This window comes from Lynx canadensis, chromosome A3 (genome assembly GCF_007474595.2).
Source record: "Lynx canadensis isolate LIC74 chromosome A3, mLynCan4.pri.v2, whole genome shotgun sequence".
In the NCBI taxonomy this organism is placed as follows: Eukaryota; Metazoa; Chordata; class Mammalia; order Carnivora; family Felidae; genus Lynx; species Lynx canadensis.
The window spans coordinates 108745940-108890118 of NC_044305.1; the positions used below are offsets into that span (position 1 = coordinate 108745940).

The following is a 144179-nucleotide window of genomic DNA, read 5'->3' on the forward strand; positions in this document are numbered from 1 at the left end:
CGGGACGCCGATGGAAGGGAATAAAGAGAATTGCGGGGTTATTGGGGCCTTGCAGCTTTTTATTACTAAGGGATTCTGTGCCTTAGAAACTCTATATCGTAGGCTTTTGTTGCTGTCAGGAGCGATGCTTTTTACACACCACTGTGCACGGAAACACGGTCTGACCTATGGTATAACAAATCCAAAGTACCAAGCAGCGATTTGTAACAAGATTTTAATGTATTTTCTCTCATTATCCAAGAGGAACCTTCCCCATGAGTACTCGCTCTCCTTGGAGTCTGTGATGGGGGTCAGAAAGATTGCAAAGAAAGAATACACCCCTGGATATGTCTTTTACTACATTCCAGAGACTAATTTAATGTCTTCCCTGCCAAAGTTCTTAATTTCTTTGCCTTGCACATGGTTATTGCCAGGGGGACTATGTGGCTTTCGAGAGCCTTTTGAAAGGAATAAAAATTGAGATGCAAATAGGTGTGATGCATCTTTTTTGCTTTGCAAAAATTCCTATATGCAATCTAACCCAGTCCTGCAAAGCAGCAAGATCTAAAGAATTTGGATTTAATGCCTCAAAAACAATAGGTGGCAGGTATGGGAAATGAGTAAGTATTAAACCCATGTCTCTCCAATCTTAGACTACATATATTTCTTGGGTACTGATACCCATAAGCAGTACAAGTCATATTCAGCTACTCAGTTGAAAAAAATATCCATGCATCCACGCACAAATATTTACTGACTATCTAAGAATGTAGAAAGACTGTGCTGACCACTGGCTCGTAATTGGTGTCCTCAAGGAGCTTGCCATTTTGGTGGGAGCAGCAGGCAGACAACCAACAGAATGAAGTAAGGGCAAAATAGAGGAGGAAGAAGTGTGGGAACCTTTTAATTGTTTTTTTCTTTTTTCTTTTTTAAAGTTTATTTATTTATTTTGAGAGAGACAGACAGCATGAGCAGGGAAGGAGCAAAGAGAGAGGGCAGAGGGAGAATCCCAAGCAGGCTCTGTGCTGCCAGCACAGAACCAGATGTGGGACTTGAACTCATGAAACTGAGATCATGATCTGAGCTAAAAACCAAGAGTCAGATGCTCAACCGACTGAGCCACCAAGGTAGCCCGGGGGAATTTTAATAAGCAAAACTGTTCCTTTCTTGATCTTCCTTGTCAGTAGATAATGGCTGTCAAAGGGATATTATGCCCGTCCCATCCCAGAGTCACAGCACGTTAGTGGGCCATGTGTTGGGTACCAGCTATGTGCCACGCACGTGCTACAGTCTTTATATACGCTCTCTCATTCGATTGTCACATCGATTGTAGGAAGCGAGTACTATTGTTAACTTCATTTTACAGATGAGGAAACCGAGACTCAGAGAAATTAAGTAATTTGCCCAGGATCACATGACTGTGTATCGCAGAAGCGATATTTACAACTGGGTCCAAGACCAAGTTCTGAGGATTAGCCGTTGGTGGTCTAATTCTTCATCATTGCAAACATAGTCACAGTAAAGAGCGGTGGATAACAATCTGTAGTTCAAACACTACTGATGAATGTTGTTGGTCTCTGGAACTGCCCAGAATAGGTGTCCTAAGCCAGGGGCTGAGGACCCGAGGACTAGAAACAACTGTAAGGGATGGGAGCAATGTGTCTATTCAGTACTCTCACTCGAAATATAATGACTCTTTAGACTTTGATATTTACTGCCGTGTTTTTGTGTTTCTTGGGGGAAAGCAAAGGTGAGCCGTTTTGTAGTAATTCCTCTAAGTCTTCAGACTCTGGCAGCCCAAGAAAAATAGCAAGGAGAAGAGACCACACCTTCTGCATGATGAACTCATAAAATATGAGCTCAGCTACCTGCATCGTTCTCTTAAAGGCACAGCTGCAGGATAGCTTGAGCTGCATTGGTTTGGAAACCCTCAAAAGTGGGCCAAGACCTTCAGTCTGGTTTTGGAATGGGTGTTATTCCTAACCCCCTTCTGCAGGGAGAGGGCAGGTCATGAAGACTGCAGTTGCAGGCTTTGGACAGATGAACCAACCAAGATGGCGGCACTGCCAGTCATGGGCAGAAGGCATGGAGTGACCCTGCCCTCCTGCCTCCTGGGCCCTCCTGTTGTGCACCCTCTTTCCCAGGCTCAAAGATGTGTCCTATGCTGAGAGGAAAATTGCAATATAGTTTGGCTTAGTTGTCACTGTGGCAACACATAAAAGACAAACTGCAGTAACGGCAGCAAGTGAGGCCTAGAAAAATCTGATGATATAAATTAATTTGAGAGCTCCCAGTAAATCCTGTCTCATAGGGCTAATGTCATACTTTCTGGTCAGTCCTCTGCTCTCAGCAGGGAAAAGGACCTTCTGGCTTGCCATTTCCTCTCTCTGGTCTTACTCTGTGTTTTCCCAGTTCCTGGTAAAGTGCCTGCCACATAATAGGAATTTAGTTAATGGCAAATCCATCCAGAAGGAGGCATTGGGGGAGGCTTTGTGTAGGATGGAGCATGTCCTAGAGAAGGGAGGAACTGCTGGACGGGACCTTAGATGCACCCCAAATCCTACCATGGTGTCAGGCCTCAGGGGAGGCCCAATGTGGACTCAGAATGTTTTGGAGCTGGAGTCTGCAAGGACTTCATGCTGAGGTAGAGAAATTCTACAGCTAGATCCGGAGGGACGGAGGTAAGAACCTCTTTCTAAAATCAGAGTGGAAGGAGTACGATCTGAAGAGATGGCTGATATTTTTCACTGAAAACTAAAATGGTGTATATTGAGGACCCAATCCAGCAATGCTGGAGATTGAACTTAAGGGCTAGGGCAGAAAGAAGCTGGCCTTAAAGAATAGTATCAGGCCAGGAAGCCGGATGGAGAACGAATTCTGGAGGCTTCCAAGCATCATCCTGAAGAACACATCCACCCATCTGAGCAATGGGTGCTATAGAAACACTCTGGATGCCGGCATCATGTTCTCGATTTTGGCTAACTTCTTTTTAACCTGCCCTTAGTATGATTTCTTGGCACCTTATATCTGCCGTGGCTTTCCGGGTTTCAAGCCGGGCTGCCACTCCACAATTCCTCTGGGTGACTTCAAGTTGACGGTCTCCGAGGAAGAAAGGCTTTCCTATCTGGGGCTTTCCACCAGACCTCATTTTCAAGCGGGTGACAGTCCTGAATGTAGGCCCTCCAAATCTGAACCTGCCTGAGAGTGATGACGGGCTGGGCCAGCCCCACCTGCTTGTCTTTGTCCAACCTGTATATCTTCTCCTACAGTAATTGCATCTTCTAGAGAACAGCCAGGAGCTTCCTGCAGAGCCAAAGCCTCGGGGGGAATTTTGCCATGAGGTTACACGCTCTCAGGTTCCCAGGGAGGAATGTAGCTTGTTTGGAAGGTGTTTGCTGTCCAGGCATCAGCAGAGACCTCGGTAAACCTCCCACTGACCCACTGACGTATGTGCATCCAAGAAGGGCTTTTCCCTTCCCCCTCTTTCCCATGATTCTCCTTACCCCCTCCTCTGTCCCCCTCAGCCCCTGGATACATAGCCTTAACTTGAACACCATACCTGCCACAGGGGAACAAGCGTGCAGACAGACTGTTCCGGATACAATTATTCCTTCTAGTTTCAGCAAGGCTGCCCTCAAGCAGAGAGCTGACTGCTGTGCTGAGTCAAGCTCTCTTCCTTCAGCTGCCCGCTCAGGCTCAAAATCCAGACTTCTTGCCTGGCCGTGTGGCTTAAGGGGAGCCGGGGTGACTCTCAGATATACCAGCTCTCTCACAGTAGGGGGGCAGGAGGACACCGCTGAGGCCTACGTGTTTTCCCTTCAAGTTGCCACAGCACCCGAAACTGCTATGAATCTTCCAGCACTTTCAAAGGTAACCCTGTGGGAGGATTAGGATAGCAACCCCCCACCCCCCACTGGTGCACGAGCGTATCCATTCATCAGAAGTTTCTTCCTAACACCCAGCTAAGAGAGATTCCTGGAGGGAGAGGTGCTTCTGAAAGATACTGGTTGCCTGAGGAGGTGGGGAGAGGGCCTCACCCCATGGGGAGTTGCCCAGATGACAAGGATAAGCCTCACTTTTCCTGGGCAGGGCAAGTCTTGTCTCTACCTTTCACTCCCCGCCATGGCTCCAGGCCCCTCTGATGGAACGCCCTAGAAGCCATTCTCAAAGTGCGGTTCCCAGCTTTGTTCGGGAAGTCTTCTGCGCGGTCTGCAGACCGGTTCAAAATGCACGCGTGTACTTCCTGAGTACAACAGTCCACCCTCAGGCGTCACCCGTCGCCATGGCGTCAAATCTGAGGTGCCCTAGGGTAAGCGGGGAGAGGGGTCCCGGCATCCTGTGAGCATCGTTATCATCATCATCATCACAGAACATTCCCAAGATTCATGAATTCGGCCTTGACACGCATTCATTCGGCCAACTTTCACCAGGTATCGTTTCTCCGTGTGCTGGGTTGGGGCAGGAGACAGAATAAGAAGACAGTGCCCTTGCCTTTCAAAAGAGCCTCTTTACAGTTCTCTGCATTCTGACAGAGGAACGCAAAAGTGCTGTGGGACCCAACCCATGTCTGCAGAGCTTACCAAAGATCTTCCCGGAGCAGGCGGCTTTCAGCAGACTTGTGAAGCAACGGTAGTTTACCACGCAGACGAGAAGGAAGACTTCCCAGGAGGCACCATGCCAAGACCTATTTCTGGGAACACGTCAGAGAAAGTTGCTGAACTTTTTACTCCTTCGTTCAGAAGCCAGATTTTTGAAGGGAGCAGCATCGGGTTGAGACCCAGTCTGAGATCTGTCCTTAGATAGATCTTTGGACATTTGGACGTGGGGGAGGGATGGGCGTCCTAGGCTGAGGTGCCAGCAGCATCACGGGCGGTGGGGAGTGGGCCATTCGGTTCTGAGTATAAGAAAAGGCATAGGGAGGAGTGGGGTTGGAATTGGAACTTCTCACCCCTCGGCCAATCAACTACCTCGTCCTATCCATTCCATCTCTAAATGCAGTGAGTCGGGGCAGAGATGAGCACTCAGGTCTTGTCTGTCCTCTGCTCTCAGTCCTTGTTGCCCCTCCCCAGACCCTCATCATTGCTCTGCCTTCCCTCTCAACTGCTGTCCCCGCCTCTGGCTTCTTTCCCTTCCCATCCATGACCCGCACCCCCATTAGGGTTGCTTTCCTCAAAATGCAAGTTGTTCTTTGCCATTCTTCTGCATAGACCTATCTCAGTGTTTCACCATCATTTTGGGGTAATCCCCAAGCCTTAGAATGCCTTGTATCATAAGGCCCTTTGGGATCCAGCCCCTGCCTGCTCCCTAGCTCTGTATCCACTGCTCCCACCTGGCACCCTGCTTTAGATACACCCAACTACATGGGCTGTGTCGCCTCATGCCTTCAGGCCTTTGCACATGCTGTTCCCTCTCCCTGGAAAACCCTTCCACATCTTGTCCTCTCAGCAAACTCCTATTCATCCTTTAACGTGGACTCAGATACCACCTCCCTCAGCCTTCCCATGAAGACTTAATCATTGCCATTACTCATCTCTATTTATATTGTTACTCTTATCAACTCTGGCTGGAATGAGCCCCTCACAGTAGGATCTTCTGCCAGACGCTGAACATCTTTAGGGCAAGAACTGAGTCTGATGCCTTTTCCCAGCTCGGGCCCCTAGCACAGGGCTGGGCTCATCCTGGAACAAAATGGAACAGATTGCTGAGTCAAGTTACACCGGGGTGCAGGGGCCCTCTGCTGTGGGTCCACTGCCTATCACCTGAGGAACTGTAAAATGCCCATGTCCTGGCCCCACCCCATCCCGCAACCAGGATCTCTGGGGGGGGGGGGGGGAGAACATGGTTTGGTTTTCTGTTTTTTTAAAGCTCCCGTGAAGCCAAGCTTGAGAGCTACCGGTGAGGCAAAGAGGAGGAATCTGGGGATCAGGAGACCGGAAGCCCAGACCACCACTGAGTCATCCTGCGATCTTGGGCAAGTCAGTTATTCCTCTGGCCTCGTTTTCTCATCTGTAAATTGGGAGTTCCAAAGCAAAAGCTTCCCAAGACCCATTCCACATCACTGACGTTTCCTGAAACATCATTAGGCCTTCCCAGATTAGGGCGCGTGCTGGGCACCTGGCTTGGTTCTGCTCTTCTCCTGACCAGTGAGGGGAAGACTGCTCATCCCTCAGCCTTTCCCGTTCTTCCCTCCACCATGTGTCCTTCTGCCCTTCCTTTCCGGCGGTCCCCAGCCTCAGGAAGCAGCTAGGAGCAGTTGGGGCCGCAGGTGGGCTCCCAGCCCATTTGACACCGCTGAGCTGAAGCAGGATCTCGGGAACCGTGGGCCGGGGCCACTTTCAAATCACCGGAGATGATTTCGTTCAGGAATAAGTGTGCTTCACACACCACTTTTTCTTTTCAAAATCTCAGGCTTCTCTTTGGAGAGCACATGTACAAGGATATAATTAACAGTGAACTAGAAATATAAATGGTGTTTCCCTGGTACTTAGCTGAGGGATCCGGAGGAGCGGGACTCTGGGTAGGGAAGGTCACTGCTTGTGAAACTTGGGCTTCTCTGCTGGGCGTACGGAGATTCTCCAACAGTTAGTCCCTGAGCATAAGAACGGCCTCTTGCAGCCCCTGCAAACAATTTCTATCATCGGCAATCCGGTGTGTCCCGATCACAGACGAGACTGTGTCGTATGGTAATAAGCAAAGACCGAGCCCACGACGCCTCCATTTTCATTAGAAATAAATCATGTCAGCCTGTCCCCACAGTCAGTATGAATTTGATGTCTTGCAAATAAAAGCAGCTCTAACTTGAGCAGACACCATCCATTATCCTGCCATCTGTTGTGTCCCGGTTTCCATTTCGGGATAACGGAAAGATAGGGCTTTCTTGAAAGCTTGGCACTGTGGATGCAGAGGAAAACACACTGCCTTCAAAGGATTGTATACTGGGTCTCCCGGATTACATACCATGAAATCAGCCTTGGGTCTGTATAGTCCCCAAATTGCCGGGTTTTCCCATTTTGACTATTTTGTGTCCTTCGTGATGATTAGGGAGGAGAAGTAAAATCACTTTTCCTTTCTCACTTATCTGCCCCTTTTAAGGGTCATCAGTTCCTAACCCTGGCTGTGCATTAATTTTCTGGGAAGCTTTGGGAATGTCCTGATGCCAGGGCGGCCCCCATCTTTCCAAGATTTGGATTTAATTGCCTAGGGTGGGCTCCGGGCTCCTATAACTTTGAAAAGTTCCCTAGGTGATCCTAATGCACAGTCACGGTGAGGACCACCGGGCTGAGCAGTGTGGAGCTTGGTCTGCCCTTGTTGTACAAAAATAATTCACAGATGTTGAATATGCTCTCGCAAATCTTTTTTTTTTTTTCAGATTCAACACTTATTACACCATGGAGGGCAGACACTATGTGTCATATGGTTCTACCTTTTGCTTTGGAGTTGACCTCTCTCCAGCCCATCAGTCTCCAAAACCTGTTTCTATTCTATTTATTCATCTATCTGTCTCATAAGTACGTATTGTGCGCCTACTTTGTGTGAAAGGGTCTTGGCTGCCATGTGTCTTTTTTCATGTGTTTGCCCTTTTCAGTGGCAGTCTCCTTTTCAGTGTTTTGCCCAAGTGAGTGCTTACAGACTCTATGTGCCCCCAAATTACCAGGGAGAGATAAAAAATGCAGATTCCTAGGTCTCTCCATTGAATTTGAATTTAGTAGATAGAGGACGCAGCTAAACTGATGCTATTCATTCTAAATAAGCCTCCGGGGTGTTCTGAGACAGGCAGGGTGTTTGTCTTCCATAGCGCTGGCAGAGCGATCTTTCTAAAATGTAATTCTGTGTCACTCCCCAGTTTAAGATACCGGAATGTCCTCCCATGGACTGTACGATGGAGCCATATTCCTCAGTTAACAGGAACCACCCGTTGTGATCAGCTCTGCCCCGCTTTTTGGGTTGTGCTTCTGCCTGTTCACGTCTCCAGGAACCTGTGTTTCTGTTCTGCTGAGTACTCGCCGTTCCCCAAACACCCACCTCTGTGCCTGGAAACTTGTCTGTTCTAGTCCCTTTTTTTTTTTTTTTTAACTTTTATTTTATTTATTTATTTATTTTTTTTTTTTAGTTTATTTATTTTGAAAGAGAGAGAGAAGGGGAGAGAGAGAGAGAGAGAGAGAGAGAGAGAGTGTGAAAAGGGCAGGGGCAGAGAGAGAGAGGGGCACGGAGAATCCGAAGCTGGCTCTGTGCTGACAGCCAAGAGCCCGACATGGGGCTCGAACTCATGAACCACGAGATCATGACCTGAGCTGAAGTCAGACGCTTAAAGGACTAAGCCAAACAGGCACGCCTAGTCCCTCACTTTTAAACCAGACCACCCCACCTCGCGGCTGCCTCCAATAAACAGGAAGCTCTGTCTCTTCTCAGTCTCCTCTCTCCCTCTGTTCTGCCAGCTTCTGACCCTTTGACTCTGTTGTCAACTGACATGGCCTTTGTCAGTGATGACCTCCCAGCTCTCTAACGGGCTTGGCTGGCCCTCCTCTCTGGCTCTCCCTTCTCCTTGTTTCGCTTGACTCTTAGGTTCACGGCCAGCTTGCCTGGCCCATGCCCTGGAGGGGCCCATTTTGGCTCGGGTGAGCAGGGATTCAAACACATTTGCTTTTCACCTGGAATGCCCTTTCCTCACTTCTTGGCCAGCGGAGCTTCTCAAGACTTCGCTCCAAAGCCACATCCGCATAGATACGCTTTCCAGTGTTCCCAGGAAGAATGAGTGGCTTCTTTCTCTGGACTCTCCGGGGACTCTGGGCACACTTGGAACTATCCTTATCACACTCTTGCTGACCTACCACTCCTTGAGGCCGGGAACTTATCTTAATGGACCCGCTGCTGTGCCGGATCTTCAGTGAGTGCTTCTTCTTAAATATTTGCACAATGAACAAAGGCTTTCTGACTTCTCCTCTGCCTCAGGTTTACATTCTGGGCTCCAGGTGCTGGCTACCTAGGGAATGCTAACCACAAATTGCACATCAGTAACAACAAAGTATAGAAATGCGCCGATCCTAATCGGGCTGTGCGTCTTCCTTCCTGGGCTGGGTCATTCAGATCTCTTAGGTGAATTTATGGCCTTATTGCTCCAGGATTAATTGCTCTATGTCCTGCACACTTTGACACTCCTGCTCCACATCACCCAACCTTAGGAATTAGTTCACCTTCTGAGAGTTGTGCACTGAGTGGTAGTCCCAGATGAAAATTAACCCGAGTCCCTCTGCAACTTGTTAATAATTATAAGCAGGGAGACGCTTAGCAATGCTTCATATATGTATTGTTAAAACCCAGTACGTAATCCTAACAGATAAATAACGCAACCCTTATTCTCACAGTGAATTTCAGCTTTTTCGTTTTATTACTCACCTCACTGGAGGCTGACCTGTGAAAGTACAGATCTGTGTTAGGACAGGTTATAGTTTATCCGAGGGTTGTTTTTGCTGGCTGGGCTGGGAAGAGCTCATTATAGGAGTTTTGCTGTGACCTGGTCCCACAGCATGGCCTCTAAGGACAGTGCTGGGCTATAGTCAGGCTCCCGTGGATTCTGTAAACTTTTAAAAGTCATGAGGGGTGGGGGTGGCTGGGTGGCTCAGTGGGTTAAGCAGCCAACTCCTGATTTCGTCTCAGGTCGATCCCAGGGTTGTGAGATCAAGCCCCGAGTTGGGCTCACCTCGGGGCATGGAGCCTACTTGGGATTCTCTCTCTCTACCTCTCTCTCTGCCCCTCCCTGCCCCTCTCTCTATTTCTCAAAATAAATAAACTTAAAAAAAAAAAGTCATGAGGGGTGTAAAACGTATGCCCACCTCTCCACTTGAGATGCAGTACAAACATGAGAAAAACACAAATGATGACCAGCATTATCTGGTACCAGACAATAACTGGATATTTAGTGACAAGGACTAACTGTTGCTTAGAAATTGGAATATTCTCCATTAAACAAATGTTTACTTATTTATTTTGGAAGAGAGACACACTAGCAGGGGAGTGCACACTAGCAGGGGAGGGGCAAAGAGAGAGGGAGAGGGAAAATCCTAAGCAGGCTCCACCCTCCACGATCCTGGGATCGTGACCTGAGCTGAAATCAAGAGTCAGACACTTAACCAACTGAGCTGACCAGGTGCCACTATTCGCCATTTCTTTAAAGTAAGCACAGTTCCATGCAGAAACAACGTTAATGATACCTTTTCGTTTTATAGGCGTTGTCTCATTGAATCTCTATAGCCAGGTATTATAAACTCTGTTGGTAGGCAACGAAAATAAAGTTAAGCATTTTGGCCAAGATCACAAGAAACGTGGACGTTGCAAGTAGGTTTCCAGCTGTAGACTTTAATATTTTCTACACAGTGTGGGATTCTGTTGGTGGAGCAGCCAGAAGTGCCAAGCGAACTGCTGTGGCCAAGGTCATGGGCTATATGCCCAACTGGTTCACTTAGCCACATGGAAAAAAGGACTATATGTTTCATCATCCCTTCCAGTACACGTGGTTTCAAAAATACATCATTGGTGTTTCAGGTGTTTCAGGCAATCAAACTTTACTGAATGTCTCTTTTATGCCAAGCTCTGTGCATGGTGCCAGAAATGTAGTCTTGCCCTCAAGAAACTCAGACTTTTTTTTCTTTTTTCTCTTCTTTCTTTCTTTCTTTCTTTCTTTCTTTCTTTCTTTCTTTCTTTCTTTCTTTCTTTCTTTGAGAGAGAGCATGTGTGGGCACCCAGTGCAGAGCCTGACACAGGGCTGGATCTCACAACCATGAGATCATGACCTGAGCCCAAATCAAGAGTTGGATGCTTAACCTACTGAGCCACCCAGGCACCCCCAAACTCTAATAGCAAAGACAAACAAGTAAATACAATGTGATAAGGACTTTGATAGGGCCAGGTGAAGCATCTCTAATTCAGAATGGGGGTTGGCGTTGGCAAGAGTTTCCAGGAATCTTCTGACCGCACAAATCTTGGACACTAGTTAGCTAGCCTAGTTGGAGGCAGCCGGGGAAAGGCATGACAAGAAGAGGGGACAGCTCGTGCAGATGTGCATTGTAGTGAAACAGCATGGCATATCTGGGCAACAGCAAATGTTCTAGCATGGTGAGAACTTGGCATAGACAAGGTGAGGTGGGAGAGGTGGGCGGGGTCCAAACTGAGAGTGGCCTTGGGGCCCTGATAAACAGTTCAACTTTGTCTTGACTGTTTTAATCAGTCATGAAGGATTTTAAATTCAGATGGGGTGGATATTTCATAAAGTCCCCTTGGGAAATCATATGGAGGAGGAAGAGTTGGGGAGCAAGCCTGGATAAAGAGCCCTGGATGACCCAGGGTGCAGGCAGGAGGGGGAAATGGGGAAGGCATCGCAAAGGGACATCACTGAAGACAAAGTCGAGCCAGCATCATGACAAGGCCTCTGTGTGCCATATTAGGTGCTCATCATGCATTGTCTCAAATCATTGTCATGTTAACACCAGGAAGTGCGTGTCAACTACCCTCGTTTACAGATGGTAAACCTGAGGCTGCATGTCACACAGCTATCAATATTGAAGCAGGTGTTTGATCTCAGCCCTTAATTAACTCCAGAAACTGTGAGCCTAACTCCTCCATGATAACTGCCTTTTGTTGAGGACTGGCCTCATCCAGAATGCCGAACGAGGTCTTTGTCTAAGACACAGGGCCTCTTCAGACAGGGCAGCTCAATTGTTTTTTTCTCTATTATACAGTGACAGAAAAGGGATCTTCTGTAACACAAGGCAATAATTGGTAAGGATTCCACAAGTGGCTGATCTAAAACAGACTGCCGCCTCTATCTTTTGACACGGCTGGGATGCACCAGGGAAATGCTTGTTTTGCTAAGTGGGACTGGGAGATTGGTAGAGCTCAGGAACAAGACAGGGTGATAACCCCTACTTCGTCTGACCAACTGTGAGAATTCCCTTCTTGGGGGGCTGGCATGTCTTCCTGTGACGCGCCATGCCCTCACCCGCATCAAAGGGCCGCAGTGGAAGCCGCCATGTCACAAAGTGGACCAATGAGTGCCTTCTGAAGACTTAGAGTGCAGTGAGGTGGACGTCTTCCTTCCAGTGGGTGAAGCTGCAAAATGAAATAGTCCGTGTGGGCAGCCACACATAAAGTCACAGACAGGTGCATATGGTCTCTCTTTGCCAGAGCACATGTTTATACCAGGTCTGCAGCTGTTTTCAAAAGGCAGACCTGCCTTAGCGTGGCTTCTTAGTCTCTGAGGCCTGACGGGTAAAACAGGTTGGCTACTTCTGGTTCTCTGTTATAGTTGGATATCTGAACAAGCTGGGATTCTAGGAAAGGTCCAGTAACTGTTCTTTCTGGTTGTCATAACTGACTCGTCTTCCATTTCTGTCCAACCCTTTATGTAAGAAACTAGACCCTGCCCAGTGGAGGGGCTCAGTGCTGCCCAAATGCTGGGTGTGGTACAGGGAAGCTTCAGGATTAGTGCATGCCCAGTGCCGACAGTCAAAAGCAAGGAAGAAATTAGATCGTGTTCTCCAGGGGCCCAAGAACAAGGCACGAAACCCAAGAGATCTCAGTTTGTTTGTTTGTTTATTTATTTATTATTATTTTTTAATGTTTATTTTATTTAGAGAAGGAGAGAGAGAGCACGAGCAGGGGAGGGGCAGAGAGAGGGAGACAGAGAACCCCAGCAGGCTCTTGGTACTGACATTACAGAGGCTGATGTGGGTCTCTACCCCACGAGCTGTGAGATCATGACCTGAGCTGAAATCAAGAGTCGGAGGCCCTACCAACTGAGCCATCCAGGTGCCCCTCAAACAGTTTAGAAACCAAAATTGAGCAAGGGGTCAGAGCCAGATGGAAAACAAAGGCAGACAATCTAAGAAAGTGGCTGCCAATGGGACCAGTGTGCCCAACTCCCATTTATTGGTCTCTGACTTGTGTGCGTAGGTCTATTTAGATGAAAACACTGGTTACAGATGGGCAATTCTAGCAACCATTCCAAGATTAGGTTATCTGATGTACAAGAACCATGGGTTTAGGGGAGGACCCTATTAGGTGTGTCCGCACAGGGGAGGCACAGAGGAGTGTCAGGTTAAGCAGGATCCTTAGCCCCAGGAAGCTCTCTGCTTCTTCTTTCCTTGGCTTTGGAAGATGCCCAGCCATGAAATGGAACACAATCGAATACTGTTCCATTCTATGTCAACTTGTGTTGAAGTGACAGGGAATTTCATACAACATCTTTATTTATCCAAACATTTGACTAGTGTGGGTGAAGATAAGTAGCATTATCTGGGCTCTCTGCAGAGGTTCACCAAACATGAATAGACACAGTTGCCTAAAAGCATGATTTTTGTTCTAATAGCTGTCTGGCACTCACTAATCAAGCCAGTTGAATAAATAATGCCTCTCTCTGACACTCACTTTATCAAGCGTGATGTCTGCGTGCCTGTGTCTTCTCACAAAGAACTGTTTGTTTTTTTTTTTCATGATCTGAGCACATAAAGTACAGAAATGGTTGTCGAACCAACAAGCCTAGGGGCCCCGTGCTGCTTTCTTGTGGGGAAGGAGCCAGCCGGTTGCCCCAAACAGTGATGGGAGTCACTCTGGGGGTCTAGAGAAATGGGTGTGGCCATCAAAGGAGAGTCAAAGTGAGCCAGTGGGAGGTGGGTGAGGAACTCACTTAGTGAGCCCTCACTTCCTATGTGGGAAGCAGACCCTTGAAGTTCAAAGCCTAGCTCCTTTTGTTTTACCATTGCTGTCAAGATAGTTATTTAATAACTTGAATCAGAGGGAAGGAAGGTAAGGTTTTTGCAGTGCCTAGAAGTTGAAAGACATCCTTTGTTTTATAGTCGTGAGTAGCAGAGAATGCAACAGAGACCGTGGCCGACTCCCCTTTCAGCTATGGAGAAGTAGCGGCCGGTCAATGATTTGACAGACACCCGCTTCTCGTTTCCTTTCCTCCAAAAGGAGGATATGGAACAGGTAGCAAGGAACACCTCTAGATCCTCCCTCGAAGCCTTTCCCCTACCTGGCAACAGTGCCACTCGGCCGCTGGGCGGACCTTTCCACACGTCGGATTACACCACGATCTTGAGTAGAATTCTTTGGGGGCCCTCATCCCCTGCGAGACAAGGTCCACACTCAAGCTGGTGTATGCTTAGCTCACATCCGAATATAGTCCTACCTGCCTCTTAGCCTCAGATCTCTGGTCCATCCGTAGATGGTTCTGAGATCACAGTAGGCTCTTGCCCCATGTGCCTATGTGCATGCTGTCCCTTACCTGGATTGTTTCTTAGTCCAGTTGACTGATGTCTACTCATCCTTTAAGACCCAATTCAGAGGGTGTTACTGAGAGGCTTTCCCTGACCCTCCTGACCCTGTACCCAGGAAGACCACTCTCTTCTGGGCTTCGCCTTGCCCACACACAGCCCTTTATTATCTCATGCAGTACTTAAGTGCCACTTGAATGTCTCCAACTCACCCTCACAGTCCCCTAAGCCTCACTAGGTTGTGTGCACAAGTGAGGTCGCATTAATACTTAAAGCCAAATCTGACTGGCTGTTTATCCCTACCAGGATGGTGGCAGGACCTCAAGTCCCCTTTCTGGGTCCCCTTCCATCTAATCTTTGGGTGAGGTCTCAGGTGAGGCCCCGCAGTTCTGGGGGAGGACGCAACTACCCTGGCTCCTGGAGATGCTGGCGTCTGGGTACCACACCAGCCCAGAGTTGGTCACACACTTGTCCTTAATTCTACCCCACTGACAGCTCTGGGAAAACAGGAAGGAAAATAGAGACTCCTCTGCTTGGCTTCTAGCCAGCCCACAGACACAGATCTGTTCCCGGGTTTCCTTTTCTGTTCCTGTTTCTAGGGGCTTGCCCTGTCAAATGACAGAGGCACCTCCTAGCCCACCCCTCGTGAGCCAGCTTCCCTCATCACCACTGGCAAGGCTACCTATGCACACAGCTCTAGCAGGCAGTGTTTTTGTAAAAAGTACAACATGAATGGCACCCCCTGGAGTTGTCCAATAGCTCTGAGTGGATCTGCTTCCCAGGCTTCTTGGGAAACTCGGTCTACAGTAAAGCCAGAAAGGCTACAAAGTTCCTGCCTCTCCCCTGTTCAAGGCCCTCCTTCCAAGCTCTCACTGAATATTTTAGCTTTTGCCTCTTCCCAGCATGCTTGACAGTGGGGGAGCCTACCCCGCACCCACAGATTGGGGTGCCCTCTGGGGCCTAGTTATCGAATGCGTATAGAGTCCACGTCCGACTTCTGTTACACAATTTACGTGCCTGTCTCCCAACTAGGCTGTGTACTAGGTTCTGCGTCGTTTTCATCTTTATATCCCTGGAATGCAGCCACCGTCAGTAACTGGTGAGTGAGCGGATGAATGAAAAGCTTTAGTTCTATAAGGCATCAGTAGGTGATTTCTGAAAACTTACCAGCTCCCCATGTGTTGGGCTTTTCCTTTCATCTCCCTGTGGCTTCCCTGAGACCCTGACCATGACCCCGTCCATTCCCTCCCACCACCCCCGCACCTGAGCCAGGCGCGGCTTAGCCTGGTGGTTCTCAACCATTGGATGCACATTAGAATCACCTGGGGAGATAGAAAAATATTCCGATGCTCAGCCCCCAACCCAGACCAGTCAAATCCAGCGTGCAGCTGGGGTTGAGAAACTCCACTACCAGCCTCCCAGAAAGTCCCCGATGATGTTCTCTGAGGTGGCAATGTGTTCAAAAGCAACGCTTGGTGTTCACAGCACTCGGCCTCCACAATGCACATGGAAAGTCCAGAAGAGAGCAAACAAAAAAGCAGGAAGGGAATAAAATAATGTTTATGCTCCGGATAAGAGCTCTGTCGTAATACACGGGGCAGCTATCCTGGGAATCTACTGTGAGGTCGACAGAAGTAGAAGTAACCAGACATTGCTTCTGCCCTGGGACTTTGGTCCTGCAATCAACCGTTGCCCAATCTTCCATGGATCTTTTAACCACCGTGTTCTAGCGTGTGACGAATGTATGCCTTCCCTACTGGTTACAGCACAGTAGCATCCACTGTTCACTTACCCCCCATCGAAGCCCAGGCTGGCCACCATCCTTGTCAGACCCAGGTGACCTCTAGCTTAATTGGCACTGGTGTCCTCCCAAGAGGTGGAGCTGAGGTCGCAGCCGATTCCTCACGGCCTTGCACCCACTTTGGGGGCAGCTGGGTAATTGCGTAACCATTAGGGCAAGGAGGCCATTCCCTGGGGCTGCGCCCACTGACTTCAGAGCCAGTGAAGCAACTTAATTGTGAATTTTCAGCCACCACTGTGGCTGTGAGCCCCTGGAGCAGTTTCTACTTGAAAAAGTACTCACCGGCTCTGTCATCATGACCCCCTTTTCCTCGACTTCCTTTTGTCAGGAGCCAGAGACTTAATTAAAAACGCTTCACCTTTTTTGGAAAAACTTGCGGTCGTTTTAATGGGAGCTCCTGAGTTGGGTTCTGTCCAGAGACGCAGGTCAAAAAACAGTTACCTATTATTTCTCGGGATCATAGAATGTCAGAGGTGGAGTTAGAGCTCACCTGCCATGGAAGTTCTCAAGCGTGGTAACACATTGGAAGCGCCCGAGGGGTTTTAAGAAGTACGGCTGAGTGGGTCGGACTAATTAAACAGCACCTCCAGGGACCGGGGCGCAGGCACCGGTGTTTTTAAAGCCCCCTTGGATACTAATATGTAGTCAGGGTTGAGAACCATTCGCTAATTAAAATTCCTTTTTTTTCATTTGAGAAAATGAGGGCTGAAGTGTTGGGAGGCAAGTCTGAGCTCTTAGCCCTGCTTGGATGTCCAGTGTGGCCAACGAGTCAGAGTAATAAACAGCCATCAGGCAAGTTCTGCTCTTTTCTGCCAAGTAGATCTCTCTGGACCACTTGCCTGCTCTCCCTTTACTTTCCCCTCACTGACTTTACATTTCTAAGTCAGAAATCTCAGAAGTTCTAGAATCTCTCTTCTTTCTACAGCAGAGGCTGCCTGGTCCAGGACCACCCAGCAAGTGGCTGTGTCCGGGGTCCCATTTGCTGTCCTCATTCGGGAAACTGCGGAACTTGAGCCCTCACCCAGGGGGCTGTCGGAAGGACTGTTCATATTTAGTCCTGTTTCAAAGCTGGAGGTTGTGACATTTAAAACTGTAGTGGTTGTAACTTGAGGAAAGCTCGAAATGTGGGGGTTTTGTTGACCCCTTTTTACTCTGTAGGTGCGAAATCATTGTGACGATACCGCAGGGGTGGGGTAGTAGATGGGAAGGTGGTAACTGGGCTGGGACTGGGGTGAGGCAAGCAAAGGGCCCAGGGGGCAAAAGTGAGGGAGGTGTTTATTCTCAAGGTTGTGTAAGGGCCTCCTTCAAAAGTGTGCCCTACGCCCCTCATTTACCTCATTTGCGTCACCCTAGACCTGGCTCTGAGGCAGGAACGGTGAGGGCAACGGAAGAGGGAAATTCTGTCTTAGCCAAAGAGCTCATTCTAGAATCTATTTCACGTTAAATATAATTGGAATGATGGGGCGCCTGGGTGGCGCAGTCGGTTAAGCGTCCGACTTCAGCCAGGTCACGATCTCGCGGTCCTTGAGTTCGAGCCCCGCGTCAGGCTCTGGGCTGATGGCTCGGAGCCTGGAGCCTGTTTCCGATTCTGTGTCTCCCTCTCTCTCTGCCCCTCCCCCGTTCATGCTCTGTCTCTCTCTGTCCCAAAAATAAATAAAAAACGTTGAAAAAAAATTTAAAAAAAATATATATATAATTGGAATGCTAGTCAGTCAGTCCTAACCTGCCTTGGGCACCGAGTCCAGCTTCCCTACTCTCCAGGTAGGGAAGCGGAGCTGAGAGGCACCCGAGGATCCTGGGGTTCTGCTGAGGAAAGCCCACCTTGGCTCCCTTCTGGCCGTGGCTCGCTCAGTCTCGCACCTGCTGCACCAGCCCTATGTAGCCTCTGGGCCAAGGTGGCCCCTGGAGAAATAAGCCTGGATTTGGAGGCTTTGCACCTCTGCCAGAGTGCAGCACAAAACAGTCACACTGATCAGGGCGTGGGAAAGTCTCTCCTCTCATGCATAGAAATGCTCAACCTCTTGTTCCTCTCTGGTCCCAGAGTCTGTGGTTGGAGGTTTATACTCTCTGTCCAATGTGAGCTGCAAATTCCTCAGGCATTTAGCACACTGAGGCCTATGGAACATTCCTGAGAGCTGGATGCCTGCCCTACCCCTGGAACACATCCCATCCAGGCACATCGGGGATCCCACCAGTTCTGAGATATGTGCCTAGACCTCTCTCATCCAGAGAGGATGCTCTTTTTATTGTCTGCATTTGATAACTACTCATCCCGTGATTTTTCCTGTGTTATTAAATGCATTAGTGCTCAGCATGGAATCACTGGTGAAATCTGGATAAAGTCTGGAGTTAATAATAAAAATGTAGCAATGTCGATGTGTTGGTTTGGACAGAAGCACCCTGGCTAGGTAAGACGTTAACATTAGGGGACGCTGGGTGAGGGGTTGCGCAGGAGCTCTTTGTGCTAGCTCTGCAAATTTTCTATCAGTTGGAAATTATTCTGAAATCCAAAAAATATTTTTAAAAATGCGTTAGACGTTTTATCCTGTAGCACAGTGGAAAGACTGAAGCTTTAGAGTGAGAATCTCGACCCGACCACTCAGTAGCTGAGAGCTCTTGGCCAAGCAAACTACCCTGGGTCTGTTTGGCCGTGAAAGGCAGGTATGTGCTATGTGGTCAGGATTGGACTTGCCCGCTGAAACTGGTCCTCTTCCTCTTGTACAGTAATAGAACCTGGCTGGCCACCTTGAAGTTCATTATGGTCAGGTAGCTGTTCTGCCCGGAGCCAAATACCTGACCAGATTCTGGAAGCCGGCAATGGGACTGACTAATGCTGAACACACCTGGCTAGGGGAACCCACATCAGTGGGGCTGCAGGGGAGTTTGGGTACTAGTGGTTGTGGCTACGGTGTTCCATGGTAAATCACCTGGGAGCCGTAAGGAAACCCACATGCCTAGGCCACACCCTGGACCAGGAAACTCAGAGGCTCTGAGGGTAGGACCTGGGCTTTAATATTTTTTCAAGCTCTCCAGGCAACTCCAACACACATCAAAATTGAGCACTAGTGAACAAAGTCCACTCTTGAGCTTCTGGATAGTACGCAAACCATGCTTTTGGACTTTAGAAGGTGTTTCCATATCAATCAATAATGGGTGTGTTTGGGAATGCAAAACACGCTGAATGAAGTCTGGAATCTCACACTGAAGGGCCTGATGTAAGAGGATTTAGGATGTTAAATTTCCTCATTCTGACCCCCTTCCAACCCTGCTTCACCCTCTTCTCGTTGTCTAGAACCAGCGTGACTTTTCCAACGGATGAAATCACCATTCTTTGAATCACTGTTTTCTGGATCAGAAAATTAAGTGGGCTTTGGTAAGGCCTTAGAGAGAGAGGAGAATTTGTGGAGTCAAGAAATAACTTTTACCCAAACAAATGTGACCATTTAGAAAAGTACTCATACGACTTGTATGTGTCCACACTAGTTGGAAAAATACAGCAAAGTGCAAAGAATAACATTTCAATCACTCGTATCAATTTCAGAGATATAGATCATTAACATTTTGGTAGATTTAGTTCCCCTTTTTTATTTACATAAAAGTGGGATAATGGTGAATACAAAGTATTGTACCCTACCTTACCACTTATTATTACTGTTTTGCACTAAATATTGTTGAAATCCTGATTTGAGTGGCTACATAATATTTTATCAAATGGTTGTTTCATATTTTACGTAACTGTTTTTTTTTTTTTATAAGTGCCATTCCATATTTTCCCTTTTAAAATTTCCTTTTAAATTTCCAACTGGGTGGCTCAGGTGGTTAAGCGTCCAACTTCGCCTCAGGTCATGATCTCATGGTTCATGAATTCGAGTCCTGCATGGGGCTCTGCACTGACAGTGTGGAGCCTGCTTGGGATTTTCTCTCTGCTCCTTCACCACGCTCTCTCTGTCTCTTTAAATATATAAATAAACTTAAAAAATCCCTTTAATAAATTTATTTGTTAAATGGCTACCTTTGGCCAAATGCCTTTAAGATTTCCTGTGTGTGTGTGTGTGTGTGTGTGTGTGTGTTTGAGGCTGCTGCAATCATCTGAGCACTTGCTTCCTTGCACAGCAAAAATCTGCTCAAGCGTATTGTTTGGGAAAGTCTTGCTTGTTTTCTTAAAGAGGTCTGGAGGCCCTAACAAATACCTACGGCTTCCTTCTATTCATTTCGCATATTTTGGTTCAAAGATTTCATAACTCCATTCTCACCCTAACTATTCCCTAGGGCATAAGAGAAAAAGGAAAATATTTTTTAAAGGGCAAGGATCGTAGTCTTTTGTTGGCATGTTCCCCAACAAAGCCCTGTGTACACTTAAGGCTCTGTATAAATAAATGACATAAATATAGAGCTTGTGGGGGAGGGTTCTTGCCTGCTGTTTTTCTGGGGCCCAATGAAACTGTTTCGTTCATATGTTCATGAACTGAGGCTGCTTGTGTTTTGAGTTGGGACCAAGCAGAGACGTATTTGAGTGTTTGAATTAGACCAAGTCGAGACATGCAGATATTGATTTTCACACATGACCTCATTTGAGAATTGGGGGAAGAAGATGATGAAAGATGAAGGGGAGAAGAAGAAGAACAAATACAAGGAGGGGATGAAGTTGCAAGGGCCATAGAAATACCATGGCTTAATTTCCTGTGCATCCAGTTCCCTGGAGATCCTGTTAAAATGCAGGTTCTGATTTAGTAGGTCTGTGTGGGGCCTGGGCCTCTGCATTTCTAACAAGTTCCAGGTGTGGCTGGTGCAGCCACGCGGCCCTCACTTGAGAAGCTCGGTCTTCATGCGGGTTGTACCATTTTAGGACCAGTGCAAAGGCGCTCTCTTTCATTGTCGCTATTCCTATGTGCTGGTTCTCTCTCACTTCTGCTACCTCCTTAATCACTGACGATGCTCTTTCGTGTTCATGTTTTACAAAGGTGCCTCAACGCCGAATGGGACTTGTCTTCACTCTCCCTCTTTCCAGCAGCTTCTCCTTCCCATCCACCATGATTTTCGATTTCTCCATCTCATATCCAGCCCTTTCTTGGCTTGAATCACTCATTCAATTCTTCTGTCCTCACTCTACCAAACCTGGGTTTATCTCTCTAGAGATTTTCATGCACAGTCTTTGCCCCAAGAACGCCTTCCACCTTTTCTTTCCCGTCCTATCTCAGAACAAAATTGCAAATGGAATTTCCTAGCGGTGGATGAGTTTAGAGTAGACCAAACTTGTAGCCTTAGTGGACAGCTTTTGTTCAGCTCCCAGTTCACTTTTTTATGAAGTAATGTTCACCACAATATATGGTTTCTAGAAAGTCTGCAGGAAGACCGGTGTTTTCCCTAGAATGCAGTTCCTAGTCACCGTGGTAAATAGGCATATCCAGACTTGCAGTCAATGAAGGTCTTTAAGATTCCCTTTGGATGAGACTAATCCCAAAGGCTGCCTAACCTCCCTATAAATAAGAATTTTACAAGGCTTATTGTCCAAATGTTTGATTCTCTTGGCTGAAAACAGTGGTTTGAGTGTGAGTCACTGACCACACATCGAAATGCCTGACACCATCCCTCCAAACCCACTCGGGGCCAGTAAACCATGATTAAGCTTACAGAGCTGAAACAATCCTTTCCAGACCTAACTATGCATTTCACTCACAAAAACTTATAGCTGTTTTGGCAGTAACCTCATTATATTGTTCCATGGTGTGTCCGTTCAGAAATAATACAATATTATTTAAAGGTTGGCTTATACACCATTCTAGCAAATGGAACTATTAACTGGTATTGCCACAAAGTTATGATATAATGGTAAATGATGTTTGTAACGAAGAGCCCAAAGCACTTGCTGCATGTCTTCTGAATCATAAAAAAAAAAAAAAAAAGATGTGATTTTTGCTCAATAATTTTGGGGGTTAAATATATTTGGAGTTTACTCTTGGGGAATTGGCCAGGTATACCTAATGATATCTTATATTGGCAGATCAATTTGCCGTTTACCCAGTATTTTAAACAAGAAAACTTTATAATCCACAGTCTAAAGTGGAAGGAATTGAGACGAAGTGACTTGCCCCGAGTCCACAGAAGGTAGTAAGTGGAAAAGCCAGGACCCGGGATCCAGGTCTCCTGTTTTCTTTTATGATGGTTCTTTACCTGATTAATCAGAACACCCACTTCTCTTTGCAACCACTGATGAATCAAGTTAACTGAATGTTATCCTGAGTCTAGAGCAAGACTGTAAACTAAGGAGACAAATTTGGTTCTACCTCCACGTACACTTTGATAGAATTTGTATATCCAAAGTTCACATAGGACTTGTTCTCTAAAGTAATTTATTTAAAGCTGATATGCACCTATTACTTTATCTTTTCTTCTCACATTGTTTGTGAGTTGAACAAGAAAAAGAAAATGGCTTGTTATGTCAGAGCCATACTCAATGTCAATTCAATTTGATTCAACAAACATTGGTGAAGTATCTGGTGTATGTCATGCAGAGTGCTGGGCACTGGAAGTAGGGAGGCAGACAAGACATGGTCACCCCCACCTGGAGGGATTTACAGACTTATAAAATCAGTGAGTCTAATAAAGTGGTGAGGAGACTACCGTAGTGGCCCAAGGAGGGAATGGTCAACTGGGGAAGGCAGGTTGCTGGGGGGCGGGGGGGATCTGATTCTTTTTTTCGTGGGGGGATCTGATTCTTAAGGATGAAGAAGCAATTCCTAGGCACCGGTGTGGGCAGAGATTATTCCAGCATGAGGAAAGCTGACACATGGTCAAATAGTTGCTAGATCAACCCAGTCGCTAGCAATCTAGATGCCTGAAGTTGAATGTCTAGAGGTCTTGTCAAGAGATAGGGCCCAGCCAGGTCCTGTGTGTCACCCTAATGGACAATGGTGATTGGCGTTTACCCTTCAACAAGGGAAAGCCGCAGAAGGGTTTTAAGTTGAGGAGTAACCAAGAGCACAATACTTGGCAATTCTGGCTTTTGACCCTCATGAGGGCCCTTCCTCCTCTTCTCTCATTGGTTACCTTTGCTCTCTGTAGAAATGTCCTTTCTGCTGTGTAGTTAGAGAGCAGGCATTTCCAGCAAAGCTCCTGAGAGCCATCTTAGTCAGGGGCTCACCTGCTCACACTGCCATTTGGGGTCCCAGATTGTATATACCTGTTTTATTTACCAGACTTGACCTAAACAGTCAACCACATTACTTGATAATCAAGATAAAAGAAGTAGAGACTTCCCACTAAACGAAACGAAGTGGGAATCCCTGTTGCAGATGCTTAGATATTCTAAGCTTGAGACTGTGCCCATCTTTGGTGTTGCAAGATCGGTGAATTTCAGAGGTGAGTAGATTAAGTTGTTGTGACTTCAGGAGAAAGTCATGATCTGCTTTCTGACCAGCTGCGGAACAGCAGGTGAAGTAGCATCAAAAACAGAAATGTCTTGGGGCACCTGGGTGGCTCAGTCACTTAAGCGTCCGACTTTGACTCAGGTCACGGTCTCACAGTTCATTTGTTTGAGCCCCTTGTGGGGCTCTGTGCTGACAGTGCAGAGCCTGCTTTGGATTCTCTCTCTCCCTCTCTCTCTCCCTCTCCCCTGTTCCCACTCTCTCTCTCAAAAATAAATAAGTAAACATTAAAAAAGAAAACCCCAAACAAACAGAAATGTCTTCAGTCTTTCTCTACAACCAGGGACCTAGCCTTCTCGCGCAGGCTCCTAGAGGAAGACAAGCATCCAGACCCACCCGATGCCTAAATGGCTCCCTCCCTGGCCATCCCAAAGCTACAGAGGCTTTATCAAAAGCAGCTCCAGCCTCTTTCCCAAGTAGGCAATTTCACATCTCTGCTTCCATCTCTGTCTTCCTACTTCGTCTTCTGAGTGTCCGATCCAGGCCCCCGAGGTCACTTCTTACCAACTGCCACTTGGTTCCAATCAGTGTGTGTGGTTCAGCAGTGTGTGTGTGTGGGGGGGGGAGAGGGGACAGTTAAAGATGAAGCCACTGGGAGCACCCTCCTCTGCTCGAGGGACAGCACTGAGGGCCACTCTACCCTCACTCAGCCACCCACAGTCCACTCCTGCCTGGTCCAGCAGAGGAACAGTCATCACATGTCATATTTGCAAACTGTTAGATAAGTAACGAAAGCAACCTCACTCTGTTTGGCCTGATAGTTTAATGTCTTTTTTCCACTTATTTGAGGATTATCAGGAACATCAACGCAGTGCATACAACATACGATCATCAATGGTGTGTGCAGTACCTACAAGGTATATTTATTTCACAGGCAATCAGGGTTCTACAAATTTCATAACTTCAATTACTTAAGTTGTTTAAGTGGAAAAAACTTTTTTAAAGCGATAGCACCTTAATTTATAATTTAAAGAATTTGCAAATATAACTCATCTACCTGTGCTTCCCTCACTAATATTTTAATTATCTTTGATTCTTCCTTTGAAGGATGAACATTTTGGAAGTACATGCTTATCTCTTTTGAGCCTTTTATCTTGTGCCTTTCTTGTCTTTGCCGAAATTTTTGGAGAAGGATATTAAAATTTGTCATTACCAGTACTGTGGGCTCCCAATGGGGCGGAGGGAGAAAATTGCAACTGATGCTGATTACGGGTGAGGGGGAAATAGCTGGGGTATAGGGGAATGGCAACAGACTCCCCCTCCCCCAGGAGTAGAACCCATGGTTCAAACCACTAAGCTTGGGGAGTGGTACTAAGTGTGATCTGGACAGGGCTGGTCCATGGGAGAATTGTATCCAAGTTAAGCAGGTAGAGCAGAGGGTAGGATATCTAAGGAGAGTTTGGGTGTACTATGTATATCCAACATGTTTATCCAACATGTCCATCTGTCCTGGGGAAGAGACAGGAATGAGCAGGGCCCCAGCCAATTGGACCAGAGCTCAGGAATGGGCCCTAGTCCCAACAGGGAGCTGGAGAGGAAATTGGAACCAGAAATCATGGCAGAGAACAGTCAGACAGATGGACCATATGTGGTTGCTTGGGATAGGGAGACTGCAGCTCCCATTTCTGTGGACACCCAAAGGCAGATTCATTCTTGCCAGGAGCACTGGACACTGGGCCTGGGGCTCTTTCCAGCTCCCCGTCAACAGCAGAGAAAGCTGCAAGCCTGCATTGCAAGCCTGCCTTTGCATGGGCTCAGAGACCAGGCTAAATGAGCCTACAGATCTTGGAGCTCCTTTCTTCCTATTCTGAAAAGTTTTCTTTTCTCTTTCCCTCCTTATCTAACCATAGATATCACCATCTTACATTTACAGTTGGCACTTTACCAGTTACAAAGCAATTTCATACATACTGCCTCAGACAGAATCTAATACCAGCCTGAAAGATGAATCAAGGAGGAATTACTACATATGAGGAAAGGGAAGTCAAGTAAGTGCCCAAGGTCACACAGTGAATCCTGTTATTATGCCCCCCCACTCAAGTACAGGACTGCCCACATTCTGAGATAAATTCCGAGGATGTCTATAGGAAGCCGCTGGCCCAGAAAATCTATGATTCTGATGAGTTGCGTGTTGGGCACTGGGAGCCTTACCTGAGTGAGTTCCCTGGGCCCTTGCTTCTTGGGTCTTTAGTCCTCTAACTGGGCTTTTCCATCCTGTAGTAGCTGTTTCTGAGATGTACCTGCCTAAGCTCCCGGGCTTACCTGCTCCCCTCTCCCTTGAATGATGCCCCTGGAGTTGGACCTAGGTCCTCATAATTTGCCTGCAAAGCCTATACCTGTCTCTTGTAAGGAAGTGGTAGGCTAGTTATCTCTAGATCCTTTAGGGCTAAGGGCCTGGGGGAGCAAACACTTGGGTACATCCTGCCCCACATTTTATTCCCTTTCATGAGGAATGTCTTGTGTGTCCTTTTTGATGGTTTAAAAAGTATGCCTCTTTTATAGACGGTGGTCTTGCTATTATGATGATCTCTCTCCAAGAATCTTTGCTCTTTGTGGGGTATGACAGTAAGTGTTGATGCCACACGTGCAAGTGCTGAAAGGTGACAATTAATTCATGTAAGGTCACAAACCAAGTCAGAGATGAGACAGAAACAGCCTCTAAATCTTCTCTTTCCTCCTAAATTCTGTCTTTCTCCAAAATGACAGGCAACACTGGAGAGTCCGGATTCCTCTTCTATTCAGCTGGGACAAAGAACGAGTTATAAATCTCCTGCAGTAAAAAATGCCATGAAAATGATCAAAAGAGACATGATGTTAGCAGTCATTCTTTTCTCATCGTTTGGTCTCCTTCTTAACATCTAAAGCAAGCGCTCAGAGAAGATACTAAGGGTGGGGTGGGCACAGTTCAGAGTTTTACCAAATGCTCAACATCACTACCTCCACCCTCCCACTGCCTAGTTCCAAAGGTCCTTATAACTCTGGATCTCTGGACTTTGTTAGGTGCCCAGGATGGGCCTCAGACAGGGATGCTAGTCACGGAATTAGTAAGCACTTCTGTGCAGTAGTCTGAGCATTGGCTGCAGTGGGTCTCAGGGGCTTTTTGACTATGTTTGAAAGTGGACCGGACGGGCTTTGGCATGGAAATAATGAGGAAGAAGCTAAGCCAGGATGTCATCCCAGCTGCAGTCTAGCTTTGATATGATCCCAAAGGAGCACGGATGGTATCACAGAGCTGGTTCCACCTTGAGATAGGGCTGCAACTGTTTGTATAAGGGGCTACTCCATGTCAATCAGACATTGGCCCACTGCCCCAAACGGAAGGGATGGTGCGATCGCCAGGACAAGGGTCTCCCATGCAGTGAAAGGCAATTCTCCAGAGCTGAGGCCAGCAGCGAGCCCTTCACAGCTATCCAGGAGGGGGACCAACAAAGTCCATCTGGTACAGGGGGATGAATGGTGATCATCAGAGGCCATTTGGCAGAGCTGAAGCCATAGAAATACCTATCATATTTTGGCTTCCTGGTACTAGACTGAGCAGGTCTTATTGGGGGACTGATGTAGGTTTTGTGAGTCCTGAAGCTTATCACAATTTGGGGAGCCTTCTCTAAGAAAAAGGACACAAACTATGTCAAAATTAGGTTCCCGGCCTGTGCAGATGGTAGGTCCTGAAGCTAAAGCCGTGTAGTCCCATCCATCTCTGAGTGTTTTTGCTTCTTTGTGCAGAAGAGAAGACTGAGGATCAGAGTTTAAGGAAAATTGCCCAAGGACATCAGTCAAGGAAGTGGCTGGAGCTGGAGCCCTATCCTTCTGGCTCGTAGTCCAGAGCCTGCTCTGTGATAACACCAGTCAAGCCCACAGCAGAAGGCTGCTAGGAAGGTCAGGAGATAACAAACGGGAACATGCTTTGTAAGCGCTCCCTGAAGGGTCACGTGGCTATAAGGCATTATGATTAAACGGGCAATTGATCTGGGAGACGGGATGTTGCCAAAATGAATAACTCGGTCAAAGAATATATATATATATTCTCTCCTCCTGCGTTTTCCGCACTGGTTTGCTAGGTTTATACAATAGCAAGTATCTCTGGCTTGATTCAAACCTGCGAGCTCCCAAAATTGGCATGAGTAATAAATTGATAAATCTCCCAGGCTTGTGGCTCCTTGCCTGAGCGTGAACACAGAACACAAAAACTTTATCATAGAAAACAAGAGCATACCTCCTTATCACTCCGCCAGAATGAGTAGTTGATGAGCCCTCAACGGTTCTTAAGAGGCTGAGGAGATAAGAGAAGTAAGGGGGAGGGGGGTGGTCTCCTGAATGATAGAGTAGCTTCCTAAAAACATTTTCTCTGTCCAAAAACTGTTGCCAATGGGCACAGATAACTCTAGGTCTTGGATACTCCAGTTTATGCCCCATGAGTTTTTCTTCACCCAAGTTTCATCAGCAATGAGTCAAAAGGGCCCACCAATCCCCTGAAGGTAACTGGGGGTCAATAAACTGGGATTCTGTTGAGCCCAACCTAGCTCATTTGCATATAGTCATTTGCACTATATAGAGAATTAAGGCATGAGGGCTTGAAAATTTGCCCTTTTCTATTTTTAAATCACTGATCTGGGCTCCTTGCATGAGTAGAACTTACTAGTGGCATGCTCTTTCTCCATCCTCTCCTAGCCTTTCTTGGTTTTCGTACAGCAAGGCCATTTCCTTTAAGTGTGTCTCAACTTCTGGGGCCCTGGTGCTGGGGATGGGCCTTGTGGGTATTCCCTGTCACCACTTTGTTTATAGAGCTACTCTCTGCTGGAGAGTGGAGGAAGGGGTGTGGGTAGGGGCTGATGGGTACAATGAGACTGTTTTCAAAATCTTGGGAGTTTAGAATCTTGCTGCTTTGAAATGCAACTTTAATTGCCCAGATTGTATGTTGCAGACCAATCCCTTGAAACAGAAGTGAGCCATTCAGTGAAGCTAACATGTGGGCCAAAGAGGGAACCACATCTTTGGAATTTCCCTAACATTTTTGCATCCCAGAATTCTAGGTCAAGGGCTGCAACCAGCAGGCACTAAGATGTTACATTTAAGGAGGTATTTGACTATTTACTTTAGAGAAGCAATAACCCCAAAGCCAATTGTAAGGAACTCCTAAATTAGAATGTACGCTGCTTAGACCTTTGTCTGTATCATGTGACCCTGCTTGCTATTGCGCCAAAGGAACAAGGAAGAAAACAAATTGATTTCCTCTTTCCCTCGGAACAGAAAATGCACAAACATGGGATATGGGGTAGAAGGTCTACACTTTCTATCTGTGCTAACTTTCTAAATTTGGCCAAGATCAATAAAACGGAAACCACTCTCGTCAGTAAAATGGAAGGGACAATGGGAGTCACTGTACCTGAAAAGAGGGAAGTTATGAGGATTGTGATTAGAAATTGTTGAAGTGTGGGGCGCCTGGGTGGCTCAGTCGGTTAAGCGGCCGACTTCGGCTCAGGTCATGATCTCGCGGTCTGTGAGTTCAAGCCCCGCGTCGGGCTCTGTGCTGACAGCTCAGAACCTGGAGCCTGTTTCAGATTCTGTGTCTCCCTCTCTCTGACCCTCCCCTGTTCATGCTCTCTCTCTGTCTCAAAAATAAATAAACGTTAAAAAAAAAAAATTAAAAAAAAAAAAAGAAATTGTTGAAGTGTAAGAGAAAAAAATAGCTTCTACTGGAACAAATAGGACTTCAGGTGACATCACGGACATGACCCCTTCATTGTCCCCACATTTCCATTTCTAACACTAATCCTGCTGGAACAGGTCACGTGGCCACAATGCCCATGCCAACAGCCCTTCTCCTCTCAGCACTACTTGGATAGTAGTAAAAGTAACTGCAGCCAGTGTTTATTAAGTATGTGCAATGAGCTTTATCATCTCACTTGTTTTTCACTATAAGCCTTTGTGGTATCATCATTTTTCAGATGGGAGCCCAGGGGTTAAGTCACTTGCCTAAGATTACACAGCTAACAGAAATATAGTTCTTTCACTTTTTCTAAGTGTCCTCATTCACTCTGGCTCAGATCATCTTTTTGTTGTTGTTATTTTGGTCTTCTGGTCTTTTTCTGAGGTTTCCACCTTAAGCTGCCTGTTAATTTCGTTGACATATCTCCAAATTCAAGGAGATCCAGTGAGGTGAATCCTACCAGATTGCATACTCTATGAGAATAAGGAACTGTGCCCGCCACGTTCATGCCTATATCCTCTGACACATAGTAGGTGCTCCATACATATTTGTCATATGAAATATTTGTTAGTGAAAGAATATGTCCATGGGGATTTGCTTTTGGGCTGAGGTCAGTCTTCTTAAAGCTCTGGGTCTGGGTTGACTGTTCCTGGGAAGTATTCTCTGGGATTTGAAAGGTCTGGGCAGGCAGATCCCTCCCCTCCACACCCCCCAGAGCAGCCCTGATAGAACTACAGAGACAGGATCCATCCAGAATATATGGCTGGGTTCTGAAGACTGTTTGGAAGAATGCATAAAATGCCATAAGGTGGAGTAATTGTTCAAGAGACGTATGTATGTCTGTGGTATTAAGGCCAGAATGAAATTTCTGCTGAGAATCCTCATAAAGAGATGGTGATTATACCACGTCTTCAATGACATCCATGCAGGAGACACCATGGAGATATTCTATGGCTCTTTCCTGTGGCTATACTCAGTAGAGGTGGATGGTAGTTTCCAGAAGTGCAGTCAGAAGTCAACAGGCCCACCTCTTGGATGCCACTGAAGAGGCAGCCTTCTCCCTGTTTCTACTCATCCCAGTCCCCCTGATTGATTCATTGTAGGGGCTTTGCCCCCTGGGACCAGTTGGGCACCCTGGGGAGACTTCACTCTTAGATTGTTCTAAAAGCAGCCCTAAAAATTCAAACACATGCCTTCATACACCCTGTGCCTTCTCTCTGACCCCTTACTAATCCCGAAATATGCTGGACCCAAAAGACCATTTTGCTTGGAGGGAGACAAAATAAGGAATAGTAATATTTGCTTTCTAAATAAGATGATGGAAAAAATGCAAAACAACCCAGCAATAGCCGCCCATTTTGCAGCTGGTGTCCTTTGTTTTGATGCAAATTTAAGACAGACCCTGGCTGGTAAAGAGAAAGTGGCAGCACGGATCTGGTTCCCCAGAAATGTGAGTTTTCATTCTCTTTGGTGTGCTTTGCTGATGCCAACGGCTTTTGGAAGAGCCACTTATTCAAAATCAACACTTACAAAATTTTCCAGCCCACGGGGAGTCTTACAATTTTCTTTGGAGCAGCAAAATAAATTCCAGACCTTATCATTTTGTCATTTAAAGTCCCCAAATCTAGAGCCAGTGTGATTAGGGACGCTGGCAGAGTCAAAGGGAAAAAGCTCTCTCCCAAGACCTCGAGTCCCAGTGAGTTTGCCAGTTCTGCCTGTCTGTCCAGCAAGAGATTGTGTAATCCCAACACTCCTGGGAGCCTACCAGTGCTCAAAGAGCCTGCCTGGTACTTTAATCTAGCCCAGCAGGTACCCCAAACAAAGAACTTCTTCATTGTCCCTCCGCAGAACCAGCTTGGACCACATCGTGCTGGATTTAAAGCTATAAACCAGCCACCAACCAGCACAGGAGGCTCAGAGACAAACCTCTTCTTATTTGCGGAAGTCAGGACTTGTGAGCTGACTACTGTTGCACATCCCCAATGAGGATGGCACCTGAGGGTGTGACCTCCGAGTACAGCATGGCAAATGTAGGATCCACTGAAGGAAGAGCCTCTGGCTGGAGCAGGTGACAGAACCCTGTTCCCTGAAGGAGGTGGTGTCCTGGAGGTTGGGGAGCTCTGATTCCCCTCGGAGCAGCAGTGTTACCTGTAAATTCTAATCTCAAGGAAGTCTGGAATGCCCTGTCTGAAAGCATTTATCTTTTAAATATGTCCGCTGTTACGACTCTGCTTCTTGTTGAACAAGCTGTCCAGCGTTACAAAGAGTGCCCTCTTAAAATGTAATTACTTTATGGTAGGTTCTGCCTTAAACATGACCAGCGCTTTTTTTTTTAAGTGTATTTATTTGGGGTGCCTGGGTGGCTCAGTTGGTTAAGTATCCGACTATTGATTTTGGCTCAGGTCATGATCTCACAGTTGGTGAGTTCGAGCCCTGAATCGGGCTCTGCGCTGATGGTGTGGAGCCTGCTTGGGATTCTTTAAAAACAAAACAAAACAAAACAAAACTAACAAAAAAAAAGTGAGTTTATTTATTTGAGAGTGAGAGAGAGAAGGGAGAGAGAGAGAGGGAGCACATGAGCAGGGGGAAGGGCAGAACAAGAGGGAGAGAGAGAATCCCAGGTGGGGTCTGCACTGTCAGCACGCAGTGATCATGACCTGAGCCAAAATCAACAGTCAGATGCTTAACTGACTGAGCCACCGAGGTGCCCCTAAACATGACCAGTTTTGTAGAAGTGACAATCAGGAGCAGGGAGGAAAAGGCTGGGGTGGGGGCGGGAGCCCAGAGCCTGGACAGGGCAAGGCTTAGATGGGAAGAGATTGAAAGAGAAATATTTTGTTTCTAGACCTCATTGCCTCCCAGTGCCACCGGTAAGACAAAATAATGCGACGGGATCCCTCTGTCGTAAATGGGTTGAGGACAGAGCCAGGCTGGGAAGGAAAGGGGAAGAAAGAAGGAAGGAGGAGAAAGAAAAGGGAGAGAGGTGAACCCTTGGTGGGGGGTGGGATTGGGGCTAGTCTCAGAGTGTGCAGGGGGCGGTGGGGACATGCCCAGTTTTGCCCTCTCTTCCCCCCCACAGCTCTTGGCTGCTGATCGAGGGTCCGTGGATGTGTCTGAAGGTGCAGGCCCTGTGGTGGAGCAAAAGTGGCCCTGTCCCGGATGGTGGACGTCCTGGTCCCTGTCCTGCATTACCTGACAGGGTGACCTCCACGGTTTCTTATCCTTAACAGGAGGGGCTGGCAGAATGGGATAGTTCTCCAATTGTGAGAGGGTGTTGATTTGAAAAGGCCTGGGATTCCACCACCAGCGGGGAGCAACCCCCTGCCCAGAAGACGTCCTAGTTAACCCAGGGGAAGGCTAGCTGTAGAGGCCCGGCGTTCCCATCCCCGAGCCTGGAGCCTTCAGCCTCGAGCCTCGCTTCTTGGCAGAAAGTTTACAGGAAAAGTGCTTGGAGACTGCTGCTAGTCTTAATTCCTTTCTTTAACCTTGAGATAAGAATGCCTTTGTTTGAGTCTCAAGCAAGTCTCAAGTTATGTAACTCACTCTTATTAAAACTCTCCCTGACTGTTTTATATTCAGCCTTTTAGCTGCCCTGGTTTGCGGCTTTAATTGAATAGGTGGCCTTGTATTGATGCTAAGTTTTTTTGTCTTTGTCTTTCAGATCTTGACAGGATAATCACATGGGTTTGTTTAGTAAACACGGAGGCGGCTCCACAACCCAGCTGCCTGGCAAAGGGCCTGTGACTGCTCTGGGAAAGCTTTGCTCCTAGCACAGGGCTTCAGGAAGAGTTTTCAGGGGACCCAGTCCCAACTGAGCCAGATTGGCCTCCTTTCCAAACCCATAGCCCCTCAGAGAGCCAGACAGTTTTGCAGGGGAGCTGTCTGTCGGTGCCCACAGGGGACCTTTGCATTGGGTAGTTGTATGACTATGCACCCAACAGCCACTACTGAGGCGCTGGGCTTGCTGGGACGGATGTGTATGTAAATTAAAAAAAAAAAAAAAAAGAGCCTGGAGGTATGTTGGTAAAACTAGAAGTTTCCTTGAACCCTCATGTTCTGTCCTGCTAAGCATTTGGGAGGTTCCCATCCATTGATTAGCTACTTGATGTGCTAGGTACAGGGATGGGGTAAGGAGATGAATAAAATAAGACCTGTTCCAAGGAGCTCAACCAGTCCAGTGTGCGGCTGGGGGGGACATGCGAGGACACACAGGTAAATGACTAACTCTGATACAGTGAGGTTGGTGCCTTAACTGGGTGATGCACTCAGTGTCATGGGAGCAGTAATTGGAGGAGGAGGAAGAGGAGGAGAAGCCTTCAGCTTTATAGAATACGGGTGCAACAGGGGTTTGACAGGAGAACGGGCGGAAGGGCATACAGGCATGAGGAACAGCAGGTGCAAAAATATGGGGCCAAGAGAAGATGTGGGTGTCACCAGAACAGGAACACGTTGCTGGAGGTTTTTACAGGTGCCAGGAAGGTAGTGGAGGTGCAGGAGGGTAGAAGGCTTGGAGGAGCCATGGGGACTGGGGCTGGGAAGGTTATCTGGGGCAGGATTGCAGAAAACCTGGCTCCAGGGCCTCCTAAGGCAAAGAGAAGGAGGGAGTAGGGCAGCCTGTAGAAATGTAGATCCCAGACTTCCTGGGCTGGTGAGAAGGACCCTGAAGTAGTCAAAAGGAAGCATATTTACAAGCCTCTGGGTCCTGATAGTTGCTGAAGCTGATTCTAGAAATTTGTAATTGTGTTTGGGTACATTCAGGAGTAGGGGCAGGTTTGGAAAGATCTTTTAAAGAAAAAGAATGCCAACTTTGATTATAAGAGTGCTGGAGTGCCTTCCCGGGCCTGGAAGAGCCTTGTACAAGCAGGGCACTCTGAAGCTTATCTTCCATTAGCCTCAAAGTGAACCCCCCCCGGAAACTGAGTGGTGTTTATATAAAATACTGCAAGTCAGAAGTAAAGCCTGATTTTATGATTTCATAGCTATTCCCCTGGGAGAAAAGTCTTTTGCTGCCAGTTATTTCTCTTCTATAAACAAGTCTTAGTCCTGTGCCCTCTTTCCTACCAACCCCCTTTCCCTAGCTGACCAGCTTCTGGCACAATCCATGATGTTTTCTGCACTTGAGCCCCTACCTGCCTTTCCAGCCACCTCTCCTATCGCTCCCTGCTCCAGCCCCAGGGCCTCTCTGTCTGGTCCTCGCACATGTCAAGCTCTTTCCTATTTTAGTACCTTGGCCTCAGCCTTCCCTCTCTGCCTGGAGCACTTTTTTTCCAGAACTTCCTCCTCACTTTCAGCACACAGCCTCAATGGCCCCCTCTCTGACGTCCCTGCTCACCCAACCTAACGAAAACTCCTAGGCACACTCTATTGCATTGCTTTGCCTTATTTTCTCCATGGCACCTTTTCACGAACCAAACTCACTTACTTATTTATTACCATGGAAGTACAGTTGACATACAGTGTTATATTGGGTTCAGGTGCACAACATTCAACAACTCTATACATTACTCACTGCTCATCACGATAAGTGTCATCACCACCTATTGCCACACAACATTATTACAATATTATTGGCTGTCAAAGTCGTCTTGTTTTCTTTATTTACTTTTTGACTTTTTACCATCTATAAAAATACCTCCTCATCACATGAGTTGCTCGAACACTGGGACCTCGTTTGTCTCGCTCACTGTGCTATGCTTTAAAACAACAGAGTTTACTGGTAGCATTCTTACGTAATTATAATACTTTGCATCTGCGTAGCCCTTTCTAGTTTCCAAAACATTTTTACATACATAAGCTCACTTTTCCCTCCAAACAACCCAATGGTGTAAGTAGGAGAGGGATTGTGTTGGCTACATCTTAAACATGAGTAAATTGAAATTTAGAGGGGTGGAATGACTTGTTACAGTTTTCCAGCTGATAAGTGACGGCCCCAGGTCCCCCTCCATCAAAACCAACTCTCTTTTCCTCCTGGCTCGTATTTTGCTAAGACTTGTTTCTTCTCCTGTTCCCCAGAGCAAGGGAATGCATCCACGTAGGGATTGAGAAAGCACCTGTCCCTGTCTCTCCGAGAGGAAAGGAAACGAGAGCACGTAAAGATTTATGGCAGACAGCCTAACCTTCACCTGTGGGCTGAGCAGAGAATGAGACCGATAATAATCTCCTTTGGACAATAACGACACATTCCCTATGCGCAGCAGAATTGTGTTACCTATCATGAAAATTGAAAGGGACTTGAATTTTCATTTTGATTTAATGTTGAAAGCATCAACTGCTGGGCAATTTCACATATTTTACCCTTAAAGGCAAACCTATTATTAAATGGTGACTGAAGAATGAAAGTCAAACTTGCTATTTTTAAAAATAGAGGTATGACAAGTAATGTTTTTCTAAAGTTGTCTAGGGAATCAGTAACAGAACAGGGAGTTCAGAAACCTGCAATTCCTGGTCCCAGTCAGAGACGACTGGCAGTCAATTTCTACAACTCTTCGGGCTTTGAATCTCGACTGGTAGAGATCTTTAGAAAATGTTGATGCATTTGAAACACTTGATGTGACCCTTATATGGATTACTTTATTGACAAATTACGTAGAAATGTGTGCAAATCACAGACCCAGATGGGGCACCTGGGTGGCTCAGTTGGTAAGCGGCCAACTCTTGATTTCAGCTCAGGTCATGATCTCATGGTTTGTGAGTTCGAGCTCTGCATCAGGCTCTGTGCTGACAGCTCAGAGCCTGGAGTCTGCTTCAGAGTCTGTCTCCCTCTCTCTCTGTCCCTCCCCTGTTCCAGCTCTGTTCTCTCTCTCTCTCAAAAATAGAATAAACATTAAAAAAAAAAAAGTGTGCAAATCACCTACAGCTCAGTGAATATGCACAAAGTGAACATTCATTTGACCACCTCCCAGATCAAGAAATAAATCATGATTATCACTCCTTTTGCCTGTCATTCCAATAACTACCCTCCCTGAACAAAGGTAACCACTATCTTGAGTTCTACCACAATAGATAAATTTTATCTGCTTTTGAACTTTATACAAATGGAATCATGTTGTATGTAGTTGTCTTTTTTTTTTTTTTTTTTTGGGTCTGGCTTTTTTTGCTCCACATTATGTTGGACTCATCCATATTGTTGGGTATAATTATGGTTTGTTTATTCCCAGGGCTCTTTAGTGGCTTCTTGCCTGAGTATGTGACATATCTACTCTGCTATTGATGGCCATTTGAGTTGCTTCCGGTTGGGGGCTGTTATGAACAGTGCAGCTATGATCATTTTTTATGTCTTTTGGTGAAAATATATATGGATTTCAACTGCGTATAAATCCAGGAGTAGAATTTCTGGATCATAGGATATATTTATATTTACATGTACTACCGAAGGATTTCCCAAAGTGGTTTTACTGATTTGTTCTTCCATCATTGATGTATGGGAGGTCCAGTTGCTCCACATTCTTTTCAACACTTGATATTATCTATCTACTCATTGTAGCTATGCCAGAATGCGATCATGTGTGTATATATATATATATATATATATATATATATATTTTTTTTTTTTTAACGTTTATTCATTTTTGAGAGACAGAGCATGAGCGGGGAGGAGCAGAAGAGACAGAGAGAGAGAGAGAGAGAGAGAGAGAGACAGAATCTGAAGCAGGCTCCAGGCTCTGAGCTGTCAGCACAGAGCCCAATGTGGGGCTCGAACCCACGAACCATTAGATCATGACCTGAGCTGAAGTTGGATGTTGACCAACTGAGCCACCCAGACGCCCTGCTGGTGGGTTTTAATATATTAAATTATAATTAATTTAATTTGTTATAATTTATTATATATATACATATATATATTAAAGTTTATTTATTTTGAGAGAGAGCGGGGGAGTGACAGAGAGAGGAGAGAGAGAATCCCAAGGAGGCTCCACACCGACAGTGCCGAGTCCAATGTGATGCTCAAACTCATGAAACGCCAGATCATTACCTGAGCCAAAACCAGGAGTCAGACACCCAACCAACTGAGCCACCCTAGCGCCCCAATTTGTTATAACTTAATAAATGTATTTGCAGAACGGTACCTAAGAAACCTGAGATTAGGTAAAGATTAGATCAATTTTGTTTCACAATTATATTCTTACGTTCTCTAATTCCTTCATATATATAGGTTCAGCCTACCCAACAAGATGGCAAGTCTCCTGAGGTCAAGGGCTTTGTCATAAAGTTCTTTCACATTTGTTATAGCCCTTAGCACAATGCTGGGCACAGAGTAGTTCTGGTTGAATTGGGCTAAACTAAATAATGGAGGCAAACCCACTACAGTCTATGGAATATCTCTCTGTTCACAGATCCTTGCCAAATTGCTGTTTTCAGGCACTTCGTAGGGTGATGCAAGGATCCGAGAGGAATTCTAGAAGATGTCCAATTCCTTGATGTTCTACCAGGACCTACATTCCAGGCACTAAAATTCTTTAGGTAGAATGAGCCCTTCTATTTTCAACAGGATTTTCCTGAGGCATGTTCCTTAGGCCACCAGAAAGTAGAACAGACAGAGACTGTCTTACCCTGAGTTATCAGGAGGAAGCTGTGTTTGTGCCCTTCCGTGCTTAAAGGGGTGCTTTGGACTCAAAATGTCTGATCTTATTACACTAGCCTAATTTCCCTATGGCTGCATCCAGTTTGATAGAAATTTCTCCAAAGGCCACAGTAATCTCTGTGAAACTCAGTTCCCTGTTTGGCTGATTTTTTTTTTTTTATCTGTCCTAATTTTTAAGTACTATTTCTGTCATCTCATCAGCTAAAGGATCTGTACTCAATTGCCCATTTCAACATGCAGCCTTGTATCATGCTATGCACATTTTTGTTCATATTGAATATCGGCTATTTCTGGACTGAGATCCTGAGACTTTAAGTTAGTACATTTGAACAGTTCTGATTTCGTTTGGAAGCAGGCACTCGCTGAAAATAATTGGTAAGAATATTCCTCCACTCCCATCCCTGGCCTTTCAGTTTTGGACTCTGACTGTCAGCAAGGAAGATAGGTTTAAATGGATGTGGTCATTAAGTGAGGGTTAAAGAAAGAAAGAAATGGCCCTCAAGAAACATGTATAGAATGCTGACAAAACAGAGCCAGTTTCCAGACTCCATTTGGGCCACCTACTGTCAGACCTATCCAAGTAAGAGCGCGCGCGCGTGTGTGTGTGTGTGTGTGTGTGTGTGTGTGGTTGGGGGGGCGGGGAATGGTATAAGAAATGAGAAATCCCTGAAAAGAATATTGTGGTAAATCCCAAAAGCATATCAGTTAGTAATTGTATACAGTCACTAATGGGAACAGCCTTGTTCTACGAGCTAAAATCATGATCGTTAGGTAATCAGATCTAGTGCTCTGGGGCCTCCCCCGACACGGTGATTGTTGTAGACTAGATCAGGACATAATAGCATGTTTGATTCTTTCCTCCTTCTCTCCTATCAGGGCTGGCCAGTCGCCCAAGATTTGCGGGGAGAGGGAGGAGGGCTGTGAGTTTCAGAATGTTTTTTCCTCGGGGATGGGCCTCATGTCTCAGCCTTCCTAGGAGATCATATGTCTCCTGTTATGTGTTATGCACACGTATGTCTCTCCCTCCATATGTGCACTTGTTCTTCAATCTCAGGCTGAACTGGCTATGACTTTTGGGTTTATCAAATTCAGGTGCATCAGGCAACCCCATGCATAGTTTTGATCAGGTGGTCAGGGGCCATAAGCTCAGTTGTTTGGGTTGGATCAAGCAGGCAGCGTGAATATGAAATGGAGTCTGCAACAAGCTGGAGAATCTACTTCCCTTCCCAAGGAGGGTCATAGTCAGCTTCAGACAATGGTTATCACGTGATCCCATGATCAGACCTTTTGATTTTTTGAGAAAATCCAGAAATCCAGATTTTTAAAAATGTAATTTCCTGATTTTAAAGGTTTGTAATTAATTAACATTTAAAAAAAATCACTTTATAGGCTAACTATGTAAGGATAAAATAAGACAAATCAGTAGGTCTCATTTGGCTCCCAACCCTAGGCCTCCAGGTTAAATTGATTTTCTACAGAGAAAAATCCAACTTATTCAAGTTACTCTAAGTTATGGGAGACTATATCATAAGGATATGTGACAGTAAGATAAACCGGATTTTCAACTATCCGTTAAAGCCTCATAGAAACCCAGGACCTCTATTAAACAGCCCAGGTCAAGGAATGAACAAGAACAACATTTGACTGATTGGTACTTACTGAGAATTGGAAGGTCCTTTATCACCATCAATGGTGTAACTTATGCTTCTTCTTCTTTTTTTTAAATGTCAATTTATTTTGGGGAGGGGGGCAGGGCAGAGAGAGAGGGAGACACAGAATCTGAAGCAGGTTCCTGGCTCTGAGCTGTCAGCACAGAACCTGATGTGGGGCTCGAACTCACGAACCATGAGATCATGACCTGAGCCAAAGTCTGACACTTGACCGACTGAGCCACCCAGGCGCCCCTTTGATGCTTCTCGGTTGGTGGCAGGTTTCAACATAAGATGCTTATGGTTCACATTAATTTTTCTGATACTTGTAGAATTCTTGACTGGGTCCCAAGGCTTCCAGTTTGTTCCTAACCTGTTTGCGAAGGCCTTCATTACTTCAGTTATGCCCAACTTTGGGAGTAGAAGGGGAAGGGTCCTTTTCCTTGTGGCAAGTGGATTGCTGGGGCAGGAGGAGCAGCTGGTAGGTCAGGGTAAATTTGCAAAGCATGTTCTTATCTATGACACCGAATATGGCTGTCTCTCCATCAGCCATTTGTCCCTTCTTCCTTACTAACACTATCTCAACTTTGTTCAGGTATCGGGCAACTTATGTGCTTCAGGGAAAGCTGATTTCAGCCCAAAGCAGGGTGGATCTTGACTACATGGAACCAATCATGGCAAGGCCATTTTCCTTGTCAAAGATTAGTGTAGGAATTGGCATGGGTAGTAATTTTGAGCAGTGAGATTGCAAGAAAGTTTAAAGGAAACTTAAATGAAAATTTGAAAAACTAAATTAAAACTTAAAATGCCTTCTGAAGTAAAGAGTTTCAAGGCAGGAAATGGACCCTCTTTTATTCACACGGCTGCATCTCTATGGAGCTCTGTGTTGCACTTACAACTCTGGCAGCCAGTTTGCAACTACGGAGGATAAATGTGTGGACAAAAGTCAACCTTTTGGTTGGAGGAAGGAAGAGCAGAGGAAGGTAGACGTAGAAAATTGGAAAACAAAATGCAACCGGATGTCTTTTTTTTTTTTAATTTTTTTTCAACGTTTTTATTTATTTTTGGGACAGAGAGAGAGACAGAGCATGAACGGGGGAGGGGCAGAGAGAGAGGGAGACACAGAATCGGAAACAGGCTCCAGGCTCCGAGCCATCAGCCCAGAGCCTGACACGGGGATCGAACTCACGGACCGCGAGATCGTGACCTGGCTGATGTCGGACGCTTAACCGACTGCGCCACCCAGGCGCCCCAGCAACCGGATGTCTTAATGATGTTGTTGAACAGTGACAGAGATTACCAACTCTGAAACGGCTCTACCTTCGAACTTAACTATTACATGAGATGCTACATTCTCGTTTTTGTTGTGGATGTTCCTGGTTGGGTTTCCTATTATTTTCACCTTAAAGCATCCTAATGGATTATCAATTATTATTCCTCTTGGAGTAATAAAATAGACTAGCTTTCCCTTCAAAATTAGACTGTATCCTCAAAAAAGCATTTCCTAGAAGCAACCTGTGAGTTTTAATGTTGCTCTATTAGCTCCTAGAAGAAGCCTCTGCAGTTAACAACAGTCTGTTGGAGGAATCTGCTAGACTTGCAGATGTGATCGGAGGTCTCAGTGGCAGGAGAGAAGAGCTATTTTGGAAACACATGGTGGACTAGTAGTTTGTGCCCAATACCTATCCTTCCTATACTACCTGGGGAGTAAGGCAGTCTTAGATTTAAAACACTCATACTCATTGAACTGCAAATGAGGTACATTTCAAAGGATCCACTGGACTCACAAAGTTGCCTTTGTGTTGTGATCACTATCAAGGAGCCCAGTGTAGACCCCCTGGGGCGCAGTCTACCAGATCCCTCCCCCCAGTCCCCCCTACAGATCCTGAGCTTATCTCTGGGTGTTTCCCTAGCAGCACGTCCCAAGTCTCTCCTCTATTGCAGTACTTGAAGCTTTGTCCTTTATGTTGCCTTCCCACTTTTGTTGTCTGTACGCTTCTCCCTTTCCCTGCCACCCAAGAGGGGATAGGTGGCCATATTGCTTTAGCGGGTGCTGGGGAAGATAGAATAGAAACCAAGGTCATCTTATTCTTCGTTTCCTTGCTGTGGGGTTTGGGAATACCCTCATTTATTGAGCAGATGCAGATTCCCTGGAATCATGTGATTCTAATACATTCCATTTATTCTCTTTATTTGGGGTTCCTGAATTTATTTTTTAATTTTTGAGAGAGAGAGAGAGAGAGAGCAGGATGGAGAATCCGAAGAGAGCTCTGTGCTGACAGCAGAGAGCCTGTTGCAGGGCTTAAACTCACAAACCGTGAGATCATGACCTGAGCCGGATGCTTAATGGCCTGAGCCACCCAGGCGCCCCAGGGTTCATGAATTTTTGTTGCTGAATTTCTCTTTCCTCCTTTCTGGCTCTCAAAGGGCACTTCTTTGCTTCTCAGCCTTTTCTTACCTTCCTAAATTGAATTTCCTCTTAACTTCCTCTTCTTATTCTTGACTGTTCACAACTAGCTCCTTTATCCCCAAATATCTCCTTTCCTGTTCCGTTTTGTTTTGTTTTTTCCACCAGAGACCTGTTATTTTCCTTCCAACCCTCCTGGAGCGTCTGTGTGTGCACCAGGAATTTCGGTGGTGTCCCAGAGCTCTCCTGTCTTAATTTTGGGAAGTTACCACATATCAGTCTTCTGCCCAAAATGTTTAACGTCCTTCCAGAGCGGTTACCGGCGCCTCCCTTCTCACATAGGCATTACGAAAGATGTTAAAGTTGCTCTGCAAACAGTTTTCTTCGTTAAAATATTAGGCTGAAAGATTTTGTGTGTGTTTTTTTATGCAACTGCAACCTTTTTTTTTTTTTTTTAATGTTCATTTATTTTTGAGGGAGAGAATGCATGCAAGCAGTGGAGGGGCAGAAAGAGAGAGAGAGAGAGAGAGAGAGAGAGAGAGAGAGAGAGAGAATCCCAAACAGGCTCTGCACTGTCGGAGCCTGACGCGGGGCTCTATCTCACAAACCATGAGATTGTGACTTGAGCTGAAATCGAGAGTGGGATGCTCTACAACTTTTATGGTGAGAAGTAACCGCTTATCTTGTCAAGAACAAGTGTCCTACCTATAGTCCTGATCACCTTCCCCTAGTGTTTCTTCAGTGCATTTGACAAATCCTATCACTCGCCATCATTCAGGAAGAAATAAAAGAAAACATGAATGTGTGTGAGGACAGAGTTCCAATTTGGGACAGAGGGTGTTGTTGGTCTTGACCTTCAGATTTAAATATACCCATGACTAAAATCTAAAAATGCTGTTTTCCAGATGGACATGCACATTTTTGGTTCTACATACTTAAAATAAAAACAGGAAGAAAATATTTAACCCATGCTGAAATTCTTAAGTATTTTTAACATCTGTTACAGGGCAATTTTGCCTTATCGCGCTAGGGCCAGAATACAGCTGGCGAGGACAATGTTTCTCCTTCAAGTCCCTTTCGGCTTTGCCCCCACTTTCATCACGAGCGCGCGCATTGTTTTGTGCTGGGTGGGTCAAATATCCAGTGCTCTTGCAGAGAGGACAAGTAGGATTAATGAGGAGTCACAACATCTGGAAGGTGCTGCAGACCCTTGGTTAGAGGGGAGAGGCCAGAATCCGAGGAACTGGCTTCCTGAGACTTCGAGGCACCCCCGGCAAGAGGTGAGAGGAAGAAACCGCAGTCTTTTGAGAATCTTTAGGCACAAGCAGAACTGTTTGGAACAAAGCGTGGCGGGGCTGGTTGGAGCTTGATCTCCCCGCCTCTGCATGGAATCTTCTCAGCTGTGGTGCCCAGTGGACCAGAGGCTCCAGGAGCATCAGCAGTGTGCATGTTTGGCAGAGATCCTAGCTCTCGCCATGGGTCCTGTCAGCACCAGCAAGGATGTGGCTTTGTCCTTAAGAGTTCTGAGGGAAGCAGAGGCTGAGGGCGGGGTGCTGGAGGAGATGGCATGGGTGGGCAAACAGGTGTGCCGAGCACGGATACTTGCTCAAGGGGGAACGGACCAACCAGTCTGTAAGTGATAGTAGCAGGTTGCCTCCCCTCCCCTTTCAGTTTTATGGCAACGAAGGTACATGAAGTTTAAATACATTTTCAGGTGATCCTGTCACAAAGTCAGAGTTGCAAGCCGGAGCCCTTACTGCTTCAGTTTCTGGGTTATCCACAGCAAGTGTGGTTATTTCTAAGGATGAATTTCCATGGATTAAAATACGCAACACACATTGTGCTGGGAGTGAGCCTACCTTTAAGATGCTCCAGAGGCTTCTGGAATGGAGCAGAGAATGGGTATGGGATTTGGATGTACTTGGCCTCTGCCAGGGTGGCCTAGTGTAGTATCCACAGATACCCTGCCCCTCCTCAGCTCGCGGGCTCTCCCTCTTTCTCTCAAGAACAAATAAACATTAAAAAATAAAACAAAAACAAATAAAAACGGGGATAGTAATAGTACCTCAGATTTGGAGATATCGTGGAGCTCAATTGAAAAAAAAGTGATATAAATATATTATCTTATTATGGTAATGAGAATTACCAGACGTATGTAAGAACCTGATAGACGTTGTTAATAAGTCTTACTAGAGGATTCCGGGGATGTTCCCGTGATGTGAAAATCTGACTCTGGTGTCTTAGACTCCATTGTTTCTACTCCCCCCTAGAATAATAGCTTAAGGAACAGGCTTGCAGACAGAGTGGAAAGCTTACTCAGGTGACCGTCCGGCAAGGGGTGGGGGACATGGACGTGCCTGTGTCCCAGTGCTCTGTGTGGGGATTTGCTGGGCTCTGCGGTGAGGCGGCTTGGCCAGTCGGGTCACTGGGCACCTTGCACTCATCTGTGACGTTGCAGTCGGTCTGCCTGTGCTTTGTTCTTTGTGTGTCCAGGACCCAATGCACATTTTTGCGGATTCGGGTCACCTTGGTGAGACATGCCTGTCTGAATCACAGCTACAACCTTCATCTGATTCCTGGTTTAGGTTGAACACTCTGTACTCACAGTCATGACCTTTGGTTCCCAACTCAGCTAACTTTATTACTGGTCCTTCATAGTATCTGTGGTGACATCCAGGTCCCATCGCCACCTAACCCCCATGCACCATTATTTTTAATCTGCTGTGAGTGTTTCTTCAAGGAGCAAGTCCACTCTGTGCCATAGGTCCCTCCTGAGTTCCAGATGAGGGAGGGTGGAAAACCCACCTCTGCTTCCTGTAATCCCTTCAATCTATTTAACTTCCACTTCCTGGATACAGGCTCTAGAGGAGCAAACTAGGACACATATACCCTTTGTCTCTCTAGTCCTGCGTTCTCCAACTCAAAGGTGATAGGAACATGTAAAAGAAAAGAAGTAGAAGAGTCCTACAGTGGCCGGCTCCAACCGTATGTGGAGAGTAGAGGGAAAACATTGTTTGAGAAGTACGGAAGAAACCTAGTCTAGGGGGAAAATCCTTCCAATCACGAGATGGGTAAAATCATAAAAAGAAGATTTTGATCCCATCAGTAACAATGAGAAGTGGAATTTCTCTCCTGTCAAGAATCTGCTGCAAAATGCAGCATATGCAATTATAATGCCACATGCGTTTCAATTCAGAGTATTTGAGACTAGTCACTGAGAAGAAAACTTGATATGCCCTGAAATCTGACACTCCTGCACAAGAGAGACCTGATAGAGATCTACCCGAATTTGACAATAATCCTAAAAATTCACATGACATCAACACTCAAATGTTCAAGGCTGACAGAGATTTTTTAAAACTATCAATAAATAAGAACTTTATGAACTATGCAAGAAGAAAAACTAAATTGTCTTTCCATTTTGTCTTCAGAAAATGATATCCCTAAATTGGTATATTATGAAGAGCCAATCAAAGACTGAATTTTAGAAAAAAAGTATTTTTTATTTTATTTTATTTTTTAATTTTTATTATTTTTTTAAATTTTTATGTTTATTTCTGAGACAGAGAGAGACAGAGCATGAGAGGGGGAGGGGTAGAGAGAGAGGGAGACCCAGAATCAGAAGCAGGTTCCAGGCTGCGAGCTGTCAGAACAGAGCCCGACGCGGGGCTCGAACTCACAAACCGTGAGATCATGACCTGAGCCGAAGTCGGTCACTCAACCGACTGAGCCATCCAGGCACCCCGAAAAGTATTTTTATTTTAGAAAATTTTAGAAAAAAAGTATTGGAAATGTATGCCATAAAGTTAATAAATTTTAGAAAAAAAAGTATTAGAAATGTATGCCATAAAGTTAATTAATAAAAATATTATTTTTCTGTATGTTTGTGGTATGTGTTAGCTTTATAAAATTTGTGATTTCTTGGGGCGCCTGGGTGGCGCAGTCGGTTGGGCGTCCGACTTCAGCCAGGTCACGATCTCGAGGTCCGGGAGTTCGAGCCCCGCGTCGGGCTCTGGGCTGATGGCTCGGGCCTGGAGCCTGTTTCCGATTCTGTGTCTCCCTCTCTCTCTGCCCCTCCCCCGTTCATGCTCTGTCTCTCTCTGTCCCAAAAATAAATAAACGTTGAAAAAAAAAAAAAAATTTGTGATTTCTTTTTTCAATTCTAGAATTCTTTTTTTTTTTTTAATGTTTATTTATTTTTGAGAGAGAGAAAGAGAGACAGAGTGCGAGTAGGGGAGGGACAGAGAAAGAGAGGGAGACACAGAATCCAAAACAGGCTCCAGGCTCTGAGCTGTCAGCACAGAGCCTGATGCAGGGCTCAAACTCACGAACCGTGAGATCACGAGCTGAGCTGAAGTGGGATGCTTAACCGATTGAGCCACCCAGGCACCCCTCTTTTCTCATTCTAAATCAACATTTATGGGGCTTCTGGGTGGCTCAGTCAGTTAAATGTCCGACTCTTGGGTTTTGGTTCAGGTCACCATCTCATGGTTCATGGGATTGAGCCCCACATGGGGCTCTGTGCTGACAGTGTGGAGCCTACGTAGGATTCTCTCTTGCACTCTGTCTCTGCCCCTCCCCCTCTAGTTCTCTCTCTCTCTCTCTCTCTCTCTCTAAATAAACTTAAAAAATTTTAAAACATAAATATTTACTTTCACATCTAATTTTGATTCAGAATTTGTTTTCTTAAAGAGGTTCCCCAAATTCGTAGATGCTTTAGGCGCCACAAATCCTGGATCGGCTCCCGATGGGTGCTGCATGGCCAGTAGTCTAACTGACAGTGGCCAACAATGGATATTTGAGCACGCCTATGGGAACATGTCCTGCAAATGAATGCCATTGCACACTTGTATTCCTGTCAAATAAAACAAGACAACGACAACAAAAAATTAAACCCACTCTTCTAGACAGCAGAAGCAAGCAAGTAATTTTACCAAAGAGTGATTACCATGACCCTGAATTCAGTGTTTACTGTTGTTACATATTTGCTTATTGTTTTGCCGCATATATATGTTTATGCATTGGTATCACACCATGTGCATGCATTCTCGTTATCTATTGTATAACAAATAGCTCCCAAACATAATGCCTTAAAACAACAGTCATTTCATTATGTCTTATGATATCTCACCTTCCTGGAGGATGATCAGGACAAGCTTGAAAGATCAATATTTGCCAGGCCGATCAAGTGCCAGTGGCATTCCTTGCTGACATCTCAGCTCCAGGAAAGAATGGTTATGGGAAATAGAAGGGAGGAGCTCACGTTCTGAGCACTTGTACTTGAAGATAGTTCCCAAGAATATGAGGGAGGGGAGAAGTGACATGGGGCTTGGGGAGCTGTATGAGGTGAGGTGCAGATCTGTCAAAATATAACAATGAAATTTCTCCGGTGGCAGTGAATCCAAGGATTACATAGGTTACAACAAGGACAATCAATTCTAAGGACATTGTCAAGGTGGAGTGTTCTGTCTGCCAGCTAGCCAGTCAGATTTTGGGAGCTTGGAATTAAGCTTGGGTGTGAGATAGGAAAGGTTTGGCTGCTTTCCAGTTACAAATGAAATATGTTGATTGTTATAAGGCCAATGTAGATAATGTCCTAATCTTAAAAGAAGCTAAAATATGCAATTCCTTCAGGGAGGCCTGATTTCCCACTGACTTCAAAGGCATTCCTGAAGGCTGGGGGTGATGGTGGTGATGTTAGCTGTGCCCAGATAGGCTGCTTCTGCTTGGGGAGGGTATCATTTCCTGCCCTGTTCTCAGATGAATTGAAAGCACATGGCAGGGTTCCCCCCAAGCCACAAGCAACGTTTTCTGTATCACGATGGTTCATTCACTTCCTTGTTATTATTTTTGAAAAGATGTTATAGAATATGATAATAGTTCCTAAGGAGTTCCGGACCGTGTTCTTTTCTCTTGCATGCTGATCTTCATTAAAAACCGGGCTCTATGTGCTCTCCCAAATACCCTCAAGCAAGTCTAGTTCACAGATTTGGATTTTTGTGGCTCCTATTATTCGACTATTTTAGGGACTACAAGATACCTATGAATTCTGTAGAAGTTGGTCGTTCAAGTAGATGGTCCTGTTGCATTTAGGAGCGTGCTTCTCAGAGTGCTCGGGGACGCCCTTGTCCTGGACTTTGAGTGGCGTCTGCCTCCACTCCAGCAACCTGAAACAGTTTCCTGGACATCCAGAAGCTGCTTCTAGCTACTTAGTGGTCTGTACAAATGGCTTCTGATTATAGAGTTTTCAGCTCCTAGCCTTTAGACCAGTGTGTAATCTGGAGATACATGGTTAAGAACACAGGCCCTGGAGGCAAACAGAACTGCATTTGAACTTCAGCTCTTCCATTTGCAAGTTATGTGGCCTTGAACAAATTATGTGACCTTTTGAAACCCCAGTTTCTTTTTCTGTAAAAGGCTGGTGATGCCAATAATACTTGCCTCATCAAGGTGTTTTGTAGATTAAGTGAAATTCTGAATAGGTACTATTATTATTAATTGTGTCCTTGCTTTTCAGTCTCTTCCTAGACTCAAAAGAGCTGCTTCATTGGAGCAATAATCATGATGGCTACCATTTATTACCGTGTGCCAGCCACTGGGCTAAATACTTGATCTACGTTATCTGTAATCATGGCAAAAATGCTAAGAAGAAACCATTACTTTACAGCAGAGGAAACTGAGGGTCAGAAAGGTTAACTAACCTTCTCAAGGTTATAAACCCAACCTGCAGAGCTGGGGTCTGAACTCCAAAGTTGGTGTTCTTTTCACTAAGCCACACTGATGCTAACGTATCCCAGTTCAAGTCGTTCTCTCTCAGGATCGATATGGGTTGCGGAGGTCATTGTTTCCCTCTCGCTCTGGAGAAAAAAATGGACAGCTACTATTAAACAGCAAGCCCAGGGGAAACCCAGTTGCCCACAGTGTTCCATATGGAGCCGTTGCCTTTCAAGATGCAGACAAATACGAGACAAACACGGTTGTGTTGGAGAAGCATGCACTCACGTCCAGGCTTCGGCAAGTATTAGCCTCAAGGAAGCTTTAATGTTTTTGGTTTGCTCTCCCTTTCCTTTTTCTTCTTTTAAGTTTACTTATTTATTTAAGGGAGAGAGAGAGAGAGCGGGGGGGGGGGGGTGCGGGGTGGCTAAGGAGAGAGGGTGAGAGAATCCCAGCAGGCTCCATGCTATCAGTGCAAAGCCCATTGCAGGGCTCGAACCCACAAACCATGAGATCATGACCTGGGCCAAAATTAAGATCATGATCATACCTTAACCGACTGAGCCACCCAGGCAACCCTTGGTTTGATCTCCCTTGTAGAATATAACCAAACGACCCTGGCTCATCAGCTTTGAATCTAAGTAAAATCTCCCTGCCAATCAGTAACCCTGAGTCCCTATTCTTATCTACATCCACTCTGGTTTCCCTCTTCTGCTGCAAAACATTTCCTCTCAGGCCTCTGCCTCAAAATTGTTTAATCCCAAAGAAATCCTCATGTGGCCAAGCAGTTTTTTAGCCACAGTCCCGTGCAACTTCCGGCATTAATCAGTGGCCACTACCGCTGAGCCTGTGGAGCCCACCAAAATATGGCAGTGATTGGCTCAAGCTCAGTGGTTCCTAGTGCTCCCGACGCTGCCAGACCCCAGGCCAGTCCCCCAACCTTGTTCTTCTGTTTGTCAGCTGGGCCCTGAAGCAACTCTGTCTGTGCGCAGAACTCCATGTGGTCGCGGGGGAAACGGCTCATTCATCTTCTGTCAGCGAGTCTTTCGCGAGAAAGAGAACATCTTCGCGTGAAGGATCAGCAGCTCGCAAGCATGGCGTAGCTTAAATTACACTTCTAGGAGACACAATGCTGATGACATAACAAGGTCTCTCTGTAGATGCAGGGTGCTCCTAACGCAGACAACTTTTTCACTCTCAGAGAGTTAGTCATCTCGTGTCAGCCTCAGCAATACCCAACACCTGTTCTATTGCAGCCGCTGTTTTATCTTGGTTTACCTGTTCCCCGACACGAACCCTGCCCCTTCCACCCGATGCCCCCTAAACCAAGGGGAGAGTTTCGGCCACTGGATATCCAAATCTCTACTTCTTACTGGGAGGAACCGTCCTTCCACCTTCCACTGTTTCCATGAAGGTGAAAAAGATCATAAGGTCAGTTTCCGTCAGTTCTCATACTCTCGGTACCTTGTGTTTTCCTTCCATAGAAAACTCAGCAAGAATCCCTGAGATAGGAGAGTGGGAGGTTTTCTTTAGGAATCACTGCCTTTTGTCTCTGAGAAGGCTTTTTTCTTTCTTTTTTTAAAATAAGGATTTGGCCCATCTTGATTCAGGCATAGTAACCACAGACTGGGGGTTGGGGGGGGGGTGGGGGGGCAAGATGCACAGAACACCAAAAGGAGAAAAGTGGATCAGAGGAAAGGAAAGGGAAACACATGGGGAACCAGACTGACAGAATTGGATTCCTTAAAACTGAAGTGAGGGAAAACCATAACGTCTCTACTACATGACGTTTTGAATCTTCCAAAAGAACACCTACGCACAACAGTAGAGAGTAAAATGACTTCTCAGGTAAACTTACAGGTCAATAAAGACTGCAGTAGCATTTCTGTTGACTATATCAGCTTTAATTTAGCAAACGATCTATGCTGTCCTGCTTATAAACTGTTTATTTCTACGTGTCTTGGCAAATTTTTTAGTGAGTAAATGACAATGTATAAATCTTTGTGGAATGCTTTGTAAAGCATTGTACAATGTAAAAGCATTTTACAATGCTTTTACAAATAAGAATATGCTTTTACAAATTTACTACTGATATGGTAGCTTTTTTCTTTCTTTGGTCTTTAAAAAAATATAAGGTCTTGGGCGCTTGGGTGGCTCAGGTCAGTTAAGCATCCGACTCTTGATTTTGGCTCGGGTCATGGTCTCACAGTTCGTGAGTTCGAGCCCCACATTGGGCTCCTCCTCTCTGACAGTGAGGAGGCTGCTTGGGATTCTCTCTCCCTCTCTCTTTGCTCCTCCTGTGCACGCGCACAGTGCTCTCTCTCGAAATAAACAAATGAACTTAAAAAAATAAAAAAAAATACTATATTTCTTCAGGCCAATAATAAAGCAGAAATGCCCTGACAAAACAAGCATCCCAAACTGTATGTCACTCAGATGTTAGGAGGATGCAACTTAGAAGTTGATAAAGATCCTGCCATTGATGTCCAGATGAGGGAAAGGGTTATTATTCTTTGATTGTGGTGGTGGTTCAGGTCCCAGAACGGGACCTAGAACCCTCGGACAACCTTAGTTACTCAAAGAATATTGCCAAGCATGGAAAATGCTATTTTCCTTCGTTTTATGTGACAACTGGAAGAGAACTCCTGATTCAGGTTAAATATATTTAGATTGAGTCCATGGCTTTTCTGTACATCAGCTTTATTCTTCCTGTTCAACTTTTCAGGGAAATCAAGCAATTTCCAGAGGTCCTGTAAGAAAGGAAAAGGGAGTGAGTAATTATTAAGAGGAGAAGAGGAAACGGGGAAGGAAGTTCTCCAATTCTCCTCAAAAGCATAGTGATGACATATTCACAACTGAATATCTGAATGCACGATTTCATACATATATGGGATTATGTACGAAATCAGAATCAGCTGGAAAATCAGACTGGGTGGTTCGAGAATATGCTGAGAGTTTTCCTTCTGTTCTAGGGACATAGACTAAGCTGTGAAGAATATCCCAAGGTATTTTAGCTGTGTTCTATATAAAAGGAACAAGCTACATATCAGAAATGGAATTTGAGAGATGTTGGGCCATTAGTTACCCTGTTTAAAATTTTCCTATTGCTAACTTGTGCAAATATTTTTTTAGATATTTATTTATTTTGAGAGAGAGAGAGAGAGTGGGAGAGGGGCAGAGGTGGGGGTGGGGGAAACAGAGGATCTGAAGCAAGCTCTGTGTTAACAGCAGAGAGCCTGATGTGGAGCTCAAACTCATGAACCACGAGATCATGACCTGAGCCTAAGTTGGACGCTTAAACGACTGAGCCACCCAGGTGCCCATGTGCAAATATTTTCTAAGATTTCTTCCGAGAAGGAAGTCATAGACATTAGAATGTCCAACTTAAACACTTCCTCTTGAAATCAAGATCTCTTCTATCCTCTGTCACAGAAATTTGTTAGAAGCCCAAATGAGCCACTTGCAAAGTAATTTTTTAAAATGTTTTGGGCAATACAGCAGGACTACAGAAGATTTGTAAAATAGAGAATAAATATAATCCCTGTATCATCTTACCAGTTTTTAACATACCTCCTCCCAGTTTTTCTATGTCCATACATGTCTTTACATAGTTGTAATCCACTTTTTTCCTCCTTGACATTATAAAAATTTTCTTCTGCCACTAAGTTGTTAATGGTGATTATTTTTAATAACTGAATAGTGAGACATGAAGTGTAAGTTTTGATCGATCTTGATCCAATTAAAGAGATATGTTTTGTCCTTTAAAAGAAACATTACAAATTTTTTTTTTTACATTTTTTAAATATAAAACCCAAACAAATAAATTTTGGAAATAATTTTAAAATTACAGAAAAGTTTCAAGAATAATAATAAATATTGACCACCTATAGGTTTGATATCCAGATTCCACTATTGCAAATATTTTGCCCCATGTGCTTTATTGTTTCCTTTTTTCCTTTATGGTTTCTGCTTTCTTCTTCTTCTTTCTTCTTCTTCTTCTTCTTCTTCTCTTCTTCTTCTCTTCTTCTTCTTCTTCTTCTTCTTCTTCTCTGTCTCTCTCTCTCTGTCTCTAATATTTTCTAAACCATTTGAGGAGAAATTTTATACATGCTGGCCTCTTTAAGATACTCCTGTATGTATTTATATAAATAAAGAAATGCTTTTACATTTTACAATGTAAAGCATTGTACAATGTAAAAGCATTTTACAAATGCTTTTTACAAATAGATATGCTTTTACAAATTTACTACTGATATGGTACTTTTACCTACCCTCTATATTCCAATTTTTTCAGTTGACTCTATAGAGTCCTTATAGCATTCTCCCCCTCCTGTACAGGATCCAGGCCAGGATCAGATCAATATCTGATGTAGTTGGTTGTTATGCCTTTTCAGCCTCCTTTAATCTAGAAACATTTCCAGTCCTTCTTTTTCTTTTATGACACTGATGCTTTTGAAGAAAATATCCCCCCCCCCCCGTTTGATAGATGTTTCTTGTTTAGGTTTGTCTTAGGTTCCCTCATGGTTAGGTTCATGCAGATTGGCATACTACATAAGCGATGCGGTGTTTTTTCTCGGGGCATCACATGTGGAGGCACATGATATCCACTTGCCTCCTCACTGGTGATGTTAAATATTTTTTTCAGTACCCAACATGGGGCTTGAACTCATGACCTCGAGATCAAGAGTCACATGCTCTATCAACTGAGCCAGTCAGGCACCGCTGGGGATGTTAATTTTAATCACCTAGTTAAAGTGTTGTCTAATTTCCATTTCTATTTTTCTTTTGCAATTAATAAGCAGATGTGAAAGGAGAAACTTTAAGACACACAAATATTCGACCCTAGATTTGCAAATTTTCACCCCAGATTTAGTAATCCATTGATGATTCTTGTCTGACCCAATCTTTGTTGTCATGGTTGCAAATTGATGAGTCTTTAACTCTAGCACGGTCTCCACATTTACCAGTTGACCCTCAGCATTCTACTGTAGACAAGAGTCTCCCTTCATCTGTCTGTCTACCTCCTATCTATCTATCTATCTATCTATCTAGCTATCTATCATCTATTTATCTATCTAATCTGTCATTGTATAAGACTCATAGAATTCTTATTTTCTCTATTTCTATATTCATTGTAGTCCTTAATTGTGTTGGTCCTTAATTGTTTCAAATTGGCCAGTGGGAGACCCATCGTGTGTCTTTTTGATATGCCCTATCTTTTTTTTTTTCTTGAGTACCTCCTTATTCTGTCACAAAATGATGCTCATATATCATCTTGTACCCACCCTGTTCTAGCTCAGAAACCAGTGATTTCTCTATGACTCCTGCTTCCTTTCAGTAGGGAATCATATTAGAGACCAAGTTTGGGCATTGGGTATGATCATTGCTACTTGGGTGTCTTTGCTTATAGGCATATTCTGTGGATAGAAAAGGAAATATATGCACGTACATATACAGACATAATCTGTATGTATGCATATACGTATATATGCACATTTACACTTACATACACACATGTATGTATCATTTTTATAAAGCTTCAGTCCATATCAATACCTTCAATGTAGTCTATCCCATAGGATTCACCTTGCTTTCCCCCTTTCATTATTTGTATGACCCTTCTTCCACATTGAGAACCCTGGCTCTCAACAATATCAACACATTTACTCATCTATCATTCAGCTAAAATATGTTTATATATTTACTCATATCTAAATACACTTATACTATAGAAATATATTTTATAGATTGATGATATATATCAATATTATATACATCTATACTATAATCTATAATGCATCTAAAATAGATTCAGAATTGCTTTGCCCATACCTCTACAAAACAAGCCTACTAAAAAGGCTTCAGGATTTGTTTGCTGTTCTCCCCCTACCCTGACCAAGATTGAGAAATGTTTATAGTCTGATTCTATGTTTGTAAAGTACTTGGATTAGTTGGCTCTTTTTTCCTCTTCAGTGCAGTTATGTTATTCATTTAAATACTTTTATAATCATTTATTTGGTTGCTTTTAGTTTTAGAGACCCCTTCCCAACTTAATTTTTGATCATGTGAAACCATGTTTTCAAGAGTCAACACTATATAAAATGGTATAGTGAGAAAAGCATGACTCCATTCTGTATTCCTTCTGCCTTATTCCCACCCACCACCCTTTCAGGGAACTCTTGTTTTCTGTTTAGCCTTTCGGAGCTCTTTTGGACAGATAAGTGGATACACGCACGTTTTCTTATTTCTCCTGTCACTCAAAAGGTAGCATACCACAGATGCTCTTCTGCAGTTTGATTTATTCAGGTAAGAATATCTCTTGGGAATTACCCCTATCAGTTCATAGAGGTCTTTCTTTTCTCCATTTACAGCAACGAATTACCCCATTATGAGTATTCATCATAGTTTATTTAACTCATCACCTATGCCCGGATAGCTCGTTTCTAATATTTTGCAACTGCAAATAATGCTGCAGTGAATAACCTTGTGCAATTTTTGTGTGTGTGTATTATTGGAGTTGTGCCTTCAGAATTATTGCCCAGAAGTGTGATTGGCAGGACAAAGTGTAAATGCGGATGAAGTTTGTTGGACAATGCCAAATTCCTCTCCATGGGGGCTGTACCATTTTGCATCTTCAGTGAGAAAGCAGTGTGTGAGTGCCTGTTTTCCCCCATGTCCTTGCCAACACGATGTAATCATAAGCTTTTGAATTTTTGCCAAACTGATGGGTGAGAAATGGTGTCTTAATGTTGTTTTGAGTTTCTCTTATTATGAGCGAAACTGAACATTTTCTCGCATGTTTAGGGTCCATTTTTATAATGCCTTTGTCGCAAATTGTCTGTGGACATCTTTTGCCCATTTATTCATCGGATTTAAAGATTTTGAAAGTTGTGTATTTGGAAGACATAGCTTTTAATACAATTTACACTAACGGAAGGCAGAATCCCAAAGTACCTGTTGTGGATAAGCTATGGTTTCTGCCTTCCACGAATTCACAGTGTGTAAAATGAACACTATCACAATGGATATGAGCAGAAACTCTGGACCCAGATTGCCTAGGCTTCTTCAAAGGCCAGTCCTGACACTTAGGCACATTTTAAGCCTCTTGGAACTTTAGTTTTTTCTAACTGTAAGATGAAAATATTCAGAGCATATACCTCTCAGGATTGTTTTAAAGGATGAAATGACTTAACACATGATAAGTACTTTGAAGGGTGGCTGGGACAGTAAACATTTCATAAATGTTAGCTATTTAGCAGTCAAAAAAATGCTCTGAAACCCACTCATCTGAGCCCATAAGAATTTTGTTTAAATAGTTATAAAAAATGAGGACCTGGAGGTTTTGAAACATTAGGTGAATCAGTGGTAGAAACAGAGTTTTTTAAAAGTAATCTCTACACCTAGCATAGGGCTTCAGCTCAAGATATTGAAATCAAGAGTCATATGTTCCACCACGGAGCCAGTCAGGCACCCCTGAATAAGACAGATCTTTGAGCCCCTGGAGCTCACTTTCTTATACTGGAGGGGTCTGTGTGGGCTGTAGGAAGGAAAAAAAAAAAACCAAAAAAACCTAAGTAAACTAATTTTGTCTGTCTTGTTCATTACTCGTCATTCAGCACACACAACAGTGTTAGAACTCATTTGTTAAATGAAAACAATGAGGAATAAATGGACTGAGTAGTGAAAAATGCAGCTCGATACGTAGTTAGGCCCAAATCATGAAGGCCTTGCAACTATTCCGAAGAGTTTGGACTTTATCCTGAGCAGAGAAATCACATCACCGAACTTGCATGGAAGAAAACTTAAGCCAGTGGCTGCGTGGAGGACCCACAGCAGAAGGGCCCCCAGCAACAAGCCACCTCGGTGTAGTGGGAAAGAAATGATGAGTGCGGAAATCGAGAGGGAGTCTGAGGGGATGGAGAGGAGAACTGGACAGAGATTTAGAAGTCAAGACTGACTTTACACACGCTTGTGTAGAAGGGAGGGTGGGGGATGGACAAGTCTGCCAGTAACACTGAGGTCTCACTGTGATGAGAAACTGAAGAGGGATAGCTGACTGGGGAAAACAAAGAATGGATTTTCCAACACACACAGATATGAGGCGACCGTGGGACAATGCTCAGTCTCTTGACTGTACTTGCATTTAGCTTCTCGACACTCCTTGAAGTCGGGAGCTGTGTGGGCCTGTTCGGGGCACTGTAGTAGCATTCTATGACATTAATATAGTGTCTGACCGTGGAAAGGATACCAGTTAGTCGATTGACTAGGAGGAGTGCAGCCTTAACTCCCTGGGGGTTCCTGATGGGGGTGCACCCAGTAGTAAGTTCACTGCTGACTCTAACGGAAAGTTTATTCTTTGACTGCAAAAAATACTCATTTGTGCATCTTTTTCATGCCCAAGATGATACCTTGCAGAAGCAGATTGTTGGCAATACTAGATAGATGCCGCATAGGGAGATTATGAAAGGAAATCCCTCATCAGGCCAGGCTTATGGCTTGAGCTTAGGCTGCCCCAGGGTACTGAACCAGGATGCAGGGAGTTAGGAAGTCCAGGAGGAGCTTCAAGTCCCTTTCCATAAAGACAGAGAACAGATGAATAAACAGACAGCCCATGAAAACTCCTCTAAAATGGCACCCTGAAGCTTTCATGACACCAGTGCTTTCCAAGAGATTGTGCAGGAGGTAAGGCCGAGGATATTTAGACTTTTGAGAAGACGTGGACAAGACAGCATTCAGATACCTGGACGCCTGTCTTTACCAGGAAAAGGAGTTTTTAATGCATTGGTGATGTAGTAGAAACCAAAAGAAAAAGAGACTGTGTTTCACAGAAGCTTCCACGGACTGGTGTTTATTTAAAAAGTGACCTGCACTTTCTGCAGGATATCACTGGATCCTCACAAGAAGGTTTCATCATAGTTAGGAAAGGACCTACTACAATTCATTTTCTGATGACAGTGCTTTCTGGCTTGTCCCTGCAAGGTACTAGGGGCAGGAAAAGGTATGCAGTCAAGAAGATAGGGGGGAGGGTCTCATAAGCAGATGGGAGCTATTGCAAATAAACCATAGGATGGTTTCTGGAGGGGGAGCAACATTAGGGACTTGGGCGAGGAAAGATCAAGAGGAAAAAGCAGGGCAGAGCAACAGCTTAGGAGGAAGGCAGGTAGGGTGGTATCCCCCACAGAAGGTGGCGGATAAAAAAGAGAAAGAAAGGCGTGCGAAAGCAACCGCACGTGCAGGGCACGAGTTAAGGATTATGAAGAAGAGCTGTAAAAAGAATTGGGTTACTGAACTGGGAAGGAGGGACTTGGTTCTCTGGAGATCCCTTCTGCGTTCACACAGACCAGCCCAGCGCTAAGGGGGTGTGGTACTGGAGCTCGCAGCCGTGCGGATGCCAGGTGACCGCGGTGGGGGGCGCCGCCCAATCCCATCCAGTAGCGGGAGGCCAGGAAAGCCTAGGGACAGGCTGACAGTCGGGCAGGGAGGCTGGCAGGGCGGGAGGCGGAGCGAAGGCGCCGATGGGCGGGACGGGGGAGGGCGTGGGGAGGACAAGGAGGCGCTGGCTACTGGCGGCGCTAGGACCCGCCAGCGTCCCGCCGCTCCCGGGAGGTTGATAAAGCGGCGGCGGCGTTTGACGTCAGTGGGGAGTTAATTTTAAATCGGTACAAGATGGCGGAGGGGGACGAGGCAGCGCGGAGGCAGCAGCCGCACCAGGGGCTGCGGCGCCGGCGGCGGACCAGCGACCCAAACACCGGGGTTAACCACGTCTCGTCCACGACCTTCCTAGGTACGCGCCGGCGGGGCGGAGGCCGCAGGGGTCCCGGTGGGGAGAGGGCGCGGGCCGCTCGGACCCGCGGGCACCGGCCGCAGGCGGCGTGGGTCGTCGTCCGCGGCTGGCTCAGCTCTCTTCCCGCCGTCGCGTCTGCGGCCGCGGGGCCTAACCCCCGCCGCGCCCCGAGCTCCCCGCTGCGCGCCGGCCTGAAAGGGCGGCCCCTCGGGCCGCGGTCTCCCGCATCTTTCGGTGAACGGGACGGCTCGCGCGTCTGCGCCCGGGCGCCCGTCCCCCTTCCCGCCTGCCGCGTTTCTTCCGTCCGCGGTCCGCCCCTACCGTAGGAGGGGCGGCCTTGAGCCGTTGCCGTCAGGCCGGGGGCGCGGGGAAGTCGGCGCGCAGCGGGCTGGGTGCTGGAGAGCTCCGGACGCGGCAGGGCGATCTGTCTGCCGGCGGGCACTCGCTGCCCTCTGTCTCAGAAAGGGAGGACGGAGTGGCTAGGGCTTTATGGGCTTCACGGAGGAGGAGGACGCGGAGCGCGTGGGGGGGAGCAGACACCTCGCTGCCAGGTCGGAAAGCTCTTCAGACACCCTTCCAGGAGGGAACCGCAGTCCGCAGGGCCACGGGCTGTGCCCCGGGGCTCGCGTTTCGGGGCTCCTCGGCCCCGAACCCACTCCCGCCGGTTGCGCGTGGCTACGATGCAAGTCCAGATTTAGTTGTTAAACTAGGCTTGTGAGCCGTTTACTAGTCACCCAGACGGTAGTGAGGCCCGATCAGACTGAAAGGTCTGTGGTGTGAAGTCACCTGATCCTTCGCTCCCCGGTTTTGCTGAATGTGAGCTCCTACTGTACGTGTACCAGGAGCGCCCCTGCCCCTCCAAGACGCATTTGCTTTGGCAGCGGAGTGTTTGTGTCCCTCTCCTAACACCCCTATTTTTAGGAGTTCAGCATTTGATCTTTTGCTGTGGTGTGAACCGAACGCCTGAAATCCTGATTGAGAATTTGATAGTACTTAAGGCATGAAGTTTTTCAATGCTTATAAACAGTAAAAGCTTACGGTTAGGGAAGTCTGGCCGGGGCATAGAGAAGATTTTATAAACTACACTAAACGTGAACTTGTGTTCTTCAGATTCCTCTTTCCACAATCTGATAAAGGTTTAGTGAGATGAGATGTAAAACATTTTGATAAGATGTTATCCATGAAGACACTTCAAGAGAAAAGTTTATGTGAACTATGTATTCATCATTCATAGTAACCCTTGGACGTGTGACCATATGTCAGAGGCGATGATAACTTTAGAGTTTGATACGGGATAAGAACAGGAAATAAAGTTTATTTTATTATTGCCTGCCAAAAAAAAGCACTTGACAGAACTGTTTACATAGAAAAACCAAAATACAACCAGAGGAGAAGGGTTTTTGCTTTAGATCTCTTCTAGTTGGAATTCTCAAATAATTAGTTTTGGAATGCTGATGGATTGATTAATTTAGATCTTTTTGGACTCTAGAGGTCTGTAGTGGGTGTGTGTGTGTGTGTGTGTGTGTGTGTGTGTGTGTGTAAGCTCTTGTGCTTTATATAATATATATTTTTTAATGGTGACCGTTTAGATGTAGTTTCAGAGTGTTTATGTACTTGCCTTATTAGGAGAAGCATAACTTATGACTTAGTCGTGGTGATGAACATTGTTTTTATTTTGTGGTACATTGGAAAGAGATGTGATTCTTAAGAGTTGATAATAGGGCTCACTATTTATTAAATGTTCTGTCTGCTACTCAGAGGTGTTTGTGTGCTTTTTTTTCCCCCTACTCTGGAGTAGCCCTTCACTTGGTAACGATACCTATCAAATGACTGCCTAAAACCTGCTAATTTGCTCTGAAGTCTCTCAATACTACATTAAAATCCAAAAAAAACTTCTTAAGATTTGTGTTTAAAGTCCTTGCAGACAGGCTGTGAATGAGTAGGGACTCATCTATTTTGACTTTGTAGAAGCAACTCTTTGTCTCCCTCTGCTTTCTGAATAAGTAAAGTTGAAGAACTGAGTTGGGGTGAGTCCAGGTGCCACTCCAGTAGCTCAATCTTACGAAGGTGCTTTGTGTCTCTTAAGAGAAATGCTTACTCTCTTTAGGAATGTACGATCTTTATAAAGTACTTATGTACTCTTGTATTTTAATGGCTTTGTAGGATGATAGGAATCTGTGGATGTGATTAAATCTCCTTAGTAAGGTGTTTCAAAATTCCTTATTTGGTGAAGAAAGATCTGCCTTACAGTTAAGAGGCATTTATTATAGGGAAAAATAAACTGTGAGTTAAAATGAGATTCGGCCTTAAGTCAAGTGTGTCCATTTGGGATTTGATTTCAGTTTGCCACTATGTTTTAACTTTAGGATAAAATTTTTGAATATTCACGAGTGAAAGTAACTTTCTTGAAATTGTTAGACCTTTTCCAAAATTGTGCTTTTTCCACCTGTCTAGTATTAAACAGTTGTTAAGAGTACCTGGAAAACTGTCACCATCGTTCCATGCTGGAGTTCAAGACATATTGTGAGAGGGACGCCTGGGTGGCTCAGTGGCTTAAGCGTCCCATTTCAGTTCAGGTCATGATCTCACGGTTCGTGGGTTCGAGCACCGCGTTGGGCTCTGTGCTGACAGCTCAGAGCCTGGAGCCTGATTCGGATTCTGTGTCTCCTCCTTCTCCCTCTGCCCCCTCTCCCGCTTGCACTCTGTCTCTCAAAAATGAATAAATATTAAAAAAAATTTTTTTTAAATCGCGATACTTTTAGCAAGATGCATAAAAAAATTGTTTATGCTCGTTCAAATACTTGTTTGACATGATTGTGAGCAAAGCCTTTTGGCAGGCTCTCAAAGTTAAGAGACAGAAATGTAAGGAATGGGAGTGGAAGTCAAACTTTTTGTAACGGTGATTTATTGCTTACAGAAGTTTTCTCTGGGGTGGCTACAGGGGAACCCCCCTTTTTTTTCTTTAAAAAATGTAATGGTATTCTCTGTAAACCATTTAGGGTTCTAAAATCCAGGTATGTAAACTTTCTTGGGCATTATTTAACTTAAGGAAGATAGATGTGAGTATTGAGTTGCTGAACTTGATCCCCCAATGAATTCATTACCCATGTTAAGTTTCTTCCTATCCTTTACTGTTCCCTATCACCTCTAGTACGGAAGAATGGTTGAGGGCTTTCTCTATAGCTTTAAAAGTGAGTAGTTGAAAAAACTCCACCAGTCTGAAAATATGGTGGCAATAGGATAATCCTTGATATTTTATAAAGTGCTTTAAACATCTTGCTTTGATTTTTTTTTTTTTCTTTCTTAAAATCTGCCTTTGAGAGATCCCATTGGAGGGAGTGATATTGACTTGTCTACAGTCACAGAAACTACTCAGAGGCACTCTTACCCCTGTAGACTTGGAGGAGAGTATGGGTCTTTCTTCCTTGAAAATTATCACAGGCATAATTAGAAATGCCAGGGTAAAACTGTTGAATGATGTCTGAAATCATACTAATGATTTTTTTTTTTTTAGTTTTATAGACATTTAATAGCTTACCAATTGATACAATAGGATTTTTTAATATGCAGAAAACATGAATAAAATTTTGTTTTAACGCAGTCGGAGAGCAACAACTCTTACTGTAAAAACACAAGAGCAATATTATATACATTCCTTTACTGATTTTTTTTTTAAAATTGTGTCAGTATCTTCAGTTAACGTTTACAATCTGGGAACTGTTTTCTCCAATCACCACCACCTCTGCAACATTCATATGAAATCAGTGCTTGCTTTCATGTCAGTGTCAGATCAACTTCTAACTCAAAGATTTGTGTTTGTTTCTGTCATCTTCATAGTGAGCCTTAGGGATGCCTGAAGGATAGGCAGGACAAAAAGCAGTTGTGACTTGTAAATCCAGCTTGCCCTCCCCCCACCCTACTGAAAACAAACAAACCCCCAAACCTTTTTCAACCAATTTTGTACATGTCGTTTCTCTACCAGGAGATTCTTTTTTGCATCATCTAGATTAATTAACACATTGGACTTATATACAGCTGGACAGAAGGAGTAACCATTTTAAGTGCCTTTTCCTTCAACAATTTTAACTTCAGTTGTTCAAGGATTGGGACAGTTAATGAGTAACGATACAGCAAGTCACTAAGTGGAGTAGGAGATTTTAAAGTAGAAAGGGAAAAGGTAGAAAGAAGAATTCATAGAAAGAAGTAGAATTCACGAAGTAGAACAACTTTGCTTATTAAGTACATTGAGAAGTACAAAATATTCAGAAGTGCAAAGCCAAGATAACTATTTTACAAATGATTTTCAAGTTATTGGGTAATCCTATCTCTCTGTGTTTATGTGTACGTATATTTGCTAAACTTAGGTAGATTTTTGTAAAATGTGTATTTAAGTAGCCACCCTCACTATCTACTGTGGGATAAATGGCTGTAGGTAGGCGGTTTTATGGGCAGATGATATCTATTAGAAGGAATTGTTAAGTCATGAAAGACTTATTTATACATTCTCTATTTTCCCAAGGAGATAGTGTACATTTTGACTAATTTGGGGTTTAGTTTTCTGACCAGTACAGGTAGGATCTAGGGGATGTCTGGGTAATGTACTGTCTTAATGGAAATTATTCATACAAATTATATTTCTGTGACTGGCATCAAATAACCAGTACTCTAGTAACTTGTTGGTGAACTATGTAACTTATGAAAGAGCTTATCAAGGATCTATAGTACATTTCATCTTTTTATTGCATAATACTCTGTGGGGGTAATGTTTCTTTAATTACAGAGAAGCAAGATAGTGCAGTGGGAAAGAATGAGGAATCAAAAGCTGAGTGACATCACTTAAACTCTCTGAGCCTTGAAGCCCCGCACATACAGCAGTGATGATAATCCCATGATAGGGCTGTTGTGGGAACAAATGAGATGACAGGTACAAGTGTTCTGTAACTTGTAAAGCTGTCTGTGTGTAAGAGACAGTAATGTACATGTAAGAATGGTGCCAATTCGACTATGCTGTTATATAGATGTGTATATTTGCAATCAGTCTCTTCTAATTTTTTTTTCACTGCAGTGTGGACAAAGGTTTATTTTGAGCAAGGGTAGTGGGTACATTTTAACTTTATCTGTAAATGCTGATAATGTGTTCATGATTAGGGGTATTGCAAGTATTAAATGTGATAAATGCACCTAACCCACCGGCAAACATTCTGTTGATGGTAGTTATTACTATAATGTATAGTATTTAAAATGAGACTCTGAACTAAAAGTTAAGTTTCACAATAGGTGACTTGAAAGACCTTTGTTAGTTTTTATAAGATAAAAATATACATGCATATTTCTCAGCCGTCTTCATCTTAATAAACTTGCACTTTAGAGAATCAGTTAATCATATGGCAAAACAGTCTTCTGAAATTGTCAATTTTTTTAAGATTATTTATTTTTTAGAGGTAGAGACAGTGTGAGCAGGGGAGAGGCAAAGAGAGAGGGAGACACAGACTCAAAGCAGGCTCCAGGAGCTAAGTTGTCATCACAGAGCCTGATGCGGGACTCGAACTCACAAACTGTTGAGATCATGACCTGAGCTGAAGTCGGGGGCTCAACCGACAGAGCCACCCAGGTGCCCCTGAAATTGTTTATTTCAATTATAGGATTCAGTATGAAGTAATTTCTTAGTTAAGGTCATGGCAGTTTCCAAGTGGAGTGCATTGAGTTTTCAGACAGTAAATGTGTAGAATCTAACGGGTCTGTTATGCCCAAGAGTGCCTCAAGAATGATTGACTTGAAATTATACAAATTGTGAATCCCATTAAAAGCTTTTTTCCCCCTACATGTAATAATCATTTATAGTAGAGCCATGGATAGTGCTTAGGACATATTATTTTAACCAAAGACTTACTTTTGAATTCTATACACTTCTTACGATCATCAGAATGGATTAGAATGGAGGCTTTAATTTAGAATGGAGGTTTTAATGCTAGCTCTATAATAACACTTTTTCCTTCCTGGTAGGTAATATCTGCCCTAGTAAACTTAAGCAAATTTCCAGGGTTTTTGTTTTTTGTTTTTTGATTGTTAAATAGTCTGTGAAGGCACTTAGAAACTTTAAAGCCTTCTATAAAGAAACTTTTTAAAGGGGGTGAAATTGAAATGCTAAATGAGCTACTTTTTCATATTTGAATGAATGGGTTCATGAGATATTAAAAGTTGGATTAAATTCACTTTTATCAGAATGGGAGGGAGTTGATTTTTTTGAAATAAGTTGTAGGGAAACTTTGACACGAAATCATCCTTCTTCTGAGATTTTTTTTGAAGACCTTTGTTAATCACATCTTCAGAAATCGCTTTCTTTTCATCAGCCCTTTAATTTTAAAATAGACGTGTCAATATGAACTGTGGAAATTTTGTTTAGAGTTGAGAGACTTTTTATTGCAGGAGAATGGCAGTGGCCTTGGGTATTGTTTATCAAATTCTGAAGTGTAGGCTAGAAGTTCTCAGAAAGGTTGAACAATGTTGTTGATGCCAAATGTCTTACAATTAGATATTAAGATAGAAATGTACTGCATTTAAATTATAGCTGAACTTGTGATTGGTCAGAGCTTTTAATCGAATACAAGTCGTGGATAATTTATACCTTGTAAAAGTTTTAATTTTTGTAAAATTTCAAAAGCAGTAAATCTTTATAGACTTTGGAAAATATAAATAAAATAAAAAAGAAGAAAGTAAAAATAATATCAACTAGTGGTAAGTGATATGGGAAACAAAGGCAAAAGAAAAAATTAAATTTCCTTGCTACTTATAGCCCATTGACAAGTCTTGAGACAGGCATAGTGACCTTCCTCTAGGAACTCAGCTGCCTCAATGATGACACTTTGCTAAGGGCAAAAGGCAATATTAGCTTAACATTATCCCAATCTCTAGGGTCCTAGAGGATTCTGTAAGTCTACTTTAACATATAAAAACTCCTTTGGAAACTTCTTTTATCTCTACCCCCCAAATACATGTCAGCAATCATCCTCCAAGTATATGGCCCACTGATACACATCTCAAGGATCTCGTGACTAAGGTTTTATTAGACAGTAATAATGAACTTTTCCTAACAGTAGCTAGCCCCCTTAAGGTCCTGGAAACCTTGTTTCCAAAATTCCTTAGAGACTTGCAGTGTCCCTAAGCCCCCTCCCAACCTGAAGGTATGTAATCAGTCATACCATCACAACCTAGTGCAGCTCTTTCTGCCCATGGAGCCGGTTCCATGCTTTAATAAAACCACCTTTTGCACTGAAGAGGTCTTAAGATTCTTGGTTGGCCGTCGGCCCTGAACCCCAACATTTCTACATCAGTAAGTACTGCTAACATTTTAGTGTACATCTTTTAGTATATATCCTTTTGAATGCATAATTTAATTTTTCCTAAATTGGGATCTTACTGTAATTTTGTAATTTGCTTTTTCTTTAAAAAAATATTTTTTAATGTTTATTTACTTTTGAGAGAGAGAGAGAGAGAGAGAGAGAGAGGCAGAGTACAAGCGGGGGAGGGGCAGAGAGAGAGGGAGACACAGAATTCCGAAGCAGGCTCCAGGTTCTGAGCTGTCAGCACAGAGCCTGAAGCAGGGCTCGAACCCACGAGCTGTGAGATCATGACCTGAGCCGAAGTCGGACGCTTAACTGACTGAACCACCCAGGTGTCCCTGTAATTCACTTTTTCATTCCATATTGTATTTCCTTGTGTGATTAAATAATCTTTACAACATGATTTTAAAGTGGCATTAAAATGGGGATTTTTTTGTGAACAATGCTGGCGAAACATCTTTGTAGATAAATTTTGACCTTTAGGATATGGTTTTAAAAGTAGGTGGGTCAACTACCTATACGTTTTCAAGATTGAAGACACATCAGCAAATCATTTGGAAAGGTTGTTACCATATAGTCTGTGTTCATTTGGGTTAGGTTTGTACTTGTTTACAAATACTTCTGTTCACACGTGGATATTGTTATTTAAAAATGAATGCCAACACATAGGTAAAATGAGGACCTTACTGTTGCATTTGCATTTCATTGATTACAGTTGATCTTGAAATTTAATATGGTAACAGAGTGTGAAACTCAGAACTTTTTGTTAATTGCATTTTTATAATCTTGGACCATCTCAGTGTTACTCTTACTATTTTGTAAAAAGTCCTGTTGTGTATAAGAAATTCTTTTTCATATTTGCTTTTTAATTTTGTGGGGAAGGGGGTTGGCGAATAGTGTTTTTTTTTTTTTTTAAAAACGTTTAAAATGGCTCCATATGAGTGCTTTTCTTAAATAAATCGGCAACTTTTCACTTTACTGATGCTCGTCTCTCTTCTGAATCTTTAGGTATGCTAGAGGGTTTTCTTTCTTTTCTTTCTCTCTCTCTCTCTCTCTCTCTCTTTTTTTTTTAACTGTTTTGAATTCTTCCTGAGATATGTTTGTTTCTGACTCATTAATGACAGAGGTATGTGCAATCTGCTTTGGTGCCCATAGTGTGATAGAAGTTCCTAGCTTAGGAGCTGCGTTCATATTGTCCCACCAACCAAGCTTCACTTCCTTAACTAAAGAAACCTACTTTGGAAGTTTTTAGATTAAAGGATAATGTCTTAAAAGCACTTGGCATGTATTGACTATACAAAGAAAGTTATCACCCCTTCAGCATGAAGAGAGCCTGAAAGGGCTGGGACTTGTTTTCTTTTGGGAGAAAGAGGGGGAGAGTAGGGCAGGCTGATAGAGACCATTTTTAGACAAAGAACTAGCTTTTTTTCCCTTGATGCTATCAGTTGACATATTGAACACCTACCTTTTGAAAGGGCTTTTCAGTTGTGTGTAATGAGTACCGGTGTGGAAAAGTGTAGAACAGATCCCTGTTCTAAGCTTTCATGTAGTTGGGAGAATCAGATAGACCTTATGCATATTTGTGAGTAAAGTTATCATTAAGTTTATAATTTCAGAAGTAGGAACCCCTGTGTGTGAGGGTGGGCTTTGTCAGGCCTTGAGGAATGAGTGGGTCCTAGGAGGCTGAGTGTAGGATATCTTACTTGTTGGAAGATAGCCAGTATTTGGTAAGTTTTTTTTTTTTACAAAATAGTTTAAGCACTTGTCTATTTCTAAGAATTTTTCTAAAAGGGATGCTTAAAAAGTATTTAAAAGCAATTAGATAGTGGTAGCTGAAAGATCAAATGGTGTCAGAGCATGTGTAATAAAAAAAGAATATGGGGCACCTGGGTGGCTCCGTTGGTGAAGTGTCTGACTTTGGCTCAGGTCGTGATCCCACAGTTCATGAGTTCAAGCCCTGCATTGGGCTCTGTGTTGGCAGCTCAGAGCCTGGAGCCTGCTTCAGATTCTGTGTGTCCCTCTCTCTCTGCCCCTCCCCTGCTTGCACTCTGTCTCTCTCAAAAATAAATAAACACTAAAAAGAGAGAATGTGGGCTGTTTTTATAGCCAAGTTGAGCAAAGAATTGATTTAACTAACTGGATAGTTCCTGGAAAAACTGTCTGAATAGCCCCAAATGTGACTTCTTAAAAACTATGGAGATATGTTTCCCTAACCCTATTTTTAAAAATTATTTATTTTTGTTTATTTTTTGAGAGAGTGCACAAGAGAACATGAACTGGGGAGAGGCAGAGAGAGAGAGGGAGAGAGAATCCCAAGCAGGCTCTGTGCTGGCAACAGAGATCCCAACGTGGGACTCAATCTCCTGAACTGTGAGATTCTGGTCCAAAATCAAGAGTCAGATGCTTAACTCACTGAGCCACCCAGGTGCCCCACCCTGCTACCCCTGTTTTTGAGCTATGTGTATTTATCTACCACAAGAAACTCTGACATGTACTCTAAAAGTTGCCAAACTAGAGAAAGGATGAAAGAATATATTGAGAACCTCTGACCTTCTTATTCCTTTTGTTTTTTCAAATTAGTCACATTTATCTACTTAGAAGGATGTTTGTCTGTTTTGGCACTATTCCTTTCTTTTTACAGCTGTTCTCGTAGTAGGAATTTTGCCTGTATTGAGCCGAGTTTGGGATTTGAGTGTATACTTTTGTTTTTGTTTTTGTTTGTTTTTTGTTTTTTTTTTTAACTGCTCCTATAATGAGCCATCTGAGGTAGAGAGTTGTGACAAAATGGAATGTATCATCTTATTTCCAGAGTCTTGGCAGATACCTATTTGAGATTGTCATAAAAACCTTATTCTAAATTTAAGCTTGGGTCCCTGTGTATGTATTTTAATGACTCCTTTGCTAACTGGTTATCCCAAATTTCAGTCGCTTTTCTCTGGATTTAATATCTTTTAACTTACTACTGAGTTAATTTTGGGGCCAGATTAAACTGTTTGCCTGAGTTAAGGAAACCTACTCTGGTTTTGATGGATTCCTGATCCCTGTGTTAGAAAACCTTAGAGTAACCGTTTCAAAATTACTTTTGGAAATGGAAATTTAGTGCACCATAGTTTTTTAAAGACTTATAAGAAAAGAATATGTTGCTTATAAAAATATGGAATAATTTAGTGTTATCAGTTGCCTAGTTCAGAGAAGGATGTTGAAGAACTGGCTAGCTCTTGCATTCATTGCTTTCTGTTTTTACTGTCACCTTCTGACTTCGGGCTTCTCACCTTGTACTCTGGCTCTTCTAGTTGCTTAATATCTGATTTCCCTGTTTTTTAGGTTCTCATTATACTTCTTACTCACTCATCACTTTTGGTTTATCTCTGCAACACAGCTTTGATCCTATCACTCCTCTGCTTCAAAATTTTCCATGGCTCTCAGGATAATGCCCAGTATTCTTACCCTAAACTTTTAAGGTTAACCTTAATCTGCTTTTCAGGGCTCAGAGAGATGCAGCCTTCTCCAGGATGTCTTCATTGATACACTAGTTTAACTAATCGAACATGGCTCTTTCTTTATACTGTTCTTTTGCACTTATTTTGTCGGAGCCTTAAGAGTGAGGACCATTATCAGCAAATTGTATTTCTCAAGTATAGAGTATAATGCCTTGCTCTCTAATTACTACTAGCTTGAAGTGGGTAGGGTGGGGGACCTTTATCAGTTATTCATGACACACTGTGTACCATAAGAAACAACGAATTACACATTTATTTACATGTACTGTATATGCATGTCTTACTGAAGATTGGCAAATACAGTTTTATTGGGTCTCATATTTTATTTAAAAAAATTTTTTTAAGTTTATTTATTTTGAGAGAGAGAGAGAGGAGAGTGCTGAAGGGGCAGAGACAGAGGGAAAGAGGGAGAGAGAATCACAAGCAGGCTCTGCACCATCAGTGTGGAACCCGATGCAGTGCTTGAACTCATGAACCAGGAGATCATGACCTGGGTCAAAATGGAGTCGGATGCTTAACCAACTCAGCCACCCAGGTGTCCCTGCATCTCATCTTTTAAAAATCTGCAATTTAAAACTTGCCCTTCTAGAAAGCTTATGAAGAAAAAAAAATGTTTCCCACATGTTGGGGGATGGTATAAATGATTTGCTGACTGTATAAATGATTAAATTTTGACAAGGAAACTTTTGGGGAAAAGGGAAAAATAGCTATATGCCAAGATTTGTTAATAAAGATGAGAAGTAAACCCCTCTTCCGTTTTTTTTTTAAACAAATTATATTTTGGTAACTTTTTTTCAGCTTTCTAGAAATCTTGAGCACGTAAGTATTCAGCTCTGTGTTTATTCAACAAACATGCTCATTTGGCATAGTTGGAAGATGATGAATTTGACGAAGACCTGAGTGTGTATCCAGATTTGATTACTTAGGAAATACGTGTCCTTGCAAATTGCTTAATGTGAGCCTCAGTGTCCTCCTTTATACAAACAAGGAAACTCCTAGCTTACCCAACAAAGTGATTTGAGGATTAAAGAGATATTATGTACTTATGAATCCAGAGTAGACACTCTTAAGTATTTTCCTCTGTTCTCCAGTAAAAGGTACACCTAAAATACTTATTTTGTACATTACATTATTTCATAGAGTGGGAAAGTTATTAATAATGTTTTTACTTCTTTCTCAGATATCTACTTCTTTCAGTTCTTTGCTCTAATAAATGTTTCCTCATTAGGGAAGCATTGCCTGGCCACTCTTGTACGAAGTAGCACCCCTGTTTCCATTTCCCTTAACTTGCTTTATTTTCTTTGTAGTGCTTGACACCAGCTGATGTCATGTATTTGTTTTCTATTTCTTCATCTTTAGGGTGTAATAAACTAAGGGCAGGATTTTTTTTTTTTTTTAATTTTGTTCACTAGTGAATCTTACAATTCTTAGAACCATATTGTAGGTGTTCAGTGAATATTTGTTGAAGGGGTAAAGACTTAATGCACTCCCACTTCTAATCCTTTAACCCCCTGCATTAGAATTACCTTGGTGGTTGTTAGTGGGGGGTGCTAGTAAGAAATGTAGATTTCTGGACCCTGCTCCTGATCAGCTTAATCAACTCTGGAGGTGAGATCCAAGAGTGTATTCCAAGCAAGCCACCCAGGTGGTTCTTAAGCTTCAGTGTACATGGGACTCATTGTTTTATGGTGTAGCTTTGGCTAATTAAATATTGGCAGTATAACTCCGGCCCAGCTCTAATTAAATTATGGACGGACTGACTATGCTGTAGCAGTTTTTTCCCCTGTTGATCTGTCAAGGGAGACTTGTTTTTCTGTTGTTTTGATTATTTTGGTTACTCTTATTATTTTTGTCCAGAACTCCAGTTTAATCTAGAACTTTAAGGATCTAGAAATTTCTTTCAAATATTAGATATATATAAGTCCACCTCTCCCAAACAAAATCAAACCCTTTAAGCCCACACATAATCTGTACTTGTCATTTTTACTCATGAGAACAGATGAACTGATATCAGGGATTTGTTTTAAGTGATAAACATTATTTAAAAATAATGGGCTGTTTTTCAGTGTCCTTTCTATGACTATACATCACTGGGAACAATGATATTTATAAACATTATCCTGTAACATTGAAAGGCAGTTTGGTATAGAGGAAACAGCATGGGCTTAATTAAAGACCTAAATAGAAGTCTCAGTGTGTATACTTTTTACCTGTAGAATCTTGAATTTCTTTTTAAAAAAACTTCTTTGTCCAGGGGCCACCTCTGTGGCTCAGTTGTCCAACTCTTGATCTCAGCTCAGGTCTTGATCTCAGGGTCGTGAGTTCATTTGACATTTTGGTTTTGAAGTTTATCCGTGTATACACACTTACATCATATTCGTTAATTTCAGTTTTTTCTATTTCATGGTTTATTTATCTATGAATATTTAGATTGCTTCAAAACATTTTTTTTTTTGCAATTTCAAACAGTACTTCAGTGAACAAGAAACCTTGTTTTTCTTTTCCTGTGCACATGTGTAAGTATTCCTCTAGCATGTAAATAACTTCCCAGCGTGGAGCCTACTCAAAAAAAAAAAAAAAAAAAAAAGCCCCCAAGCCCCAACTTCTTTGTCCACATTTCATCTCTCTGAAATGGGGATAATTGCTAAGTCTCAGGGTTGTTGAGAGGATTCCTGTCACAGTGCCTGGCCTAAAGTCATAGAGTCATTCGATAAGTATAAGTTCCTTTTCTGTGGAAGTAAATTCTGAAGTAACTCAAAATACTTCATTGAAAACAGTTATAACCTATTTCAAACTTATAAAAATGATAGACGGGTGCCTGGGTGGCTCAGTTGGTTGTGTGTCCACTCTTGATTTCTGCTTAGGTCATGATCCCAGCATCATGGGATCTGTGCTAAGCCTGGAGCCTGCTTGAGATTCTCCCTCTGTCCCTTTCCCCCACTTGCTCTCTTTGTCTCTTTCAAATAAATAAAGTTTTTAAAAATTATAGAAAAAATATTAAAGATGTCCAAGTGCTCATTGCATAGATCTAATGCATTGTATATGCCCTAATTGTTTTGAATCGTTTTTAAAAATGTTTTTAAATTTATTTTTGAGAGAGAGAGACAGAAAGAGCGTGAGCAGGGGAGAGGCAGAGACAGAGGGAGACACAGAATCTAGAGCAGGCTCCAGGCTCTGAGCTGTCAGCACAGAGCCTGATGCGGGGCTCGAACCCACGAGCTGTGAGGTCATGACCTGAGCTGAAGTCAGACACCTAACTGATTGAGCCACCCAGGTGCCCCCATTTTTAGTTTTATTTATTTTTATTTAAACAAAAATCTTTTTTAAGTTTACTTATTTTGAGAGAGAGAAAGAGCATGAATGGAGTAGGGGCAGAAAGAGAATTACCAAGCAGGCTCTGTACTGTCAGCACAGAGCTCTATGTGGGTCTTGAACTCAGGAACCCTGAGATCATGACCTGAGCTGAGATCTAGAGTTTGATGCTTGGGGCACCTGGGTGGCTTGGTCTGTTAAGCAGCCTTCCTTCGTTTCTTCTTTCCCTCCACAGACACACACTTATCTTGAAGTTGGTATACATGTTTCCTGTTTTTTTAATAGTCCTATAACATATCTGTATTTTTAAAGTAAACAATGTACAATACTGTGCTGTATTTAAAAATTTTTAGTAAGTGGCTTAAAGTATGTACTTGTGGTTTGATTTGTTTTTTTATTTGACATTGGTTTTGAAGTTTATCCATGTATACACACTTAAATCTTATTAACTTCAGTTTTCTATTTCATGGTTTATTTATGAATATTTAGATTGTTTCAAAAAATTTTTTTTGCAATTTCAAACAGTACTTCAGTGAACAATAAACCTTGTTTTTCTCTTCCTGTGCATATGTGTAAGAATTCCTCTAGCATATAAATAACTTCGGTAAACATTTTTTTCAGTATTTCGTACTCTAATTCTTTAACAACTGGGACGACAGAACAAAAGTGTATATCGCCCCCCCCCCCCAAAAAAAAGTACATAAGAACAGATGCGAGACCATTGGGGGTGTCTTGGGTGAGATTTTCTACAAGACTTAACTTTAGAAGAAAATTGAGAAAAACCTTAGGACTTTAGGTTGCAGAACCTAAACAGAATTTTTCTGAATTTCTACATTGTTGCTTAGAGTCCCCTGAGCCATTATTTATTCTAGCATCTCTTAACTAGCTAACAAAATTGACTTCATAAACTGCAGCCTCATTTAAAATATCTAATTTAAATTAACTTCAGTTGAAAAGTGTTTTTCTGATCTCAAAATACACTTATATTTAAGTGCTTAATATTTGGTTATAAGCTTTGGGAAAAAAACCTCGCATTTATATGTTTGTAGTCTGTTTTACATTTTTCTTAATCTAGATGAATTCATAAAAACATTTTTATGCCTCAGTATTCTTTAAATGGGAACAACAAAAATTCTGTGACATCAGTACTGGTTACTGTGGAAACAGTAGTTTTCAAGTGAAAAATAATATGTGAATCTTCTAAGAAAACAACTTTTGTTTCTCTCATGATTTGACAATAATTAAGGAAGGAGATGAATTACATTAGATACACTTTAAAAGCATTTTTAGAAAAATGATTAGCAAACAGGCAGAGCTGGTGTGGGAAAGTATCTGATACCTGAAATTGTTAATAGATCTTCTGGAATCTTTGAAGTTTTTATTTTTGCAATTTGCATTCTGGTTCCCATTTTACATGACAGAAGTTTAATAACTTTGTGAGTTCTTAATAACGCTATTTTATAGGAGCAAATAGTTAAAACGTTTTCTTGTAGGACCTGATTGGTTAATAGCTGCTTCTCTTTTTCTTTTTTTTTTTTTTTTTAATTTTTTTTTCAACGTTTATTTATTTTTGGGACAGAGAGAGACAGAGCATGAACAGGGGAGAGGCAGAGAGAGAGGGGAGACACAGAATCGGAAACAGACTCCAGGCTCCGAGCCATCAGCCCAGAGCCTGATGCGGGGCTCGAACTCACGGACCGCGAGATCGTGACCTGGCTGAAGTCGGACGCTTAACCGACTGCGCCACCCAGGCGCCCCGCTGCTTCTCTTTTTCAAAAAAACTATATTAGGGGCGCCTGGGTGGCTCAGTTGGCTAAGTGTCCGACTTCGGCTCAGGTCATGATCTTCCGGTTTGTGCGTTCGAACCCGCATCGGGCTCTGTGCTAACAGCTCAGAGCGTGGAGCCTGTTCCGGATTCTGTCTCCCTTTCTATCTGCCCCTTCCCCGCTCACGCTCCGTCTCTGTATCTCTCAAAAATAAATAAACATAAAAAAAAAAAAAACCTATATTAATGAAGTCCAAGTTGTGTCAGTAATCTTATTCTGGGCTGCCTCTGTCTGGGGGAGAGGGAGGGAAGCCCAGCACTGTTTTAAAAAGCTCACCCAAGCTTTAAGAGACTCTTAAAAACAGAACAAACTGAGGGCTGATGGGGGGTGGGAGGGAGGGGAGGGTGGGTGATGGGTATTGAGGAGGGCACCTTTTGTGATGAACACTGGGTGTTGTATGGAAAACCAATTTGACAATAAATTTCTAAAAAAATAAATAAATAAATGAAAAGCTCACCCAGGTGACTGATGATGGCTCCAGACCAATAATTTTCAACCCCAGCTATGTATCATGTCAGCATATTAAAACATTTTTCTGCACTTGTATTTTTAAAGTAGGGATATCTACGTTCACTGCCTTATTTCGCTGTTTCTAGAACCCTCAGTGGCTAGGCTGGAAGTTAGTTACATCAGAATAATAGCAGTCTCCCAGGAAGAATACAGGATTATAGTTTGGCTTGAAAATTTTTCTCCTTCTGTGAAAACTTTAACATAGGTAGAAACTACAAAATAAAATTAGTTTACATATTAACACCTGTAAAATACGGTGATCCTTGGTACTTCATTAGGTTCTGAGACCAGCAGTGTTGGTATCACTTTGGAATTAGAAATATGCGGTTTCAGGCTCCACTCCAGATTTACTGAATCAGAATTTGCATTTTAACAAGATCCTCAAGTGATTCATATGCATGTTAAAGTTTGAGAAGCCCTGCTGGAGAGGAAAAACACTAATAAGACCTGGCCCAGTTCTCCCTGCAAATAGAAGTCTAGTCCTGTGTTTTCCTTACCTGTAAAATGAGTGAATTTGGCTGCCTAATCTCTAAAACCCCTGTGAGTGATATATTAGATGTTAAGTAGTGAGGCTAATTTTAGCCATAGGTACTAGAACTTGAATGTCCTCATGTATCTTCTAGACATGTATTCTAGAAAGCATATATATAATCTGTTGATGCTTAAAATACTTGTAGGATTAAAAAAAAAAGCCCTTCCTTCCTCCCCAGTATGAACAGCTGTCTTGAGTTCTTTAAGAAAATAACTATTAGTAATTTCCTAATACCTTTTGTTTTCTTTTTTTTTCATTTTGAATTTTATTTTATTTTTTTTTCAATATATGAAGTTTGTTGTCAAATTGGTTTCCATACAACACCCAGTGCTCATCCCAAAAGGTGCCCTCCTCAATACCCATATACCTTTTTGTTTTCTTTTTTAAATTTTTTTTTTTTCCAACGTTTATTTATTTTTGGGACAGAGAGAGACAGAGCATGAACGGGGGAGGGGCAGAGAGAGAGGGAGACACAGAATCGGAAACAGGCTCCAGGCTCTGAGCCATCAGCCCAGAGCCCGACGCGGGGCTCGAACTCACGGACCGCGAGATCGTGACCTGGCTGAAGTCGGACGCTTAACCGACTGCGCCACCCAGGCGCCCCTACCTTTTTGTTTCTAACCAAAATATTTTGGCATGATAAGGTAGTGGATTCACAGGAATTCATTTACAGAGGAGTATGTTTTTCACCATTGGAGACACTCAAAATTATATTTTCTGGCTCCTGAATTCAGGTCAAGAGAAAACATTTTAAATTGAATTTGAGCAATGTCGGAATTATTGGACAGCTCTAATTTTTTTTTTTTATTAAAAAATTTTTTAACATTATTTTTGAGAGAGAGGGAGAGACAGAGAACCAATGGGGCAGGGACAGAGAGAAAGGGAGACACAGAATCTGAGGCAGTCTCCAGGCTCTGAGCTTGTTGGCACAGAGCCTGACCTGGGGCTCAAGGTCAAAAACCATGAGATCATGACCTGAGTGGAAGTTGGCTGCTTAACCGACTGAGCCACCCAGGCACCCCTGGACAGCTCTAATTTTTCATCACATTGGAGTATAACCTTCATGGGCAGTATTCCTTGATGGGGACAATACTAATTAGAATATTTTGTTCTGGAAAATGATTAATAAGTTGGTTGTATTGCTTTATCCTCTCATTTAATAAATGAAAGTGCTAAGGGGAATAGGCTGCATGTGATTTTTTTCAAAATCTGCCATACTGAAATTATTTACATAAAATTCACTGAGTTTTGAGTACCTTTGATGAGTTTCGATGAATGCATAGTTTTGTAACCACCATCACCCGCCACCACAATCATGATATAGAACATTTCCATCATCTGAAAATGTTCCCTTGTACCCCATTATAGTTGTCTTAACTTGGGATGCTATAACAAATTAGCATAGACTGGGCAGCTTAAGCAGACATTTATTTTTCAGTTATGAAGGCTGGGAAGCCCAAGATCAGGTGCCAGCCGATTTGGTTTCAGTCCTCTTTTCTGGTTTGCAGATGGCTGTCTTGTGTGTCCTCACAGGTGGAGAAAGAGGTTCTCTCTCTCAAGTCTCTTACTAATCCCGTACATGAGGGCTCTGCCCCCGGGATCTTATTACCCCCCCTCAACAGGCCCCACGTCCAGATACCATCACATTGGGGATTAGGGCTTCAACATATGAATTTGGGGGACCCACATTCAGTTTGTAGCAGTAGTCAGTTTCTCTTCCCTACCGTCAGCTCTTGGTAGTTAGTGATCTGCTTTCTGTTACTGTAGTTTTACTTTTTCTAGAATTTCATGTGTGTAGACTCAGACAGTATGGCATTTTGTGTGTGGCTCCCTTCACTTAGTATATATATAGCTTTTTAGATTTATAAGTGTTATTGTGTATTTCAGTAATTCATTTCTTTTCCTTTTTTTTTCTTTTTTTTTTTTAAACATTTATTCACCTTTGAGAGACAGAGACAGAGCGTGAGCAGGGGAGGGACAGAGAGAGAGGGAGATACAGAATCAGAAGCAGGCTCCAGGCTCTGAGCTGTCAGGACAGCACCCAACACGGGGCTCGAACCCATTAACCGTGAGACCATGACTTGAGTCAAAGTCAGACACTTACTGAGCCACCCAGGCGCCCCCATTTCTTTTCCTTTCTAAGTAATAGTCCATTGTATGGATTTAACACAACTTATGCGTTCTCTGGTAAATGGATATTTGGGTTGTTCCAGTTTATGGTCATTATGAATAAAGCTACTATGAACATTCATTTTCAGGTTTTTTGTCATAATGTTTTAATTTCTCTTTTAAGTACCTAGGGGTGTGATTGATGGTTGTATGGTAAATATGTTTAACTGGGGCTCCTGGCTGGCTCAGTCAGTGGAACACGTGACTCTTGATCTCGAGGTTGTGAGTTCAAGCCCCACATTGGGCATAGAGATTTTTTGGGGGAAAAAATGTTTAACTTTCTATACGGTATTACCAAAAAGTTTTTCAAAGTGGTTGTATCATTTTGTACTCTTTTTTTTTTTTTTTTTTTTAAACCTTTATTCATTTTTGAGAGACAGAGTGCAAGCAGGGGTGGAGCAGAGAGAGAAGACACAGAATCTGAAGCAGGCTCCAGGCACTGAGCTATCAGCACAGAGCCTGATGCGGGCTCAAACCCACGAACCGAGAGATCATGCCCTGAGCCTAAATAAAAAGTTGGACGCTTAACTGAGCCACCCAGACGCCCCTAGCATCTTTATTTTCTTACAAACAAATTCCTACAAATAGGTTTGCCGTGGTATGAACTCTTTAAGGCTTTAAAAAATACGTGCTAGAATAAACTTCTGAATACTTAGATACTGTTTTCATATGGTTATAGGGTGTAAATGTTGAGGGCAGGTGCCAGACACCAAAACATTGCTTTTGTCAAACTGCTAATTTTTGTAAATAGACTGAGTAGACTGAATCCAGGCTACTTTCCATAAGAATTTGTTTCAAGTTTTTAGTTGGAATGTGAATAACTTATACTTTCATTGCTTTTGAATAACTATACTTTCATTGCTTTGAGAAGTGAATTACTCCTTACTTGGTTCTCTCTCTACAAATTTAATTTTGGGCTGAAATAATGTAACGTTAGTAACATTTTATTGTAATGCAGATTTCTAGCATCTTATATTGCCTTAGTGTGTAATTATGCCTGAAGTTTGCAGACGGATCTAGGTCAGTTCTGAAGTGTAAATTTTGCTGTTGGAATGTATACTGACTGTACGAATTTGGCAGATTTAAGATCAGTGTGTTTAAAGAGCAATCAAAAGACAAATGTCTTTTTTTTATATAGACTTCTTTTTTTAGAGCGATTCATAGCAAAATTGAGTGGAAAATACAGAGTGCACATGTACCCCCTGTCCCCACACACCAACAGCTGCCCTGCTCCACACCAGAGTGGCACCTTTGTTACAACTGATGAATCTTCACTGACACATCATTATTCCCCAAAGTCCACAGTTTTCATTAGGCTTCATTTATGGGGTTGTATATTCTGTGGGTTTTGACAAATGTATGATGCCTTGCGTCTATCTCTGTAGCATCAGGGAGAATAGTTTAACTGCCGTCAAAATCCTTGTGCTCCACCTGGTCCTGTCTCTTCCCCCCCAACCCCTAGCAACCACTGATCTTTTTTTACTTAGACAAGTGTCTTTTGTAGGCCTTGTGGCAAATAGGTTAAGTATACTTAGTGTTAAGTATGGGGAAATAGCTGAGGAACAGTTGATCTGCTCTAGGTATCTTTCACCTTTGACCTTGAAAGATGTATTAGGCGGAAGAGTGGGGGAGAACTGACTTGAAACAGTGAATCAGGAAAATTTATTGGATGGTCAAAGTCTACTTCAGTCATTTTTTGGCATTGAAAAATGGAAATAGAATCACTATTCTCTGCCTAGCATTTAACTTCAATTTAAAATCTTAGAGCAATGCCAAATTTAAAAAGATTTCCAGTTGTAGGTAATCACTGAATGTTAATGTTTACAGGTAGTCTGATGAAATGTACAATTCTTATATTTAGTTGCTTATATCAGTGTTTGATGAATGAAGTACTGTGTCTGTAGTTAGTACAAAAATGGTAGAGAAATCATGGTGGGGGAGTAAACTTAGTGAACCGTGTCATTGTGCTCCATCATGCTTTTGAAACATGTTTCTGCACTTCACTTTAGAAGTCTGTAGCCTAGAAATGGTGACAAAAACGTAGACACCTGCTGCCTGTGTATCTGAGGTACCTATCTTTATCCACGCTAATAAAAGAAAATTGGCTACATGGTAACTGTAGTCAACCAATCTAGGTTAAATTTCAAGTTAATAACTTGTTAAAAACAAGTGGTTTGTTTTTCTTTATTTTTTAATGTTTATTTTGACAGAGAAGCAGAATGCAATGAGTGGGGAAGGGTCAGAGAGAGGAGAGGGAGGGAGGGAGAGGGAGAGACAGAGAGACAGACAGAGAATGAGAATCTCAAGCAGGCTCTGTGTTGTCAGTGCAGAGCCCAGTGTGGGCCTTGATCTCATGAATCATGAGATGACCTGAGCTGAAATCAAGAGTTGGACGCTTAACCAAGTGAGCCACCCAAGGGCCCTTGTTGTTTTATTTTTAAGAAACTAATGCTTTCTTTACAGTAAGAACAAGACTGTTTGTTGGTTTCAACAAAATCAGCAATCTCCAAATTTGGTCATTGTGATATTTTAGCACTTAACTCATTTTGGGTTCTTTTTAATTAGTGTATTGGTAGAACTTCATACTTGTAACTGTAATTTTGTGATAAATATACTACTCTTGAGTTGCTGGAAGTATTTTCCCAAACTAGTTATGTGATTGTCAGATTTGCTTGTAAAATACCTAGGGGCAGGTAGGTATAAAACTCCTGAGTAAAACGTGTAAATTTCTTTCATTCAAGAAATATTTATTAAGCACCTGCTAGGTGCCAAGCACTATTCGGGGTGCTGGGAGATAGAGTGGCCAACAGGATGATTGAGATTCTTATTTTTGTGGTATATACTTTCTATGGAGGGAGAGATATAAGGCACAAATGTAAACAATGAAAAAGGGTTTAGATATTGAAAAGGACTATGGAAAAAAACCCCACAAAACCTGTTTTGTTAAAGTGATGTGGAAGGGTCTGTAGACTGAATGGTCGAGGAAGGCCACACTTACGAGAACATTTGAGCTGAGACCTAGATGATGGAAGATAAAGCCACATGAGTTTCTAGGGACAGAACATTCCAGACAGGGGAGAACACAGGACAAAGATTCTAAGGTGGGAAACAGGTTTGACCTGTTCAAGGAACAGAAAGAGGTCCTGATTTCGAGGGCCAGATCACATAGGACTGTGGAGGTCATGGTCAGGACCTTCAGAGTTTTGTTTTTTTCTGTATATTTTCTGGTTACAGTGGGAAGCTAATTGAGGCTTTTAAACAGAGGATTGGCAGTCTAGAGGGGGAGACCTATAATAAATAAGCATTTACATAAATATTCAAATGATGGGTAGATTTAGATTAGGGGAGTATAGGAGGACTAAACTTGATTAGGAACCTTAGGAAAGATATTCCTGAGGAAATGACGTTTAGGAAATGACGTTTAAACGGAGGCTTAAGGAATAAGCATGAGTTGATTAGGGCAACAACATGGAAAAGAATATTCCAGACAAGGAATATCCTTGGTGAAATATGAGTCTAGAAAGAGCTTTAGTAGCATAAGAATCTGAAAAAAGGCTAACTTGTCTATTTGTAGTTTACACAGGCAAGAGTAGCACCAAATGCATTGGGGCAGGAGAGATTTGGCAGTGAGTACAGGATTTTATAAGGTATGTGTAGGATTTTAGTTGTTAATGCTCTGTAACAGTGATTTTAAGGAGAGTAATTTAATAACAGTCACATTTATCTATATTATTTTGTTACTACTCTGGAATTTAGATTGGTTTAAAGTTTTTTTTTTTTTTTTTTTAACGTTTTATTTATTTTTGAGACAGGGAGAGACAGAGCATGAACAGGGGAGAGTCAGAGAGAGGGAGACACAGAATCTGAAACAGGCTCCAGGCTCTGAGCTGTCAGCACAGAGCCCGACGCGGGGTTCAAACTCATGGACCGTGAGATCATGACCTGAGCCGAAGTCAGCTGCTTAACCGACTGAGCCACCCAGGCGTCCCTAGATTGGTTTAAAGGAGGGAGCAAAAAGGGAGACCAGTTAGGTACCATTCTGTATTTGTATACTGTTGAAACTGGAAGTGATAATATCGTCTTTAATTAAATATTGATTGCTTTTACTTCCAATGATTCTCCTTTGAAATTGCTTGCTCTTTATATTGTCACTGTTTGTAGCACATTTTGAAATAGTGTTGCTGCTTTTGCTATGTTCAGTTAAAGGTGCCTTGTGATGGAAGAAAAGGCTCTCCTAGTTTTTGCAAATCAAACAAGCTAGATATTTCTTTCTAGGGGAAAAAAAGAGCCATGAATGTAGATATATAATCTTTAAGAATAGTGGTTAGTTGGATAAGGTATTCTTGCTGTGTTGGCTACTAATATGCCACTCCTCAGTGGACTGGCTGTCTCCTGGGAGAGAAGGGACTGTCATTGCACTGAACACAGTAGATACTGTATGTCTCCTTAGATTGCAAAGGGTCATTTAGTAGACAGACTCAAGGGGAGTCTCTTAAAATGTTGGGGTGGGGGAGGATAAGGTCCCTACCAGTGATTTGGCTACATGGGATCAAGCAATTGATAGGGAAGAAAGCCTGACAAGGGATAGAAGTCTCTGAAATTAGCTATTAGGTGTTTTGTTTGTTTTGTTTTATTAAAAGGACAGAAACCTAAACTTTAGAAACTTGTCTCTGCTGTTGCATATCTTTTTTAAGTGTTTATTTATTTTGAGAGAGAGAACAAACGACCATGTGTGTGCTCAGGAGAGGTTTAGGGGGAGGGAGGGAGGGAGAGAATCCCAGGCAGGCTCTGTGCTGTCAGTGTGACACAGGCATCTCCTGCTGTTGTGTGTTTTAATCGTTATTTCTTCATTACTATTCAGTAAAGTTTTGCAAAGATTACCTTGTTTTGGTGGCTGGGTGAACAAGGGAAGAGTTGATACACCTGTTTTGGGGAGTTAGGTAATTTGAAATGGTGGTTGTGGTCTGTAAGAGCCCAGAGGCAGATGAAACTATAGGATATAACTCTGTACCTCACTGACTATTCATTTTGGTTTTCCAACAGAACATCAATCCTGTGCTTTGCTTTAATAAAGGAAGCTGTACTATTAGGTTACTCTTACTAAATTAGGGACTCGTTAGCTTTACCATTAGTGTCGGTTTTAGAAACTTCTTAGGACCCTAGTGTAGCCATTTAAGTTTCATAGTGAAAAATGTTTATAATTCATATGTTTTAATCTTTGTAACTTGGAATAATATCCAGGAAATGCCTACCAGGAAAATTGGAATTTGAATTATTAGGTAAAATTGACACCCCCCCACCTCCCCTCGCATAGATCCGGTTTCAGTGTGCATACAGTAGCAGAAATTCTTTATAGAATAATGCAGTGCTCAAGAAACAGCTACTGTTCATAATTAGCTGTTTAGACTTAATAATAGAGGCTATACTTAGTATTGTGCTTATCTGTGTGTATAGTGGGAAATCTCAGCAATATTCTTGGTCCTACTATAGAGGGAGTGAGAAATCCAATATGTACTTGAATATCACTTTTTGCAGATGCTCTGTAACAAAGGGGAAGTTATTTGAAATTTTGCTTTAGTTGTGATCCTTTAGGAGAAGTTTGTAATGCAGGAATTCAAGTAACCTTTTTCTCTTTTTTTTTAATTTTAGGTGAGAATCATGAAGATGATGACCTAGTAAACTCTGATGAGGTTATGAAGAAACCATGTCCAGTACAGATTGTTCTTGCTCATGAAGATGACCATAACTTTGAGCTCGATGAAGAAGCTTTGGAGCAGATATTGCTACAGGAACACATACGAGATCTTAACATAGTAGTGGTATCCGTGGCAGGAGCTTTTCGTAAAGGGAAATCATTTCTACTGGACTTCATGCTTAGATATATGTATAACAAGGTGAATAGTGTCTTTTAAATTGAACCCAGTTAAAAACAAAAAACAGCCAACCAACCCTGTTTAAAAATAATAGACAAAAAACAGTAAGAGCTGTGTCTTTCATTTTACAAAAATCCAGTTCTTGCTAAGACTTCTCAGTTAAGACAGTAATCTAAGTTCGTTTGAGTTCTTGATTATTCCTCATCTCCATAATTCCATTTTGCGTGCAGTCCATATGGATGCATATGACTGAGCATCTATGTTACAGGCATTGTAGCTCTAACCCAAGGTGTCTGAGTATATTTTAAAGCCTCTGATACACTGTTCTCTCCCTTTTGGTTACTTCTTCACGCCTCCCCTTTTTTTGATCACCTTTACAATAATGGGTGAAGTAGGCTGATAGAGACTTTTGTACAAGTACACCTGTGCCCTTTCAAATAAGTCAGCTTCAGTGACTATTACATTTTGAGATAAAGTCTGGTTCCTTAGTGTGGCTTCCCTGGTCTTCGATAATCTCTTGAGTTTCATATCTTGCTTCTCTGTGTCAGGTATACTGTAGTTTTTGCAGTTCCTCAGCTGTGTCATGTTACTTCTCAAATGTTGCTATATCCTTGGCTGATCTTTTCATAGGAGGCCTTCCCTGATTTTTTTTTTTTTTAAGTAGGGCCACGCCCAGTGTGGGGCTTGAATTCATGACCCTGAGATCAAGAGTTGCATGCTCTAGGACTGAGCCAGCCAGGCGCCCCGAGGCCTTCTCTGATTTTTAAGACTATATTATGTCCTTCTCCCAACTCTCATGGCACTAATCATTTGTTTCATTGAAACTGCTTTAGTTACTTATTTTTCTTGGCTAGTTTAACTTCTGTCAGGAATGGGTCTTCTCTTAGTTACCATGTCTCCCTGACCTAACATTAACTAGCCTGCTGTAAACACTTATTTTCTGTTTTGATCATTGAATCTCCCTCTGTCCATAAATTTATACTTGATTTATTTTTAATAAATATAAATCAAATTTATATTTGATTCCAAATACTTTTTGATGGTACCAGGCAATTGTTATTTCCCTCCCCCTTCCTGACTTTGGAATTTTTCCTCTGAAAAAAAGCAAAAAATAATTTTACTTAAATCAGTGTTTTTCTAACAGTTGAAAGTTGGGGCTGAGGGAATGGGAATTTGATAGGGACGAAGAAGAAGGAATTGGAAATTTGGAGTGGAGCATTTAGAAGAAAGGGCTTTCCTTACATGGCGTTTGACATTCAGAAGCCACGTGAAGATGCTAGAAATAACACTTTGACAGAGTTATGTAATTATCTAAGCTCTTGTCAGGGTGCTCACCTTTATGAGTTCTATATTAATCTGAAACTGGGTGTGTATGCATCTGCCTTAAGGTAAGTAACAGTTGATTTTCCAGGAAGCTTTTCAGTAAATTCTTTTTGTAGGGATCTCTTTAGGCATCATCAGGAATGCCTGAGTATCAGGAATGTAATTCATATTAAATGACACTATTTTACATGTTTAGCAAATTGAGAAAGATACAGTATTTCATCCATTTAGACTTGATTATTTCCCACAGTTTTACATCTGAAATAGAGAAATGAATAGTGGCATTTTTTTTTAAAGACTGTGCCTTTAAAGATGATATTTGAGGTTCTGACTCCTTAAGTAAACTTGTATATATCATATTTATGTGTGTCTGAGCTGTTCCTGCAAATGCATTTGATTCCAAGTAGGTCACAGACCGAATGTTCAAAGGGGAAAGAAGCTTAGATCATTTGCCTAGCAATGACAGATAAGTTTCACCTCAGGTGCCATTTCTGAATCCATCTCTGATCAATTAGTAGTGGTTGTTCAGAGGAGAGTAGCAGTCCACACATGTGTCATGTGTTTGCAGTTCTTTTCCTGGGGAAGACGCTGAAGCCACGGGAAGGTTATGAGGGCCTGAGTGAGGTTGCACACCTGGTTAGTGGCTTCTAGGCTGAAATATCTTTATTAATTTTCATTGATATGCTTTCCATAGAGAATTTATGCTATAAATAATTTATTCTGTTAATTGAAAATGGCATTAAACATTGTTGAGTTTTGGGATAACACGCCTCAGCTTACACTGATTTGGTGGTGGGTCATGCTTTTCCTAAGAGAATGAAATTAAAGAAGGAGATAGTTTGAATTTATTTCATTAACCTATCTGCCTGCAAAGGTGGGATGCTAACTGAGGGAGGTAGGAGATGAACATGGCTAACATTGACTTCATATGTCCTTTTTATTGACCTGGGTAAGGGTGTAGTTCACTAAAGGAGCTAAATATAAATTTTTTACATATGATTTAGAAATAGATGACTGTTTTCATTTTAAGTAGTTAGTAATCATAACACAAGAGCACATGAACATGAGCTCTTTTCTGTTCGATACAAACAAAAACTTCAGTAGTTCTTAAAACTAAGACTATTCTGAGATTTTTACCAAATCTTTTTTTTTTATTTTAATTTTTTTGAGAGACAGCAGGAGCAGGAGAGGGGCAGAGAGAAAGAGAGAGAATCCAAAGCAGGTTCCAAGCTGCTAGCGCAGAGTGCAGAGTGGGGCTCCAACCCACAAACTGTGAGATCATGACCTGAGCTGAAATCAAGAGCCAGATGCTTAGCTGACTGAGCCACCCAAACATTTACCAAACATTTCTAAATTATAGGGGAAAATTCTGACTTTTAGTTCTCATTCTCTTGTGAAGGAAACAGCTTTCTACACAGTTTTCTTTTTTTGAATTGCTACTTATATTTTGAAAATAGGTTGTTTTTAAATTTTATTTATTTATTTTTTTTTCAACGTTATTTATTTTGGGACAGAGAGAGACAGAGCATGAACGGGGAAGGGGCAGAGAGAGAGGGAGACACAGAATCGGAAACAGGCTCCAGGCTCTGATCCTTCAGCCCCAGAGCCTGACGCGGGGCTCGAACTCCTGGACCGCGAGATCGTGACCTGGCTGAAGTCGGACGCTTAACCGACTGCGCCACCCAGGCGCCCCGAAAATAGGTTGTTTTTAAAGTATAGGAGGAAAGAAATTAGTCTTTTGTAAGCTTAAGAGGTGAACTAAACCTTTTTCTAGAATAAAATTCTCTTATGTATGTTGGAGTTAATCAATTCTATAGTTAGACTCTAACCATGAAATATAACAGAAGGTGACTAAAATTGCTGATTACTGGATTCATAATGTAGAAGACCTTTTGAACTTCCAAAGATATCACTTAGGACATTTACTATGAATGCCATATATGAGAAATACCACAAAAATTCAAGTTGTTAGTGAACCTAACAATTTGTAAGTAGAATATTTATTACTTGTAAAAGTCATTCTTAAAAGCCATAGATGAAATAATTATAAAAATTAATGTGCAGGGGCGCCTGGGTGGCTCAGTCAGTTAAGCATCCAACTTGGGCTCAGGTCATGATCTCAGGGTTCGTGAGTTTAAGCCCCTCATCGGCCTCTGTGCTGACAGCTCAGAGCCTGGAGCCTATTTCAGATTCTGTGTCTCCCTCTCTCTGCTCCTACTTTGCTTGCCTCTCTCTCTCTCTTAAAAATAAATAAACATTAAAATTTTTTTTTAAAGTTACATGCAAACTGTTAGGATCTATTATGTCCATATTTAAAAAAAAATCCTATTTCATGTGTAAAAGTAGGCAGTTACACAAGAAGAGATGAAAAATCTGTGATGAGAGCAGTATTGGGAGGGGAGGGAGACTTTTCCCTGTGAAATAGATATATAGACTCTCAAGTATCTGTGTCTTTCCCTTTCTAATGCTGATTTGGTTGGTTGGGATGTAGTTTAGGCAAAATGTATTTCTTCTTTTGAATTTCTCTTTTTTCCCTGAAGTATAATTTATATATAGGAAAGTACTCAAAATCTCAAGTGTATAGCTTGCTGAAATTTTACATATGTATACACCCCTATTACCACCACCAGATGAAGATCTAGAACTGTCCCCCCCACCTGGTTATGTCCCTCCCGGTTACTATCTAACCCCAAATGGTAACCCCGTATTCTGAACTCTTGTGTACCCCAGACTGGTTTTTGAACTTCACCTGAATGAATCATGTCATAAGATTTGTGTTTGGTTTATTTCTTTAAACTATCTATGAAATGTGCCCCATTTTTTGCATGGAGTGATCGTTCATTATTTTTGTTAGTTTGGTGTCCACTATGTGATTATACCACATTTTATTTATTCATTTAATTGTCAGTGGATATTTGCTTTCATCTCGTAAGTTTTAGTGAGCTGATTTTTGTGAATCCAAGCTTCCAAAGTAGATACTCCTGTGATAATAGGAATATTAGAAAAATGCTGATCAAATTATCATGGAAAGGAATTTCAGTTTTAGGAGTTGGTTTAGGAAGGTCAAAACTGAATTTGGTAGAATTAAATTATGTAAACGTTAATACTTGGGATATTGAACACTAAGCATTGGTGAGAGCTGTTAACTGATCTCTTCTAGATAGTTTTTTTAAAAAAAATTTTTTTTTAACATTTATTTATTTTTGAGAGAGAGAGAGAGAGAGACACAGTGTGAGCAGGAGAGGGGCAGAGAGAGAGGGAGACACAATCTGAAGCAGGCTTCAGGGCTCTGAGCCGTCAGCACGGAGCTGGATGCGGGGCTCGAACTCACGAACCGTTGAGATCATGACCTGAGCCGAAGTCAGACACTTCGCTGACTGAGCCACCCATGTGCGCTAGATAAAGAAAGAGTCTGAATTGTGTACAGAGTTGCTTGTACTTTTATATCATTCTCTCTTTTTTTTTAAATAACTTTATTATGAAGAATTTTAACACATGTAAAAGAGATAACAGTATAATGAATGCTCATGTATTTACAGTTATCAACTCTCAATCTCATTCATCTATATGCCAACCATTCTATACCTTTTATATTGTTGTGAATATGTCCAGATATATCATCTCATTTGTAAATATTTCAGTATGACGGTTTTTTGGACCTTACAGTAATATCGTACATAAAAATAAATAATTCCCTTAAGTTAGGTATATATAAGGTTAATATATGGGATCAATTTCCAGTTGACTCAGATATTTTAATTTTTTCATTTTTTAACAGTTTGGTTAGAGTCAAGAGCCAACTAAATGAGGTCCACATTGTGATTGGTTGTCTTTAAAGTGTTTCTAATTTTTTTTTAGGTTTCCCTCCATCTATTTTTCTTAGCAGTTTATTTGTTGAAGAAACTGACTGTTGGTCTTAGAGAGTTTCCCAGTCTGGATTTGCTGATTTTATCCCATTAGTGTAATTTTTACATGTTCCTTTGTCCTTTGAATTTGCTGTAAATTGTTATTTAAATCTAAGGACTTGATCAGACTCAGGTTTGACTTTTGGGTAAGAGCACTTCCAAGATGATGTATTGTTCCATGAGGAAGTGCAGATTATCTTTTTTTTTTTTTTAGCTTATTTATTTATATTTGATAAAGTGGGGGAGGGGCAAAGATAGATGGAGAGAGAGAATCCCAAACAGGCTCCTTGCAGTTAGTGCAGAGCCTGATGGTGGACTTATCTCACGAATTTTGAGATCATGACCTGAGCAGAAATCAGGAATCAGGTGTCCCCAGATTATCTTTTAAGATAACAGTTTTTGAATCTTTACTGAATTCTAGGTATTCTGATTACTGAACATTAAATACGTATTATTTCCCTCAGTAGTCACATTCACCCTATGCAGTAGTGTTAGTATTTCAGCTTGATAGTGAGCAAATGAGATTCAAAGGAGGTGGCGAGGCTGAGATATAAACCAGGCAATTTGATTCTAAAGCCTTTATTCTTAAAACTACTATGTAAAATGATGTTTGATCCTTTACCTACACTAAACTGTTTTTGTTGTTGTTGTTGTTAGTGTTACTTTTCACTGTTTACTTCAGAAGTTGAGATAGCCCGAGAGGAGTGCATGCTTGGTAACTTTTTTGCTGCCCACTGGTATCTATATGCTTAATGAGTAAAGAGTTTGACCCCATTATAACATAATTGCTAAAAACATTTTAAGAGAAATTGTAGATGATATTATTATTATTATTATTATTATATTATTATTATTTAAAGAGCTGCTCCCAGAACTGCTTCCAGAGATCGGAGTAAGAACAGTTTTTTAAAGATCATATGTGGCTATGTATAATTTGCCAAAAGCACAAATATCTCCAAAATTGGCCATATGGGATATTGAACTTGATTTCACACCTTTTTTTTCCTAAGGCTAACATTGTCTGAGATGTGGGGCTTGTGAGAAATGTGTGAATGCATGAATGAAAAACTTGGTTTGTTTCATGTTCCTTTTTGAAGAAAAGAAATGTATTTAGAGGATGAACAGTATTTTTAAAAGGTTCTGCCTAGGGTCATTTTATTCTTTTTTTTTTGTGTGGTATAACTTGCATATAATAATAAAGTGCATAAATCTTAGGATAGCCAGTAAATTTTTGTGTACCTATACTTTTTGTAACCACTGCCACTCAGATCAAGAAGGAGAATACTACCAGCACTCTAGAAGGCTCTCTCATTTCCCCTGCCGAGTATTACTATCTCCAATACTGAGTCCACCACCATCCTGATCTACATCACTATAGATTAGTTTGGTCTACCCTTGAGCTTTACATAAATATAATCATAAGTATGTGCTCCTGTGTGTGATTTCATTGACTCAACATTGAATCTAAGAGATTTATCCATGTTATTGCATGATCCAGTAATTGTTGTTTGTAGTACTGAGTGGTAGGTTATTGGGTGAAGATACTGATTTATTTACTCCTTCTTTTGAAAGACATATGGGTTGTTTGTAATTTTTGTCCATTATGAATAAACCTACCATGAATATTTGTGTGCAAGTCTTGGTGACATAATCACTTATTTCTGTTGGGTATATAACCAGGAGTAGAAATGCTAGGTTCATAAAGCCCATTTCACTGTACTAGGGACTGCCACAATTTTTTTTCCAAAGTGGTTTTACCAATTTGCACTTCCTTGAGCAATGTAAGAGACTTAAATTTGTTATACATCTTATGAACAGTATTGTCAGTCTTTTTAACTTTAGCGATTCTGATAGGTATGCATTGTGTTAATTTTAGGTCATCATTGTACTCTATACAGGGTCATGCTTATAAAACTGTTACCATATTTACTGTAGAGACGCAGCTTGTTCATTTAATTATTACTTTAACTGCATTTACATTTGTGAATTTCACTCATTATATGTGAAGCAATGTATGTAACTTATGTACAAGCTGTGGAAATTTTAAGTGTTATATTATTACTATTTTTGCCTATGCGAGAAGCCAGCCAAATTTGATCAGAATTTTAAGTCAGTTAGGAAAATAAAAATTGGTTCGCTTATTTTTATCCCTGAATATAAGCTAAGGAGTGAGTATAGAAGTTATGTGGACTGTGGACTACCTTTTTTCCATTAGCTCACTGGCTTTCTTTTCCTCCTAGATTTTGATTTCTGCGTTGAAACTAATCTGTTCTTTCACGTGCAGGTTTAAAATTAGTGTGAGTAATTTCAGTTAGAAAACTTCAACAAGTGTTACCAAAGCTGGAGGAAGCAGAAGCAGAGGAGTCTACAATATATTGTTCAAAGTCCTTATAGCACTGTCTTAGGAGAGGCTTTTCTCGGGTGCATTCCTGAATCTATTCCTGAAAATGTGTCATTTGTAGTCTTTCAAACAGCTCTCCAGCTTTAAGCCCCAAATGTATGTACTGCCTGTTTTGTATTTTCATCAAAAATATGATACTATGGCATCACATATGAGGACTTGAGAGAACATAAAGTACTTGTTCTAGCAGACCTTTTTCCATTCTGAAGTCTTTGTTCCTTTTAAGTTAAAACTTACTATTTCTAAAGTACTTGATTCTATTTAGGTCATCTATTAAAAGATATCGTAATAGATGGTTACATAAACACTGATTACTCAAACACAGTTTTAAGACATTCAGGGAGTTAAACAGTCTTGTATAATTTAAATTTCTTTTATATTAACGGTCTCTTGGTGAAGAGATACGTTATTTTATTATTTATTTATGTATGTATGTATGTATGTATGTATGTATTTATTTATTTATTTATTTATTTGAGAGAGAACGAGCGAGCATGTAGAAGCCAGGGCCGGGCAGCGGGTGAGAGAGAGAGGATCCCAGACAGGTTCCATGCCCAGAGCAGAGCCTAACATGGGACTCAGTCTCACAACCGGGAGACCGTGACCTGAGCCAAAATCCAAGAGTCGGATGCTTAACTGACTGAGCCACCCAGATGCCCCAAGAAATACTTTCTTAAAGTCATTAACCCCCTGCCTCCCTCCCTTATTCTCCCAGACAGTTTTACTACTTAACTCACGAGTTTTACTTCAAGAATGTTTCGTTCTCACTATTTGAAACATTTTTTAAAAAAGAACTAATAGGATGCATTTTCTGTAGATACTTTGGATAATGTTAACCATAATCCTTTCATGAAGAAGCAAGTTTAGGGGTGCCTGGGTGGCTCAGTTGAGTGTGTGACTTTGGCTCAGGTCACAATCTCCTGTTTTGTGAGTTCGAGCCCTGCACCAGGCTCTCCACTGACAGTGCAGAGAGCCTGCTTGGGATTCTCTCTCGCTCCCCTTCCCCCACTTATGCTTTCTCTCTCTCTCTCTCTCTCTCTCTCTCTCTCTCTCAAATAAACTTAAAAAAAAAGAAAGCAAGCAAGTTTAGGCAGTGCCTGGCTGGCTAAGTTGGTAGAGAATGCTACTTTTGATCTTGGGGTTGTAAGTTCGAGTCTTGCATTGGGTGTAGAGATCACTAAAAATAAAAATCTTAAAAAAAAAAAAAAAGCATATTTAAGCCATAGCGTTTATGACATATTGCACTATAGATGGATATATAGCAGAACCTCCAATGGACCTTCCTTTTCCTCCTAGACTTTTGTAGTATTATTGGGTGGATTTTGTATGACTGGGAGTCTTTGTTAAGCTTGTGTACTAAATATATTTGATTTTTTCTTTTCTTTTAACAGCTTTATTGAGATATAATTGACATACCATATAATCTATGCACTTAAACCACACAGTTTCATGAGTTTTTAGTGTATTCCCAGGTTGTGCAACCATCGCCACAATCAATTCTAGAACACCTTTTTCCCTTCACAGTGAAAAAAATGAAACCTGTACCCTTTAGCTATCACTTCCCCTTCCACCATCCCCAAACCTTTGGTCTTAAGGAACCCACCGGTCTGTTTTTTGTTTTTATAGATTGCCTATTCTGTGCATACATATAATGAAATATAATATGTGGTCTTTTGGTGATTGGCTTTCTTTCTCTTAGCACTTTTAAAGGTTTGTGTTGTAGCGTTATCATGTTTCATTCCTTTTTAAGACCCGATAATCTGTTGTATAGATATACCACATTTTATCAGTTAATGGATATTTGGGTTTTCCACCATTTGGCTTACAATGCTATAATTATATGAATATATCTAATTATAATACATTAGTATATAATCATGTTAATGAAATGAGATAAGGATCTAGCTTCAGTTCTCTTATATCTGCTTATTCCAGTGTGTCCCAGCATTTGTGGGAAAGATTATTCTTTCTCCATTGAATGGTCTTGGCACTTTTGTTGAAAATTAGTTGATCAAACTAATTTCTGGGCTCTCAATTTTATTTTTGGACTCTAATAAATAAATTTTATTTTATTGGTCTATATAGGTCTGTTCTTATGCCAGTACCATACTGTCTTGATTACTGTTGCTCTGTAGTAAGTTTGTAGTAAGTTTGTCTATTCTCGGTCCCTTGCAATTCTGTATGAATTTTAGATTTAGCCTGTCAGTTTCTATGGGAGGTTAGCTGGGATTCTGTTGGTGATTGGGTTGAACATGAAAGATCAACTTGAGGAGTATTGCCATCTTAAGTGTTCCAGTTCATGAACATGGGATGTTTTTCCCTTATTTAGATCTTTATAATTTGCAGAGTATGTGTTACTTCTTTGTTAAATTTATTCCTCTTTGATGCTTTTACATTTGGAATTGTTTTCTTAATTTCATTTTCAAGATCATTCATTGCAAGCTTATAGAAATACAGTTGATTTCTTTTATGTTGATCTTGTATCCTGCAACTTTGCTCAATTCCTGCATTAGTTCTGATAGTTTTTTAGTGTATTCTTTAGAGTTTTCTGTATACTAGATCATGTCACCTGTAAATACAGTTTTAGTTTTTCCTTTCCAATCTAAGTACCTCTACTCTCTCTTGGAAGTACCACTGGCTAACTGTCCTGGTTAGAAACCTCCTATACAATGTTGAGTACAAGTGGTAAGACATCCCTTACTCTTTCTTAATCTTCAGGGAGGAAGCAGTGAGTTCTCACCATTATGTATGACTTCAGCTGTAGGAAGTTTTCTTGAAGTTCCTGTTTATTCGTAGTCTGTTGGGAGGTTTTTTGTTTGTTTGCTTTTGTTTCTTTTTTTTTTTTTTATCATGAACGGATGTTGGATTTTGTCAAATGCTTCTTATGTATCTATTGATGAACATGTGATTTTTCTTAGCTTCTGATATGATTGATTATATTGTTAATGTTTTAAATATCGGGTCCATCTTGCATCCCGTGGAATAGTCCCATTTAGCTGTGGTGATAATTTTTAATAAATGTTGTTAGATTAACTAGCTAATGTTTTGTTGAATATTTTTACATATGTGTTCATGGGATATAGGATCTGTAGTTTTCTTTTCTTTTAATGTCCCAGAACTTTTTTACCTTCCCAAACTGAATCTCTATACCCATGAAACTCCTATTTTTCCCCTCCCCCTCCATGGACCATTTTCTTCTGTCTCCATGAGTTTAACTACTCGAGGGTACTGCCTATGAGTAGAATCATAAGGTATTTGTTATTTTGCAGCTAGCTTATTTTACTTAGCATAATGTCTTCAAAGTCAAGGACATCTTTTAACTAAGTTTTTAAATTCTTTAGTATGTACCTAGGTTAATAGACTTGTCCTTTGTCTGAGCTTTGTGACTTGGGTCAGTCATAATGTTATCTATTTGTGTAGCCCTAAAGGGAGGAATTGGACATGGGGGTAGGTAAGATGTGAGACAGTTTTAAACTGTTTTAAGACTCTATATGCTTCTTAATTTGTTCTAGAACTTGCGGAGTATTCTTACATATTTTAAGTGAAAACACTAAATGATGCTTGGTGGTCAGAATGTGTATATTTTTTCTATCCACTCATTTGGGTGTTATTAATAACCTACCTCCTAAATGAGGTAGATTTATAAGATTAAGATATTCTTTTTCTTTTTTTAAATTTAAATCCAAGTTAACATGTAGTATAGTAATGGTTTCTGGAGTAGGATTTAGTGATTCATCACTTACATACAACACCCAGTGCTTATCTCAACAAGTGCCCTCCTTAATGCCCATCCCACATTTAACCCATCCCTCCACCCAACACCTCTCTGACAACGCTCAGTTTGTTCCCTGTATTTAAGAGTCTCATATGGTTTGCCTCCTTCTCTGGTTTTATCTCATTTATGCTTCCCTTCCCCTATATTCATCTGTTTTGTTTCTTAAATTCCATATATGAGTGAAATCATATATTTGTCTTTCTCTGACTGGTTTCGCTTAGCATAATACACGCTAGTTCCATCCGTGTTGTTGCAAATGGAAGATTGCATTCTTTAAAAAAAAATCTTTTAACATGTATTTATTTCTGAGAGACAGAGCACGAGAGGGGGAGGGGCAGGGAGAGAGAGAGAGACAGAGACACACACAGAATCTGAAGCAGCCTCCAGACTCTGAACTATCAGCACAGAGCCTAATGTGGGGCTCGAACCCACGAACTGCAATATCATGACCTGAGCTGAAGACAGATGCTCAACTGACTGAGCCACCCAGGCTCCCCTTCATTCTTTTTGATCGCCAAGTAATATTCGCCATTGAATATCATACCACATCTTCTTTATCCATTCATCAGTCGATGGACATTTGGGCTCTTTCCATAATTTGGCTGTTGTCGATAATGCTGCTGTAATCATGGGGGGGTGGGGCACATACCCCTTCCAATCAGCATTTTTTTTTATCCTTTGGATAAAGTTTACCTAGCTGTTGTTTCACTTTGTTACCAAGGAATGTTATCTTTCCTATGGTGAAGTAAGAATTTGTGTCTTACCTATTTACAGTAGGTAGGGGTTCTTACGTTGATAATTACATTGGTAAGTCTTTTTGGCAAGGGCTTATGTTTATTCGTGGTATTTCAAGTTCGGGTGTTTTCACATTACTTTGTACCATTGAGGTTTATTCTAAAAGATCTTCCCTTTTAATTTTACTGGAGGACTGATTATTTTTGGAATTTTGAGTTTTAAGACTTTTTTTTTTTTGCCTCCACAGTACTAAATGGTACAAGATTACTATTTTTCAAGTTCTTAGATTTGTTTTAGTAATTTATGACAAATAGTATCAGTGAGTCTGCTTCTAGAATTAACTAGAATGCTCCTGGAGGGCAGGAATGTTTGTTCTCATGCACTGCTGTATCCTTAGAACCTAGAACAGTAGCTGGCACATGGTAGGGTGTTCAGTGAATACTTGTTGAGTGAATGTATGAACACATTTATGTAAGTTACCAGTATTTAGTATGATACAGAGATAGACTTCTTAACTTCAGGTTTAAAAATAGCAAAACGTATTAGTTGGGATTAGTTAGCTAGGCTCTCTGATTTGCCTTTTTCTTCATCCTTTTACTGACTGATCAGATCAGTTTAGTTACAGGGTAAACTAAGAAAAGATGATAATAGTTTTTTTTTTTTTTTTATGAGACACTAGTTTTTTGGTTTTTTTTTTGAGACACCAGTTTTTTTTGTTTTTTTGTTTTTTAAGTTTAGGTTTGAGAGAGAGTGAGCACACATGAGTGGTAAGGGGCAGAAAGAAAGGGAGAGAGAGAGGAGGGGAATCCCAAGCAGGCTCTGTGCCGACAGTGTAGAGCCCATCGGGGGGGCTTGAACTCACCAACCATGAGATCATGACCTGAGCTGAAATCAAGAGTTGGATGCTTAACTGACTGAGCCACCCAGGCACCCCTGAGACACCAATTCTTTTTAACGTTTTAGAGAGGGTCAGATTAACAAACGTGTTAGCCTATGATTTCAATCATCTCTGCTTCTTAAAGTTTATTTTTACTGTCTTGTCTGTGTAATTATTTTGAAGAATAGTAAAAGGGATATTTCTTCCATATTTCTTACTTATGCTCAAAAAAGAACACATTGAAGCTTAATAACTAAAATTTCTTGTGTATTCATTTATTGAATAAGGTTTCTTTTTGAGAGAGCAAGTGCAGTGCATGAGCAGGGGTGAGACAGAGAGAGAGGGAGACACAGAATCTGAAGCAGGTTCCAGGCTCTGAGCTGTCAGCACAGAGCCCAGCGAGGGGCCCGAACTCATGAACCGTGAGTGAGATCATGACCTGAGCTGAAGTCGGACGCTTAACTGACTGAGCCACCCAGGTGCCCCTAAAAAAATTTTTTTTAACATTTTATTTATTTTTGAGAGAGAGCGTGTGTGTGCGCACACAAGCAGGGGAGGGGCAGAATGGGGGGACAGAGGATCGAAGCAGGCTCCACATTGACAGTATTGAGCCCAGTGCGGGGTTTGAACCACCAACCACAAGATCGTGATCTGAGCCAAAGTCAGACACTCATCCAACTGAGCTACCCAGGCACCCCTTGAACAAATATTTTGAGTGCCTGCTACAAGCCAGTAATTGTCATGGAAATGTGGTTCTATGTTTTGAGGAAAAAAACAGACAAAACTTCCTTCTTCATGGAACTTATTTATCTTATTTCTCTATCTCCTATATGAGAATATAGTAAAAGGTAGAATGAAAACATGTCTCTAACAGGGTAGATTCTTTTAAGTATTTACGTAGGTTGGACCTTTTAAAATAATCAGTTTGTTTAGTGCCACTTCAACATTGTTAGCGGAATGAGAATCCATATGTGAGAGCCAAAAATGGGCTGAGATACTTTGGTAGGAGCAGTTTGGTAAACAGGTGGAATTTATAGCCTGTGCTCTTAAGACTCACACAAGAAGTGCAGTGTAAAGCTGTGTAAAGATAACCATCTGTAGTTATAATATTCTTTAAGAGTTCAGAAAAGTTGGGAGTTTCTTGAATTGCTGGCTCAGTTCAAGCAGAGAACAGGTAGAAAAGATAGAGCTATACTAAACAAATATTTGGGAATAGTGACCTTTTTGGTATGGTAGCAACAGGAATTATGTGTGTGTGTTAGGGGGACTATTGGGAATATTGGGAGCAGAGATAGGAAAAGTAAAGGTTGGTTATGTTCAACAGATCTCCAGATAGTTCTATAGATAAATGAAGAACTACAGATGGCTTTTTTTAGGACAGTAGCATGATTCCATCGCTTGTTGGGAAAATTAAATGACTACGGAAGAACGGGTTGGAGAGTACAGCATGGAGGTGTAAGAAAATCTATTTGGAGCATCCGAAATATAGTCCAGGGGCACAGCCCCCACTGGGCTTGTTTAGGGGGTACCATTAATCTTCTAATCCCTGTGAAGGGTCCCTTCTGAAGCACAGGTCCTTAGTATATAGTGAGAATGGAGTTGTGCTATGAGGCAGCCTTGTCACCAACAGAGAGATGAGGGCCTTATGTTGAACGTTCTGAAAGGTGAAGAAGAGAATTTTGTGATTGATAAAGTTGGTAATCTACTAGGGATGGGAGTTTTGTGGAATAATTTCAGATGGTTGGAAGTTTAAGGCTGATCTTCACATTAGGTGGTGGCCTGGACAACACTTTTTTTCCCCAACCTTATCTGTTTTCATAAATTTCTACATCCCTCGTTGGACCTACCTTAAACATCTTTACTCCTAATTTGAGTTGTTTTGTTATTTGTTTTGAACTATGTATCTAAGCTTATCAGAAGTATTTCTAAAACAAAGGAATTTTTCCTATGGGGTACTTTGAGTAAAGGTTGTGTGGGCTTTAAGTATGCTAAAGTATAGAGGTCTTGATATCTGTCAAAGGTACTCATGTATTATGTCCAAGATTTACTTTTCCAGATAAATTATCTTACAAGTATTTTAATTTTCATATTATTTCACAATTTTTAATTAGAACCATTTAGCCCTGTGATTTTATTTAATTTAGTTTAATTTATGTTATTTTAAGTGTTTGAGAGCGAGCGAGTGTGAGAAGGGGAGGAGCAGAGAGAGAGGGAGAGAGAGAATCCCAAGCAAACTTGGGGCTTGGCTTGATCCCACAAACTGTGAGATCATGCATGACCTGAGCCCAAATCAAGAGTTGACGCTTAACAACCAACTGAGCCACCCAGGCGCCCCTAGTCCTGTGATTTTAGTTTAAAACATTTTATTATGGGGAAAATTTTAAACATATCCAAAGATAGAATAACATCATGAATCCCACTGGATGTGTCAACATTTTGCTGATCTTCTTTCATTTGTATTCCTCTCTGTGCTTTTAGTTTTTTGCTGCAATATTTTAAAGCAAATATGAAGCGTATTTTTCACCATAAACATGAGTTTTTAAAAGATAAGAACTATGTTATTGTTAGTATTACCCACAATACTGTTATCACTGCAAACAATCATTTTTACTCTGAGTTAGCACCGCCTAGTAAAATAGTGTGAGTTCAGATTTCCCTTTTGGTTTTGAAAAAGACTTTTTTTTTCTTCTTCTTACAATTGAATTGTTTGAATCAGGTCCAAGTAAGTCTTGTGGTTATTTTTAAAGTAGATATTTTTTAAAGAGAAAAATTAAGGCAGTGTGAAAAGCATTTTTAGTATAAGCTATTCTAAGAGAGCGGTGCTTTTTTGACAGCCATTCTCTCTGGAATTGAGTTGTGCTTATCTGTACAAGAAGATGTCACAATAGCTGGCATCTATTTTTTATGCTTTTTAAACATAGGAAATTTTCAAAATGAGAAAAACTGGGTGTGGCCTCACTTATATAGAAATCTAGACAGCAAAAATCTGAGATTTGAGAAGGTTCGGGTTTGTAGGAGACCACATCTCTCTAAGACAAAGCACCTCAGGTGGGATTTGGGATTGCTCTCGTAACTACTTGCGTAATGTTACCGTGTATCTTATCTTGCTGGACTTACTTACCTGCCTTGCCTCATCTATAAAATAAACAATGGGTGATTTCTTACACTTCTTTATTTCTTGTGTTTTATTTTACATTTATGCTTGACTTTAACAGGATTCTCAAAGTTGGATTGGTGGAAACAATGAACCGTTGACTGGCTTTACATGGCGAGGTGGTTGTGAAAGAGAAACAACAGGCATACAAGTCTGGAATGAAGTATTTGTGATTGACAGACCTAATGGAACAAAAGTAAAATTCTGTTTATATTTTTTACTGTTTTTTTTCCTTCCATATTCTTTTTTGAACTGTTTTCTCATACTAAAGATCAAAACAACACAGAGCTATTAATGTCCAATAACTTTAACCTAACATCTATGGATTATGTCAAAATGTGAGATACGTAGCATAGAGTACTTTTCTTGACTTAATTGCTGATTTTGACATTATTTCATTTTATTTTCTTATATATTTTTTATTTGTATTTTTGGGTTTTGTTTGGTTTCGTTTCAAGTTTTTATTTAAATTCTAGTTAGTTAACATATAGTATAATACTGGTTTCAGGAGTAGAATTCAGTGATTCCTCACTTACATACAACACCCAGTGCTCATCACAAGTGCTCTCCTTTTTTTTCCCTTAGTTTTAAGTTTATTTATTTGTTTTGAGAGAGAGAGAGAGCGAGTAGGGGAGGGGCAGAGAGAGAGAGAGAGAGAGAGAGAGAAAATCCCAAGCAGGCTCTGTCTGTCAGTGTGGAGCCTAATGTGGGGCTTAAACTCATGAGCTGAAACTGAGAATTGGATGTTAACCAACTGAGCCACGCAGGTGCCCCAGCCCTCCTTTTTTTTTTTTTTTTTTAATTTTTATTTAGTTTTCGTTTGTTTTATTTTTTTGGAGGGAACATAAGCCGGGGAGGGGGAGAGAAGGAGGGGGACAGAAGATCCAAAGTGGGCTCTGTGCTAACAGTAGTGAGCCTGATGTCGGGCTCAAACTCATGAACCGGCTCATGACATGAGCCAAAGTTAGATACTCAACTGACTGAGCTACCCAGGCACTCCAGCAAGTGCCCTCAATACCCATCACCCGTTTACCCCATCCCCCTGCCCACCTCCCTTCCATCAACCCTCAGTTTGTTCTCTATGGTTAAGAATCTCTTACAGTTTGCCTCCCTCTCTTTTTCCCCCCTTCTTCTATGTTCCTTTCTTCTGTTTAAGTTCCACATATGAGTGAAATCATAAGTTAGTTGTCTTTCTCTTTTTTTGCTTAGCATAATACACTGTAGCTCCATCCACATCATTGCAAATGGCAAGATTTCATTCTCTTTGATGGCTGAGTAATATTCTAGTATGTACACACATCTTTATTCATCAGTTGATGGATATTTGGGTTCTTTCTATAGTTTGGCTATTGCTGATAACACTGCTATAAATGATATTTATCATTTTTAATTTGGTTTTAATAGTCATTACTGATGAGTGTTTTACTTAGTATTTTAACCTTTTAAATTCCTAGGTGGCTGTGCTGCTAATGGATACCCAGGGTGCCTTTGATAGCCAGTCAACTATCAAAGACTGTGCAACTGTATTCGCTCTGAGCACCATGACTAGCTCGGTCCAGGTGAGACATGAAGTGCTGTGCTATGATTGGGTCAGATAGTCCTAATACCTTTGCTTTTTCTCAAAATGCCTTTTCATTGGAGAAAAAAGGATTAAAAAAATTTTTTTTAAATAACATTAAAAAATGTTTTGAGAGAGAGAGAGAGAGAGAGCGCGCGCGCGCGAGCGAGCGCGGGGGAGGGGCAGGGAGAGAGGGAGGAGGACACAATTTGAAGCAGGCTCCAGGCTCTGAGCTGTCTGCATAGAGCCCGATGTGGGACTCAAACTCACAAACCGTAAGATCATACCTGAACCGAAGTCGGCTGCTTAATCAGATGCCCCCCCCCCCCTACCCGAGAAAAAAGGATTAAAGTCAGAGTTATTTACATTTCTCATTGGTCGTGTACATTTCACGCTTACTGTTCTGGCTCACAATGTGAAATTTCATACTTTGGTCATGTAGGAAGTAATAAACCAAGATCCAGGCCCTCTGGTTTTTCATCATAGCATCTATGCCTTTTTTTTTTTTTTTTAAAGGAAAAGCTATTGCATGTTATTTTTAATTGAATTCAGTCATGTGGTTCCCAGATACAGTAAGGTGTACAACATGTCTTTTATATTTTGGCTAACCAACTAAAAAAAAAAAACCCAAGTAATTAAACTTAGTTTTCTTCTTGACATGTATGACAACTAGTACTTGATTATTTGAACTAATGGTGATAGAGGCATAAGAATTAATTCATATTTAACTTAGGAAATGTATGTGATGTTTCTATGATACACTAAGGACTTATAGGACCCGTTTAATTTAGAAAGGGGTAATAAAATGCCTTCTGGTTTTCACTTACTCTATATTCTAATTGTGTTTGGTATTGTATCAAGGTCTTGTCTCTTCAAGCTAGGCCATCTCTTTTCTGTATATAGACTGATGGACTGAATTAAACCACCACATGTCATTTTGTATCTCTTTATTGTCTCTTTGTGAGATCATCTGTGGTCGATGCTTCTCTGACTGAAAAATGAATTATTGAGTAAGGTGGTTAGCCCTAGCTGGTGATGACGTATCCAGAAGTATATATGCAAATATTAGAAATATGTGCTCCTTCTGAGATAATAGAGGTTTCTTACTGATGGTAGATCATAAGTGATTCTGTCACAGTGTCTTGGAATTTTTGTATGCTTTCTGGTTTTCTTTTCTGGTAATATTCAGAACATATGTCTGGTCTCTGTAAGTTCCCATTTCCTTCCTTCTTCAATTTGAAATAGCTGTCAGAATGGAAGGGAATTTGGGATGTTATTCTGATATAAAAAAGGAGTACTTTTCAGCTTGGCTTCTGCTTATTATAGGGCTGGGAGCTCTCTTACTACCAATTAAATGATACTTTGGGGGGAACAATTAGAGTATCTTTTCTCCATTTTGTTCTACTTTTTTTCTTTTTTTTTTTTTTTTAATCCTACAAGGTGGCACAACTCCCATTTCCTTGAGGCAGGCAGAAGCCAATCGTTGTGCCCCTCGAATTAGCTGGCTCTGTAGCTTACCTTAAAATATAATATAAGGGAATTCTCTGTTCTGAAGCTTGTACCTTGGTGTTCTCTTGTTTATATATTCAACCTTATGATAGTAGGAGGCCTGGTTTTGGATAACCACTTAGAGCCACTCAGCCACTTTCTTATCTGTAAAATGAGGATTTTATCCATCTTAGCTGTGATTGTTGTGTGGAGGTAGAAATAAGATCTAAATGAGATAATGCATAAGAAAGTGCTTTGTAAACAATAAATAACAAAGGTTAAAATTATTTTTATTATTGTTTTCTTCCTCTTTGAGACTACATTTCTCTTCCTTACATAAGTTATCTGGTTGATAAATAAATGACAAATCCTCTTGTCATTTATTCTTTCAACAAATGATTATTGAGCATCTATTAAGTAAGAGTCCATGTGCTAAGTACTAATGATCTAAGGTAAACAGATCCTCTTTTCTCTTTGCTGTTTGCAACCTGGCCTTGACAATGAAAGTATCTCAACCTGTTTTCTAAAAGCTAAGGCCCTATGGGTAAGAATAGGTTGGTCATGTTTTTAGATTGTAAGTTTGGCTCCAGTATAATCATCTCAGTCATTAATTACTTTTTAAGTACCATGTTTGGAGTTAGTCAGCTGAGAATGTCATTTTAGGTTTGCTGGCCTATTTTGGCTGTTTATATTCTTGACCTCTGAGTGATTCAGCTAGATTATCACTTATTTGCCCTTAGAACAAATTGTTCTGTCTTTGGAGTAACCCTGTTTTCTTAGACATAAGTTGTCTTTCAGCAGAGGTGACATCTGTGGACACCCACTTTTCTCCTGTGATGACCTATGTCACTTTTTAACCTGACTCAGAAGGATTGGACCTTTTTTTCAAATACAGTCTTTTCTCCAGTTTCCCTTCCTTGACACTACTTATATCTTCAGCTCTGGGCTCTGTGCCTTGGAGAGCCTCCTAAAAAATTCTAGAAAGGGAAAGAGTGCCACCTACTGTTACTTGTTCAGCTACCACAGCCTGGTAAAATTTTCATTTTAAGTTATTTAGACAAACGATTTACTTAAAGTTAAAAAAAAAAAAGAGAGCCATATTAGAGTTTGTGGTAGTTGAGACACCCACCAAATAACTATGAACTACTTATGTAAGCTATAAACTATATATATAAACTATATGTAAATATAATATATAAATATATGAATATATAAATGAATATATGAATATGAATATATAAATATATAAACAAATATAAACTAAATATAAACTATAAAATACACTCACTCACTCACTCACACTATGATTATACCAGGGAGGAAAATATCTTTGTAGAATTATGCCCCTCATATTCATTGACTTAGAAAAATAATTGTGGGGGGCGTCTGGGTGGCTCAGTCAGTTGGGCGGCCAATTTTGGCTCAGGTCATGATCTCACGGTTCATGAGTTCGAGCCCCGCGTCGGGCTCTGTGCTGTCAGCATGGAGCCTGCTTCGGATCCTCTGTCCACCTCTCCTTTCTGCACCTCCCCTGCTCATGCTCTCTCTCTCTCAAAAATAAAAAACATTAAAAAAAAAAAAAGTTGTGAAAGCAATCTTCACTCTATTAAAAAAATGATTATAACATTAAAGAAACTGAAAAGGAGGAAAAAAAACCTTATTACGTGACATACTTTTAAAAATGTCTGCCACTTTCTAGGTCCCTTATGTGTGTATTCATGATTTTTACCTAATTTCCTACCACTGCTTCCCCCTTAAATGTTTATCCTGTTAGGAAAAAAGAGAAAATCCTTTTCATGTGCCACTGGTTAAGCTAATGGCTAAATGATTCATTTGTGCTAAGGTTGTAAAATAACCTCCATTTCTGCAAGTAAAGTTAGAAACAGCTGGGTATTAAAAAAAAAAAAAGAATAAAAAGATTATTTTGTTTTAACAGGTATATAATTTGTCTCAGAATATTCAAGAAGATGATCTTCAACACTTGCAAGTATGTATTTCTCAAAGAATGTGTGCCAAAGAATTGAAAATATAATTCTTATTTAATCGTGACTTTCCATCTGGAAGCCCATTTTAGTATAAGAAGATTGAATATTATATGAGTTTAAATTGACGTATGACTTCTTAACTAGAAGAAATTTTAATGTATGCCCAGTCTGTTAGAAAATTAAGTGCTTAACTTTCAAATGATTTTAAAGGCTCTGATGTCTGATACAGAAAGGCTTTACAGATATCTTCTTTTAGTCTCTTTGGGGGCGTTATTTTAAATAACTTGCTTTAATAGTTATTTACAGAGTACGGCAGACTTGCGATGGAAGAAATCTACCAGAAACCATTTCAGGTAAATAAGCATTTTATCCTTTTTAAAAACTTACCTATAAATAGCTATCAAGCCACCTGTCTTTTAAGTCTGAAGATACTTAAAAGGTAAGAGGATATTACAAAAAATTCATTTTTAGCAGCAGATTCAATGGAGTTGAAACTAGTGTCATTACCACCTGATCAGCAGTAGGCTCACAGAATAGGAAATAGAACTAATGAATATAGTTTGATTCTTAATACTTAGATTAAATGGTTAGTGTTTTCTCTTAGAGATTATTTAATTCCTAAACTTTAGACAGTCATATAAATTTCTTGTATACATGGTAAACTATTACAGAATAATATTACTGGGTTTTTTTTGGTTTTTGTTTTTTGTGGTATATTACAAGTTGAGGTTAGTCCTGTTATTCTTTATTTTGGTTTCATGTAGAAAAGTTCCAGAATTTATTAAACCTGTCCCCTCCCTCCACCTCTTCAATCTCCATATGTTTTTTATTCCTTTAAAATGTCAGGTACAGAATATTAAGTCAGAAATTAACCTGGGTGGAGTTATTTGAGAAGCATATGTTATGCTTGCTTCTGTGGAGTCCTGTCATGACAGATTAAAAAAAAAAAACAAAAACAAAAACAAAGTTAATTTCAGATAGTTTCTTTTTTGAAGTAAGTGTAATTTATAAGTTGACGTTAGTACTATTTAGTCAGTTGTGTTATAGGAGGTGGGAATGACTCCACCCGGTTTGCTCATCAGTCTCTGAAATTCTTCCTGTGTGACAGCATTGCTGGTGATTCTCAAGTGTTGGTGGGTTTACACTGATTCTGCCTCAGTCTTGTCTGGCACAAGTGATCACTTTTATGAAATATCTGGGCAGCTTATGGCTTTTTTGTGTATATGGATAAATATACTCCATTTGGCCTATATCAGTTTTTTTGACCTGGGATAATTTTTGACATTTCTGGTTGTCACAGTTTTTGAAGGGAGGTTAATGCTACTGGCATAGTGCGTGAAGGCCAGAAATGCTGTTCAGCATCCAGCCACGCACAACTAAGAACTGGTCCAAATACTGAGGGGCTGAGATTGAGAATCCTAAGCACATATGAGTAAAAAATTCAGTCTAAAATTAGATTAGTTGGTCTTTTAGTTATACAACCTTGATTTAAAATTATGATCTGTATGCCCTGTTAGGCCTTTTGTTCATTTTTTAAGACCCTGTATTATTGCTTGTGGTGGCTCTTTCTTTACATACCATGAAGTTCTCAAATGGAGGCAGTTGCTTGGTATAGGGGCTGGGAGTGTTGTTGGCTGAGAGAAGCCCTTGCTATCACTATGAGCAGTATTAACCATTTGGTTACTATAACTTTTGATAAGGAATTCTTAGGGGAGTGATTGTTAAATTGTTAAAGTAGTGATTTTTTTGTAAAATCTTGTAAGAAATGATTTCCACTGTTTTCTTTCTATAGACATTAATGTTTTTGATTCGAGATTGGAGTTATCCTTATGAACATTCATATGGTTTGGAAGGTGGAAAACAATTCCTTGAAAAGAGATTGCAGGTAAACCCCCATTTCCCAGTGAGGAGAGCATAAGCACCCAGCCAGATGAAGGAGTGGGCTGTCTGGACTACCGCTTAGACTTCCAGTCTCTCAATGTCTTTGGCATAAATCGTGTGTCCCAGGTTAGCCCAGGTGGCTCCATACAGAATGGATGAAAAGTAAATTGGTCGTATTTCTGCCAAAGAGGCCAATGCCCTTGAATAGAAATTAAGGAACAAGTATTTCTCTTTAGAACCAACTGTAAATCAGTACTCAAAATATAAAAATTTGAAGGAGACTGACTTTTTGAATTTACTTAGATTGCATGTGTGTCTCTTTCTGGCCCAGCTGAGCTTCTGAACATTTGGGACAGCCTGGATAATATAGTGTGCATATATTGAACACAGATGATTTGAGACCCTCTCTCCAAAGAGATGTCACTATCCTAGATTGACAGCATATAGAGCTAGAAGAGGGATCTTAAACATCATCTATTTAAAAATTTTTTTAAATTATTTTTTTTATTTTGAGAGAGAGAGTGTGCACAAGCTGGGGAGAGGGGGAAAGGGGGAGAAGGGAAGAGAGAGAGAATCTTAAGCAGGCTCCATGCTCAGCATGGAGCCTGACATGGGGCTTGGTCCTACCACCCTGGGATCATGACCTGAGTTGAAATCAAGTCAGATGCTCAACTGACTGAGCCACCCAGGTGCTCTCACCCTTCTTTTTTTTAAATATATAATATAACTGGAACCCAAAACAGTGACGTACCTTTCGTCGCTTAACTAATTGTTGATAACTGGGACTAGCACCCAAATATCCGGACTCCTGGCCCACGCAATATGCTACACCAAGGCCATTCCTAAAGAATAACCTCACCAACATGATCCTTTCTTCCTAAAGTTACCCTCCCCTGGAAGTACTTGGGGAAACCCTCAGGTCAGATACTACTCACCTACCCACATACACAAAGAATACATGAAAATCCCATAAATTCATAAGTAGAAGGGTCATCTTTTTTTGGTTAATAAAATTTTATTTCCCTTTAGGATGATGCATTTAGTTTCTCAACCACATTCAAAAACTTGGAGTATAATATAATTTTCTTATCACTAAAACGAGATTAAGCCAATTCCTCATTTTTGGGTTTTTTGAAAGGCATTTCTAGACCCTGTTAGAGATAATTTCAGCCGTCAGAGTTTTCTCTGGTTTGTTCAGAAGAAATTAACACAAAGCACATCAGGCATGTTAACAACTCAGAATCATGTACTTCAAAGACAAGATTTTTTTTTTTTTTTTTATCTCATTGACATGATACAGGAAACTGCTCAGATGATGATGAATTTATACAAACTGAACATAGGTGCGTAACAGCACCCATTTTCATCCACTAACCCCCAAGCCCTCTGGTACTGTCCTGACCTGACAGGTGCTATGTGTACTTTTTATGAAAGGAACCACATACAACATGTATTCTTTTGTGTCTAGCTTCTTTTGCTTAATATTATGTTTCTGAGATATTGTTGCATGTAGTTTCGTTCATTTATTCTCATTGCTATGCGGTATTCCATTACATGAATAGATAACAGTTTCTTCATTCTACTCTTGATGGAGATTTAGGTAATTTCCAGGTTTTGTCAGTTATAAATGGTGCATTTTTTTTTTTTTTAAACGCTGTTTGAGAAGAGTCCGAGTGAGTATATGAGTTATATTGGGATAAGTAGCTACTAAAAAAAATCGAAGTTTGAGGGGCTGGGTGGCTCGACTCTTGATTTCTGCTCAGGTCATGATCTTATGGTTTGATCCAGCCCTGTGTTTAGCTCTGCGCTGACAGTGCAGAGGCTGCTTGGGATTCTCATTCTCTCTCTCTCTTTCTCTCTCTCTCTGTCTCTCTGCCCTCCCCCCCCCATTTGCATGCACTTGCTCTCTCAAAATAAACATTAAAAACAAACAAATAAATTAAATAAAAGTTTGTTTAGGATTTTCTTCCAGAAAATACATAGCAGTCTCTCTTCCCAAAACACTGGTAACTAGCATCAATCATAAATAATCATTTGGAGTAAGTACTAAAATTCCAGTAAGTTTCAGAGGTTCTTTGGACTTTATTGGAGCTTTTTCACTTGAGCTGTTATTTTGCTCAAGGGCTAACCTTTTTATTAGCAAATTAGTACTTTGTTTTTTCTCTTTGCTGTTATAAATACTTTAAAGGCAAATCCTTCATTTATTTACTGGTTTGTACACCACAGCCACTACTTGTTAGTCTGGTGTTGGATATTCTGATTAGTTATTTGTGCATTTGTATTTTTTCATATTTAACATGGGAAAAAACAGCTTTTCTAGTTTTAAGACAAAAGTGGGTGGGGTCTTACTAAAGGGGTCAGAAATGCATCTTCAGTAAAATTTTATATTGTCAAAAAACACCCATCTGGAGTAGCATCTGAGTTAAGTGTGCATACTTGTGAGTGTGTGTGTGTTTTCTTGAGAACTTTTTTTCCTTGTTTGTGCCTTTACGCTGTCTCCTTCTGCCCTCAGGTAAAACAAAATCAACATGAAGAGCTACAGAATGTAAGGAAGCACATTCACAATTGTTTCTCAAATCTTGGTTGCTTCCTTTTGCCACATCCTGGTCTTAAAGTTGCAACTAATCCTAGTTTTGATGGGAGATTGAAAGGTGGGAATTCCCATTCTTGCTAAAATCAGAATTTATTTTTTAGAGGCTGAGAGTTTTAAAAAAAAAATACATGGTTCCTTAAATTTTCTGTCTTCTACTGGAAGACATTTGATGCATTGTTAATGAGGTGATATTAATGCTCTGTGTGGTCTGTCTAGCTTTCCATTGGGCTGTTGTAGACTTGTAGTGTATGGATTAGCGTATTTTATAATGTGGTCTGTTGTTCATCACCGGTGTCCTAAAAATCCCGAAGGCTGAGAACATTTCAGTATTTCATCTGTTTGTAGTCTGTAAAATGTTTTATGAATATATCGTATTCATGTAATCAGATTTAAGTCTCTGTTTTAGGGATGATGTAATTTTTTGAGTATGTCCTAGGATTTGAGCATGATGGCAAAAGGCTGGAGGAATAATGAAATTTTTACAGAATGGCTGGAAAACAAAATCTAGTATTAAAATTTAGTATAATTTCATGAATTGTTTGCCTTTTGAAAAGGATAGTTTAGTCAATACTAATGTGGAATTTATTGTGGTAGTCCACAATTTATTATTTGACCTGAAAGAATTACTGGGGCACGAGGGAAATGGAGCAGGGGCGGAGCGGGAGAGTATATTTTTTCCTAGGAGATACGATGTGTTTGGATAAGGTTTTTTAAATGAATGTACTCGAGGAATAGATCGTGTATACTGTCATTTCATGAAACAGAATGTTATTAGCTCTTACCAGTGGGGACTTCTTTACTCTGTCTTCTTTTGACTAACATGTTGGTTTATATTTCGTTTCCACTAGATATTGATGAAGACTTTAAGCGAGAGCTTCGAAATCTGGTTCCATTGCTGCTTGCCCCTGAGAATTTGGTAGAAAAAGAGATAAGTGGATCTAAAGTCACTTGTAGAGATCTTGTAGAATACTTTAAGGTAGGAAAACTGCTACGTTAAATGACTTGGTCTCAGTTAGAAATATAGCTGACTTAAAACTCATATGTATGTACAAGAAATTTCCTGTCTTTATTTTACAGCAAAAAAGTGAAATTTATAATTTTCCCTTCTTTGCATTGGCTGTACCAATTTTTAAGGATATCTAAAATGATAGCAGACAACTTGTATGTTCTAGAGGGTGGTTTTGTTTATGGGATTATCCTCCGTTTCCTCCAGCTCTGGTAGGGAGAGAAGAAGAGCCATTCACCATGTAATTAATTGTAATGCCACTCTCATTTGTGAAGGACAGTGGATATGGGGAGTGGCATTCTGCCTCTCGAGTTCTCATAAAAGAGTCTTCTCTCTGAGTTCTTGAGGACTTAATAGGAGCAGCCGAAAGTATCAAACTGGTTTCTGAATCCAATTACTTGTAGGTTTTTTTCTCTCTCTCTGCTCTTCTTTAGTCTTCATAGCTTGCTTGCCAGAGCAAGACCATTATCAGGGTTCTAGTTATTCATAGTAGTTACGGGTAGATGGAAGGGAAACTATAGTTAACTAAGAGTGTATTTTTGGTCATTTATTGGACAGTTGGTCACTTTCATAGCATTTTTGGTTAGTTGTGAAGTAATTCAGTCAGTAGAAAGTTGAGATGAACAGTTTCTATATGGACTTGTTAAAAACTGTCATCTTTCCTTCTTACTCTTAGAGCACAAATTAGGTAATTTTTTTCTTGAACTGAAATATCATTTAACTTGATTGAAGTGAAATATTGAGTAAAAATGTCTAACATTTAAAACAGTAACAGTAGGGGAGAATTATGGATTCCTTTTCATAAAGTGGGTGGCATTGTATATGTTACTTTTAAATATAACTTTTATGCACGTTGGAATTCTATTTAGAAACATCTCTCTAGGATATTATTTAGCATATGTTTAAAAGTATGAATTATTTTTATATTTAATGGATTTTTTTTTTCCCTTCGGAAATCTAGAGCCAGTTGTTTAACCTGCCAATGTAAAGAGTCTTTTATATTTTTAGGCTTACATTAAGATTTATCAAGGAGAGGAACTTCCACATCCAAAGTCCATGCTTCAGGTAGTGTGTGTGTTGTACGTATATTTATTTTTGAAGGAGAAGAGTCTTTGGTTTAGAGATAAACGCTGGAAGTGGGATCATGCTTCTTTGCACGCAAATGAATTTCAGATATTTAAGTCAATACGGGTCATGGGTCCTGAAGTTTTTCTATGATTCCAGACCTTGCACACATAGGCCATCAGAAATAAAGTTGCTAGAGAAGTGTAGAAAACTTCCTCTTGCAGGAGATAGCTTAATAAGGGCCTGTCTAAACCAAACTTCTTCTCTTCTCTGAGTCTGTGACATTGAATGTTTTTAGTAAGGCTTATTTCATCTTGGTATTAATGATTTAGAGCTGCTTCTAGTACATACAGGTTTTTGTTTTTTTTTTTCTTTTTTCTCTCTCTCTCTTTTTTAAAAGGTGTTCTTTGGGGACAATGTTATTTTAATGTTTATTTATTTTTGAGACAGGGAGAGACAGAGCATGAACAGGGGAGGGTCAGAGAGAGAGGGAGATACAGAATCTGAAACAGGCTCCAGGCTCCGAGCTGTCAGCCCAGAGCCCGACGCAGGGCTCGAACTCACGGACTGCGAGATCATGACCTGAGCCGAAGTGGGACGCTTAACCGACTGAGCCACCCAGGCGCCCCTGGGGACAATGTTATTTTAACCTAAGTTTATTTTTTTTTCATTCATGTCCGTCACTTCTTACTAAATTTTACTAATTTCATTGTGTTCATACTGTTAATTTTTCACCCAAATTTAGGTTTTATGTCTTTCAGATACATATCTAGTTTATGTTTTTTAAGATTTGCTATTTTGGACAATTTTTCAGTTTTATAGTGGATTGAATAGTATTTTCTTCTAAAACTCCTGTAGTAAGCAGTTTTGTGGATTTAAAAATCTCTTGTGTCATACTGATATGAGAGAGCAAGCATATGGGTAATTTTTAATTCTATACATCTGGAGACTTGACACTTCTTAGGGTATGTCTAATTCTCTACAATTTCCTGAGCATGTGTGGTATTTTTTTTTTTTTTACAAACCCATTTTAACAAACCTAAGCAAAACAAAATTGGACAGGCAGTCCCATTAGAAGCCATTACTATATCCCTTCCATTGGAAAGGAAAACTGGAAGTTGATAATGTTTTCTCTGGTTCATTTTCAGACTTGTTCACTCTATAGACTTTATTGTGTTAGTCAGACTTTATAGAGCCGCTGGGCATTTTTTGCATAAAATTGGCACATTTTGTTTTATTTTTCTAGGCAACAGCTGAAGCTAATAATCTTGCTGCGGTAGCAGGAGCAAGAGAGATCTATTGCAAAAGTATGGAGCAGGTTTGTAACCAACATTTACATTTGACACTAAAGTGAGACAGGATTTTTACAGTTAAATAATTGAAATAATTTGTGCTCCTTACGTACTGTCACAATACATCATTCACTGATTCCCCTTCATCATCTCTGCTGGAAATAACTGAGAAAATAATTCTCATGTTTAGAGTGCACGATATAGGTGGCAAGTTACTACGTAAATCGTACTAAAATAGTTTTGCCGCATGATTCAGAGTGCTCTTATTAGCAGCTTCTGATGTAATATTAGTTTAAGGCCAATGACAACTTCTGTGCTAAACTTGCTAACTAGAACGTTAAAGGACCTTTTTTTATGTGTTCTCTTTTACCCACTCTCTGCCCAGAGTCTTGTGAAGTCGGGTACAGATTTTTTTTTTTTTTTTTTGTCTTTACTGGTATTAGTCATACTTGGAGAATTTATTTTACCCGAGTCCATTAAACATACAAGAAATAGGTTATGATTATGTATGAGATATTATGAACAAGTTTAAAACTGAACCGTGTAGATGGCTTGACTTTTTGAGACTAAAAACTGTGAACCGGGAATGTTTTTTAAGTGTGAATTGTTTCTAGCCAGTAATCTGTCTTGTACTCCTCTGTACAGGTATGTGGTGGGGACAAGCCTTACATTGCACCTTCAGATCTGGAGCGAAAACACCTGGATCTCAAGGAAGTGGCGATCAAACAGTTTCGTTCAGTAAAAAAAATGGGCGGAGATGAATTCTGCCATCGTTATCAGGACCAGCTTGAAGCTGAAATTGAAGAAACCTATGCAAACTTGATAAAGCACAATGATGGCAAAAACATCTTCTATGCTGCTCGTACCCCGGCCACACTGTTTGCAGTCATGTTTGCTATGTACATAATCTCAGGACTGACCGGCTTCATTGGCCTAAACTCTATAGCCGTCTTGTGTAACCTTGTCATGGGGTTAGCACTGACATCTCTTTGTACTTGGGCATATGTAAAATACTCTGGGGAGTTCAGAGAAATTGGAACAATGATTGATCAGATTGCTGAAACACTATGGGAACAGGTTGGTATCTATCTTTTGGTTTTTCAGTGACTAATCTCATCCCTGTGACATTTCCCTACCCTTCTCCTGCAGTATTCGCACACCTCCTTTTCCTTTATATGAGGAATGTCAAAAGGATGTTTTCTGTTTTGTTTGGTTATGGTTGTGTAATCTGAATATAAAGTATGAACTGAGTAATTATTTTTTTCTTAAAGTCATAATTTTAGTGTGCTTTGATTGGCTTAAATCTGTAATATCTTTGGATAGATTCTTAGTCAGAGGCCTGATTATACCAGACAATGGGCAGGGCCAGAGTCTCTACGGACTTTTTTCTTAGAGGAAAGAAAATATAATCAGTGTAAGAAAGAAATTTGGAAGTGCAGTGCTTTAAGAAAGCAAAAGAAGTGTCTTATTAACCCTGGCAAGAAGCAATTCATGCCTATATTTGAGGGAAAATATTGATATTAAGGTCTTTGTTGCCTTCCGTGAAGATAGTGGTGATTTACTGATGGAACAACCTGATAGGGATTTCTTTTACCAAAGGAATTTTGTTTGCTGTCCGTACTATGGAAACACTAATGAACAAAACAAAGCGCCACAAACAGAGAACCAGCTTCTCTTAATCGTAATCTTTGACTTCAACCAGAATTCAAATCATAATCTTTTACCTCAAACCAGAATTCAAAGTCGGGCCTGACAAGAATCTACTAAGGGAAGCCATGTTGAATGTCCACCTGTGTGCTGGAATTCCCCGGGTTCAGAAAATTCCGTTCCAGGATGTTGTCATTAAAATGATCATCGTGAAATACTTGAGCATCATTTCAAGGATCAGAATGAAAGCTGCAGTTAGTATTGATGGACAGCATAATAGGCATTTTCAGAAACCACTTCTGGGCATAAGAAGTATTGGGCTTATTTGGAGGTCTAGGACATGCAGGTCCATGTTGGTTTTGCCTTTAAATTTAAAGACGGAAGAAGTAAATCATTTTTTGATGAAGGTTGATTGGGCATTGACTTTTCTTGTAACAGTGTCATTATTTTATGAAGTGACCTGCCATATTAGTTTGGATTTTGTATTTATTCTTTAGAGAAATTTGGATCTGATTTGGAAGCTTGTGTTTGGATATTTGTTAAATTTAACCCTTCATTTAAAAAAAAAACCTCACTCTTGATATTCCTTTGATATCTTCTAGTAGAGGATTGATTAAAAGCTATTGCAGCCTCGCTTTTTAAAAAAAATTCTCTACTTTAAAATTGTGGACCATCACTAATTTTCTGCAGCATGAATTTTAATCATTGTGCGATGTCTTCATTTGAAAACCAGTCATCCTCCTATATCATGCTCCGGTAGCACTGATTCTAGGACTTTAGAGGTGCCATTATTACAAAACAATTAAGTGGAAGAGTCTAAAGTGTGTAAAATTACCAGCGTAGTTGAGGTAGGTTGATCACTAGTCAGAGAAGATATGTGCTGTGTCAACAAACCTTGCCTAAATCTTCTTGCATTTCTCTTTTCTTTTGCTTCAGAGGAGTCCCAGGAAGGTGAGAAACTCACAGTCGCAGATTCTTGTAGTCTTAAACGCTTTAACTTCAAGGCGCTCTGAGTCATTGTCCTAACGAGTCACTCCATGTTTTAGGTGTTTTCCAAACTGTTTGAAGTTACTAGACGTCGAATGGTCCGTCGTGCTCTTTCATCAGCACAGCGACAGAGACTGTCATCCAACAATAACAAGAAGAAAAATTAGACAGTATTTTTAACTTTTTTCTCTATCTGAAGTTGTTCACCCTTAAACATGTAGGACAATAAGCAGGACCGTCTGGGCCGGTCTGCATAAATGCTGTATACTTACCAGATTTGATGCTGCATAGAGGGTATGGAATCGCACGTCCATCTCATAGGAATTGTAAATGGTTTGAGTAGGAGGAAAGTAATTTTTGTTGCATTATAAGATGTCTAACTGCATTATTTGTAGCATCATAGCTTTTTTGGGGAGAAGCATCTTTTTTATTTCCCACATTCCTGGTTATTTTCTTCATTGCTTTGAATTGAATTTTTATATCTATTTTTCTATGTACCTCTTTTTTTACCTCATGTTTTTATTTGTTTTGCACATCTCTCATACCACAGGTATTGAAGCCCCTGGGTGATAATTTGATGGAGGAAAACATAAGGCAGTCTGTCACAAACTCTATCAAAGCAGGCCTGACTGACCAGGTGTCTCATCATGCCAGATTAAAGACAGACTGACAGTTCATCTCCTCATGGACTCCACTCTCCCTTTTTTTCATGCTTGCTGTACAATGAGAACTCAAATAAAAATAAACCAAAGTTTACAATCAACTGTAGAAGTAGTTTAGTATAACTGGCTTCACAGATGGCTGCCACAGAGTGTGAAAATTGTTTGTTGGTTTTAAGCATTCTGTTCTTGGCTCCTAAGACATGGAGATTGGCTGAGGAGCATTAGTTTATCATGCACATTTGTGCCATGTTTCTTTCTTTCTTTCTTTCTTTCTTTCTTCCTTTTTTTTTTTTTTTCCTTTTTACTTAATCTAATGTTAATGAAATTTGTCTTATGTAAAAGGATATTTCAGGGAAATATTTTAAGAAATCTATTTAGAGTCTCTTTAACACCAGTGTCCCATTGAAATTTTAATTTCTAGTGAAGTTATGAATCACTGTATCAAGAATCAGATCGGGATGACAATGAAGCCTTTATTGAGCCACTACATTAAAAGTATATATTGCTTTACTGCCTTCAATACCAGTATTACATAAATGCATGTGTCAGAAGTCTCACAGAAATTACATGACAACTCTTGTAGCTAAGAAAGTGATTCTGAGGTGTACATTTGTCTTGCCTTTTTAAATTTATAAACCTGCCCTAAAAGGAGATGCATATCTGGGAAACTGAACTGTCTTTATTCAGTTTAGCCTTCGTGTACATAAAATATGCCATTAATTTTATTGGGGGAGAAATTCCATCCAAAAATGTTGCCTACAGCTATGAGTTCAGAGTGTCTGTACAGTGTGTAGCTTTTATTTTCTAAAACCACAGATAGGGCATGTATATGAATTATAAATATATAAATACGATTTTGTATTAAAAGTTTTGTAGTTTATGGCAAAATCTGGTTCTGTGGTAGGCTAAGTGCAGTCCCTGTGAAGGAATGTTTGTGGCTCATGTCAGTGTGTGAATGCATAGACAATTTGAAGTTTTTGATATATTTGTGATATTTATCTTCCTTGAGCACTGCAGTCTCCCCCCCCACCCCCCCAAGGGAATTCAATGGGAATGTTTATCGTGACTTTGTCCTCTGTTGCATTTTAAAGTTATTTCCTGTAATTTATTTTCAGTACATAATTAAAAATTTGTTGTATATATAAAATGAAACTTGTGATTCTTTTTTAAGGAATCCTTGAAGTATGTATTCCATTACATAAACCATATTTGTTTATACTGAAAAGAGCATGAGCAGGAAACACCCAAGTGAGAGCTCTAAGGTATTGTACCCAAAGCTAAGCTTGTAAAACTCACTTTTCTTTGTCTCTGTTAGGGAAAACTGAACTGTGATTAGCCTAGGTGTAGCTGGGGATTTGTTCATATTCCTTTTCTCCCTTTCTTCTTCTCAGTCGGGATAGGAGGGAGGGGGGCGTTCTTAGGGAGGGCTTCTGTAGTGCGGGCGGGAGGGAGGCGGCGGAGGACGTAATGCAGTGAATTGCGTACTCCTTCTCTTCCTTCTTCCTTCCTTTCCTTCCTTCCTTCCTTCCTTCCTTCCTTCCTTCCTTCCTTCCTTCGTTTCTTTCGTTGTTTCTTTCTTTCTTTTCTTTCTTGTTACATGTAAGGCTAACATTTTTGCAATTCTTTTGTAGCCTTCTTTATAAACACCTATTAAAGTACCTATTTTGGTTGTTAAGTGAAGAAAATTCAGATGTTGAGTTGCATGCCTGAAAGCTCTAAATTTACTTTGGTTGATATATCTCCCCCCACCCCCCTTTTCAAATCCTGATTTTATATGGCTTGTATTTGTTTCCATCTGTATTAAATTGCTACTGACTCATCTGTTCTTCTTAAAACATAATGAATCCACCTGAAAAGTCTTTTTATTTCTTCTAACATCCTGTTTTATGAATGCTGTGGACTGTTTTTATGAATGAAAAAAAATAAAAGGTTTGTTGTATAATAGCAATTCTTCTGAAATTAAAGGCACACAAATTCACTTAAAAAAACAAAACAAAACAAAAAGAGTTGTGAAATCTACACCATGGATTTGTTAGTTTTTCTTGTTGGAGAATGTGTTTTCCACAGAGAAGATACAATTCTATAAAGGATTCCAAGAAAAAACACTTCGGTGTCAGCTGGAAGACTGTGAAAATCACTATTAAGGAGCAATAAAAGGGATTAAAGACAAATTCAAAGCTATTGGCTGAAATAACTTGGGTGTTAGTATGTTTTCTGTGGTACAATTTTGTAGTAACCCACGTAATAAGGTAGGTTTTTAAAAAATACTTAATGACAAGTGATTTCCTGGTTAAGACCCAAGTAATTTTGTGGAGCGGACAGTCGTTTACAACCTACCGAGTCTGCCTTACACATTTCTCCTGAAGATAGCTAGCCGGTCGGTCTTCCTCACTTGCCTGAACATACTCTATCTGTGAACTTGAATAGCAGTGTTTCGCTGGTGAATGTTGTGTTTTCAGCAAACTCCGACCTGGACTTGCTTTAGTTGTTTTATTTCCGGAATGGGGCAGACCAGGGGCTTCATCTTGCTGGAGATGGGAGTGCTGTTGGTGTCAGTAACGTTTCATTATTATGGGATCAAAAAAGAAAAGGTTTGTCCTTGACTTGGTTAAAAACCTGTTAAAAATATATACCGTCAAGGGTCAGAAAACGTGGCGATGCTGCTCTTGTTAGTGGTGCCCTGTATAGATATTCGAAATGGCCCTTCACAAAGTTTTTTAAAGCACTTGCGGGAACTGGCTCTTTGATCGGCTGTGAATCTGCTAATGGAGGTTGCTTGTGTCTGATCTCCACACTATTAGGCTTCATTCGTGGTCTGAATTCCCAAACTTTGGTCAGAATCCACCTGTGCACCTAAGTGTTTTACCATTCCCATCACAGTTGCAGGATGATGATAAAAATCAGCCTAGAGAGCTGTCAGCTGTGCGGCTGGCAGCCGGCGCTTACCAGTCTCGCAGGGTTTGCTAACCAAATGGCTGGCTGTCTTGGATTCATTCAGTCTGGAGCCTCTGTCACAGAACTTTGGGGAGCCTTCCAGTGGGCTCCTGGGCAAACAAAGCTAAAGTAGAGCTGAACCAAGCAGGAGAGAGAATTGCTACTTTCTCCACCCAAGTCTTAGATCCTAGGGATTTATCCCCTTTCAAATTTGGGGTTTTTGCTGGAGTTTAGGTTGAGGAACTGATCTACCCTTGACATCCTTCAGTGCAACTGAACAAGTCCTGTATGTTCTTTTAGATTTGTGACTTTCTGGCTTCTTTGGAGCCAAAGCTAGCAGTTGGCCAGGTCAAAAGTGCCCAAAGATAAATGCAAGCAGGTTAAGAAGAGGGGGTCACAGCCTTTGTATAACCCAGTGAAACACTTCCACGTATGTTCGCACTTTTCATCCAACAGTCCTGTGAGGAAGCTAGGAAACCACGTTATCACAAAAGCGTCTGGGGGCACCTCAGGCTTGCAAAGCGGGATGCTAGCACACGCCTCCAGGGTTTCAATCCTTCAGAAGTTTCAGACCCAGAGAGTAATGTTCCTAACTCAAGAAGAAAGCTCTGTCTTGGTGGCATTCTGTGAAGCACCAAAAGGTGGAGGAAACATGATTTTATTATACTGAAACAAGGTGGAAATCACCTGTAATATCACTCTTAAAAGACACGAAGCAAGAGGTGAAATTTTCCTGTTCTTTTGATTGTGCACCTCAAAGGTAACTTCCTGGGTGTGCTATTGAAATCATCCCCATGCTTATCGACACATCTGTAGGTGCATAAAGTACACTCTTGATTTTTATTTTACACAAAAATAGAATGACCCCGTATGTGATTTTCTGCGCCCTTAGAACACATTTTCCTAAGCCACTAAGTAATTCTTTAGTGCTCACATGATTGCTTTGATTCTTCTGAGGGTCGAAGGGGTTTTGAGGAGAGAACATCAGACCTTGGATTGCTGCTGTGGCTTTCTTATTTTTTACGCGTTTTCCCCACCACAGGATTGGTGAGAGAACCCAATAAGAACATGTGAAGGGTGTCTGGGAAGCACATACAAGAATAGAAAATGTGCACTCTCAATTTTTCTTGTTCTAAGGCTCCACATGCTGCTTTCATTTGGCCAGGAGTCAGATAAACTACTTCCTGAAGCTTGGCCATCACTAACTTTTTTTTGGGGGGGGGGGGAAGGGCTCATTTGGGCCTTTGTGTATACTTCCCAGTCACAAAACATGAAGACTACCAAAAAAACTTAGAAGAATACTTGCCTTTCAATTCCAGGAAGAGGAGCTAGACCTTGGAGTTAAAACTTTGACCCCAGCACCCCTGCTTTCCACTTGTGAATTTGGGTAAGCGCTTTGGAACAGCCTCGCCTCGGCTGCTTTGTCTATAAAATGGAGAGAATGCCTATCCCTCAGGGTTGCTCTCAGGATGGGGTGAGAACCTATTTTGAATCCTTTTTTATGGGGATGATGTTCGAGAAAAATGCATCTATCTTCCCAATCCTACCTACTTTTAATTTTATACCTTCTGCTTCCTGAAGAGAAAAACAGGATAAATCTTAGAAGGTGATGGTCATTGCTATCTTGTCTATAAAAAAAATGCATTGTCAGTAAGTCCCTCAACTAGTTTAAGCTCCTTGGAAAGAATAAATCGATACTTTATGCATTCTTTAATCTTTCACATTATCCACTATTCTTGTGCATGGCAAACGCACGGAATATTTTAACATGCGTTGGACTGGTCCACTTCATCCCCTCCGCTCACCTCCCATACTTGTACCATCTACTGTAAATGAACCAGGTTGTCGTTCGGCAACTGTGGACTCCTAAATATCCATGTGTTTTCTCCTCTTGGCCTCAAAATGCTAAGGAACATGATTATTAACTAAAAAATACCTGGTAAAATAATTTTGGCATAGGGTGAGTGTGGTCTACCCTTAACAGATCTGGATTATCTTTAGAACTTTAGTTATACTGATTTGATCTGATGCATCTTAAGTATCTGCTCTTCTAAGTTGTTCCAAAATTTGGTTCACAAGCCTGTGCAGTAAGGAGTTAAGAGTTGTTCTTACATTTATTGTGTCTCTCTAAGAATGTTGATGTTGCTTAGAACGCTTAGGATTCCTGGGAGGACTGAAGCCCTTACAAGAGGCTAAACAGCAACAACAACAAAACCCAAAACCAAAAAATCAACCAACCAAATGAAAAATCCAAAAACCCCCAAACTAATACATTTAACATCTAAATACCGCCAGTGCTGGGGTAATGACTTTGGGGTGGGTCCTCTTTACCTTCATGGCAGGGGTGGGGCAGAGAGAGGGAACGAAAGAATCCCAAGTAGGCCCACACCCAGTTCAGAGCCGAAATAGGGCTCCATCTCAAGACCGTGGGGCTCGATCTCAGGACCGTTGAGATCCTGACCTGGGCCAAAATCAAGAGTCGGATGCCCAACTGACAGTCACCCTGGCGCCCCATCCTTCGTTTTGATAGAGGAGTCCTCTTGAGTCTCAAAGACGTTGTCTGTGTTTACCAAGGGGGTGCGCTCCGGGATCGGAAGCCGGGCCTGGCTTTAGAGTCCAGAGAGCCAAATACTTGCCCACCTTATCACAACGAGAAGCACGCATCGTCCTCCACGGGCAGAGGAAGGAAGTGGAAAAAAGATCAACAAGGAGGAACACAGCCGGGCTCCAGTGCAGGTGAGGCGGGTGTGGGAACGGTGGATGTGGCCCCGGGAGAGAACTGTAAACACAGACGGTCAAGATTGCCGAGGGCCCACGTGGGCGGACTTGGCGGTTAGATGTTGAGGATACCCGAACCACTCTTCCAGACTTGGAAGACATCAGTTAAGCGGCAGTTTTAATAGCCTTCGGGTAGTTTCTCAAAGTATGGTTTTATTTATTTTCTTAATCAGAATTGCCTGGAGTGTCTGTTTCACATACGCACCCCTGACCCCCCTCACACAGTGGGTAATGAATTTAAATCTGTATTTCTAATAGGCTTCTTAGATAATTCTGATGCCTACTGAAGCTTAAGATCCAGTATTAGAGCAGTGTCGTGTTAGAGGAGTAGTTGGATTATAGATCTCTCCTGCAGTTTTTATACTGACTAGGAAAGCTTTCTGCAGAGACGTGAAATGATGTTCTTGTATTCGGTTGTTTAGCTGAGAGGCTGGTGGAGAAGTGGAGAAGGACATGTTGACCAGAGGTGGAAAGTGTACTCCTCTCCCATAGGAAGGTGGATCTCATCTCTCCCAAGTTACAGACCCATTCTTTACCTCAGCCCTTCTTTCAGCATTGCCACTGTGCCTCGCGGGCTTTGGACTGAATCTCTCTTTTAAGATACTTTCCTTGGGTAACAAGCTAGGTACTGCTATCATTGCGGTCTTCTTATTTCATTAGGGAAATGTTCGAGATTGATGAGACTTTTCATAGTGTTGTTTGTTTTTTCATCCGCCTTTGAATGCAAGGAAAAGAGCCCCAGGGCTAAATCCCCCAATGTCCATAAATCAGCAGAGAGATTACCTCTATCAAAGTATAAACTTCAGAAAATCAGACATGACTCATACAGGTACATAATGAATTTTTGTCAAATTTATTTGCCTCCTTAATGAGGAAATCGTTAAGGTGGAGAAGCTGGTTCAAAGCATTGGAGCAACGGGAGTTATGTAGGCCACCGGGAAGGGTTTGGAAACCAGTATGCCGAGGGATCTGAGCTCCTCAGAGTAAGTAGCAAAGATCAGCGAGTCTCAGACTTTGTGGTCTTAGGACCCCTTTACAGGCTTAAAGGACCCCAAATGGTCTGTCAATATTTACTTTGCAAATTAAAACAAAAGTTTAAATATTTATTAATTTAAAAATAAACCCATCATACGTTAACATTTTTTAAATGAAAATAAATAAAAATAGCTCCATATATATATATATGAAAAATAACTCCATATATATATGTGTGTGTGTGTGTGTGTGTGTGTGTGTGTGTGTGTGTGTGTGTATAGGCATTCTTTTACATGTTTGCAAATAGAACACTTTAACTGGCTTAGAGGACAGCTGGATTCTCATATCAGCCTCCACATTCATATGTTACAATATGTTGTTTTGGTTGAAGTATATGAAGAAAATCTGGCCTCACATGGTTATGCAGTTGGAAAAGGAGGACCTTCTAGAATCCCCAAAGTGCATGCTGGGGACTCCCAGGGGTCTTTGGATTACATTTGGAGAACCACTGCCCAACATTAAGAAATACCCTTGGCATGTATGTTAGACAATGCCCCTGTATGAATTTGCAAGGACATGCTGTACTGTCTTATGCTTTATTTCCAAGTTGGGGATAGTTTTTCTTAATACTTCGAAGCCCATGTCTTGTTCCTGCCACTAGGAACAGGTTGGGCCAGACAGACCAAATTCCACTTGTAAACAGTAGGAATTGGAACTGCTTGTAAACCCATTTCTTTAAACAATCTGCCCCTGCTCCCCAAAAATCTTTTTTTCCCCATCAGTAAAAAAAAATGTGTGCAAGAGATTTTGAAAATATGAAGTACTTTGAACTTGTCAGAGATGAACACCGATACCTTTTTGAAGGCCTTCCAGTCTGTTATCCGTGTTAGCGTGTCAAAGTCCGTCCCGTTTCATTTGGTACCGTGCTCTACGTAACGCCTTTTTGAAACTGCATTCTCCATTTAATATATCATGAGTCGTTTTTCATGAGAGTAGATCATATTCTAAGTTTTTTTTTTTTTAATGGCTACATTTTATTTTTGTTACGCTTTATCTAGTTTTGTAACATTGCATATTTTGACATTTTCATGTTCGGTGTGTTAATAACACAGCCATGGATGACCTTGTACCTGCAATCTTGTGCCGGTCTCTGCTAGTAACCAGGAGATGGGCACAAACTCCTGGAATTAGAAAATCCCTGCCCTCTAGAAGTCTCGTAGCAACTTACGTCTTCCCCAGCGGTACCTGAGACTACGGTCCCAGCGCCAGTGGCTCCGGGCCAACCCCATCAGGCCTCACTACGCGTCTCCCCCATTCGACATCAGAAAATGAAGTCATTTATCTTCACGTTGCTTCACATATCACTTGAGCCAGTGGTTCTCAGCTCTGACTGTGTATCAGGATCACCGCACCCCTGGAGCTTGTGACCCCTTGTCCTAAAAGTTCCCTCCCCCAGGTGGTTTTATTGTGCAGGTAGGACGGAGAACCACCACGTGCTCTTACCCCAACCTTACCTTTCCCTGCCTTCCTGCCCCTTTCTTCGCACTCTGTATAATCCAGGGTCTGTTATTAGCGAATTCGCCGAAAACTTTATCTCTGTGTGTGTTTTCTCTTCACGTCTCTCCAGAACTGAAACCTGCTTTCCTTTTCCACTCCCCAGCTCGATGTCTGCCACGCAGCCTGCTCGAGGCTGGTGTTCCCCACACCCTGTGATCTTCGGGTCCTAAAGGAGAGTTCCCTGTCCTTGCAGTCCACGGCTGACTTCAAATCTTCTCTGTTGAACAACAACAAACGAAACAGCTTCTTCACAGTTGTCAGAATTTTCCACTCGTCACCCCAACGTACCATGGGCAACCTACCCACTATGCTGGCGCTGTCCCCTTTTGTGGTCATTCTTGGCAACCTCACCTCCGATACGTGACTCCACCCATCCCACAATTGTTTTCAGTTCTCAGGATATCTCCTCCCCCTCCATCTCCACCCGTTCATAAGTCATAGCCTCCCACTGTAGAATTCCCCACCTCCCAAATCTAGAATTTTGACAGCAATCACTTGTCAGCCTTTCTCGGATTCCCTTTCAAGACATTCTCTGATCCTTTCAAATCTCTCTCCTCCTTTGGCCCCGCTTTCCATACGTGTCATCCCGTGTCACCCCCTTCTCCCTCTCCATGGTGCAGTGGCCCAGCACTACACGCATTCCTTCATACACGTCCTTCGCCCCTTTGTGGCACCTGTACCTCTACTCTAGCAGCTGAATATTGCTGGAGGAGATAACAGAAGGCTGCTGGCTAATGTTCCTTAAACTGCATTACCGCAGATCTGAAATGGGTACTCGGTCCTGCCCAACAACCTGACCACACTTCTCTGGTAAATTGAGGGGCTATTTTATACCTTCTTGCTCCTCAGATTATTAAAATCCTTTCTCTCCTCTACTTCTGCTCTGCTGACTTCACCTTACATCCCACGGAGAAAAAGCCATACAAGAAGACAATAATTTTATCTTGCCACGAATGATCTATGAGCGTGACTCTAAATGTGCCCAGATGATTCTGTATTTCTCTCTGTTACACAACGGATGGTGTCCCTGTTCATATCTGAGGTCTACTCTTTTCTATGTGCTCCGGAATCCATTTTCTTGAGGACTTTGATCCTGCAAATATCCTTTTTCTTTGCGTCTCTCTGCATCATCAAATTCTCTGCTACTGTATCATTTCTTTGGGCTTTCCAGACACTCCTTAATATCACCCAACTTCAAAAAAGCAAAACAAACAAACAAACAAAACCTTTTCCTTATCCTGTCCTTTCCCTTCTAGCTACAGTCCCTTTTTTTTTTCTATACAGCAAAATTTTCTGAAAGATTTATATACACAGACTGCCTCTATTTTCTTACCTGAACTGACTCCAAGCTGGCTTGTCTCCACCAGTTTATGGGAACAGTTCTGATTAACATTACAAAAGACATCTTCGAAGCTAACGATCAATCTAATATCAGAGTCTCAGTAGCAGTTGATATAGTTGATATAGTTGACTACACCCTCATTGAAACGCGTTCATGATTATTCCTCTTACCACACTCGTCAGTCTCCTATTCAGTGTCTTTTGCTGGATCCCATAACCACCATCTTTACACTGGTGACTGTTACATCTGTATCTCCCACCCGCACTCTGTACTGAACTACACCACACCTCCATTTGTATGTCCGTGTCAATTTATGCCAAGAGTAGAACTACTGATTCTCTCCCCACGCCAACCTACACACTCGGAAGTGTTCTGTCTCAGTCAACATCTATGTATGAGTTCTCTTTGATTCTACCCTTTCTGTCATCTCCACATTCAACCTATCCTAGGCCCATTGGTTCTGTTTCAGAACATATCCTCAATCTGATTTCTTCTCTCCAGCTCCCCTGCTCCAACTCTGGTCATACACTGTCCTCCCTCTTCGGCTCAAACTGGTCTGTTCACCTTCTTACCATCTGTTCTCCCCAAAGTGGTCGGAACCACTCTTACTCTAAAGAGAGAATCAATCGTACTTTGCTGTTTCATTCTCCAGGGAGTTCCCCTTGCTGCTGAAATAAACCTCTGGCTCCTTACCATGGCAGAGAAGCTGGCCCTTGCATATCTCTGTGAGTTCATCTTTTTCCTCATTTCACTGTGCTCCCGCCACAGAAGTGACTCTACCCTTAATCACACGAAGACCATCTCAGGGCTTCGATGCTTGTTGTTTATTCCACAGGAACGTTCTTTCACCAGATCTCCCTTCTCATCCTTCAGATCTCAACCCAAACATTAGTTACCTTCTCAGAGGCACCTCCTAACCACTGTTATCTCAGGAGCGCCATTGCTTGAGCCTATTCTAGTATTTTCTCCTCAGTACCTGATGTCTTATTTGTTTGCGTATTAATAGGTCTTCCTATAGTAGTATGTTAGCTTCTAAAGGTTAGGGATTCTCTTTGTCCAACTGCCATGTTTCTAGCTCTTCGGAGAGTGCCTGGCTGAGTCAGAACACAATATTAACTACTTGAACTGTCTGCAAACACTTCTTTTAAAAGGTCTTTTAAAAATGTTTATTTATTTTGAGAGAGAGAGACAGAGAGTGAGAGCAGGGGAGGGGCAGAGAGAGAGGGAGAGAGAATCCCAAGCAGATCATGTGGGGCCAATCCCATGAACAAGATCCCATGAACCGCAAGATCAGGACCTGAGCCAAAATTGAGAGTCAGACTGTCAACTGACTGAGCCACCGAGGTGCCCTGTAAACACTTTAAAAAAACCAAAAAACTATATATATATATATATATATATATATATATATATATATATATATACATATATATACACATACAGTTAAGCTGTTTAAAGAGCTATTGGATGAAAGAATTGCAGATCTCTCTGCCACAGCAAATGGTCATGAAAACACCCTCATATCACAACCTTGGAAGGGTCTTGAGAAGTAAATGGATAAACTTCATATTGAAAAGAACAGTCTTATATCAAGTATACTTAACTACACGTAGTTGGCAAATACCTTCGATGCTTAAAAAGATACTATACATACATTAAGCGAAACTCTCCCAAATCCTTCAAGGGCAATGTAGGTAGAATAGTGGAGAAAAGGCTTCAGGGAGGGGAAAGAAATGCAGGAGGCACCATGCAGGTAAGCTTCACACTGGTTTGACTCCAGTAATATTTCCGAGGGAAGCTGACTCTCGTGTGTTGGCAAACAGCAGTTGTTGAGTAAATGTCAACGATGTTACTTCAGGGCTGTTTGTGGTGTCAATATGTGCATCGACATTTTTTAATGTCACAGTGTCATATCTTTCCTGTTTGAGGAGGTGTGGTGCCGGGCAGAGGAGATCAAATGAAGAGTTAATGTAAAAGTCTGTCAAGAGATGCTTAAAGACATGATTATGAAGATTTTCAAACATAAAGAAAGTAGAACAGTCGAATGAACTTCCATGTGCCTGTCATCCAGATTAGATAGTGACCAGCATATAGCCAGCCCAGTTTCATCTATGTGCTGCTACTCCTCCGTCCCCAGACTCCATTCTTTTCAAGGACGTGTCAGATATTCCATTATTTCAAGCATCTCAGTATGTATCTCTAAAACATCAGGACTTTCATTTTTGGCAACCTCAATACTCTTATTTTTTCTAAAAGAATAACAGTATCGAATAGCCAGTCGGCATTCAAATTTTCCTAGTTATCTTATAAATATCTTCATGAGGCCAAAGTCCCTGACCATCCACTACAAGAAGTTGAACTTACTTGTCATGGGCATTGCCCTAGTTGTGTGGCACAGGCTCTGGATAGATCTCGCAGATTTCCTCAAAAATTAAGGGTGATCCATTTACCTTGCCTCTTAATCCTTTAAGAATTGCACATCTAGGCTGAGTCACTGGGTTTCATTAATTCATCAGGGCATTTATTTTTATTTTTTATTATTTTTATTTTTTATTAGAGAGAGAGAGAGAGAGAGCAAACATGTGAGCAGGGGAGAGGGGCAAAGGGTATGAGAGAGAATCTTAAGTAGGCTTCACACTCAGTGACTCTGGGACCATGACCTGAGCCTGAATTCAAGTGTTGGACGCTCAATCAGCTGAGCCACCCAGGCGCCCCAGCTCTTGGACGCTACATCACATCCAATGGCATTTGATTATATTTCCTGTAGAACTGTTCTGCATATACTTATTTGCTGACTCCTCAATGAAAGCTAAGCCTCTCCAGAGTAGGTATACCTATGTATCAAATGTCAAAGTCAGCCCTAGCATGACTTATTTCATATTCAATAAATCCACCTCCAACTAAAGATGATGCCTCTCTGTCTCATCCTTGTCTTCACTAATCCTTGAGAGACATATGGATAATCATTGGAAGGCTGGTAGAAACCGGGGTCCCTGGAGAAAAGGATGAAAGATAACATAAAGAACTTTATGATCTCAACTTGTTCTGCCATCTTGGAGAAAATCATATGTGTTCTTTTCTTTCGTTCTTTTTTTAATCTCACGGCTTTTAGTTCCTAAGCTCTCAAAGATTTATTTCTTGGCAGTAACATTTAGAAAATCTACTTTTATCCTGAAGTCTGAATATTCCAGTTTTATTATTTTGATCAGCCCAATGGAATTATTAGAGAGAGAACACCAGCCATGTTGATTGCTACCAATTTATTTCAAACATTTGTGAAGGCAGAATCACAAAACATCTGCACTAGTTTTTTCCTTGGGCCAATATGCTCTTGGTATTATGCCTATGCAGAGGCTGTAAGCCCATCTTTCTTACCTGTATGTTTACTCGTTTGGCACATATCTATTGAGTGCCTGGTGTATTCCACCTCTGCTACATGCTGGGAGCACAGTGCTGAACCACAGGCACAGCCCCTTTTGCCACAGCCTTTATATTCCGCAAGCACCCCCCAAATTTGGCCCCATCTCCTGCTGCTGTTAGGAAGTCCTGTCATTTATGTAGAGTACAGCAGGGGGCAGATGAAGGCCGCCTTTCACAATCGGTTGTGGCGTCCTAGCATTTCAGCTGTAGATTAGAATTGTGACTTCAGTTTTTGAAGGAAACTAGAGTCTGGTTTTGCATTTTGCTCATTGCTCCTCTGACTTTGGGTACCTCTGGTACGAAATTTGGGAAAAGGCGAAACGTTCCATCTTTCAGAATCAGTATTTTTCTGGAATAGTCGTGAGAGAAGCTTGCTAAGGGAAGGAATTCTACTCTGGATGCTTTCAAAAATAAAGACTATTCAATGGGTTTAATATTAATTTAATGTTTTCTGTGGAGCTGAATTTTCATTTAGGTGTTTGCTCAGATTGAACTGTAGCTGCATTTTTATTTTTATTGTAGAGAATGGGTAAAGAAACCGTGATTCCCAATTAGCTAATCTTGTTCTTATTTCAGCAACAGTAGCTCTCCATCCTCAGATTTTGACAGTGAATAAGAGGAAATTTTAGAAATGTAGAGAAAGCAAACGTGTGTGTATGTGAGTGCGTATGAGTGTGTGTGCATGTGTGTTTTACATACTATTGTGACCTCAAGAATGATATCAGAGGGGCAGGGACAAAGAAAGAATCACGGATGTGGGGTGCTAAACTGGGGGCAAAGACCTCAAGAGAATATTCTAATTTTGGACTTTTTAGTGCTATGCTAGATTTGCTGGGTGCTTTTAGGCAATCGGTATTTATCTGAGGTCTGAAGATAGATACTCATTTGAGGTATGAAGATAGATATTAGAGTTTCCTTTGAAAAGGAAAATCTGAGTCAGAGAGAGCAGAATCACCTGAGCAGACACCTTTTTTTCCTGTCCTCCTGTTCTGCTACTCCCTATGGGACAAACACAGGAAAATCGCACCAACTCTCCCTGGCTATGGCTCCCTAGAGAGGTAGTGGGGGAGTAGAAGGGGGGGGGGGTAAGTCAATTTCTAGTGAATGTGAGAGTGAGTCACATCTCATATTCTGTGGAATTATTTATCTTCCCCACTAGACAGGAAGTTCTGTGGAACAGGGTCATGTTTATCTTGCTTGTCATTGACTTTCATGTGCCCATGTCATTTTTCATATGCCAATACTTTAGGGGCATAAATAATAGTCTTCCCACTGACTTCATTAAAGAAAGACTAAAGAGACTAAGAAACATGGGTAATCCCAGCCATGAGTTCTTTTTAAAATGTATGTGTAGGTGTGTGTGGGTGTGGGTGTGGGATTTCTAATCATCTGTCCCTGGTCCACCTATGAATATGATGGGAAATGCAGAGGAAATAAATAGGAGTAGCTACATAGACTCTGAAATGCCTTCCAATCTAGCCATCTAATATTCTACATTCTTTGAATTAGAAGGGCCCTACTCTGACGCACCCAACTAATTTAGGATTCCACAGTGTCCCTAAGGGAAGTCACTCATATTTTTTGGAACATTCACCATATCTTGAGGCAGCTATTCCACTACTAGACAGTTCTTGCTTCTTTTTTGCGGGGGGAGGTGTTGGGGCAGATGTTTATAGAAATATGGAAAAATACAGGAAATAATATAATGACATGCATATGCCCACTGACTAAGAATTAACAAGCGCCAATGTTTTGTCCTTTTTTGCCTCAGCTATCCACCATTGGGAAATAACTTTCCATGGATCTCTTACCTTTTTAAACATCTGCGAGTGGACTACTGGCCGCTCCTTATTCTGGACTATCTTGTATAGAGGTTTGTACTGTGAGCAGCTATGAAAGATATAATGATGTCCTTCAGAGTAAAGGGCAAGTTTCTTCCAACCTTGGAAGATAGACAGTGTGTCGCGTTCTGGAGCAAAGAGCAGGTATGCTTAATGCCCGTTATAAAACAATCAGGTTCCTTAAACTCAGGATTCCGCTCCTGTAATCCAACCACTGCACATCTGGTCCTCTTCACGCTGCCTGTGGGAATCAGGGCTTCAGAGATTGGCACACACATGCTGGTCTCTCGCTGCTGCTAGTGCTGCGAATAATAAACTGTCTTTTGGGTCACCTGGGTGGCTCATTTGGTTAAGCGTCCAACTCTTGATATCAGCTCAGGTTATGATCTCACAGTTTGTGAGATTGAGCCCTGGGTCAGGCTCCGTGTGCTGACAGCATGGAGCCCACTTGGGATTCTCTCTCTTCCTCTCTCTCTCTCTTTCTCTCTCTGCTCCTCTCCCTCTCATGCTGCATGCTTTCTCTCCCTCTTTCTCTCTCAAAATAAATAAATAAACTTAAAAAAATACTGTCTTGGGGTACCTGGGTGGCTCAGTCAGTTAAGTGCCCGACACTTGGTCTCAGCTCAGGTCATGATCTCACGGTTCGTGAGATCAAGCCCTGTGTTGGGTCCTGTGTGAACAGTGTGGAGCCTGCTTGGGATTCTATCTCTGTCCCTGTCCCCCTCTCCCCAACCCTCTCTATCAAAATAAATAAATAAGTAAGTAAATAAATATTTATTATTATTATTTTAATGTTTATTTTTGAGAGAGAGACAGACAGAGAGACAGAGAGGTAGTTTGAGAGCAGGGAAGGGGCAGGGAGCAGGAGACACAGAATCTGAAACAGGCTCCAGGCTCTGAGCTATGAGTACAGAGCCCGACACAGGGCTTGAACTCATTAACTGTGAGATCATGACCTGAGCTGAAGTTGGAAGCTTAACTGACTGAGCCACCCAGGTGCCTGTAAATAAATAAATGAATTAATAAATAAATATTTAAAACAAACAAACAAAATCCTGTCTTTTACATCTGATCCAGGAGTTTTGTGTCAGCATCTATTGAAACAGTGGTGGGTTATTTTTAAACTATCCTAGGCAATGAAAAAAGGTAGAAATAGTTCCCACAATAATATTAATATTAAAACTTGATAAAGGTAGAAAAAAGAAAACTAGACAAATTCACGTATGAATGTAAAGGCTAAAATACTAAAAGAAAATAGTAAGCAAAATTCAGTAGCAAATTATAAAAAGAATGAAAGGAAATTAAGTCAGGTTTATTTCAGGTATGTAAAGATAGTTGAAAATTTGGAAATTTACCAAAATATTTTCCTATTTAGATGAAAAGGGGAAAAATCTTTTATAACTATAGTTGGTGAAAGGCATTTGATAAAATCTAGCAACAATTATTAATAAGAAACCCCATGTAAAATAAGGATGGGATAAGACATTTTTAACATGATAATGACTATATCAAACTATGAAATAGTAAAGCTATTTTAAAATCAGGAACAAAAAAAATAAAATAAAATAAAATCAGGAACAAATAGCACTGAAAGCTTTTACCATTACTAAGTATATTTTGGAAGTTTTAACTAATGTAATATAGCAGTCAAATATGTAACATATTGGAGGAAAGCCAAATAAATTATTTCTCTTTTTTGCAGAAATATAAATATATATTCAGAATTTAGTGACATTAAAAACCTACTAGAATGAAAAGGAGAATTTGGTAAGGTGGCTGGATGTGATAAACATATAAAAAGGTCAGTAGCTTGTCTCTAAATAAGCATATCCAGTTAGAAATAAAAACTACAAAATACTTAGGAATGAATCTGATGCAATGGGTAAAAGACATACATTAAACAAACAAACAAAAAACTATAAAATCATGTCCAGGGACATAAGGCAGGATTTAGAAATGGAGATACATACCAACACGAGATTTAATTTGCAATTTAAATATCAATCCTCTAGGCACTTGGGTGGTTCAGTCGGTTGAGCATCTGACTCCTGATCTTGGCTCAGGTCATGATCTCACGGTTTGTAGGTTTGAACCTACATCGGGCTCTGTGCTGATGGTGCAAAGCCTGCTTGAGATTCTGTCTTGCCTTCTCTCTGCCCCTCACCTGCTTGTGTTCTCTTTCTCTCTCTCTCAAAATAAATAAGTAAACTTAAAAAAAAGTCAATCTTTATTAATAATCCATATTAATATGCAAGTTTAATTCAAAATGTAATGGGATAAAAATCATTATTTTGAGTAGGTGGAGGGAGTTACACAAAAAGATATTAATGTTCCTGTGCAAGAGTAAATGTCTGAGAGGAACTGAGAAGGATGGCTTGCTTTAACAGGTAGTATGACTTAAAACAAAGTTACAACATTTAGACAGCCAGGAAATGGTGCTGAAATAGATCAATGGAAAGAAGAGAGTCAGGAGCAGACCCAGTGAATACGGAAACATAATGAATTCTAGACTGGACTTTCGATTCAGTGGGAGAAAGAAGATTAACAAAAAAATCAATTGTAACACGTGTACATGGGTGTCCATTAAGACAAAATAATCTATACTTCTCATTCACACCTTACTGAAAAATAAGTTCCAGATAGATTTATGATACAAATCTTAAAATGACATTAGAAAAAAGGCAATATTAATAAAAGTTTGGAGTTTCAGTGTGTTCCTATATTCTTGGCCCAAGACTGTCATAAAAACTAGGGGCGCCTGGGTGGCGCAGTCGGTTAAGCGTCCGACTTCAGCCAGGTCACGATCTCGCGGTCCGTGAGTTCGAGCCCCGCGTCAGGCTCTGGGCTGATGGCTCAGAGCCTGGAGCCTGTTTCCCATTCTGTGTCTCCCTCTCTCTCTGCCCCTCCCCCGTTCATGCTCTGTCTCTCTCTGTACCAAAAATAAATAAACGTGAAAAAAAAAAAAAAAAAAAAAAAACTAGATCAGGAGCGAGGACTCAATAACCAGCCAAAGTATTTCTCTTCACAGACGTTTAGATTACTAAGGCCCTGGGGAGGCCAATCTCAGAGAGGCAGTCTGTACCACGGAAAGATCGGGAAGTTGAGACAGACAGACAAGGGTCAGAATCTCAGTCGGGATCCATATTATAGGTGGGACTTTGGACAAGCTATTTAGTTTCCTTAAATCTCAGTTTTCTCCTCAGTGAAATGGGTATAATAACTTTAAGAGGCCATGCAAGGATTAAATTTTCCTCTGTCTTTAAAAAAAATTTGTTTAATGTTTATGTATTTTTGAGAGAGAGAGACAGAGCATGAGCAGGGGAGGGGCAGAGAGAGAGGAAGACACAGAATCTGAAGCAGGCTCCAGGCTCTGAGCTGTCAGCACAGAGCCCGACACGGGGTTCAAACCCGTAAACTGCAAGATTAGGACCTGAAGTCAGACCCTTAGCCAAATGAGCCACCCAGGAGCCCCAAATTTTCATCTGTCTTGTAAAGGGGCCTAGCTCAGTGCCTGACATATATTTGGTATTCAGTAAATGCTCATTTCCTTCTTTCATTTTCAACTTCTGACTATTTGAAAAGCATCAGATTTTGGATGTTTGTGAAGAGTGTCATTATAGTACTCTGTGAATAACAGCAAAACCAATATAGAGACCCCAATTTCAATTCTTTTGGTTCGAGCTTTCTCTGCAAACCTGAGAATTTTTAATACTGGCAAACCAAATTGATGATTCTGCCTCTTACAAAAGAAAATTAATAAACATTAGCTCTTCTGAGGCAGACATATCACAGGAAACAAAAGTTCCACAGTGTTTCATAATCTTATGACAAACACCATCTGAGTTACTTACAGTTCCTGGATGAGGAATCTTTTCCTACGAGGATTCACTGGCCAGGCCCAAGTTGGCTATGTCTCCTCCTGGTTTTGTCGCTTTGCTCATACGATTTGTTTGCACTTTTGCCTATTATGAGCTTAGCCATCTCCTGATTTGGTGAATTCTCAGCCCTTAGAACCAGTCAATCTCTACAGAGGATCCCGCGAGGCTTCCTGATCTGGCCACTAACTGTTGGTGTTCAACTCCAGCAATGACATGCCAGGCTGAAGCTTAATTCTTTAGAATATTTTTTTTTTTTTTGGCTAGCTTATGGCTCAGCTTCCTCTGTTCATCAGGGAGCGGTATCTCTGAGGCTTCTCAGGGAAGTACCACTCCTATCATCAACTTTGGGATTCAGGGTCTGTCCTGGACCCCAGGAAAGCCCTCTGACCTATCCCTGATTCAGGTAAGTGCTCATGTCTTAGCCCTCATCGGTGTCTTTTTCTTTCTCTCTGTAGGTAAGTTTGTATCTGTTAATAAGAGACTATGTCTTGTTTGCTCAGTGTCTAAATAAAGATTATTTGGGTAAAAGGAACAGATATTCCAACCTCCATCCCACTCCTTGCTTAAACAGAGGGATTTATTATACAATGTCAAAGGAAAATCTCTTGGACATCCAAGCACAAGACAAAAAGTGCAGCCGGCCTGAAAACACAACTGGAATACTGGGAACAGAGATTGCCCTCTCTAGTTGTAAGCCTCAGATAATCTTTCTCACCTCTATTTCTCCATCTCCTGTCTCTGGTGGCTTCTTGGACCAATATGGCTGCCCAGTCATGGCTGTACATAACACTTCTGTTCAATCACCTACTTTCATTTCATGATTTTTAAAATCTCTGTGACAGTCCAAAGACTGCAAGAGCCTGATTGGCAGCTTATCAACCAATAGACTGACAGATCGGCCAGCCAATAGCTTGGTCCAATCAATTTTGAACAAAAGGCATGGTCGGGTAATAATCGGCTGTGGGCCAGAAGAGGTTTCTGAGAAGGGGGCTTGGTAGATCAGGTCAGCTACCCAGGAACTAGCTTGATAGCATCCCTAGCCCTTCACAATGAAATAAGGCCCAGTAGTTTACAAAGTGCTTTTACATACACTATGTTAATTTTCTTGTTTGCTTGCTTAATGTATTCATTCAACATTTGATGACATGGCCTGTACCAAGAACAGGAGTAGGTACCACAGTACTAGGTTCCATGTTCCAATATGAGTATGTTGTCCTCCAGGCAGTTCTATTAGGAGTGGGGTTGCAGGATAAACAAATAAGCAGGGAATGTGATAGAAGGGCACTGATGGAGAAAGTTGGGTTGTGATGGACAGTAAAGAAGTACATATATTATGCGTGGAAGTGAAGGGCACAAGTCAGGAAGATTATTTTGTAGCTTGATCATCTTTACACATCACAGAAATCCAGAGGTTGGCAAGGCAGGTAAAAATGTCACCTGATTTGACAGTTGAGATAACTAGGACTCAGAGGGGTTGAGTGATTTGCCTGACACCACATAGCACTGCAATCCAGGCTAGATCCAGATCTTCGGACTCCCGGTTCAGTGCTCACTCTTTTTGCCCGAATTCCTCCCCCTCCCCCCAATCCAGGTTTGCTCTGGCAAGGGATGTCTGACTCACGGACGGCAGGGGTGGGCAGTGGAGAAATCAGGCCGACCTTCACTGTGCCTCTAACGAGTCATACATTAGGAAGGATACAAAAGACATGGAAGACACTCTCTTTGCTCATAGGTCTTCTTCTGGGGTGGGCTTGGCAGTATTGGAAATCTCTATCCAAGCTAGGCCTGGATGTGCAGACCCTACTAGAGATAGCTGTTCTAGGTAGATGATTAGCACGAGTGGTGGTGGTGACATGAATTTGGTCTGGGAGGATCTTGGGAGGAAGTTAGGACAGGTGGAGGTTTCAACATCCCTCCTGTGACCCATCCACTTTTCTTATATTTGGCTTCCTTCTTGACCCACATCCCTCCTTTCTGCTGCCAAATAAGTGGTGAGGTCTATGCGTGTGGACAAGAGTCACAAAAAGTCACATGCATTTTTCAGAATGTGCATTCATGCCCTTTCCCATTATTAGGAAAAATGCAGTTTCCTTGAGATTCACCTTACCACGTTTCTTGCTTTGGCTTTCTTTCTCTTGAAGTGTGGAGCCATCTGTCACATCTGTGATGAAGATGTAGGAAGCACTTCTTTACTTTAAGAAGATCAACACCGTGGATATGATAACCAATGGCAGCTGATACTGGGCCTTAGAGCTGGGGAGGCCATGGGACTGGTGGGGTCCAAAGAGAACACATGCCAAGCAGGAGGAGCTCTGCTTCTCTGCACCCATCTCTGACTGCTGGGAAAGCATCATCAGCTCTTCCTATTTTTTAAAGAGAAGCTAGAAATATGAATTGAAAAATTTCAGGCCAAAACTGGCACACAATCTCTTAAAAATACAGCTGGAACAAACAAAATATGATTTGGTTTGACAGCAGGTGGGTTATAGCTTCTGAGTTACTTGTTCTTTAAAAAATCCCTCCCAGGCACTCACATTCGGGTATTCTTTCTCAAAAACCATAACCTTAATCTATTCACGAGACAGTATCAGACAATCCCAATGGAGGGAATTCTATGAAACATCTGACCAGCACAAGTCAACATTGTCACGGTCATGATAAACAAGGAAAAGAAGACGGAACACGTGTCACAGATCAGGGCAGACTAGGGACACATGATGACCAGATGCAGTCTAAGATCCTGGAATGTTAGTGGAAAAATTGGTGAAAATCTGAATAATGTCTGGAGTTTAGTTGATGGTATGTTAATTTCTTAATTTTGACAAATGCAGCATAATGAAGAATGGTAACATTTTTGAAAAGTGGGTGAAAGGTATATGGCAACTCTCTGTACTACATTTGTAACTTTTTTGTAAATCTAAAATTATTCCAAAGTCAAAAGTTTACTCAAAAGAAAAAGTCCCTTCCAAGCTCGAGATAACCTTTGGTTGTTATGGTTCTGCAAACGAGGCTGGGTTTCCAATGTCAAAACACATGCTGTCCTATTGGTGTTCCTTCTTTCAAATGGTGAGTGCTTAGCACAGTGTTGGGCCTTACTGTCCTTTCCTTTTAGATCACACGGTTCCAAGACTCCTGAAACGGGCCTGCAGGTTAGCCGAGAAGCATACAGGTGGTCTGGCAACTTTGCTATACAAGATGGCTTCTCTCTTCCTGTTAGTAAGAGAAGGTCTACTTTGCAGTCATGCACACTGCCGCCCTCCCACTGGAACTGCCTTGCAATGGCCGGAGTCAGTTTGAAATTCACAGGCAGAGGCTTAGGTGCACTCCCAGCGCTGACATTTTGCCTGAGGATATGGAGGTTTGACCTGAAAGCCAGGCTGTGCAGCTGGATCATTTTCTATATGGCTCCTGGCTTGGTGTCGTAGGATCCAAGAAGACCCCCTCCTTTCTAAGACAACATTCCCAGAGTCAGGAAAATTGGCGAGGCAGACAGGGCTGAAGTGAGCTGTCAGGGTGAGGAAGGGGCCTGCATGGGAGTGAGAAACCCTTACAAATGTTTTCATCTTCCCGGAGGAGTTAAGTTTCTCTAAATTTGTGGTCCCTCCGACTCCACAGGAATTGTATCTTTCTGCAGTGTTCCCTGGCAATTATTCCTCCTCACAAAGCTGAGCCTCCGCTTTCAGGACCCAATCAAGTGGCCACAAATCAAAGATAGCTTGGACTCATTCCACTAATAGCATTGGAAAGCCATTAGCTGAAGTTGTTTGAAAAGGGAAGTGGCTCAGATATCTCTGGGCTCACAAGGAAAGCTTCTGTAATGTCAGATTATGGTTACCAAATGGCTTAGTGGACTGAGGCATCACATTTCTCATAATGAGAGGTTATTTATTGCACCACTGAACCAACACACTCTCCCTTGCTCACTTGCACAAGATAAGATGAAGAGCCCTTTCAAGTTGAATTAAGTTTAAAAGGAAAAGCAACACACATGCTCCCAGCTAATGGTGGGGTTTAGCTCAGGCTGTGTAGGGACGAAGTGTAGATGGCTCCCTCTGTGGGTGGTCGGCGGGGCTCTGCAAGGCTCTCCTTGCCCCAGTCTCTAATGCTTGTGGATGAACTCCCTCGGACCATTTCTTTTGGGTAGGGCACTGTTTCCAAGAAAGCCTTTGTCAAAATGTTAAAAACTTGTCCCATTCACCGTCCTCAACCTAAGAGGAGCTCCTCTTTCTTCGGGGTAACTTCCTCCAGCGCCCCCTTCCCGTGGTTCCGACCGGCTGTCAATCCCAGCACTCCCGGCTCTCGCCCGCCCACGGAGGGGGCATGGGTCCCTCCCTCGGGGCACAGTGATTGGCTCAGGGATGGGCACATGACAGAGCTTGGGCCAATCAGAGGCCTCTCCTAGGAGTGATTTGAGGAGAGCTCAGAGAGGCAGCATTTTAACCCAAGAGGTTGGAGGGAGGGATCGGAAGCGAGGCTTCCAGAGAACCTGTTTTTGGTGGCAGAAAAAGCCGCATGTCCACTGGACAGAATGAAAGCATGTGAGGTAAAGAGAGAGGAGAGACAAAGGGAGGGCTCCTCATGGCATCGAGGCCCAATTCTAGCACGGGGAACCGAGATATGTGTCCGGATGCTCCAGAATCCTTCCAATAAAGCCCTTTTTAAATTAAGCTTGTTTGTACTGGGCTTCTACCACTCACGGGACGGAATACTCTGACTAACGCGGCCATCCATGTGCCCGTCTTCTACGGCTTTCCGTAAACTTTTCTGCATGACGGGCAAGTGCAGGCTGCCTCCCCCTGACGCTGGGCCCCCAGGTGCCAGGTGCCTCTGCTGGTCAGGAGTGGAAGGCAGCAGAGGAAGGAAAGTAAAATGCAAACACGTTGGCCTCCTGGAAGTGAAAGCGGAGGGCAGACACGTGGGCTCTTCTTTCTGGGGTTCTGGGAAGGGTCTTTGGAAGAAAGGGCTCTGCAGCCAAGGTAGTTGTGTGTGGGCGTCCGAGGCCTGGGAGCTCAGGCCGAGTGCGGAGGAGGGAGGGAAGCAGGACCCCTCCCCCCCCCCCCCCAGCCCAGGCTCCCCCCTGGACTCTCCCAGCGGCCCCCAGCCCTTCCCCAACCCTGCAGCCTCTTTACCGCCCCCCAGATAAGCCAGGAGGGAACCGGTCCAGACTGGTTGCGCCTCAGCTGGCCTTTCTGTTCTACCGTGCTCCACCCCGGGGTGGTCAGGAGGGGTGGTCAGGAGGGTCGGGCGGTGCGGTGTAGATCCCTGAACCCGGGAGTCCCGGTGGCAGGTGCTCCGAGGCTGGTGGGAGGTGGGCTGGGGCCCAGGCCCAGGGTCCGGAGAAGCACGCGGGGGCGGAGAATAACGAACTCCTTCGTGACTCCCTCCGCAGGCTTTCAATTACAAATCATCCTGGCATTGGTTCAAAGTGCCCCAACAGCCCCTGGAGCCCTGCGGCTGGGCAGAGCGGCCCACGTGGCTTTTTCGATCTCCAGGGTGTGACAACGTCGCTGTGGCCTTGGCAGTGATGGAGGAGGGGCGCTGGGAACACGCTGGAAGACAGGCATCGAACTGAAATCAAATTTACCAGCACACGTATTCTTGGGTCTTTGCGCAGGTATGTTGACAGAGAGCGCTGAGCTGGCAGTGGGGTGGGGAGCGCTCCCTGACGCCAGGCCCTATGTGCCAGTCCCGCACGAATCATTTGGACGTTGGGGGAGGCAGAGAAAAGTAAGTCATTATTCCTGAGTTCCAGGCAGTGGGCGAAGCAAACACTAGAGGAAGATAATGTGCTACAATACAGGCTTTGCTCAGATCCTCCAGAACATTCCTCAGAGCAGAGAGGTAGGTGTAGTGGCCAAGCTGCGTGGAACTGGTTCCTGCAGGGCAGTGGGAGAACCAGGCAGGAGGACTCCTGGGGACCTCCGAGTCCCGGGGAGAAAGCTCAGGAAGTGATAGGAGTCTGCAGTTTAGCGCCCAGGAGTCGATGGAATCTGATGGAAACAAAGGGTCTGTGGGAAGGGCGGGTCGTGAAGGGGTGGTGGGTGTCTGAAGGGGTGGTGGGATCCGGGAAAGGCAGATGGGAGGAGGTAGACCCTGAAACTACCCCACAGCACTGAAGCAGAGGCTGTGGTCTTTCATTGTGAAACCTGCGGCTGATGGCAGGAGGGAAGAACATTCCCTGAGAAGGCACGGAGGGCCTGAGAGGGGGGAGAGGGAGTGTTGGCTCCCGGCTGCAGGTGCCAGGCCCAGGGTCCCAATCTGCTCCAGCGCTCCACAGCTGGCGGTGGCCGGTGCCCAGATGTTTTGATTAGAAAGAAACACTTTTCAGGCAACCTGAAGAAGTCCCAGGAAATCTATCACTGGAAGAAAATATCCTTCTAGGGTTTTGATGTAGGTGGAGGGAATGCAGGGTGGAGTTCAAGCTCATGTGTGCACCGAAAGGAATGAAACGGTCCATGGCGTCCTTTCAGACATGGCTCGACTGTGTTTGGGAATGCCTTGGGCTCTAGGGTATAGGGGAGGGTAAAATTATCTCACTGTAATTTGAGAAAAAGCGTCTATTTTCTTATTCCTTGAAGAAGTAAAAATAAGGCGTGTGTGTGTGCGTGCACACGCTCGTGAACAGCGGGGGTGCTGGCTGGGCTACCCGAGGACAGGACATCTGATAAAAGGCTCTTGTTCTATGAGTTATTCAGTCAGTTGCTTTTGTCAAGTCTTTCAAAGTCAACATTTCCAAGCCTCACAGCAAGGACGCCACCAGGGCTGTAGGAAAAGACATGCCATCTTTCCCGGTTCTGTTCTCCTAGCGCTCTCTTCTCCCCTCTGTGATGTCTTCTTAGGAGGGAAGAAGTTGGTCAAAGGCTGGAAGGTTCAGGACACTGCATCAGGACCCCCTGTGCTCCCCTGAACTCCATCTCTGACAGTTTATTTTCCAAACTTAAAAGGTTTTGTGGACTTACTAGAAGCCAGGTGTTCCCAAGAATAGAAAACATGTCGTCTGGAAGTCCCCAAGTGCCCAGGGCTGGCAGGACATGGTGGTGGAGGGTCTTGTCTGGCTGTTGAATGTATGCTCGTGATGCCTAGGGGGGAATCCAGGACGTTGGGAATGTGGCCGGAATAGGCAGCAGACACACAGAATGAGGGAGTTTGACTCCACTGTCTTCGAGCCCTGGAGACGAGTCTGGCTCTGGGAATGCCAGGATCATGGTGGGAGGCGTTGGGTGCCAGAAAACCTAGACAGGGACAGACCAGAGAGGTGTGGGTCCCTGGGGATTGAGCATGTTTCAGTGAAGCCCCCGTTCACTCCTCAAAGTCTGGGCGTGGAGAAAATTCCTCCAGTCTCACCCTTCCTTTTTAATTTCCTCTCTGGGCCTCATTTTCCTTGTCTGATGAAGAGAGTGAGCTGGATAATCTCTAAGGTCTTTTCAGCTCGAACCTCCTGGGTAGGGCTGGCTACATAATTTCTTGGGCCCAAGGCAAAATGAAAATGCAGGGTCCTTGTTCGAAAATCAGGGGAAAAGGACTCTTCAAGGTCTTAAAAATATAAAGCATTTCCTTTCTCCTTTGTTCTCTCGAATAGTCATGATGTTTTTCATTTACTATTTAATGTTACTCTAAGTAAAGACCAATTAAAACTTATATTATTAGCGTGAATTTTACCATTCATCTTTATATTGTGTAATGGCAGTTATAAACTATAAGAGCATTGAAATTATAGGCAAAATCATGCAATTCATGTTTTGTAGGTTGCGCATGCACATATATTATTTTGTTTTAAGCAGAACAGCAGAAGCATTGCACACAACTAACTCAGCTGTTTGCACTCAACTTTTTAAAAAAATTTTTTGAGGGGCGCCTGGGTGGCGCAGTCGGTTAAGCGTCCGACTTCAGCCAGGTCACGATCTCGCGGTCCGTGAGTTCGAGCCCTGCGTCAGGCTCTGGGCTGATGGCTCAGAGCCTGGAGCCTGCTTCCGATTCTGTGTCTCCCTCTCTCTCTGCCCCTCCCCTGTTCATGCTCTGTCTCTCTCTGTCCCAAAAATAAATAAATGTTGAAAAAAAATTTAAAAAAAAATTTTTTTTGAAATGTTTTGAGAGAGAGAGAGAGAGAGAGATAGTGTGAGCCAGGGGAGGGGTAGAGAGAGGGAAACACAGAATCTGAAGCAGGCTTCAGGTTGTGAGCACAGAGGCTGATGTGGGGCTCGAACTCACAAACCTTGAGATCATGAACTGAGCTGAAATCCTAGACCTAACCGACTGAGCCACCCAGGTGCCCATTCTTGATATGTGCACATTGTCCTCACGTTCTCTACCTTTGGCTTTCTGATGAGTAAGGAGGGCATAAGAGGAAGAGGAACAGGGGAGGACTCATTTTTTCCCTTTCCTTCCATGTTGCTATTTTCAGCCTAAGTGGTTGATTAAGGGCAGGGAAGTAACATGAGTAAGAGAGCAAAAAGCTGATTCAGAAAAATATCACCTGTTTCTATAAAAAGTAACAAAAAAGGAACCGTCACAGAATCTTGGAATATACAAAGATGTTACAAGAAAAAAAAAAGGAAAGGAAAAGTAAAAACAAGTATCAAAGTACACACTCCAGAAAAAGTGTTGCAGTCTCGCTGGTAAAAATGATGACTGCGCTTTGGAATGGCCAAAATCTGACAACACCAAATGCTGGAGAGGATGTGGAGCAACAGGAACTCTTATTCGTTGCTGGTGGGAATACAAAATGGTACAGCCACTTTAGAAGACAATTTGCTGGTTTCTTAGAACGCTAAACATACTCTCACCATACAATCTAGCAATCCTACTCTTTGGTATTTACCCAAATGAATTGAACACTTATGTCCACAGCAAAACCTGGACACAGAAGTTTACAGCAGCTTTATCCGTGATTGCCAAACCTTGGAAGCAACCAAGATGGCCATCAGTAGGTGAATGGATAAATAAACAATGGCACATTCACACAATGGAATATTACCCAGTGATTGTAAAGAAAGAACTGTCAAGTCATGAAAAGACCAAGGAACCTTAAATGCACATTATTACTAGGTAAAAGAAACCGATCTGAAATATGATTCCAACTATATGACCTTCTGGAAAAGGCAAAACAATGGAGACAATAAAAAGATCAGTTGTTGTCAGGGGCTATGGAGTGGAAGGGATGAGTTGGTGGAGCACAGGGGATTTTTAGGGCAATGAAACTATTCTATATATTATAATGGTGGACACGTCATCATTCCTTTGTTAAAACCCATAGAATGTACAATGCCAAGAGTAAACTCTAATGTAAACTATGGTCTTTGGGTGGTAATGATGTGTCAATGTAGGTTCATCAATTGTAACAAACATACCACTTCTAGTGTGGGATGTTGATAGTGGGGGAGGCTATGCATGTTGGGCGGTGGGGGCCATGTGGGAACTCTCTGTACTCTCCACTTGATTTTGCTACGGTCTTAACACTTCTCTAAAAAAATAAAGTTTGTTTAAAAACCTATGACAAAATCCTTTGGAATTAATTTCAAAAATAATCAAATCAAGAGCCCAAAGCAGAGATATAAAAGATCAGGGAGATGTATTGCAATAACAAAGGTTGCTGAAATGTAAATATGTAAAATATAAATTACCAAATAAGATTCAAGAGAAGATAGAATATCTATATAGACCAATTATAGTAAAGGATATAGAGAAAGCTGTCAAACATCTCTCATCTCCAAAAAGCACAGAACCCAGAAATTTTTTTTTTTTTTTT

At 41.7% G+C, this 144179-nt stretch overlaps 1 protein-coding gene across 3 annotated transcripts; it reads left to right on the forward strand.

Moving 5' to 3' along the window:
* Positions 1 to 58170: 58170 nt before the first annotated feature.
* On the forward strand, positions 58171 to 116861 carry ATL2 (atlastin GTPase 2). Of its 3 annotated transcripts, XM_030311282.1 has the most exons (14): positions 58171 to 58313; positions 83152 to 83396; positions 99607 to 99741; positions 101000 to 101104; positions 104528 to 104578; positions 104873 to 104929; positions 106369 to 106461; positions 108970 to 109108; positions 109899 to 110026; positions 111065 to 111121; positions 112368 to 112439; positions 113059 to 113490; positions 114997 to 115011; positions 115107 to 115689. In XM_030311282.1, exons 1-14 carry the CDS (start codon positions 58196 to 58198, stop codon positions 115212 to 115214), a joined length of 1755 nt encoding a protein of 584 aa, XP_030167142.1. In that variant the 5' UTR covers positions 58171 to 58195; the 3' UTR covers positions 115215 to 115689. The 3 variants fall into 3 exon arrangements, with proteins under 3 accessions (XP_030167142.1, XP_030167140.1, XP_030167141.1); XM_030311280.1 differs by lacking the exon at positions 114997 to 115011 and having other exon boundaries at positions 58172 to 58313; positions 115598 to 116861; XM_030311281.1 differs by lacking the exons at positions 83152 to 83396; positions 114997 to 115011 and having other exon boundaries at positions 58235 to 58313; positions 115598 to 116861.
* Positions 116862 to 144179: the final 27318 nt, after the last annotated feature.

What these genes read in the sequence shown, in the direction of transcription:
- ATL2 (XM_030311282.1), top strand. Translation starts at nt 58,196, where the DNA reads ATGGCGGAGGGGGACGAGGCAGCGCGGAGGCAGCAGCCGCACCAGGGG. An exon ending in TTAGATATATGTATAACAAG is followed by an intron (nt 83,397 to 99,606) that starts GTGAATAGTGTC and finishes TGACTTTAACAG; the next exon opens with GATTCTCAAAGTTGGATTGG. An exon ending in ATGATCTTCAACACTTGCAA is followed by an intron (nt 104,579 to 104,872) that starts GTATGTATTTCT and finishes TTGCTTTAATAG; the next exon opens with TTATTTACAGAGTACGGCAG.